General features: G+C 37.1%; 4 protein-coding genes and 1 long non-coding RNA gene across 12 annotated transcripts; 4 read left to right on the top strand and 1 right to left on the bottom strand.

The window, feature by feature from the left end:
• Positions 1–389: 389 nt before the first annotated feature.
• Positions 390–50,808, top strand: LOC113065574 (integrin alpha-5-like). Its single transcript, XM_026236920.1, has 30 exons — positions 390–807; positions 14,643–14,773; positions 20,939–21,039; positions 21,473–21,596; positions 21,676–21,737; positions 21,829–21,874; positions 22,528–22,656; positions 22,749–22,793; positions 23,176–23,219; positions 23,419–23,472; positions 24,407–24,459; positions 24,538–24,746; positions 31,390–31,590; positions 31,678–31,723; positions 31,999–32,112; positions 33,237–33,292; positions 33,973–34,130; positions 34,520–34,657; positions 37,258–37,325; positions 38,653–38,800; positions 39,386–39,478; positions 41,688–41,767; positions 42,233–42,313; positions 42,445–42,550; positions 43,302–43,460; positions 45,003–45,110; positions 47,502–47,615; positions 48,220–48,321; positions 48,429–48,551; positions 48,645–50,808. Exons 1-30 carry the CDS (start codon positions 611–613, stop codon positions 48,723–48,725), a joined length of 3,171 nt encoding a protein of 1,056 aa, XP_026092705.1. The 5' UTR covers positions 390–610; the 3' UTR covers positions 48,726–50,808.
• Positions 49,993–86,562, bottom strand: LOC113065575 (rap guanine nucleotide exchange factor 3-like). 5 transcript variants are annotated; one of them, XM_026236922.1, is made up of 28 exons: positions 86,252–86,562; positions 78,770–78,837; positions 72,127–72,171; positions 64,188–64,294; positions 63,857–63,978; positions 63,420–63,597; positions 61,905–61,989; positions 61,758–61,818; positions 60,281–60,357; positions 59,993–60,139; positions 59,832–59,926; positions 58,730–58,818; positions 58,494–58,572; positions 58,215–58,365; positions 57,709–57,791; positions 57,324–57,354; positions 56,047–56,125; positions 55,738–55,875; positions 55,490–55,587; positions 54,941–55,066; positions 54,131–54,312; positions 53,474–53,564; positions 52,654–52,704; positions 52,483–52,570; positions 52,324–52,388; positions 52,181–52,235; positions 51,970–52,041; positions 49,993–51,853 (listed from the first exon to the last, which is right to left on the bottom strand). In XM_026236922.1, exons 1-28 carry the CDS (start codon positions 86,469–86,471, stop codon positions 51,735–51,737), a joined length of 2,802 nt encoding a protein of 933 aa, XP_026092707.1. In that variant the 5' UTR covers positions 86,472–86,562; the 3' UTR covers positions 49,993–51,734. The 5 variants fall into 5 exon arrangements, with proteins under 5 accessions (XP_026092707.1, XP_026092706.1, XP_026092708.1 ...); XM_026236921.1 differs by having other exon boundaries at positions 52,139–52,235; XM_026236923.1 differs by lacking the exons at positions 78,770–78,837; positions 86,252–86,562 and adding an exon at positions 76,892–77,161 and having other exon boundaries at positions 52,139–52,235.
• Positions 78,487–97,415, top strand: LOC113065577 (uncharacterized). 4 transcript variants are annotated; one of them, XM_026236929.1, is made up of 13 exons: positions 78,487–78,519; positions 78,779–78,865; positions 79,848–79,906; positions 93,120–93,159; positions 93,824–93,856; positions 94,093–94,261; positions 94,734–94,781; positions 94,983–95,148; positions 95,241–95,341; positions 95,428–95,485; positions 96,511–96,684; positions 96,790–96,870; positions 96,979–97,415. In XM_026236929.1, the coding sequence occupies exons 3-13, from the start codon at positions 79,889–79,891 to the stop codon at positions 97,333–97,335; spliced, it is 1,245 nt and encodes a 414-aa protein (XP_026092714.1). In that variant the 5' UTR covers positions 78,487–78,519; positions 78,779–78,865; positions 79,848–79,888; the 3' UTR covers positions 97,336–97,415. The 4 variants fall into 4 exon arrangements, with proteins under 4 accessions (XP_026092714.1, XP_026092712.1, XP_026092713.1 ...); XM_026236927.1 differs by lacking the exon at positions 78,487–78,519 and adding an exon at positions 78,544–78,602 and having other exon boundaries at positions 78,779–78,851; XM_026236928.1 differs by lacking the exon at positions 78,487–78,519 and adding an exon at positions 78,571–78,602.
• Positions 87,490–90,731, top strand: LOC113065578 (heme transporter hrg1-B-like). The gene is made up of 3 exons (XM_026236930.1): positions 87,490–87,904; positions 88,842–89,009; positions 89,144–90,731. Exons 1-3 carry the CDS (start codon positions 87,775–87,777, stop codon positions 89,278–89,280), a joined length of 435 nt encoding a protein of 144 aa, XP_026092715.1. The 5' UTR covers positions 87,490–87,774; the 3' UTR covers positions 89,281–90,731.
• A 5,285-nt stretch (positions 97,416–102,700) lies between the features above and the next one.
• On the top strand, positions 102,701–117,479 carry LOC113065580 (uncharacterized). The gene is made up of 3 exons (XR_003279059.1): positions 102,701–102,901; positions 111,189–111,322; positions 117,206–117,479. It is a non-coding gene; the product is annotated as an uncharacterized LOC113065580 (long non-coding RNA).
• Positions 117,480–144,179: the final 26,700 nt, after the last annotated feature.

The following is a 144,179-nucleotide window of genomic DNA, read 5'->3' on the forward strand; positions in this document are numbered from 1 at the left end:
GTTGAATAGGTCACAAATGTTATTTGTTTATTTTTTATTTTTTACTGTAGCCTACATTATATTTTATAAGTAGGCTAGGTCTAATTATCGATGATGCGTCCCCAAATATTGAATTGTAAATGTTATTATATGTATTATATATGTATTATTATATGTATTATATACATATGTATTATGTATTAGCGTACTGCGTCTGTATAGATCACTCTGTCTCTTAGTTGTATGTTTTATCTCGTTCGTTTATTCAATGCATTTCTTCTTATTTGATTAATGAAGTATCTAACTCAATCTTGTACTGCATCTTTTTCCTTACTTTGTGAATTGCGCTCTTTGCTCCACCTCTATGGGAGTTTTCACGAGTGGAAGAACAGAACCTCCTCCTAATTCTCCTTCAATTAAACTGGAGGGAGGACGCAGAAAGGAGAGAAGGGGACAGATAGAGACGGAGGCGCGGAACCAGAGCGCTTGGAGAAATAACGATCAGACGGATACCCTTCACAAAAGCATGAGATTTGCGTAAGGCAGCATCTTCAGGAGGATTCTGTTCAAGTAACACATTTTGTTCTGAGAGAAGTTTAATAAAGAGGTGGATTGTAACATATCGATTACTATGGGCTCCAAAAAGCACTGTTCAAAGACTCCAGCGTCTTCGCACAACGCGCGCTGCTCTCCAATGGGACTTTCACTGTTGATTCTTCTACCTTTGTCTGTTGCCTTCAACTTGGATATGGAGAACCCAGCGGTGTACACCGGACCAAACGGTAGTTACTTCGGGTACTCGGTGGACTTTTACATGACTGGCTCAAGGTAGGTTTCCTTCTTTGATTTTTAAGTATTGAAAGTAAAGAGAATTGGCGTGCATTCAAAGAAATGTAAAACTAGACCAAGTTCACTAATCATTACCAACGCAGAGTTGTTTAATTTTACCATATGTAAACAATTTAAATGCTGTTTAATAACCTTTAAATGCCACATATTAGTGTTTTGTCCACCCTGCTATTGCTGTCCATCCTGTTTTGACTGTATGGCTGTAATTTTTGCTCATATGCACTTTTGTCCTACAATATTTAGAAATTATAATGTACTGACACACCTCTGTGGCCTCAGAATAGGGTGTTGTACCACAGTATGATGTACAATGCAATAGTATGAAGGGTTATTCTCATTCAAATCCATGAAAGGTACTATTTCATTTATCATTGTGATGAACCAAGCGTCTCTGAATGTACTCCACAGGGAATGGTTATAGATGGATGGTTTTTAACTTTTTTTTTTTTTTTTTTTTACTTTGTATCCCTATATATGTTTTTTTTATATTGGAAAAATGAAACTTTTTCCAATGCTCAGGGGATCCCTGAGTTCATCAAGAGTCTGGGTTGGTGTTCTTTAAAGGCTGAAAGCCAAACTTGTTTAACCTAGTTCATTCATTGATGTGTTTGCCTTTCGTTCAGATAGACTTGTTGTGTTCTAAAGTCTACTAGAGCTCAGCTTTAGCTCACACTTTCCAGTACAGGGGGCAGTGAAACCAGGGATATCACCCAACTGTCGTTTACAATCCCAATCCAGTCTGTGCACTGGCGTTTAGATCAAAGTGCATCACCACAGTTGGGGAGTGACAGTCCTAAAAGTGTGGTTTAGTGTTTGTTTTGTACAAGCCTGAAGTGTGAGTGCATGTTTAGATGTGAGCGGATGGCAATGGCAATCAGTGGCATAGCTGGTGTTTTTTATATAAATAGGACTTGACTAGGGGAATGTAGATTGCCCCCATAATTTCCCCTGATTTCATGTGATATGGTCACTTAAACCTTCTACATAATCTAACAGGAGAATCACCAACCATTCTAAAATGACCTTTGCTAGATTATGAGCCACCCTTGGGGAAAAAGCCAAAAGTTAGGCATCTCAGATATTGTGTATATCCAATTTGTGTTTGTTTTTACCTGAGGCCGAGACAACATTGGATCCTGTTGCAATGTAGGGACAAAAAAACACAGAGACGGTTTTTTAGGAATAATTTCTTTTGTTATCCAAAAAGGAAATAAAGACATGTAGGTTTGAAACTCTGTGTGTAAATTATGACAGAATTCTGAATTAACTATCCATTTAAGTACTTAATGAAGGTTACCCCAAGAGCCAATATATATGTACAACTGCTTTTTTAATATGAAGACCAAATACTTGTAGTCTGCCTTCGGAAACAGCTCTGAATGGAGAATGTTACAGAATGAAGCAGCAGTTATCATACATGTAATATAGCTTTGATTGCAAGTCCACATGATCACCTTTCACCTGTGGATATGATCTTTGTTGCCATATGAGGTGATAAATCCAAGGGGAAATCACAGAGTATGAGGCATTCCATTCAATCACAATGCTGATCTGTTGGGTTTCCCTGCACTTTGGCTGCTTCACTCTCTATTCAAGCTGCAGACAGCTGTGCGTGCAGCACTGTTTGATTGCAGTAATAATTAACTCACGCATGCCCTGACTAGAAAATGTCTAATACTCTAGACTGTACCCACCCCCCGACTCCTACAATGTATCTTGGCCTCATTCTTATGAACGGTGAAGTCATGGCAAGAGGCAGCACTCTCAGTGATGACTTCATTTGAACTTTTCACTCCTGAGATGACGTTGTGGAGGAGGATGAATGGGCCTCAAACTGGAGGCTGAGTGATGGGGTGAAAGAATGTATGATATCAAGAGTTTTCTTCCCAGGCATTTGATAGAATGTGTATCTCTTAGTTTTCTGGTGCTGAAGGTTGACCAACAGCTGTCTATCGACTACTGAAATTGACTAACTGATCTTTATTTTTTATGGATTTATTATTTTTTATATATATAGGAAACTAACATAAAATGATTCCTTATTTTTTTCTATTAACCTTTAAGTACCTTTGGTAAAAAAAAAAAAAAAAAAAAAAAAAATATATATATATATATATATATATTATAAAGTACCAGTCCTATGAAAACACTTTTGTCTTTTGTAACACATTCCCTTAAAGTCATCTATTAAATATAAAGTTATTTATTGTATTACATTTGAACTATTTACTATATTTATTTGGTACATTTCTGACAGTTACCCTATTGAATGGCTGTGAATGTATTTTATGGAAAACCCTTTAGAACCAGGTCTGGGCTGTGTTTCCCAAAAGCAAAGGGGTCTCCAAACTCGATCCTGGAGGGTCTGTGTCTTGCCTCAACACACCTGCCTGGAAGTTTCTAGTAGCCTACAACCTTAAATTGCTGGTTCATGTGTGTTTAATTAGGGTTGGAGCTAAACTCTGCAGGACACTGGCCCTCCAGGACCAAGTTTGGAGACCCCTTCCCAAAAGTGTTGTGAGCCTAATTAGGTTGTAGATACTACTGGTGCCAGTGTTTTCTACCATTGACTTGGCTTATGATGCTTTTAAGATTTAAGATTTAGTAGCCAGCTGTCTAAAGACTGTTCTTTTTCTTAAAATGAAGAATCTGGTGTCAGGTATAATCTCTATCCTGCATGTTTCTCTCATTCTTTCGCTCTCTAAATCTTCCTTTTATACAAAACATTCTGGCCTCGTCCACTTCTTGATAGTCTGTTCCCAAAGGGGCACATAGGTCTGAGGAGAACAGTACTCTTTGGCACGCATTGATAAAATTAGCTAGTGTGCAGACCACCACAGAGAACTGCCCGAGGACAGAGTTCATGATCTTGGTGTCAGGGGGCTTTACAGCTGTATACATGGAAGACAAATTTATGGTTCATGAATGTTGAGAGAAGAACAGTGCATTTCCTATGTAGGGGCCTTATCCGGATGGTCTGGTATATAAACCGAATTAGTCCTAAAAAACTCTGGTTGGATGTCCTACTTGCTAACTTAACTTGTGTAGATTCTCCAGTCTTTTGGGTAATTTTCAACAAGTGTCTCCTTGTATGTTCTCATCAGATACCCAAAACCTATTCTGCTTCAAAAAAGGGTGATGTGTACCACATTCTACACACTCTTTCTCTTTACCTTTGGTAAGAAGACGAAAGGGCATTGGTTGAGGTCTGGATGTAGGGTTGAATGTCAGAAAATGAAATGGCTTAATTATAATAAAGTTTGGATTGCAAAAACAATGGAAACTAAACACCATCAACTGTTGTTTTCAGAGAATAATGTATTCCTATGTATACATTTATTTTGTGCTTATAATGTTCAAAAATATTTTCTTTGGTGTTTGATGATTGTTGGCGACCATTTGAAGCTTGTGGTTGAATCTGAGGAGCTGGACTGTCTGCATTAGTGGCCATTAGCGGGGATGCACTGTCTGCATTAGCAGGAAGTCGTGGCCTAGCGGTTAGAGAGTATGACAATGAAGGTTGTGGGTTCGAGTCTTGCACCGGCAATACCACGACTGAGGTGCCCTTGACCAAGGCACTGAACCCCCAACTGCAGTATAAATGGCTGCCCACTGCTCCGGGTGTGTGTCCACAGTGTGTATGTGTTCACTGCTGTGTGTGTGCACTTTGGATAAGTTAAATGTAGAGCACGAATTTGGTGTATGGGTCACCATACTTGGCTGTATGTCATGTCACTTTAACTTTGTCACTTTCAAGTCACTTTCACACTTCACTTTCAAAAGCAACACATTTACAGCCACAATGAGGAATATTAAAGTAAGAACAGAAAAAAAAATCTTTCTCACCTCCCTCCGTCTGTTTTATTACAAAAAGATTTGCAAAGTTGAGGTTTACCAAGTTGCGTTGGCTGTCAAACCCTTATGCACTCTTCGTATAATGACCTCCTGTGGCTAGATTCACAAAAATCTTTAGAAATTTATTTTACTCTTTAGATAATAAAAAAATATTTTTGTCTGTCCATTAATCTCTAAGTAGCAAGCACCTCATGATAATTTTTTTACATTTTGTAGTAGTATCTTTCTGGGTTTAAGATAAGTTGGAGGTTATCCGAACTTTAGGAAGTTATTTAGAATGATTTTAAGGAAATTCCTTTCAAGAAGGGAAGAAAGATAAGAACATTCTTGAATTTTTTTGGGGGGAATACAAACTTGTAGTTAGAGAATAATAAAGTTGTTGAATAATTTTGTTCCAAAGAACATTTCAAGTATCGTTTCCCTGGACTTATTTCATGTATTTGTACGGAGCAGTTGATAAAGTATTCAGTAGGTCTTCCTCAGCTGTGTTCATCATTCTCAAAGTTTACTCTCTCTAAGAAGGTCATTGCTAGATCAAAATTGGCCTTGGTCCTTGAGCTCAGGTTTTCTTTGCTGAATAAATAGACCTGCTTTAGCACTACCAGGGTTTCGTTTGCTATTTTATCATTTTCAATCTTCTTTTATGGATTAGGCTGTCTGTCTGTAGTCTTGCATCCTGCTGGAGATGGGTGTCTATACGTTGACTGCCACGCTATTCTTCACCCAGGTTCTCCCTGCGACGACTAGTATTTTCCATGGAGTCTGTACAATAGAAGCGTTTGTGTGTCGGTAGAAAGGTCTGCTGTTTTCAGTAGCGAAACATTTCCATGTGACTTAAATCTCTATTTATTTATTCAAGATTTTGGCTCTTTTGCTTCTTGATAAAACCTTGTTTAGATATTTTGGCCCAATGACATTTGGCTCTAATGGTGGTGTCAATCAGATTGGCCTGTTGTAAAATTACAGTCCACTATTTGGGTGCAACCTTAGCTGATTGGGACTGTGGGTTAGATTATCTTTACCATTGACAAGTTGTCTTCTTTTTATGACCTCGTTGGACCTGGCAATCTCGCATAATAGGCTATTGTGTGCAAGGGTGTACATGTGCCCTAGTGGAAAAACAGGCATGTGTTCATTCAACTTTGCAGACGCTTTGCCCTTGGACTTCACAATGGCTTTGGGTTGATGCATGGATTATCTCTGATCTGCATTGTTTCTGATGTACATCTTGGGAAGATCCTTATCATTTGGATCTGTTCTGTTTTGGCTGGGCTGGCAATGACCGTGAATGTCCAATCAGCCAGAATTTAGATGGCCTGATTATTGCCTGCAGGATTACAAACAAAGGACGCAAGGCATAGCATGCAGAGGTGAGTGATAATAGTTTGCATCTGATGGTCCCTCTTAGTCTTTTCAAGTGTGAAGATCGGACTCCATGCTGAGAAAGCTCCCTCAGAGGTGTCGATGGCCAACAGTTGCAACTCACACTGGGATGTTTTCTGGTCTCTGTGAATGTGTGAATTATAGCTCTTTGGGGGCTGGGGTTTCAGTTTGGTATCAAGAAATTAAAGAGGTAAAACCACATTCTGTGTTCATGAAAATGTCCTGGGTGGTTTAAATTGGTGTCCTGTCACATACGAATATGTGGCTTGCAGTCGAATAACATGCCTTGTACTTTCTTAGATGCGTTTTGACTTAGAAGACAATTGTCACCTACAAAATGTTGTTTGCTTTTTTGAAGTAATGTAGGGATATCATATTCTTACCTAAAATCAGCATATTGGCTGCATCTGAAATGGCATACTTCACTGCTATGTATTTGGTGAAAGTCAGTATTTCAGAGAAGTAGCATGTCTGAATTCACAATATTCATTAAACTGTAGGCGAAAAGTACCCAGATGACTTACTACTTCCAGACACTTTGCTATCCCATGAGGCCATGGGTGAGGATTTGTGAATGAAGTGACCCAACTGATGCTGTAGGTGACAATGACAACATGACGAAAGTAGTATGCCTGGATGAAATTCATACTAAACACATATGCTATAGAACATAAATTTTCAACAGTCTCAAAGTAATTACTTATAAAAGGAAGTAGTTTTGGACACAGCCATTGTCTGATTTGCAACAAGTTGATGTTTTATTTTTCTAGTGGATACAACAGTAGTTTCAAACTTAATACTGACACCTAGTGGCATGGATGTATTATCAAATGCAATGGTAATGTTTTTTGCTTTCAAATATGGTTTCTGAAAGCCCGATTTGTACGAATATTGGCACTTATTCGATAAGAACATACTGGGTTTACTGAGATAAAGAGATAAAGAGAATATTAATTTGCCAGCCTTGTGATCTCAACATAGCATAACCATATGGGCAGAACTGGTGTTTGAATGCCAATTGATCATGGATGAACATGATTTTACACTTATGTCAAGTGTATTTTTGTTTACATTTATGCATAATTAAGTGGAAAAAGTGCTCTTTAAATTGCATTGAGAGTAACAATTCACACACAACACTCACTTTTTACTCCTTTCAAATGCACCTTTAAGCATGTTGTTCTTATTTTTCCACTTTAACTTCCCTCTGGTTTGATAGTTAGTAGATTAATTGGCCTAGCAGGTAGTGCAGAGCTTACATTTTGCACATCAAGCCAAGTGCTTCAGTTCTGGTGACCTCTCAGACTCTGGTGTAGTGATGGTAATTTGAACCATAACCTTTGAGAGGAAATGTTTTTTGTGGTGACATTTAAAATGTTACTGTGTAAAATGGGGTGGGGAAGTTTATCAGATCAACAGTTGAGTGCATATGTGCAGTTTTAACAGTTATTCCAGACCAGCACAACACTGGAGCAGACATTGCACAAGACATTTTTTTATTTAATATTTTTTACAAGGCCTTTTTACATATCACTGTTGGAACTAGAGGTAGTTGTTGCATCTTGCAACATTTCGCTGCATTTTGCAAACTTGATCAGTTTGAATTTGAGATTACATTTTTTATGTTGCATCATGCAAAGTTTCATTTTTGATATTAATAAAAGGAGATATAGTGACTGCTTTTTCAGCTTCCTCCATTACTATGCAGCTCTCCTCAGGGCTCTTAGCACACCAGCTGTTAGAGTGAGCTGTCGTCCCCCAGTGCCAGCTGACCCAGCGGTCACTGCTTTACTCATCATCTTTGGGCTGCAACTCCCAGACAGCAGAACAGAGCACGTGCGTTTCAGGTCTAGTGAGTAGACTGGGGCCCACATACAGAGCATCTTTGGCTTTACTTTTATTCATCTCTTTATTAGCTGCTTCCATCATAAATGCTTATTGATGCAGAGAAAGACTGGCATCCGAGTTAATGCTCGCTGGCATCACCCAAAGTAAACACCCCAAAAGTGAACTGTCTGGGCCTTTGGCTTTTCTTAGCTTTGAAAATTTTAGCTACCGAGATCATTGGATTTTTCTTGGTGCCAGAGATTTGCTACAGTGTACACTTTGTGTTGGATCCACTCCACATTTTCTGGGAGGATGTTTGAGATATCACTGTAACCGTTTTTGTTAATAACAACATTAAGATTCTGCTTGCCTCTGGATAGCTTAATAATTGTTCAACTTTGTTTGTACAGTTTCAGAAATTTTCCTAAGGCCAGTAATCAGTTTTAAGCATTCCAATCATGTTAATATGTCTGGTGGGCATTGGGAAAACTGGAATAATCAGAAATAACTAAAGTTGCTTACAGAAGTGACTGATGGTAATGAATTGTTCTTGGCGTGCATATTGAAATCCAGTTAGCATGATTGATTTTGTTGTTGTTTTCACACAAAGATAGGAAAAACACTTCTATTTAAAAGTTTAGGCACTGTTTCCATGTTTTTAAAACAAGTTTCTTATGCTTACCAAGGCTGAATTTGTTTGATTAAAATATAAGTAAGTAATATTGTGAAATATTCTATTTTAATGTATTTTAAAATTGTATTTATTCCTGTGATGGCAAAGCTGAATTTTCGGCAGCCATTAGGCTATTTTTTTTTTTTAAATAAGAAAGATTTTTGTGAAAACTGTGAAGCATTTTTTCAATATTCTTTGAATAGGCTAGAAAGTATCAATTTAAAAGTCTTTAGTGAACTTTTGATTCATTTAATTTATCCTTCCTGAATGAAAGTATCCATTTATAATATAATATCTCTCTTTTTTCTTTCTTTTAAACATCTTTTAACAGTAATGAATCAATAAGTTCTAATATTGTATACAAAGCTTCCCAGAAAATTCCCTGCTCCTTTTTTTTTTTGTTCATGCAGTTTTCTGTGCCATTTAAAATGCCATGTAAAGGCTGCAGGTTGAGGTTTTGTGTTTTGTCTGATTGTGATTTTTTTTTTTTTTGCACCTTCATTAATAACCAGTGTGGTTCGTTCAAGTGACACAAGTTAAACAGCTGGACGATAATGAAGTGTGGAGTGGGTGTGAGAATGTTTTAAGCTGAAGGTAGTGGAAATTAAGGGATCTGCCATCTGACGGCCTTTAACTATTAGTGGCATTAGTTCTGATCTATCAGCGTCTTTCACGCAAAGTTTTCTCACCACAACTTAAGTAGATGATATAAGTGGTGCACCAACTCATTTTTATAACTTTAATTCTGGTCTGACCAAATCTCACAAGCAATGGGCTAACTGTTAAGATGTCCTTTGTCTCAGTGGTGAGTATCTAGCAAGTTTAGCATTTGTGGTAATGTGGTAATTTATTCAAGCTGGATTTTCAGGCTAACTCAATTAGCTTAATTAGAGCCACATCGAAAATTATGTTTGCATCTTGGTTGGAGTTGGTGGTTGTCACTCTTTGAAATACCACAAGAGGTGTTGATGGCGTTTTTCCTCCTTAAAGTAAAATTGAATACACAGTGCATTGCAGTTTGTTGCTTATGGGGCTGCATTGGATGACCTTGTGCGTGACTTTCCTGGGGAACAGATGGCATCAGGATACACTGAGTGAAGTGAAGTGACATTCAGCCAAATATGGTGACCCATACTCAGAATTCGTGCACTGCATTTAACCCATCCAAAGTGCACACACACAGAGCAGTAAACACACGCACGCACACACGCACGCGCACAGACGCGCACACAAACACACACACACAGCAGTGGGAAAGCCATTTTTGCTGTGGCGCCCAGGGAGCAGTTGGGGGTTCGATGCCTTGCTCAAGAAGTTGTGGTATTGTCGGCCCGAGCATCTGTGGGATGTGCTGAACAAACAAGTCCCATCCATGGAGGCCCCACATCGCAACTTACAGGACTTAAAGGATCTGTTGCTATCATCTTGGATACAGGGGTCTAGTGAAGTCCATGTCTCAACGGGTCAGGGCTATTTTGGCATCAAAATGGGGACCAACACGATATTAGGAAGGTGGTCATAATGATGATGTGGTGTATATTCCTGGTTTTATTGTGAACGATTCTTTGGTGCTTCGTGTCTGATATGATTCTAAAGAATGGTTTGGTTGTTTTTTTTTATACAATGAAAGTGAATGGGGTCCAAAACTACGGAGCCTCGCACATGAAATGCAAGAAAAATAAATAAATTGTGTGCACCATTTACTAATTCGTTCCCTCAATGTACTAAAATGTGCACATGATTACTATGTTTTCCCTCGATTAACTTTTGCGTTCAGTCGATTTGCTTAATTGTGCACACGATTTAGCAGACAGAGAGAATGAATTAGTAAAGTGTCTGCACAAAATTATAAATCGAGTGAACAAAATCATAAATCGAGGGAACGCAATAGTAATTAGCACGTTTTGGTACATTGAGGGAACGAATAAGATTTAGCCTACTATTTTTTTTCCTGCATGTCATGTGAGGGGCTCCGTACAAAACAAAACCAGACTGTTGATTTTCATTGTATGGACAAAAAGCAAACTGAAAAGGTTCAAAATATATATTTATTGTCTTCCGCAGAAGGAAGTCAGTCATACAGATTTAGGAAGACATGACCGTAAACAAATGAAGGCCCACTGTTGAAAACTCAATCCTCCAATGGCAATGACCTCTGACTTTTGCAATAATTCTGATCACCAACTTCTTACAAATGCTAATTACAGTTAAATCAAAATTTGTCCTCCATACAGCAGAATTGAAATTATATTCTGTTGTTCTCTTACAAAGCCAGACTGTTTTAATTAAAGCGAGCTTCACTTTGGCATTCCCTCTGCTGGAAGGCCTCCTGAAGTCTTTCTCATTTTATGTAGAGCCATTACAAAAGCTAGCGTCTAAGCCAAGAGCAATCTGGCTCTTATCATTTTGCTAATATTAGCCCAACATTTAAACATTTAGTGGAGAAAAGGAGGACATTTAAGAGCGATGAGATCCCCCCTCCTTAAAAAGATAAATCCTCCCATTATATGCTAATTGTTTCTTAGTTACAGTTCTTCGATATCATTATCAAAACGGCATGATTTAGATTGTTGAGTGTTAAGGCGGTCGCACACCGGACGAGAAGCGCCGCGTCGCGTCGCGCCACATGTAGGACAACTCAAGGTATCGCACACTGGACGCGCACATTCTATATGCGTGAGCGCAATTTCGCAGCAAGATGGGAGTTTTAACTTCATCTATTATTATTATTTTAAATATATGATTTTAATTGATAAAAGCTGAGTTTTGAACGTTAATTAATGAAAAGAATCTGTGTTATTATAATAAGTCTGTTATTGTTTTGTTGTATCTGTTGTCTAGGCAACTGTGCAGCTGAAAACGTAACCAAACACTTTTTGTAATGTTTTATTTGAATGAAACAAGTGTACTGTACTTTAATTTCAGTTTCAGTTTATAACATCTGGGTTTTTTAATATAAAACTATGCGGATGGCGCTCTGTGGCGCGGCAGAAATTTGAACAGCGTTCTGAGTCGTAGCTGGGCGCCGCGGACAGACGCCGAATGGCGCCGCCGGTGTGTGTACTCACATTGAGAATAATGTGTTCGAATTTTAAAGACGTGGCGCGACGCGACGCGGCGCTGCGCTTCTCGTCCGGTGTGCGACCCCCTTTAGGCAGACTTGCGGCACATTTGAATGTAATTTTTGTTTTATTTGAATGAATGAATATTTAAAACAATATGTAATGAGACTGAAGTAGTGTGATTTTATCATAACAGAAGTGCAATGATTGTAGCTGCACTGTAATTGTACACTTGTGAGCAGTCAGCCAAAACAGTAGTGTAAGTGTACAGCATTCCAAGAACTCGAGCAGAAGAGTGAAAGTGCTTGGGGAAAGCTAGAGAATTTGCAGCTGTTAGACGCATTTCACAAGCATCATAGCAACATAACATTTCATCAGACTCGTGCACTTGGGTTCATTTATAGTGTGCTGGGGTTCAAATGAGGTGGACCAGCCTGTTCACTTTTTAGTGTCAGACATTATCTGTAGGTTATCGCTGAGTGGGAATTCTGTAAGACGCACAAATTCCCAGGAGAAAGCCATCAAGGGAATCTGGGATTGACATTACACCTCAGCTGGGGTTCTGTAACACCTCAGGGACACTCCCTCTGTCCATACATTCATATGGTGGAAAAATGGGATACTCTGTCCAAGCTGGAAAAAGCCCCCCCCCCCCCCCCCCCCCCGACCCCATCCCAATCAAAACAAATGGAGCGTCTGCTCACATACATACATATATATATTTATTTATTTTGTCTGTGTGTGTGGTTTGTGCTTCACATGTTGTGGCCTTTAAATATGGTGAACCCAAAAAAACATTTCCATGCTTAATGTCCTCCCTATTCATCCATTGAGCTCTTGTTCAGGCCTTTGCCTTTTTGTCTGGCTTTCCTCCCAGTGTAGGATATGGAAACTTATTCAATGCCTTTACTGTCATTGTACAACAAAATGTGTTGAGTGAATTCCACGGCATAGTCAAAACTTGGCAAAGACAGAACCCCCCCCCCCAATAAAAAACCCCCAATGAAAGTCAGTTTCTGTTAATTTTAATTTCAGTTTTAGTTGTTTACATTAGTATTTTAACTTAAAGGAAATATTCAACTCAAGTGGTCATCTGTTCCTACCTATAGGACTCTTATCTCTGCAGTCCATCGAAAGTGTGCTTGAGTTTCTGACAGAAGCGTTCGCTGAATAAAGCCTTTGTAAAGAAGCCCTCTGTTAAGCGTCACTGAGACCAGCCCAGGGGGCAGGAAAGGATGTTCTCTTCCTGTACCTTGACCCCCTCCCAAGATGCCCTCAGTGCCCTCTTACAACCACCTCTACAGCCCCATCTCTCAATGGACCAGCCTTAATGACAGGAAAGACGATAGTAAGTTTACAGACAATGAGGTCATGGCGGCACTGCACCAATCCATGCCGCCTCTTGGAAAATTAGACAGATTAGAAGAGCAGGGACTGTGGGAGTGGCCGTCTAACTGTTGGGTATTTTTCATGTCAAATCTCAAGAAACAATGTGCTATTACCTTGAGAAAGATGATAAAACAGGAAAAAAAATCTTTTAGATTTGCACTAAAGTTCAAAAATTTAGGGTCGGTAAGATTTTTAAGAATCTTATCTAACAATTACAACTTATTTTTTCTCAGTATTGCAAGATTGCCACCCAATTCTGACTTTAATATGTCACAGTTGCGAGTTTACATCTCACAGTTCTAGGAAAAAAGTAAGAATTGTGAGTTAAAAAGTGGCAATTAACTTTTTATATATTTTATTTAGTCAGGGAGACAAAACTAATATAATGAAATATGATTAACATTTTAAATAAATGTTTTTATGTCAGTGAAATATCACATGATGCTACAGAAATCCATCCAACATGCTCATTTGGTGCTGAAGAAACGTAAACTTTTTTTATTATCAAAGATGAAAACAGTCGTGCTTAATATGTTTTGTGGAATCCATAATAAATTCTTTAGAATTCTTTGAATAATGTTCAAAAGAACAGCATTTATTTGAAATAGTAACGACATATATAATTTAACACAAGATCTCGGTCTCGTTTTGATTAAGTAAATGTGTCCTTGATTAATAAAAGTAATTTCATAGAAATAAAAATAAAAATCTTACTGTCCCCAGACATTTGACTGTGTACATAAAAAGAGGTAATCAAGCCATATTTAGAGACCCAGAATATCATACAGACAGTTTTGACTTGAGCCTGTAAGAAGCCACCTAGCAACCACATAGCGACATGCTAAACACCAATCAGAGCACCTTAGAAACCACATAGCCATGTTCTGGCACTCACTTTTTTCTTCAGAGAATGTGAAATTGCGGTTTTAAACAGCTGTTCCTGCTTCTTTCTCTCATCCTGTCCAAATACAATTGTTTAGTCATCTCTGTTGAGAAGTTTGTTTGGTTTGTGAAGGTTTGACATGTGACTACTTGGAGATCATGCTTTTAAATATGTGGCTTTGTTTGTTTGTATGTGTTTAAATATTTGGATGTGTTGTTTGTGATAACCCAGGGGGAAGAATAGCTGTAGAAGGAGCTAGCTTGACTTCAGCAGTCTCGGCTCTTGTTTTCTCATTGACTTATTACCCAGTGGGCCTGGTGTGTGTGTGGTTGTGTGCTGGCATTCAAATGTTACCAACCAAGTTACTAACCATTGCACATGGCCACACTGTTACATAATTCAGCCCTGTATGGTTGATCATGAGACAGTCCATTTCCTCTGGACTGATCATAAGTTGTCTGCTGGTCTTTATTTTAGGCTAAAATCAAGCTTTTGAATTCTAGGAAAATGAAACAAAATGTAACTGGCTTCCCAACACTGGTGTTTTCATCTGCCGTCATTAACATAGAAGGATAGATGTTGCTTTGCAGCTCTGATGTTCAAATCCAACTCTTTAACAAAGCTTCCAGTAGACTTTTTGTGAATCGGAACACTGTTGTACTTGTCCTGCTCTCTTAAATATTCCTCATAGTCTTATTAGTATGCTAACAGCTTCCTTCATCTTTTTTTTCTCTTTGAACAGTGTCAGTATTATAGTTGGAGCACCCAAAGCCAACACCAGCCAGCCCAACATCAGAGAAGGAGGATCGGTCTTCTACTGTCCATGGAGCCTCAGCCAATCACAATGCAGCAGCATCGAGTTTGATGGACAGGGTAAGTCTCACTGACCAGTTGATGTGGGTGGTCACAAAAAAGATTAAACTCAAAAAGCTGTTCAAGGTGTCGCATTCTCCGGTCTGGTATTTTGTCAATATTTTAAATAAAATGTTATTTTTATATTTTGTTTTCATTTTAATTTATGTGTTTTTGTCACTTTATTTAGTTTTAGTTTTTTTGTGAATATGTCTGTATACTATTTAAGTGAATAAGAATGTACTTGGCTGATTGTGTACCAGCACTTAAATTGGAACCAGTATTTTGACTTCCAGTAGTTTCTACATCCTCCCCAAAACAATCCTAGTATTGATGGATGTCTGCTCCTTCCATTATGTGGCTTCCTCAAGCTAGCACCTTTTGGTTGCCTTTCATTGTGTAGATTTTGCTGTGAGAGGTTGAAGGAAAATGGGATTTAGGTGAAGTGAAGGCAGGCAAGTGCTCAAGCAGACTTCCTGATACACATGCAGGCTCTGATTTTCTTAAATTAGATGTGTTTCTCAGCAGGAAAGGCAGAACTTGATAGCTAGCAACTGCTAAACTATGGCCGAAATGGGTAGATAGAGATGGTTTTATGTAGATTATTTTATTTTTATTTTTTATTTAACAATCTTAAAAGATCATATCTTATTGGTCAGCCGAGAAAAGAATCAACCTACAGGTACAAAAAAAACTTCACTGGAAGAATTTCAAGTGGTGTTCACAACAGATATTCAATCGTGAGATCAACAGAGAGACTGTGTAGCTTTTTGGCTGTCTTGTTAGTTCCTGCATGTTAACATTGCTAGCATTGTTGATCGTTGATCTACCTGCCATGCCAGAATAATTTCTGTTGTGGTGGTGATGTAAAACATAAAATATGCATTTCATTAGGATTCAGATTTCTATGCACTACAACTAGGGGGGAAAAAAATTTGAGACCGCAATGTATGCTCTATCAATTGTGTATTGTCTCTTTTCTTGAAGCAGACTGAGTCTTAAAAACTGTTCCAAGTTGCTGAGTATGTAGAACACATGTCAGGAGACAATGAAGTGTTCACAGTCTCACTGAGAAACTGTTGGCTTCCTTCCTGCGGAATCAAAGTATCCTCTGAAAGTCCAAGCTGTGATTTACTGACTCAAACACAGGGAGATATCTTCCACCAAAACGGTCACAAAAACTTTTAAAGATCTATTTTTTTTCAACTCATCATGCACAGCTGCATGTTCTAGAAAACATAGCTCACAGATTTAGCTACGTAGAGCTTTTTTTAGCAAACATATTGTGTGCTTATGAGTCATGTAAATGTCAAGCTCTTCTTTTTATTACGTTTGACTTCAATTAAAACATAATTTTATTTTGGTTTAACTCAATAGCCAAGCAGAAGATTATAACTGAATTAAGCTAATACCCCGTGACGTGTGATGCATTACAGAGGCTGGTTTAACCTCAGAGGTTAATGCTTATCCAATGATCATTCAATTAGATGTCAATATATCCTGACAGAAGTGTTTTTTTGGCTTTTACTTCAATTTCAATTAGCGTCAGCAGTTTAGGTCATAACCAAAAATAAAGGCACAATAATAACCACCTTTTTAGCACAGTTGGTTCTTCTCTTATTTATTTGGTTTATTTGGAAGCACATATCATCTCAGAAAACAGGAGATGACCTGAAACAGCACAACATGAAATTCTACTGTTTAGACATTATTGGTTCAAACTATTTAATGTATTATGTTATCATTAAAAATCTGTTTCTCTGAAAATGTGAATTATATAACATTGCACATCAGTCTTATGTTGCCTCCATGTCCATTTTACATTGTGCCTCAGCAAATATTTCAAATAAAGACCTCACCACTTAAATCTGGACTTGACCCTGCGGCCACTGATGTACCATTGGTTCTCAAGTGGGCCGCAAGAGGGTCACGTAGTACTTCCTCCTGCCTAACATCACTCAGTCAGAGAGAGCATTAGCTAATCGTGTCTGTAGATCTGACCTCTTTCCTCTTTCTCTCTGATAAGAAAATAACCGCGAATGATGAGAGTGGGCGGGATTTAGAGGAGAGAGAGCATTGTCTCTTGTCTATTCTCATTTCCCTGTCTCCCGGTGTCTCCCTGGGGATGCTTGATGTGATGACTGAATTTAGCCTTGTGGCTTGTGCCTTCCGCTTCCCCTTCCTTTCTCTTACACAGATCAAGATACTCCACTAATGGGGCTCTTCTCTCATCACTGAAAGAGAGAGGTGTGTGTGTGACCTCCTCACCTCCACAGTCCCATGAGATTGTACGCAGGTCGCCTTGGCCTGACTCCAGGAACTGAGAGCAATTGAATGATTAGCAATAATAGAGAGAATTTTGATTAAAATGAATGAATGATGCATATATAAACCACTTTATTGTGTATCGTTGTACATCTAAAGCACTTTACACTCATTTGGGGTGTCTCTCCTCAACCACCACCAAAATGGCTGTACGTCACAGCAGAGGTGTCTCTTAAAAGGTGCATTAATTTTTTTGAATACTGCTTCTTAAATTCTGTCTGTAGGTGACATCAGTATTAGGCCCCGTCCACACAGAGACGCGTTTCTGTGAATACGCACAAATTTTTATCGGATAGGCGTTTCGTCCACACGCATCCGGCGTTTTCATAAGGTGAAACCGCTATTTATGGAAGCCAGGTCCCAGAGTGGATACATTTGAAAACGCCGTCTTTGCGTTTTCGTCTGGACAGCTAATCCGTATATTTTCTGAAACGATGATGTCATCAGCCCACGTCTCCCCTCTAGTCAGACACCTCTACATCACGTAACAGCAACAAAAACATGAACAAACACTGAATGATTGTCTTTTTATTAACTAACATTAACACTGATTAATAAATGTATTGTTCAATGTTTGTTTGTGTACCACGCGCAAGGTTTATGAGCATAGTCCAAGTCTTCTTCTCTGTTTTTAGTTTATCTCTGAGTCAGAATTACAGCGCCACATACTGGTCTGGCATGTATACTACATCATTTTGCGGCTTCGTGTGGACGCGGATATTTCTTGAGACGAGGAAAAAAAGATCGGATTGGGGTAAACTCCGTATCCGTGTGGACGGGGCCTTAGTCTCACATTAAGGTTCCGGTCTACATTACAGCTTACTCCGGCCAAGAACATTTAGACATTTGGATTGGATGATGTAATTTGTTTGCAACAAACAAAACTCTTGAATAGCTTTCAAAGATTCAGTTAAATTTTCCACGAACCATGACTCAAATCCAGTGACTGATTCTTCCACGGAAGTGCTCATTGCTGCCTGGAAACTAAATCTGTTTCCAGTTGGACTGATTAAAAAAAAAAAAAAAGAAAACTGTGCACCCAGATTTTTTACTTATTTATTTGTAGATTGTGTTTTCAATTTGTGTTTCAGTTTTAGTTTTTATTTAATATAAAATAGTTAATAGTTATATCAGTCATATATTTCATTAATGTAGTTATATGAAATACTTTTTATTTTATATACAATATAAAAGTGCTACACTTCTCAGAAATTTCTTTTTTTTGTAGTGGCATCTTTTGCTTTATGGAGGCAGGTTGTTTAAAGTTCTTAAATGTAGTATTTATATCAATAAAAAATTATTTGTGGCCTTTTTATAATTAATTTTAGTTAATTAGTAATAATTAATTTATGTGTAGTTTCAGTTTTATTTCAGTTAAGTTAGTTTTTATTTGAGTTAATGGATTCTTTCTTTTTTTTTAAATCATCATTAAGAGCTCATGTTAGGTCTTTCTAGATTTTTTATCATTAAAAGTTTGTAAGTTTATGGAGAAAGTGAATAAATATGCTGTATTTACATTTTAAATTTTGTCAGCAAATATTTCAAATAAAGCTCACCATTTAAATCTGAAAAGTAATGTTTCTGTTAAGGATAATAAAACTGTTTAGAAGTTGTGTTTAGCCATCCATTCAGATTAGAGCTTGTCATTGTGTTAAATGTGTAAATAAATGCACAGATTCAATATCCAACCAGTTATAACTCAGCCTTATTTTGCATCTCAGTTTTAAACAGTCATGACTGTTGTTCTGACACAAAGGGAAGTCTCATCCAGTTTTGGGTAGCTCTCCCTTAACCGTAGCCAAACAACACCATTTTCCCCACCTTCCCCGCTGAGCTTTATCTTCCCAGCTGTACACTTCACCCGTGATGTGGAAAGTGAGATAATTGTTAGTTTTAACGCCCCACCTCCAGCGACGTTGACTGATTGCCCCCCCCCCACCCCCCGACCGTGTACTAGTTTTACATTAGCCTGCGTCTTCCATGAAATGAGTCTTACACACACTTCAATTGAGTTTTCTCCAATCCAGGGCTGCTGGTTTTCTTGAGTGACTCTTTAGGCCTCTTTACTTTGGCAGCGAGCAAGGGAAAGACGAGGAGGAAGAGAAAGAGATAACCATCACCCTGGAGGTGACCATAAGGCATTTATCCTCTAATGTTGTTAGAGGGCCCTGATCTCCACTGCTTTCCTACTGGGGTACCAAACATCCTTGAGAGAAGGAAACAAAAGACGTCTGCGGAAAAGGAAGTGTGTGTATCTGTCTGTGTTAAGGGGTGGTTTGGAAAAGAATAGGACAATTATAAAGAGATGCCAAGTTGAGGGAGATAAAGAAGCCATACAAGATAGTAAAGGAATGAGTGGGAGATGGTGACTTAAACCGAGAAAATAATGAAGTGGAATTCCTATAAAGGGATGACAGACTTGACAGGGAAGAGGAAGGTGAAGGGTGCTGTGAGCTGAAGACGGAGAGCAAGAGAGAGTGTGTTTGTATCAGTAGGAGTGTGTCTGACAGATAACTCGAGCTCCTGTTTTGCTTGGATGAAGGTTCCTGTTACCTCATTCAGAATGAGATAAAACGAAGAAATGTTAGGGTTATATTTCACCCTAAAATCGAAAATGTTGCATAAAGATTTTACATGTTACATGTTAATACTGTTTCAAGACCACGATTTTTTAAATATTGTGACAATAATGTATTATGTCCATAATTATGTATTATGCACATTTATTATGACAGTTATGCACATTTCTGCATATAATTTCCATTTCAGTGAAATTCCTTTAATTTTTTTCAATGAAAAAAAGGTATGTAAAAAGAAAGAAAGAAAGAAATACTTCATTTTCATTTTTTTTTGCACTACAGTAGGCTTTTGGCAGTTGGGTGAAGGGGTTTGAATAAAGGTGCTTAATAATATTTTACCCGATTTAATTGTAGACTTGGTTTTCATTATGCAAAATATAATTTCCTATATTTCTTCTTTTGATTTGGGGCTGCAATATGACCCAGACATTTCTTGACAGTTTTGGTAATATTAACCCACATAACTTGAGCTCCTGCTTTGTTTGGATGAAGCTCCCTGGCACAGTTTCATCATTCCGGATGAGACCAGGCCCTCTTAGAGCCAGCTGAGAATTGTTACCCCCAGTTGGACCTTTCACTCATTTCTCCTCTTCCTCAGTCTCTCTTTCCCCCTTCTCCTCCATCACACCACAGAACCCTGTTGCATCACATTTGTAATTATGGTGCAACTGGAGAAATATCTGTGGCAAAGTTCAGTTTGGCAGTCAGAAAAAGGAGCATATTGGACATTTTCTGGCCTAGTGACTTCTCTGGCAGCTGAACCTGATCTCTGATGGTTTTGGTCTGGTGGACTAGTTGTTGATTTCCAACCTCACTCAATGGCCAGCAACAGCATGTCACGTTTGTTTTGATTATGAATCCAGTTTCAGCCCATATGTGACCATCTGTTTTTTCCCTTCTTGTGCTGACACTTCATGATTATGGCCTTTAACCTCAGTGGACACCTGAGCCTGTGTTGTACAGTCTGTTCTTTTTTCCACCTTGGTCTTTTCATTTGATCAGGGGTCTAAATGTGCTCAAAATCACATTTGACTAATGTGAGGTTACATTTCTGAGTGTTACAGAATATTCACTCGGAAATCATGTTCAGCATGATGTGATTTTGGGTTGTGAAATGCACTGATAATTATTGTTAATTTTGTTTACTGTGTCCACACTTTGAAAAATGTTTGAAAAAGTCTATGTCTGTCTGTCTGTAATTATAAAATTTTTTAGGCTTTACATTCTAGCCTAATGTTGTTTAAAAAAAAATAATTATTTGTCTATTTTTTTTTTTTAATAGGAGATCTGAATATGACCCTGAATGATACAGAGCATCAGGGAGAGTTCAAATCCCATCAGTGGTTTGGAGCAACAGTACGAGTGCATGAAGATAGTGTACTGGTAAGATCTTCTTACTCCTATTTTAGGCTGTGAAGATTATAGGTAGACATTACCCCTCCTTCAAATCATGACAAACCATTATTTCCTCTACAACATCTGTGCTTGAACACAGTGTTGTTGGTGACTTATTTCTAAGTTCATGTTCTTTAATCATCTGTATAAGGGTCAAATGATTAATAATCAGACCAGATCCAGCTCTATTCGTCTGTTCTATTCGTCTATTCATTCGTTCATTCCTTTGTATTCTTTCTCAATTTTATGACTCTATTGGCTTGTGGATAACGCTTGATCTGTAATGTCAAAAGTTTAGGGGATGTCCCTTGTGGATGATCAAACTGTGACCTGCATTAGTGGTTACTTTATCACCAGGGTGGTCTTTGTACACAGCTAGCATGAAGGTGACCTTTAACCTCTTGCATTATTCTTTGCATAGGCTTGTGCCCCCCTCTACTCATGGAGAACCAAGGATGATATACCTGCTGCTGATGCTACTGGCTCATGTTTTCTGTCAATCAATAACTTCACCAAGTTTGTGGAATATGCTCCGTGCCGTACAGGTAGGCTTGCAGTCACTGATGATTTGTTTCATTTTAGTTGTTTTAAAGTCAAAGGAACATAACTTACCATTTGTTGCAGAACTCTATGGACGTACAGGACAAGGCTACTGTCAAGGTGGATTCAGTGCTGATTTTACAAAGGTAAGATGATACTGAAACTGAATAGAACAAAATGCTATGGTTATCTGCTGTTTCCGTCCGGTCTCACCTAGACACTGTTGATATGTTACAGAAAGGACAGGTGGTGCTTGGAGGCCCAGGCAGTTACTTCTGGCAAGGTTTGACTTTCCAAATAAAATAGATTTGAGTAGAATAGAGTCTTTAAGAGCTCATTAATGTTAAAAAGAAAAAAAAACACATTCAGCAGCAGTGTATTAAATTGATCAAAAGTGAGAAACATATGTAATGTCACAAAACATCATTTATATTAAAGACTGTGTATATATGTTGTTCTTTTGAACATCTTATTCACCAAGAAATCCCGGAAAAAACATTGCTTTATGGTTTCCACAAAAATATTAAGTAGCACAATTGTTTTCAACATTGCCAATAAGAATATAATGATTTCTGAAGAATTGTGTGCCACTAAAGACTGGAGTTTGTTTGCTGGAAATTCAGCTTTGCCTACATAGAAATAAATTACATTTTAAAATATATTAAAACAGAAAACTATTATTTATATGATAGTGTTTCACAATATTGCTGTTTTTTATGGTATTTGTCAGATAATCAGATAAATGTAGCCTTGATGATAATAAGATACTTTTAAAACCTTTTTTTTTTTTTTACATACTTTTGAACAGTAGTGTTTCGTCACTTGACTAGGTTCCAGATATATCAAATATGTGGATATTTGTGGATATCAAAATGTGGATAGTGTCACCTCAATCCAAATGCAATTAAAAGGTCAGTTTCTCCTTCCCATCTCTAGGCCAAGTGATCACTGCGTTTAAAAAAGAAATAGTCAAGGCCTATTACCCAGGATACTTCTTGACATCAGTGAATGGCCAGATTCAGACTAAACAGATAAAACAGATCACAATTGATGACAACTACATGGGTATGTCTTTCCATCCCCCTTATAAGCTGTCAAGTTGAAAATACTTAGATTTTTCTGTTGGTCACCACCCATTGTTTTCATACGTTTGACAGGTTACTCAATGGCTGTGGGTGAGTTCAGTGGTGATGATGATGAAGGTGAGTGGTGTGACCATAAAATATAAAACTTTGACATTATAATGCTCATTTACATGACAGTTTAACTAGATTATTTTGATGTCATTTTCATTATACTCATTAAAAACAAAGCTATAATGACGGTGACTGTGAATCATCTGCTGTTGGAATAGCCATAAAAGGATGCATTAGTCCAAGCGCTGTTTGTAGAACCATTCCTAAGAAGTGTTATTATTATACCCTCTTTATGAATCCCTTACTCCTTAACAAATTTGAAAATAGAGCTCTTGGAGTGGCTCTGATCACCAATATTCTCAGAGATCTTGAGGAACTTACACATTTACGTGTTTCCACTACTAAATCTTTCTGTTTTTCCTCTCTTTTTTGCCTCACCTGTTTTCAGACTTTGTGACTGGAGTTCCCAGGGGAGTCAGTCTGCATGGACAGGTGAGAGAAACCAGTCACACTATAAACTGTGACTTTTCACTCAAAATGCGAGGTTAAGTAAGAGTTTCAGTGCCTTAAATGTGACCAAATCCATTAAACAATCACTATGGTTTGACTTAGTTTGGAATTGGTAATCAACCAGAGATTTTATGATGGTACTTGATGGAATGAAAAATCTAGTATGTTTTCTTCTAATCAGGTTTCCATTCTCAATGGTTCTCTGGGTATGCTGAAGAACTTCACTGGTGAGCAGGTAGGTTTGATGGCATTCATTTTATTGCAAGTAGAACACATTGGCAACCTCCTAGAACCCCTTTCCTCAAATCTTACCCTGGAGGTCCAATGCACTGCAGAGTTTAGCTCCAACCCTGATTAATGTCACCTGTCTGCCATTTTTGAATGATCCCAAAGACATTGATTGGCACTGATTAGCATGCTCAGGTGTGTTTGATTAGGGTTAGCGCTAAACTCTGCAGGAAAGTGGATCTCGAGGTCCAGATTTGAGGATCCCTGTCCTAGAACATCCTAGCAGCAACATAGGAATGCACACAAAGCATCTTAGCATCATGGTGACATGTTTTGTATGGCCATGCTCTACTCCTATTTTCAAATCTTGTTCCTCTATTGGCTTTTGTGGTGTAATAATATATTTTGCTGCAGCTATTTTAGGACATGACATTTTAACAAAAGTTATGTCATTATTACCATGAAATTCTTATAACACTTGCCTACTGATGACATTAGCAAAAATCATTTCCTTTACAAGTCTCTTTAAACCAAGTTGGAGTGCTCTGTGGTAAGTAGTAAAGGACAGATTATGTGAGGCAAGAGCTTACGGGCAATTTTCCTAGACGAGTGCCAGAGTTTTGCAAGTGGAAATTGTTGGAGGTCTTTTACTGCTCTGATTGCCTCAGCTGAGTAAATACAATCAAAAAGCATTTGAGTGTGCCCACCTCAGGGGGCTAGAGAGCGAGCCACATCTGAATCATCAAAGAGTTCTTTTCATGCACTCAAACCATAACCAAACAGAGTAAATGTCAACGAGTGCCTTCAGGCGTAAAGTTACTGTCCATGTGACATTCATAAGATCCCGCATGCTGTTTGTATGTACAGTGTAAATCGGAGAAGCTTGTATCTACATGTGATTTGGATCTATTACAGTTTTAAATTTTCCTAATTTTTTTCAGATGGGTTCCTACTACGGCTATGCGGTAGCTGCTACTGACATAAACAATGACGGGTAGGTAACCATAACCAGGGCTCAGTCAAGAATGTACCACAAGAATGTGTTTAAGTTTGTGGTCCATATCACCTTCAGGATGACAGACCTGCTAGTTGGGGCTCCCATGTTCATGGTTCGTGACTCTGATGGGAGGTTAGAGGAGTTGGGTCGGGTCTACGTGTACATGCAGAACAAACCTTTGGATCTCACACCTCAGCTACCTCACCTCACGGGCACGCAGATGTTCGGCAGGTTTGGCAGCTCCATTACCCCTCTCGGAGACCTCAACCAAGATGGATACAACGGTGAGAGATCTTCCCACATTTTTGCGTTTATCTGTCAGTTTTCAGACAATTGCATTAGTTATCAGTCGATATTGTATTTGTTTTATTGGTTTCGGTTGTTTGATAGATATCGGGCTTCATTTAATTGTGCATGTTCATTTCCCTTTGTCGTGTCTTCTTCACTTAACAAGCAATAATGAACTCTGACGACTTGAATTAAAACAAAGAACTTGTTTACTGTAGTTTCAGGCAGTTTACAGGGGAATGAATTCTCTTTAGCAGCATATAAAATACGAAGTTCCCTTCTTAGGGAGCTCTCAATCTGAATAGCATTATGGGCAAATGAATTCTTAAAGGGGAACAGCCCAATTAATTACTATATATATCGTTAATGTTCTTATTATTGAAAACAATTAATTAAACATTGTACTAAACATTTATGACTCTCATTAATCTAATTTAAGTTACAACATCCTCCCCCCCGATGAACGACTGTTCATCAACTTAAATCTCTAATGCATAAAGCAACTGAACGGGTCTTCTTAATACAGTTCCTGTGGATGTGCGAACAGCACAGGATCTAACTTTGCCATCTCTGCCTGGAAACAGCTCTTCAATTTTTCCTAATTTCCAGGTTTGTCTTGGCATGTTGGCATCTCCTATGAGAACAATGTCACCTGTTTTCAGCACAGTGGGTTTCTGTGTGCTGCAAGAATGTGCAGATTTCAAGTCTAGCAGATAGTCTTTCCTCCAACGATTCCACAGATTGGTCATGAGTCTGTTTTTGTATCCCCACCTCCTTGTCATCTCTTCCTTACTCACAGTGGTATGATCATGGTCTGCAGGAAATGGTTTTGGCGGCAGTGAAGTTAGTCGTTCACCAACCAGGAAGTGAGCAGGTGTCAGTGGCTGTGGCTCGTCAGCTTCATTGTGGACAAAGGTAAGGGGTCTGGAATTCAGTGTAGCTTCTACTTCTGTGAGGAGTGTAGTCATTTCTTCAAAGGTGAGCGATGCTCTTCCTAGCACCTTTCTCAGGCACGTCTTTACAGACCTCACTAGCCTTTCCCAAAATCCACCCCACCAGGCCGCTCGCTCTACGATGAAGCGCCAGCTGATGCCCTTCCCTGAGAAGTATTCCAGCAGTTGTGGATCTTTGATGGCATGCCACAGCTCACTGAGGTCTTGGTTTGCTCTTTTGAAAGTTTTGGCATTGTCTGAATAAATGACCTTGCACAATCCTCTTCTAGAAACAAATCGCTTAAGTGCTAACAGGAAGCTTTCTGTTGACTGACTTGATACAAGCTCCAAATGCACTGCTCTGGTGACTGCACATGTGAACAGAGCAACATAAGCCTTGCATAGCACATGATCATTCTTCACATACAGTGGACCTGCAAAGTCTATACCAGTCACTGCGAATGGAGGGCTCTCTATTATTCTGTCTCGTGGGAGTGGAGCCGTGTCCTGTTGTGCGGGTTTTGCTTTAAATCTTTTGCAAACAGTACATTTTGACAGGATACCCTTTACGAGTTGTCTGCCTCGCAAAATCCAGTGTCTACTTCTTATTTGTACAAGAGTGTCTCTTAGACCAGAATGCATGGTAACTTCATGGTTGTACTGGACCAGCAGCTCACAATATCTGCCTTTGCTAGGTAGAATCCATGGGTGTTTTTCTCTGTAACTGAAGTCTGACTGTTGCAATCTGCCTCCAACACAGAGCAATTCATCAGCATCAAGGAAAGGTTTCAGATCTCTGATTTTGGAATCTGAATTCAGGGTTTTTCCAGCTTTCATCAAACTAATCTCATGACTAAAACTGCAAACTTGTGTCACTTTGGTCCAGTACTTCTCAGCCTCAAACATTTCTTCAGCAGTCAACTCACCTCTTCTCCTTGAGTTTGAACTTGTGTTGTGCACGAACCTCTTAATCCAAGCAGTAACCCGCAATACCCTTTTCAGTTTACTGTACTTCGGTAAATCTAGCACAGGTTCTGTTTCACTTTGGTCACTGCTGCTGCTGAGTTGCACACTGATCTGCTGAACTTGTTTTAGCTCATTAGTCACGTCTTCAACACTCTGATCTTCATCACTTTCCTCAGACAGATTTGGAGTAGTCAGAAATGGGGGTCCTTTCCACCACAGTCCGCTTTCTTTCAGATTAGCTACGGTCTGACCTCTGGTTGGGAGATCTGCTGGATTGGCCTTGCCTTTGCAGTGAAACCACATTGCCGGGTTGGTTAAAGACTGTATTTCAGCTACTCTGTTTGACACAAACTGTTTCCATCTGTAAGCTGGACTGCGAATCCACTGTAGTACGATCATTGAATCTGTCCAAAGGTGAACCTGTTGTAGCTCCATATTCAGAGGCTTTAGCAAGTTGTTTCCTAGTCTTGCTCCAATGACTGCTCCCATCAACTCAAGACGTGGCAGGGACATCTTTTTCAGCGGGGCTACCCTGGACTTTGAAGCAACGAGGCATGTAGACTTTGTTCCATCATCCGCCTCTCGCAGCAAGTATGCAACTGTACTGTAAGCTTTCTCACTTGCGTCACAGAACACATGAAGTTGTTGTGCATCATGCTTGTGCTCAGATTTTATTCCATACCAGCGGGGAATGACTATGTGGTGGATCTGTGGAAGTTCTGAACACCAGCTTTGCCATTCTTTTGCAAGATCTGTAGGCAGCTCCTCATCCCAGCCAAGGCCTCGTATCCACATCTCTTGAAAAAGGCATTTCACCCGCACAGTGAAAGGAGTCAGAAAGCCTATTGGGTCGAATATGCGAGCAGAGAGTTTCAGAACGCTCCTTTTGGTGTTCTCTCTTTTTGCTACAGCGTCCAGCAATGCAGTCAGATCAAAGACGAAATCATCCTTTTCAGTCCTCCACACCAAGCCTAGCACCTTCAGTACAGCTCCTGGTGTCTCTGTCTCTGGCGCAAGCTCATTCATCATCATTTTCCATTTCTCCTTCAACTCTGGACAGTTCGTTGTCCATTTGCAAAGGTCCATGCCAGCTGTGGACATAATCTGTTTGGCATTAGCAGTTATGGAGAAAGCATTCTCTACGTCACTTGCACTTGAGATAAAGTCATCGACATAAAGTGATTCCTTTATTATCTTTACTACCTCAGGAAGTTGGGCTTCATATTTCTTCAAATGTTTTCTCACTGTAGCTGCGAGGAGAAATGGGCTGGGAGATACTCCAAACACCACCCTCGTCATCCGTAGCACACGCAGCTTCTCACCTCTGACTTCATGAGGCAGTGCATCAAGCCAGAGGAATCGCACAGCATCTCGGTCCTTCTCAGCAAGAGAAATTTGCAAGAAAGCCTTTTTGATATCTGCTGTAAATGCAATCGCATGCAGTCTGAACTTGATTAATATACTGAGCAGATCTGGATTCAGGTTAGGACCAGTAAGCAGACAGTCATTAAGTGATGGAGAGTCTGTGTCATGTGATGAGGCATCAAACACTACTCTGAGTTTTGTTGTTACCTTGTCTTCGCGGAGAACAGCATGATGAGGCATATAGTATTTCACAGTGGTCGGAGATGACTCCTCCTCCACTGCATCTTCGACAATGCCCTGCTCAAGGTAATCGTTCACAACTTCATTATATCGGTGACACATCACTACATCTGACTGCAACTTTCTCTTAAGGCCTTCAAATCTTTTCCTTGCTATTCTGTAGTTATCTGGAAGTTCTGGCTTGTCAGGTCGCCACGGCAGTTCAACTTCATATCTTCCATCTTTGTACAGAGTTGTCTTTTCAAACTTGTGAAGAGCCTCCTCATCCTCAGGACTGTCTGTCTGCTTCATGGTGATACCGAGAGACTCTATTTCCCAGAAGGCTTTCAGGCGCTCTGAAACCAGTGTGTCTTCAGTAACTTGTACTTGCATGCAGGCTGAATCAGCAACACTGGACATTTTGACTGGGCCTTGCACTGACCATCCAAAGATGCTCTCAATGGCTACAAGTGCATCTGTAATTCTTTCTACTCGGCCTGACACTATACGCCAGTAGTAATCGGCACCAATCAGCATTGACAACTCTGTATCATAAGTGCCGTCGTCTGTATGATCTGCTAACTGCAAGCCTTTTCGTTCCAGCTCCGCTTGGATGTGCTCACCTGGGATCTTCATCACGGCAGTGCACACTTGGGGTGTCTCGAGTGCTTCTATTTCAATTTTCTGCTCCTTCTTCCAGATGTTCTGCAGAGTTAATTTGACTGTGTTGCGCTTTGCTGTAACTGGTGCTGTAGAGCCAAAAGTATGAAGAGTGACTGTTTCTTGCTTGATCACAGGTAACTTTAAAGCTCTCACTGTGTTTTCACTGATGAAGCTTCTCTGACTGCCTCCATCCAGTAAGCAGCGAATATTTCTACATCCACCAGGTCCTTCTGCACATGCTCTTACAGTCTGCAGAAGCACAGTGTTGTTCTGTTTAGCGGGCTGTATCTTTACTGAATGGGAAGCAAAAGAAGAAACTACATTGTCCTTGTTATCATCAGTGTCAGAATTGCGTGTCTCTCTTCTTTCACATACAGCACTGTGGTGTCGGCTTCCACATACATTACAGCACATTTTAGTCTTACAGAATCTTGCGATGTGCTTTGGCCCAAGACACACAAAGCATCTTCCCATCTTCATCAGTTTGTCCTTTCGTGCAGCAATATCAGTTTCGGGACACAGTTCTGTTTTGTGTGCTGCACTATCACAGAAAAGGCAGTTCTGTATTCTTTGACTGGTGGTTTGCAGCACTGCAGCTGATGGCATGTTGTGTTTTCTGTGCTTCATTTCAAATGATGTGTCTTGTCTTTTAACTGGTTTCTGATAACTTTGACTGTCTCTTGAATTACTTGGCTTAATCAGCTGCATGGTTCTTTCTCTGCTCAGAATCTCTTTCTGCAGGAATTCCATAACTTCTGAGACTTTCCATTCATCGCTGGCTCCTCTCTGTCGACTGTACTGGAGAGTAATGTCATCTGGAATCATCTGTAGCAGAACAGGGCACAACAAGCTGCCATAAGCCTCTGATGCGACACCCAGCGATTCTAAGCTGCGGATATGTACTTCACATTCATCATAAAGTTGTCTCAAAGCAGTGACATCGTTTGATTTCTTTACTGGGCAGAGATTCAGCAGTTTGGTCATATGAGCGTTAACAAGCAGGTCTTTTCTTCCGAACCGATTCTGCAGCAGCTCGATCGCGTGATCATAATTACTGTCTGTTAACATCAGTCCCGCTATTGCCTTTGAAGCAGCGCCGGTTAGGTACGTCTTTAAATAATTGAACTTCTCTGTTTTGCTCAGCGCATCGTTCTTGTGAATAGCGGTTTCAAACTGATTCCAAAAGTCTTGCCACTGACTAATTTCACCGTTAAACTTGTTTATAATCAACTTGGGCAACTTAACTGTTTGTCTGTGCAGCGAGGGCTCTGTGCTGCTCGGTCTGCTACTTTCCCGGTTTCTCTGTATCACTCGGTGCGCGCGTGATTTCGCGGTTATGACTCGCTCTTTATACTCCTCAACATCAGCGATTTCATTCTCCAAATCATCGGTGTCCGTCCCTTCCTCGATTCCAACATCCAATTCCAGCAGCGTTTCCCCCTTTTCAGATAACAGGGCTAACAGTTCACGTAATCGTTCAATGACTGGATCTTCTTTGTCTACCTCTGTTTCGATGTCTTGTAAAAGTCTCGTTGTGGAAGCGCGTACAGCTCTCCGTTTTCTGATTAGTCTTTCAAGTCGCTCCGCCATTTCGGGTCTTGCTTGCTAGTATCCCGGGTTTCGGCACCAAACAATTGTCGTGTCTTCTTCACTTAACAAGCAATAATGAACTCTGACGACTTGAATTAAAACAAAGAACTTGTTTACTGTAGTTTCAGGCAGTTTACAGGGGAATGAATTCTCTTTAGCAGCATATAAAATACGAAGTTCCCTTCTTAGGGAGCTCTCAATCTGAATAGCATTATGGGCAAATGAATTCTTAAAGGGGAACAGCCCAATTAATTACTATATATATCGTTAATGTTCTTATTATTGAAAACAATTAATTAAACATTGTACTAAACATTTATGACTCTCATTAATCTAATTTAAGTTACAACACCCTTATTTATTTTTTCAGATTAGTGTTATTTTGGTGTTTTATTTGGTGTTTTATTTTCTTTATTAATATTTTTAATCAGCTTTTATTTTTAATCATAGTTAAATTTTTAGTACAGGCGTTTTCAAATGGCGGACCAAGATCCGGGTTCGGACCCAGGCTTGGTTCTAACCCGACCGCTAGACAACGAGGGCAACATTTTACCTAGGGATGCACCGATACTGATACTGCTATCGGTATCGGGCCCGATACTGAGCTCCTGTACTCTTTAAAATGCTCCGATACCAAACGCCGATACCACACAGCATGTGATAAGTGCCATATTCAGACAAAGAAACATTGACAACAGAACAACAGACAGCAGAATGGAGTTATTAGAGATTAAGGCTGTCTACAAAGGATGCAATGAATATGTTAAACATTCAGTATAAACGCCTGTATAGCTGATGTGCAGACTTTTAATATCTGCCATTTATCGGTTTTACCTATAACACGAAAGTAAGTAAAAAGTTTTAATATCATTGCACCTCTAATTCTACAGTATTCTCTTAACAGATGTGGCCATCAGTTGTCCGTTTGGTGGGGAAAACAAACAAGGACTGGTGCTCATCTATAACGGACATGCTGGAGGACTCCGGGAAAAGCCCTCTCAGGTGATCGCTGGCCAATGGGCCTCTGCCGCAGCGTCCGCTCTACCTGCCAGCTTTGGGTTCGCCCTTCGTGGAGGCAAAGATCTTGATGAAAATGGCTACCCAGGTGAGAAAACCTAGTCTCTTTAGCTATCATAAACCACCGCTGTTACTGTTGAAATCTAGTCTGATACCACATTTTTTTTCTATGCAGATCTTATTGTTGGCGCATTTGGTGCGGACACTGCAGTTCTTTACAGGTCAGTCACAGACATGATGACTAGAGGAATGGCTGCTGAAAATTCAGCCTTGTCATAACAGGAGATAAATTTAAATTAAATTGCAATAATGTTTTACAGTATTACTATTTTGATCTATTAAATGCAGCCTCAGTGAGCATAAGAGAATGAATTCAATTATTATTTTTTTTTGATTTTACCGATCCCAGTTTATCTTACATAAATTTTAATCCTAAAGCTATTTTAAAAAACGTTGAGTGCAGACTAAATACTTTTGGATGTTATGTCATTTCCAGGTCTCGTCCTATTGTGAACACTAGTGCCACCTTGACTATCTCTCCAACTATGATTAATCCTGAGGAGAAAGTTTGCACCATAAGCCGTGGGAACGAAACCCTGCATGTGTCCTGGTATGTCTGCCATCTTGTATCAGCCAGAATGTATTGCATTCCTGGTTCAAATAGATTTTATTAGTCTGTTTATCCAAATCCTAAACATGTAATAATATGAGAAAATATCCTGGTCTTTCACATTTAACATCATTTAATGGCATTGAAGTACACTTACGTAGGAATTTCAAAAAATCTAATTTAGTAAATCAAGCTTAATTCATTACAGCCACAGTCAGGCTTTGTATGTCAGGCTGGAGGGTGTGAAAGGGTGTAGTTATGCTGTCAGTGAAGGCTTTTCCCAATGGTTTGGACATGCTATGCTGGTTGTGAGTGAGCCAAGGTGGCGAAAAGCATGAAATGCCCCTTCTCCCACCTCCATGACGTGCATTATTGAAATATGCATCTGTGGAGGGAAAGGAAACTCCGTTGGACTGGTCTCTCTTTCACGTGAAATGTCTGTGTTTCCGCCTGTTCTCTCTCACTTTTTTTTTTATTTATGTATTTTTTTTTTTTACAGGGAAGGTTTGTATACGCATGTGTTGATTATAAGTTGTTGCCTAGACACAGAAGCTTTTGGAAGAAATTTGAGAGGGGGGGGGGGCTATGGCTTTTAATGAGATATTGTTTAGTGGTGGAACACAGCTGGGAAACATCAGGACGCACTGAGCTGCACATGCATGTGAGCACACACACACATACACACACACACACACACACACACACACACTGTTTATTGTATATGTATTGAATACTTCCTTTTCTCTTGTTTCTTTTTCATAAGTTTCTTTTTTTTTTGGAAACTTTTCACCTTATTATGGAATAAGATTCCATTATATTGCTATTTTGACTATATTTTTAATCAAAGAAATGGTAGCCTTGGTGAACGGAAGAGACGTCTTTTTTAAGAAACTTTTGAACAGGTGTGAACATTACATCAGTTTCCAGCACAGACAATCCATAACTGTGTTGTGTGATCCATTATTCTGGAGTCATCCTTCCTTCAAGCTGTCAAGCGTTATAGCCTGAGGAAACAATAATAGCAAATATTTCATAGCCAAAGAGATGCAACCAATGTGTTTTTAATGTGTCATTGTAATGAATCCACTTCATCTCTCATCATTTGTCTGCTCTGCTTCTTACAGTGTCAACCTGAGCTTTTGCCTCTCAGCCAGTGGGAAGCACCTACCAAATCATCTCGGTGAGCCACATCAGCTCTTCTTTACCCACTTATTGATCCAAAGTCATCTAAAATAGTTATCTTTTTTAAATAAGCAACCACCCAGAACAGTAGTCATGCCATAACAATTACCTACAACTACCACGCAATGTGGCGAACAGATATTCTTGGACTTATTTTTAATTAATTTCCCTCACAGCCTAAAATAAATGTTTTTTTTTTTTTGTTTTGGCATCTAACAGAGCCTTCATGTTTCCCCATCCGTCCATAAGCCTTTCTTTGTCCATACATAACCTTTACAATGTATTTATTCAGTAATGAGTTCCCTCTATTCCCCCCGGGCTAATGACATCACCACATGCACTAGACTATGTGCAAAGAAAAACACCTACTGCACAGGCTCTGATAACTGAGCACAGGAGCACAACATGCACCAGAACAGCATGCCTTTTCATCAAAAGCATTATGGCTTTTTTATAGTCATTATCTTTAGCTGTTTGATAATAATAAAAACGCAATGTTTGGAAGAAGTCTTCACTGTTGCCAAAGCATGAAGTTCTGATCTGCCCAATAGGCTTTGAGATTTAGTGCTGTGTCAGTTTGGCTTCGTCTTGAACTTGTATGCCGGAGCCAACTAAAGGCATTGTGTCTGAAACATTGCTAAATATATATTATAATGGGTGTGTGTGTGTGTGTTGTAGAGTTTAACGTTGAAGTTCAGCTGGACCGTCTGAAGAGGCAGCAGAAAGCGGCCGTCCGGAGAGCTCTGTTTCTAGAAACCCACCTTCCCTCTCTGCTCCGGACTCTGACTGTGCCAAATGGAGCCAGAGTCTGCAGTGACACCAAGATCTACTTGCGGGTGAGTTTGACCCCAGTTTAGCTACAAAACTTTGTAAAGCGGGACATTAATAGTGCACTCAATAGCAGGGTTGTGGATTTGAGTCGTATGACTTGGATTGAGTTGTGACTTGCAACTCGACGTTGACAATAATGACTCTACTTCGGAAAACAATGCAAAGAATTAGGGCTTTCATGTGACTTGCAAAACAATTGCTTGGTCCCACCTCTGCTAAATAGTATATACAGTGTATAAAAGTCGGATATTACATTTCTTAGTGTTAAAAGTTAAGATAAGTGTTGCAATAGATGCCAAAAATGCAGCAACGGAATAAGAATATCATTACGTCCTGCTTTCAGACCTTTCTCACAAACTCCCACTCTGTTTTTTTTTTCTCTGTTGGAGTGTAGAATGAGAAGGACTTCAGGGATAAGCTGTCACCTATCTTCGTTGCGCTCAACTTCAGCCTGAACCCTCAAGCCGCGGCAGACAGATACGGTCTCCGGCCCATCCTCAACTACCAAACAGCAGAGCTCATCGAACAGAAAGTACATACATCTAATGCTGCAGATATCCCACAATGCTTTATTTATTTATTTCTGCTGCTTTATGAAGAGATTTTCAAAACATACATCTGGGGTGTTCTCATTTGAGAGATGAAGGAAATGTGTAGTGTGTGTACGGCAGATCACTTTTCACTGTCCCACCAGGAGTAGCTTTCTGGACTTTATGGAAGCTCCCCTGTAGAGGTGTTTGTGGGTATAGAGGGTAAATAGATTTCAGTTTTTTTTCTGGGCAGGTTCTCACAGGCCTTATGACGTCTGTTAAGCTTTAAGTTTTTGGGTGGTAGCTTTCTCTCAGTAGTTATTGAGACCGTGCTGACCATATGAAAAATCATTCTGAACCGAGGTCTTGGAAATATTGCAGATGTAACGATCTTCAAAACTTTCACTTATTCAAGCCAAAAAACTAACTGGAAGCCCTTTTATTCATGATAAATGAGTGTTCTTTATAAAGGAAGGGAAAATCACTTAAAAGTCTAATTGTTTTTAAATGTCTAATTTAAAAATCATTTAAAAACACATGTGCCAAATTTTTAGAAATTACCTGTTCACATTGGTTTTATATTGTTTAAATATATTTATTATTATTATTAAAGTAACTTATTTATTTTTTTGCTATAGTGTGTATGTGTGTATATATATATATATATATATATATATATATATATATATATATATTTGTGTGAATATAAAAAATTTTCTTAGAATAATTAAAAATGTTAATGTAATTATATACTATCCTATACATATTATATAAATAAGTGTTTGAGTAAGTCATAATGATAACAACACAATATTTTTATGTGTTACACAATATATTTGATATAGGTACAAACATCACATAAATATACACATATTGAAAGCAAATTATAACAATAATGAAAAATAATTGTATTATTATTTAAATTATATTCTAATAAAAAAATTATTTTGTCAAACTTCAAAGACCTTTCTTTTTAAAGAATAAGTGGAAAAAAATAATGAATGTGGGGGAAAATAAGCTTACACGTGATCTTTATTTTCAAGGGACTATGTGAGTCTCCGTATTCATTTAGTCTATAGATTGAGATGTTTTGGAGCTCCTTTTATAAATGTTTGGAGTGATCCTGCCTGACGCCCTCCAGTTTGTTGACTCAATCATGCTGTCTTCAGACCTTTACAATTCTGTAAACACTTTATGGGGTTTTAGTTGTGGATCAGTTTGGTCATATGCACATGTGAGCTTCTCTTTGATCTCTGCTTGGGCTTCTAATTGTTTGGTTGCTCCAGTGATCCCAAACAACCCTCTTCAGGAGGTTCGGGGCAGCCCGATACAGATCTATGGAAAGGGCTGGCTGGCTGCCCTCATCGGTTGTAATTAGAGCTCAGCAACTGCTGATTACAGGGAAGACACTTTGCTCTTTCTAATCTACCCATTCTATTTTCTTATCATCATGTTGCATCATTCTCGCACATGTTGCAAATAGTGTTAGGTTGTAGCAATTAACCGCGGCACCACTTCCCCATTTCTTTATGTTTAAAAGTCCTTCATAAATTGTAAAAAGATTCTTTCTCATAGAGTGTGCTTTATGTTTTATGTGTATATATAAATTTGTATATGTGTGGTGAGAGAGGGGTGGTGCCGAGTGCTGTTAGCATGCGGTTCAGGGTCGGCAGCCTTTGATGTGGATGTTTGTGGCAGATAGAACAGCCTTCTGGTACAACCATAGCTCTTTATCCCTTCAAGTGAGCTCTGTATGTTTTTTTTGAAGCCTGTACACATCTGCTATTCAAACCAGTTTTAATTCAGCAGTTTACTAATCTAAAACGTTGCATTTTGTAGGCTGAGAGGTCTTAACCTGTGTAAATGGTAATGTTTATATTCATTTTGTACGATGGTGTATTAGGCGTCAATAATCTCTGACTATTACATGGTCATGCACTAATACTTGACATAACTGAATGCACTGTTGATAATGTTTGTTGTTTACAAATATCTTACGAGTGCTTTGGTTGGATTTTTGAAAAAAGCTGTTTCAGTGGAGTTTGTAAATAGTTTCATAGTTTAAGTAGGGTTGAAATTTCATAGGAATTTGTAAGTATGTAAAGGTTTATTGGATTTTTTTCTGTGTGAAGTGCCTAGAGATGTTTAGTTGAGATGCTGGTTCTGGGAAGTGTGTCTAAATGTATGCTTATCAGGGCAATGACACCTTAGGTGGTATCAATCATATGAAAAAAAAGAAAAGAGAATCTGACACTTTTTTTTTTTTTTTTTTTTTTTTTTTTTAGATCACAATGCTCTTAAATGAATGGCTAACTTATTGTGTTTTTGTTTGTTTGTTTATACATTTAATTTCTCAAATATTTTGAATTATTATTATTTTTTTTTTTTTCAAAAAGAAATAACATTTATTGTTATAGATCATGCCAAATTTCTAATGCTTTTCTTTTCATACATTTAAGCCTCTCAACAGTTTATAAAAACACTATTGTCAGGCATTGCATTTTTTAAGTATTATGAAATAAATTTATAGATCTGGAAACATTACCTTCAGGTAATCGTAATCTCATAATTTAACTTAATGTTTTTCTGGCTTGTGTTCTAGGCCCAGATTTTATTGGACTGTGGAGAGGACAACATCTGCGTCCCTGACCTGAAACTCTCTGTGCAAGGGTAAGATGATTGGCAAGGAATGCAAAAAAGAAATAAAAGCCTGGGGTTTAGTCTGCTTGTTGCAAAGTTTGCAGCAAAGTCATGGATTAAGTAAAACTATTTTAGGCATTAAAATGAGTAATGGCTATTCCAGCTACTGTTTAGATGAGATATTTGGATAAATATACAGCTTTTTACAAAGTCTGAAAAAGATTGTTCCCAGGTGAGATTAGTGGCACACACACACACACACACATGCATAGATACACAGGAAAAAAAACAGGAAGGAGGGCTATACAACAGGTGCTGGGATTGGCAGACTTTGCTTGTGGAAAAAAAAACTGCTTCATGAAGCAGATAATTTTGGAAAATTTGGGGGTTGGAAAACAACTGTGGCCCCCTTTTCCCTGCAGTTACAACTGCAAATCCATGCAGTTGATTTGTAAAATCTGTGAGTATTTTCTCTTTCTTTTATTCACAGACTTGTTTTTCAGTTGTTGTTCTTCGACTGCAAAAAATATGCCTTACCAAAAACCTTACAGATTTGTGGCGTTTGTTTTAGGTCACATATTTATTAAACTGTGGAGGGCATTAATTATCTCCACAGAGTCTTTGGATTTTCTTGCCATCCAACAACAGAGGGAATAGTGTGTCTTGGAAAGTGATTATTAGAACTTACCGGTGTTGATTGGATCATGGGATTTATTTTGAGTAGCCATTGAATGCAAATCATGACCTCCATGCGACATGAACCCAACCTCATATGTGCCATCATGAAAAAGTGCAGCAAGCACTGGCTTCCACATAGGTTTGAGTTCCCCACCAGCCGAGTGCCAGCGTTTGAATTCTGTGCATGCTGCTTCCCCAGTATGGCTTTACGAGGCCAGGCGTTAATTGGAAGCGTCTGTGTGGCCCTCGCATGGAATTTCTCAATGTGTCTGAGATGTAGAGAGAAAAGAAAGTGGGAAGGGAACATGAAGGAATAGAAAAAAGTGAACCTTGCGTCATGTTTCACAGTCTTTGTCATTGCATGTTGAACTTTATAGCTACAAAGGAAATTAGGGGTTTTTAATAGGAAATGTGTGCACAATGCAGGAGGAAGGGTTTCCTGTTGAAAAGATCTTAGTGACATATTACTGCTAGGTCAATATCCTGTGTGCTTAATACTTTAGAGTTAGTATAAAAACTACTACACAGGTTTTAGTGGTGTTTGTTAATGCATTGACTTAAACATTGTTTGTGTCTGAAAGTACAATTTGTATATTTGCTCTTGAGTCTTGACCCTGTAGAAAGTAAATTAGCCACCAATGGAAAAGTTTTATGTTTTGTTCTCTGTTTTGTTCCGCAGGGACAGGAAGGAAGTGTACATTGGCGATGACAACTCTCTGACATTGACTTTCAACGCAAAGAACGATGGCGGTGGAGCGTATGAAGCCGAACTGTATGTGGTCTTGCCACCAGAGGCCGACTACAGCGGGATAGCCCGCAATAACGAGGTGAGATATGGAGACCCTCCCTCTAGGCGCTGCCCATTACACTAACTCCTACATGTGTTCAGCATTTCAGCTGAGAAAGACAATTTGTTCTGTTACTTTGATACTCAAGAGAAGATTTTTTTTTTTTTTTAATGGAGACATGTGATGAGAAATCCTGTAGTGAGGCAAAACTTGTCAGCGTTTGGCATTTGAATGTAGTGGTTTAGGGGTCCATGGAAATTTAAAAGAAAAAAATATAAATTTTCTGTTTAAATTATATAAAATTTTACAAAATATTTGTATTATTATGAAAAATTAGAATAATAGTTTTGCTTCAAATTAATATCATAATAAATTCATAATAATAATATGATAATAATATTTTTTTCTTTAGAACAATGACAATGTAGAAATCTATTATTATTATTATTATTATTATTATTACCATAAGGCTGTGTAAGGATAATTTAGATAAAAAATGTAGCATTCAGCAAAAGTACCACAACTGGTCTGAGCAGGTCAAGACATGAGTCAGGGGTATGAGTTATCATTCTGTGTGTGTGTTTCCCGAAGTTTACTGGTCTTTTTATCTGTTTCTCTGGACAGAGTCTGGCCCAATTGACCTGCAGTTATGAGATGGAAAATCAGACCCGCTACCTCAGCTGTGACCTGGGCAACCCCATGAAATCGGGCACCAGCGTAAGCACCTAACACTCCACACACACTTTTATCAAGTGCAGTAGATTCTTAGTGCTTAGTGCTTAATGCTTTTATAGCATTTTATATCTTAAAAAAAAAAGTGGTCAACCGATATTTTGCCAATGCCGATATATCGGCCGATATTTGGCATTTTTCAAATATCAGCATCAGCTGATAAGTTTTTCTGTTTGGCCGATGTGTTTGAGGTTGGATTTTTTATTTTGATGGCGTTGAGAGCGGCTCACATTCCCCTTGTTTACTGTCTTTGTTAACAGTTCTATCTAATACAGATATGTCTAAATAAATAAAATGGTAATGTATACAGAAATTATTATAATGATTGCTTTTATATTATCAGTTATAGGCATTATTTTACATTATTTTATTTTCTTGTTGCCGTCAGCAAAAAGCATATACGCATTTTATATAATTTAAACAAATTATATTATTTAAAAATATAATATTTATTTTCACAAATCTTGTGGTGTGCATTTTTATCCAGCATGATCGCGTGTTCTCTGCGTGATTCTTAGTCGTGTGAATTGAATGCTTTAAACTATAAACTTGTGATTTCAAATTATGCTGCACTTTATACATTTGCCCACTACCATATTCATTTCATTTTCATTGTGGGCTGTATGTAAAATGAGTGTTACCCTGTCTTTATTTGAAAAAATGCACACAAACTTCCCAGAATACTGAGTTCTGTGTTGGTTATGGTAGTAACTTTTTAATGAAATATTTATTTATTTGGGAAAAATACTTTATCTAAAGTATAAGTATATTTATTTTACACAATTATTTTTAAATCATTGTCAAATTATTTAACATTTCGTAACTACTATTATTATTATTATTATTATTATTATTATTAATAATAATAAATACAACACAAAATTATATCGGCTTCATATTGGCTATCAGCCCCCTTGGTATCGGCATCAGCTGTCAAAAAAAACAAATATCGATCGACCACTATTAAAAAACTATGATTTGAAGAGGAATGGAAATGAGTAGAATCTCATGGAAAGTATATTTCTATAGTGAATTTCTATCTGCCGATCTATTGATTTATTGTTATCATATATGTAGTTATAGTTTTGCTTAACTCTTAGATTTAAAATGGACTAGAAATTGCTTTTTGTGTGTGCAGTCTTTATAAAACAATTTATTTTATCCAGTTATCCTTTTCCAGTATTCACAAACACCTGGAAAATGTTAGTTAGTCTGGGGGGTTTGTTGAGAGCGGTTTTGGATCATGTTTGGACAAGCAGGAAGTCCCCCCCAGTGATGCAGGAAGTGATAGTAATTTTGGCTGTACCCCTTTAGAGAGTGGAGTTCCCCTCTCCAAAATGCCACTGTGTGGAGGTGTAGGGACCTTTGGCTTTTAAATGTGTCTGCAGAGATGGAGTATAATTGCCTGTTCAAACTGTTACCTGTCTATGTCCTTCTAGACCCCGTTCCTTTTTTTAGTTGATGTAACGCTGTTCTCATTAGTTTTATTCAGAAATATTATTATTAATGCTATTTTAGCTAATTATTTTTGGATTCCAGGACCACCAAAGAGGTTCCTTGTAACAACTGGCATGTATGTGTAATTTTATCTCATGCAATGAGAAATTCAGGAAGTCACACCCACCCCCATGCACACGGGTATGGACACCCACACCCAAATTCTCACACACTGAGTTGAGGGAAAATGAAAGCTGTTCATATAGGGTCTTATTGCTAGAGTTTGTGTGAATGCACTGTAAGCATAAAACCACAAATATAAAAGGGAGGCTAGAACTCCCATGCAGCCTTGGGTTGGGTAGGGGACTTGAGCATTTTAGGGCATTTACTGAGTGGAGGGCTATTGACCATGCATCTTAACATGACATCACTGAGATGAATGAGAGATACATTTAAGTGTTTCTACTCATGTTTTTTTGGATGGAATACAGGAAAGGAACATTCCACCAATTTTCCATTCTGTTACTATGGCAGTGCATTATGGGGGATTTGTGTGTTGTAGAGTTTCTCTGGTGTAATTAACGGAAAGCTGAAATTCAGTATTGTGGCATTACTAATATTGTTGGCTCCTTTATGAGAAATTGCTTGTATTTCTGTCATAATGGGGGTGTTTGAATGAATGAAATATGCAAGTATATGTATTTCTAGGAAGTGAGTTTGGATTTATTTTAAATAATTTATTTTGTTTTGTTTTCAGGTATGGGCTGGACTGCGATTCACCGTACCACGTCTCAAGGACACACACAAATTTGTGCAGTTTGACCTACAGATACGTAGGTATGAAACTTGAAACCAATGCACACAGCGTTAATGTGTTTTTTTATTTATTTTATTTTTTTACTTGAGTGTCTTTAAAAATAAAATAAACATTCACACTATCTATAGACATTAACTATATGTAGCAAACATTAATAACTGTTTAGTACTTTTGCATAGAAAACACGTCATAGTTTGATTTGGGATTTTTTTCCATTTTTACAAATAAGAAATATATAAAAAGGAAATATTATATAAAGAAATAAACTTTTTTTATTTTTATTTGATTGCCTATACAAAATTGAATGATTTGTGTAATTAAATATGTGTTTCATATTGGCCATAATATGCATTTTTAATTATAAGTGAGACTATTATGATCCCTGATATTTCATGCATCTTAAATATATGGTTAGGTTAGTTGCAAATGCCCTTAAAGAGGCTTTAGTATGCTCTTTAAAAAGCTCTCCATCTCTCCGTCTGCAGTAAGAATGAGAATAACTCCCAGAGTGAAGTGGTTCCCTACAAATTGGAGGTGGTGGTCCGGTCAGATGTTATTCTACACGGGTGAGTTCAGATGCAGAACCCATTTATAAACACTTCACAAGACCACAGCTCTTCTGGAACTCTCACTTGGAAGCTCTCCCTGTTCCTTCACTTTTTCATTTCCCTATCTCTCTTTATCTCTCATTTTACAGTGTCTCCCGACCAGACAAGGTCTTCTTTCCTCCTCCGAACTGGAAGGTGACCAAGAATGTGATCGTTGAACAGGATGTCGGACCCTCCGTCAAGCACACTTACGAGGTAAAGACCTTGTTTTGAGTTGTTCAGTTGGACTTGAAGTCAGAGCGGACTGTCATTGATAGGAATCCATAGTTAAAGCTATCTATTCCTGTGGTGTGATTATGGGATGTATGGTTTTGCCTAGCAACTAGCAGTTAAAGTTTGCAATGTTTTAAATATTTTTTAAGCTAAAGACGTTTTCATGAACTGCTTGTTAAAAATTAATTAATTATTTAAACTTTTTACCAGCAAAATTAAATAGACTGTCAATGCAACACCGTAGAAGGTCAAAAGTTGTTTCTTCACTGAAAACGTGTTTGTATGCAATTCATAATTGTACAATCAGAGATATTTTATTTTATATTAAAAGTAATTTTATGTTATGAAATGAACACAGAAGTCACTAAGTCCATCAGTCAGTTAAGCTAATTTCTGCAGTTTGGTTTGTTTATATGACACATACTTTCTGTTAGGGTTTTGCTGATGAGTCACACTAAACTTGCACATGGAGAGGTTGTCATGGAGAATCTCCAAAAGTTACACAGAGGTCCTGAAATAGCACAAGGCATCAAGCCAAACTTTTATGATGACCAGAAAGTACCGAAACACCTTTAGCAGCACAACTTCATCTTGTGGTTGTGATGGCATACTATGTCATCGTGAAAATGACAAAGCAGCAAACCTTGTTTTTAAATTGAAGTGGTTGAGAGAATTATGATATAACATACTCTTGACTCATATCTCTCTTTCTTTGTCCGTTTCTCTTTCTCAGTTGGTGAACAACGGGCCGAGCCGCATCAGTCACACTCTACTGCAGCTCCAATGCCCCATGATGCTTCAAAGGAGCAGGTTCATTTACCCGGTGGAGGTCACGACGGAGGGCCCTGTTAACTGCACCACCCACAACATAGTCAACCCTTTGAACCTCACGGTAAGAAGCTGTGGGTTAACTGCAGGGCAGAGATTTAATCAGGGTGCAAACTGACAAAATAATTAAGACGTGGGTTCTTTCTGTCATTATGGTCACAACTTTGATCTGTCTTCTTTTAAAGCACCGTTTATGGGTGAACCTGCCTGGGTCATATTCCACCCATAATGAAGAAAAAAGACTTGAATTTGATATAATGTATATTACCATATAAATATCATAACATTTAAATGAATAATATCTTATTTTGTAAGGATTTATATTCCATGGTAGTATTCTTTTGTGCTAATATTAATCAAATGAAGTATTATAAAAAATATTTTTACATAAAAAAAAAAAATAAATAAATATATATATATATATATATATATATATATATATATATATATTATTTTTTTTTTATGATGACCATTTTATATAAATAAAATAACTACATTAAAATGTCCGAGCACATTATAATTATGACAATTTCGAAGAGGAAATGTGCCGAGTTGTAATGAAAATAACTTTATTTAAAGAGCCTGGATTGAATTAAAATCAGCTTAGTTCTGTTCAGTAAAAAACATATATAGCTGAAAAATTACCCGGACATATTCTTGATAGGTTGTTTGAAATGTATTCTTATAGGGATGTGAAACTATTTTAATTTCTGCTGTTAAGACATTAGAGATGGGAGAGTCGGGCAGTCATGTGAGGAGAGAACAGATGTCCATCAGAACAACATGGGCATCATTAAAAGCAGCAGAGCTTGTTGATGACAAGCTCAAATTAAACTTAAGGGATATGCGCTGTCAGTTACACCCAGTTTGTCCCATACAGTCACATACATGTGTCCAACACATGCACACACCACCAATCCATCCATATTAGCTAATATGTCCTTTCTAAGAGCCCTTCCTGTCACTCATACAGCCCCACCCAGAGGCCCTAAACCAGCCTTTGATCCTCTCATCTCACTCTGCTCCCCTTCATGCTTCACGTCCCATTGCTATCTATATAAACACAGCCATCAGCTCAATCAGAGCTCTTTTTGAAAGACCCCTCTATAGCATCTTTCTCACTCTGGGGTGATACAAATGATATGAAAAAAGGGTGGGTCATGTGTTATAATAGAATAATGAATCTTATAAAAACGAATGATTATTCTATAAGTTAGAGTGGTTTGTGTACCTCTGTCTCTCTCTTTTGGGCCCCTCACCAAATCTGGATGATTCGTAACACAAAACTGCTGTTACATCTGGGATTGTGCAGAATTTCTTCCCCGAGTGGTTGTTTGTTCCTTTTCTCATGCCGTTTAGGGCGTTTCTTGGTTTTGACGAGTGTATGGTTCTGGACAATGGAGAAGTTGCGTAAAATTCGGACATCTGTTGCAAAATGCCCCTTGTGTCCCACACGATGTATCCTTCCCATTGAGCTCACGGCCGAATGTCTGTGAGTCAGAGGGCGTCAGTACAGACTGAACTGTGATGTAAGAGTCCACAGTGTCCAAAAGGGCTGTGAGTTTCCACTTCATGTTCTGTTCTCTTTTCTTCTCTTTCTCTGTAGCTCCAGCAGTCTTCTACCGAGCAGCCTCCTTTACGAGATCCGGCGCACAAACACCACATTGAGAAGAGGGAAACGCACAAGGGCGAGCAGTCTCAGCTGACCAATCTGGTGAGATTTCTTTAAAGTGAAGAAAGAAAGTCACAATGCACAAAGAAAGTGAGCTAAACACTCACTCTGTTCTGAGAATTAATGAGCTGTCTACATATGGACAAATGAAATAAAACCTCAAAAGTGAGTGATTTAGGCAGCATCTTAAATACCCAATTAGCTGATTCCAATACAGTTTTAAGGTTACCATGTTGCTAAGTGGAAAACCCTGCTAAAAACATCTTAAACTAGCATAAACTGGTCTGCTGGTCAACTAGCTGGTCTTCAGGCTGGTCTGTTGGCTGCTTTTAGGGTGGTTTTGGACACTTGTCAGATGGTCAGGCTGTTAACTCCAGCTCGGCCATGCTGAGAGACCGTCTTAAAGCAGCTAAGACCAGCAAACCAGCCTAGTTTGGTTTAAGTAGGGCTTTACAGCTAAGGGGAAACTCTAATGTGCAAAAACCATGCGTACCCCACACAAGTACTGGTTAAAATGGTCAATATGAATGGGGAAAATTCAATTTCAATGCTTTTGCTTTCATTCACAAGAAGGTGAAAGTGATCTTCCAAGAAAGTTTTCAATTCTGTTTCAAAAACTGGCGATGTAAATAATATTGGGAAGGAAAGGTGTATTTAATCACTTTTGTGTTCCCCTGAGAAACGTTTGTGAGCAAATACAAAACTGGTAATGGAAATTATATGAAGCTTTTATGAGCAAACAAAGTTTCTTGTGGGAACGGAGAAGTTTCACAATGAATGCAAAGTTTCTCAGGGGGAATGAAAAAGTTGAATTCAATCTATTTTTTGGTGGTAAAATTATGACATAAATGCATTCTGGGATTACATTCACCTTGAAGGACACACACGATGCTTCCTTTTGAATTTGTCCAAAACTGAATCATTATGATTTGTACCTTTTGGAACAGGCTTTGCATCCAGAATGCCTTGCCTGCTGATGATGCCTTAAAAGTGTTCTAGGTAGGCTGCTCACTAGGTTTCATCTAACTGAGCATTCTCAGGACCTCAGGTGACATAAGACCTTTCGTTCACTACTGTAGTAACTCAGAAGGTCAAGTCATACAGGGTCAAAGATCTGCTGTGACTGATTGGCTGCCATTAAAGATGTTTTGCTTGGTTGGTTTAGATGTATGTGTGTTTTTGTGTGCATGGCAATGTGATAGAACATGAATGACCTCATTACTCTCCAAAGTGACGGGTCTGCTGATTGTGTCGTCCAGCTGTAGGTAGCTTGCTCTGTACCTGACCAAATGAAAGAGGGCTTTGTCACCAGTTGTGTTCAGTCGCCAACATTTATCATCTCTTGCTTGATGACATGTTCCTAGAGGCCAATTTATTTCTTTGGCCTGCTACCATGTGCTTATTTTTATGTGGGAGAACAGGAGTCTTCGTTGACATGACTTCGAATACTACGAGATAAAAATTTATTGAAGCAAACTTGACGAAGATTATTATATTATATTATATTATATTATATTATATTATATTATATTATATTATATTATATTATATTATATTATATTATTGGCAAATAGTTTTCTTGTTTTTACCATTCAGATATCATTCAGTAATATTAAATGAGCACAACATGTTTAATGAGTATTTACATTAAATTAGACTTTGTGTCCGTATCAAATTGAATCGATTAGAAAACAAAAAAAAAGTTAAAGTAATGTCTGTTTTAAATAACTTTTGTGAAAATAACATGACAGTATGGGTGAAATGTTCCATTGTCGTAACACGTTTTTTATGTAAAGATTTGAAACAGCATACTTATTCTGACATGTAATTTTTAAAATTGCATAAAATAATGTTATCATAATTAATTCCATGTAGCACTACTCCTAATGAAATGAATGTACAGGGATCTGATGAGGAATGTGGTAATGTACCAGAGCTAAATGTTAATGTGTCAGATGGTCAGAATCTGGCTTTAGGCAACTGTAGGCAAGATTTTACAGTCCTGTGACTCTACCAGTGAATTCCCACTAATTTAAAGCAGTTGATGCACAACGTTAACATTAGGTCTTTTGTCATCGCCATTGGCTCGTGACGCGAATATCTGTCTCATGGTCTCATCTCTCCATCCGGAACGTCGCTTTCATAATTATTTTGAGGTTGTTAATTAACGCATGTGTCCCACATGACAGGCAGGCATGCTTTTATGGTGATTTGATTTATTTCTGCCTGGAAGTTTAATTCACATGGTAAAGAGTTGTAACATTTCAGGGTTATTTATATAAATTACTGCAGTTATGAAGGGTTTGTAATGAGTTACGGCAGGTGCTAACATGCAGTGTGATGAAATACTTCTGTAAATTTCATTAGGTTAATTTCTATAAACTGATCATTATTAACTCTCTCTATTTCCTTTTTTTTTTGTTGATGTTTTAGTCTTGCTCCAGTGTGGATTGCTGGACTCTGAAGTGTAACGTTGGCCTGCTGGAGAGAGGGACTAGTGCCATACTACATGTTCGCTCACGAATCTGGGCAGAAACATTCATGGAGGTGAGCGGAAAACCTTGGTGCCAGCAGTCCAAAGCTGTCATCTCTAGATTATTAATAGTACTGCAATAAATGCAAAGCTTGGCTTGTACAAGCTTTCATACAGCCAAAATTCAGACTCCAAAGTCTTAAAAAAAAAAAAAAAACTGAGCTTACTGAACTGTCTGTCCCATGATTACACTGATTAAATATAAAAAAGCATGGCTGTGTGTGGCCGGGTCACTACTAAGTGAGCTAACAGAGTTTATAAATCTCTGTTCTTGTACAGTATGTTAAAGAGAGTCAGATGAGATCTCCAAACAGGAGCTCTTTTGAGAGACGCCTGACATGCTTTCTGCAGTTCTAGCCTATACAAAGCTTATAAGTAAGTGCATTGGAAATACATCAGGAGAAATTCTGAGAGCTCAGTGGATTGGAATGTCAGAGGGGTTTTGTGAGCAGCAAATCCAAACTGAAACACGGATTCAGTGAAACCATACTGCCCTCATTTGGATGCATGGGAGATTGCTACATAAAAAGCCTATTCAGTTCACAACCACCAGTCGCATTCTAATGCACAGCCAGTTTAACATGTTATTTATTTACATTTTTTATGCCTTGTTTGCAGAATCCTTATAAAAACCTTAATCTGGAGTGCATTGCTAGTTACAAAGTGGAAAAGATGCCATATGCCATTCTGCCAAAAGTGACTTCTAGTGGTGCTAAAAAGGTAAGCTTTACTCATCTAATTCATGTTCGTCACTTCTAGACATAATCTAGCTGGTTTGTATTCGTTAATTCATCCACTGATCTTCGTCTTCTGTCTGTTACCTGTAGATGGTCACTCCCGTGGTCTGGAATAAGCCGGACAGTACGTATGCTGTTCCTCTGTGGATCATCATCCTGGCTATTCTGGCCGGTCTTCTACTGCTAGCACTGCTAATCTACGTCCTCTACAAGGTCAGTGTCTGCCATTTTCTTCTTTTTTTATCACCTTAGGAATATCTTGTAAACAGTTGTAAATTTCTTTCCTTCTCTTCTTGGTTTCTTTAGCTCGGCTTCTTCAAGAGAACTCCGTACGGCACAGCGATGGAAAAAGCCGAGCTCAAACCTCAGGCTGCATCCGAGGCCTAAACTACTAAACTAAGAGCGTTCAGAAAACACGTCCCAGGAGAATGTTCTATTTCAAAAAGAAGTTACTTGCTGTTTAAAAAAAACAAACAAAGACTAGACTTGCAGTAAAGGTATACGAATGGAAAAGGTCACTGGATCTCCACTGTACTGCACTAGATCACGAGATCCCGAGGTCTTAAAGCCAAATGAATGTTTATTTTACGTTAACGTTTTTCCTTGACATGGGTTTCGGTTTTTAACCACCATCTATAGCCTACCACTCACAAACAGATCTTAACCAAAGCTCAGGGTCCCTTGTCTTGCCTGGCAACCTGCTAAAGAAAAAAATGGCAGCAAATCTACAAACACAATCTGCACTAATATTGAGTAACATTTTTTTTTTTTCTTAGTCCGTAGCTGCTCATGTGTTCCAGATGGTTAAATGGCATCTGCAGTATTGCATTTTAATTTTTTTGCGTGTACGTTTACACCGGAACAAAATCATCTATGCAGTATTTCACAACCAACCAAAGATATTGATACAGGTTTTGCTCATGTATTGTGCCTTGAGAGTGAGAATGAGGTAGTTGGATACCTCACCGTGGACCCTCATCTCCACTTTCCTGCTGTCCTTTTTCTTTTTATGAAGATGTTTTAGATGTTTTTTGTTTTGTGGTTTCAAATAGAATGGGTTTTTCACTTCAAATGAGATGTTTTTGCTTTGTACCTTTCGAAGAAAGCAAGCATGGGTTGGTTTCAATCTCAGGTGATGCTGCGGAAAGGATTGAGTGACTCATTTCTGCGGAAAACATTGTCAGGATCCTTCGCGGAAGGCGAACGTTCTTCCCTACTGAATTTCAGGCATTTCTGTCCTGTTGTTGTAGTAGTAACAAGTGACAACATTGCCTTAAAAGTCATCTGGGACTCAACTGGATCTGAGATGAGTCTGTGAAACCTCACCGATGCCTTGAAGCAAAGCTGTGCTTTGCCATTACAGACTCTAACAGACTCTTGGGTCAAAGAGAGGAAGGGTCATCCCTCCAAATTTCTGTGGGTGAACCGAGAACCACTGTGGGCTTGGAAGGAGATTTCCACTTAGTCCGTTTGTCAATGCAAAATTATCCGACTCTCAGACTGAAAGTAAACGTCTTCCAAAGCAGGCAGGACTGAATGTTTGAAATACACCTGTATACTTCTTGTTTTGTCTTTTTTCGTATGTTTGTCTTTATGATCAACTGCTTGTGTGTGTCTGGATGTGAAGTTATGAGAGCTTTTTTTTTGTGGGGGGGGGGGGGGGGGTTTATGGAGTGCCACAGTCAGTGTAGAAATGCCTCCGTACATCATGGTGCTGAAGTGGCCGGATCAGACAGGAAGTAACTGCAGTCACCCATCGAGGAACTCCTGTTTCAGCGAGCCACCTGGAAAGGGAAAGCAGCTGGAACTGTGGGATGTGTAGGAGATCTGTATGGAAGTGCAATATTATTGTATTTGTTTTGTCATGTGCATATTAATACTTAATTTTAGTGAATTTCTCAGAAATAGGGATTATTTGAAGACAACACCCAGTTTGAGGGTTGAACTTAACCCAGATGTTTATAATTTATAAAGAAGTGTAATGTTGTAGTCTGAAATAGACAGAAACATGACTCAGTTGCCAAAAAGGTCCAATAATTCTTTTGTCAAATTGAAATGCCATTTATGACAATTTATGTCATGGTTTTACAAAATTAAATGTGGTTGTTTGAATTGGTACAGAATCAAATAACGGACACATAGACTCCACTTGAATCCTTAGTAATGTTTTGAATCTCTTTTGTAACAAATTATTTATTCCTCCAAATGGTCGATTTTAGTTTTGAGATTTTTGGATTTTAAGCGGGAGAAAACACTGGGTATGTATTAATTCTTTTTTTTTTATTGCCCCAAATCCCCTATTATGTTTTGTTTTAAGTTGTAAATGTGTTTGTGGAGGAGATTATTTTAATTTTCATCTTAAAGTGATTTGATGTATTTCATCTCCCCATATTGGGGAGAATCAGAAGGATTTTCAAGTAATTATTTGTATTTACAGTTTGCATTTTAAATAAATCTTTTTTTTCCACAACTTATGGTTGAATTGTTTTTTCATTTTTAGATCATTTAGCATGCTTAAGAAAAATAATTTGGGGAAAAAATTTGAATGAGAGATACTAAATGGGTAAAACATTTTAAACCAAAAAAGAAATAGCACCACAGATGTTCAATAATTTATTTATATAAAAATAAATTTTTCATTAAGAAAAGAAGGTATATACTTTAATATATAAATTCTACAAAACTGTGCTCTTTTCATAGTATTTCACTGGTTTAGCTTAGTGGTATTTGGCTTTTATATACAGCAGCTAGTAACAATGTTGTTCTCCAGTGCTTGCTCACTATGAAATTCAAAGGATATATTCATAACATAACATAATGAGGAACAAGTGCTGATAGACCATTGATTTATTAAGAATAACTGCATTTATTTGCATTAATTTTCAATAATTCAATGGTCCAGAGTCAACTGTCAGTCAAAATGTCTATATAATGTTTATTTATGCCCACATACTGTTCAGGTTTGTCCCTAAAACAACGTCTTTACACCACATCATGCTTCTAAAAACAGCCCAAGCCAATGTTGCTTGTTTAGACAGAACGTGGCGAAGAGATACAGAGCTGTCATCGAAATCAACACTGTCATTTTTAACAGCTAATGCCAGCAGCACTGAGGTTAAAATTCTTCGCTCGTGGTGTAGTGTGTCAGATACATCACATGTTAGTCACAGCAGACAGATCAGAACACTTCTGATAAGGCATCATAAGGAAATTTTCCCTTGTCAGCATTTTCCAAGCCAGTGCTCGGCTTCGCACAGTCCACGCAGCACTGACTGACGACGTTTGTCAGAATTTACACCAATTAACCACACATAGGGTGATCATGGATTATCATCAATCGCTTTTGTTCTCCAATATGGAGCAGGATGGGCTGAAGAAAGGCAGTTTTGCGGCAGCTCAGCGCTCTATGGCTCTGGAGAGCTGAGTTAGTTTCTTCTGATTGTCAATCACTCTGAGGTTCTGGATGTATTGTCTTATGTTGGCTGCATTGCGCAGGGTCAACGACTGGTCTGAATCTGCAAGATATGAGGGAGTGAAACATCAAGGCTGAATTGCAATGACACACTCATGCCGATTTATTCCACGTTTTGACATTATATATCATACTGAAGTAACAGAATGAATAACATACATGTTGATAATCGAATAGCTTGGGTTTCCGAGAACATTCTTTCCGTCAAGCCTTTCGGTGGAGATGAAGGCACTGCAAAAGCACAAAAAGACAGAATGTCTCTTAATTGCTGAATTCAAGTCATCTAAACTCAATGAAGGACAAGAAAACGAAACTCTATAGTGCTAACACTTTGGTGTCCTGTGATCCACACCACTAGGGGGAGCCATACCGTAAGGTTGACTTCGACACTCTCGCACTGTCTTCACTGTTCTGGCAATCATGCGCTGAAAAAAAGATAAAAAGCACATATTTAATGTGTTGTCTAAGGAGTAGGGTTTAAATTTAAAGCAACATTTAAAATCATACTCGCACCATTTTCTCAAAGTTGACCAGTTTGTCAGTGTAGTTCTTGTTTCCCTCATGGATAAATGTCATATCTACACAGACAAATGAGCAAGTGATCGATTAAAGCGGATTAAATCTTGATATAAATGGTAAATAATGTCAACTGGATTCAGTAGTAAACTGTACCTTTAAGCAATAGAGGCATGAAGGGAATGTATGGAGGGCTGAGTTTGGCTACAGCCAGTCTGTAGGCCCTGTGGTTACGGGACGGATCCTACAACAAAGAGATGATTACTTCTCATATAGTACCTAGACACAACCAATCCCCGTAAAAAGCAACCAGATATTTGCTCTTACCATCAGTCTTTCATATGCACAGTAGATCCTCTTGGTTTTGTTTGGAAGTCTCTGTCAAGTCAAGTCAAATTTATTTATATACACATTGTTTTGAAGCAGTTTTACAGAAAATCATGATGTTAAATCAATAGTTAACCCAAAACTTTGCATTAATTTAGATTATAAACAGGTATTTTGACAAGAACTGACTTTTAAAGTTAAACTGCCTTAATGATTGTTTTGCTGTTGTTATTTTTTACAAACATGCAGCATTCCACAACACTTTAATTGATAAAATGGATGTTTCGATCATCTTTTTGGACTCTCATTCTGACGGCACCCATTCACTGCAGAGGAACCATCGCGATATAAAGCAAGTGATATAATGCTAAATTTGATCAAATCTGTTCTGATGAAGAAACAAACTCATCTACATTGTGATGGCCTTAAGGTGAGTAATTTTAAAGCAAATTCAAATGTTTGAGTGAATTATTTCTGATACAATGATACAAGCAATCAAGCAGATGAGATTAGCTATATATGGATAAAGTTGGACATATATATATATATATATATATATATATATATATATATACACACACATATACATATATATATATATATATATATATATATATATATATATATATATATATATATATTTATGCAGCTTTATATAAAAAGCAGGCCGATAATATAGCTATATTTTGCGACAAATTTATTGTAAGGTCATTTGATATATGTTAGAGGTTTTGAAAGAGGTTTGATTCTGGTGTTTTACACAGAAATAAAACAACCGAAGCTTATTTAGACTAGACTAAGAGTAGATAGTTGTCCTTACCTCCCATGTTTTATTGAGCCTCTGCACAGCACTGTTACTGAGTCCGAACATCACTGCGAAAAACGAGTTCAGGTTCTTCAGCTCTTTAAATCTGAAATACATCAAATCAGATGCCTATGAGCTCCTACTCCTTAAAGCAAACACAAAGTTTAGTAAGCTATTCAGACTTTACAATGCAGTTTGGGTCATTTTCTATGTTATAATAGTTCAAAAAATTATTATAAAAAAATTATTACATCCTGCTGCAATAATAGACAAAAACAATCCAGCCACATAATTTATGCTGTTAAAATAAAACAAGATTATTGGAGTATGTTTTACAGTATATAATTTTTTCAGTATATAGGAACTTTTTTCAGCATATATTTGTAACATTTATTGGGATATTTTGTACACAGTCTACTGTGTAAGTGTCTAAATAGCTGTAAAGTTTGTTTAAAGATTATATTATGAAAAAGATGATTAGTTAGTGGGTTGAGTGGTTACGGTGAGTCATGTTGATGTTGTAAAGGTGAACTTAAGCAGAAGTGTGACGTAAAGAAAGAGTAGTGTAAAAGCATTAGTGATTAATCCGATGTGGAATCCCCTCCACTATAAAGTACTGTATGTATGTTGTATCGTATGGCATCAGTTGTATCAGTCTTATTTTGTACTCACACAACAGCCATCTTGATGAACTTCTTGAGCAGAATGGCTCTCTTGACCAGATCCTCACAGAGACACAGCTCTGTCACCACCCAGTACTGAGTCTCGTTGAAGCGACGCACAAACCGCTCAAGGTTAGCCGTCGTGGCTCCTTGGAACTTTTCCCGCCCAAAAACATAGTAGACCAGCTCCACCTGTAGAACAGCAAACTAACTTGAGCCATGTCCATATAGAAGTTTTTGAATATATGGATATTTTGTTGCTAAACATGCCATATTTATATGCAAGAACTACTCCACTTTTATCATTTTACACAATATAAATGTGTGTGTATGTCTATATGTGAAGTGAAAGCTTAGACAGCTACTAACTAATTTTTAAGTTCATTAATACCTTTATTCAGCAGGGCAGGAACACATTAAAGTAATTAAAACTGACATCAAAGATGCTTAGATTGTTTGTTTTAAAAAGATTTGGAGAAGTTTAGCATGACATCAGTTGCTCACCATTGGATCCCCTGCATTGAATGGGTGCCGTCAGAATGAGAGTCCAAAGAGCTGAGAAAAACATCACAATAATCCACATCTTTTCTCAGATGTTTGGACTCTCATTCTGACGGCACCCATTCAATGCAGAGGATCCACTGGTGAGAAAGTGATGTAATGTTAAATTCCTCCAAAAAACTAATCTTCATCTTGGATGGACTCAGTGTGAGTAACCAACAGAAAACTTAGATTTTTGGGTGAATTATTCCTTCAACATAGCAAATCATCTTCCCAATTTCATATAATCTTTAGTCATTTTTGCTGGTTTGGCTGTTACCTCGTGCATGGCTGTGAAGAGCTCCCAATCATAGCTGGTGTGCTGGCTGGCCATGTCCTTGGAGCACATCTGCTCCAGAGAGTCCATGGTGCTCTTCTCTGGCCCTAGCTGCTCTTTCACGGGTGTCTGTCAGGGGTAAAACACACACACACACACCAGACGAGACTCTTAAATCTGAACCATAATATTTGACCATTCTGTTAATTAACTAACTACAGAATGTAACCCCTTACATCTGAAATTATATGACTGAAATTTGAAATATTGGCTCATTCAATAATAACAACATGATATTTTAATACAATTTAATAAAAATAAATCAGTAAATTAAAAATAAACAAATATTTGCTGTTATAAGCTCATTATTTAAAGTGTTCTAACATAAAAAATCCAAAAACATTTTATAACTAGTACTGCAAAGTATTTCAATAGGCATCACAAATAATATGTCACAATTATGTATATTTACAGCGTACTTGTATGGCTAGAATCCCTGGCAGTGAGGAACTTTTACTATGAAACCGCAATAATTCTGTTGGCATCTCTCACCAGTTGTTCCACTTGGCTGGCAGAGCAGAGGAAAAGCTTCTCATTCACTCCTAAAGAGGCAGAGACCGCCGTGGTCTCCAACTTCAGCTGAACCCTGTCTGCAAGAGGCAAGCAGAAGAAACTTTGATCACATAACGCATCTGATTAGGTAGGACATCATCAAATATTAAAGCTGTATCAGTTCTGGCACAGTAAAAAGATCTTCAGAGGAAATTCAGAACCCAAATACTGTGAATCTCATAGCTTACCTCCTGAGGAATTCATCTTGACTAGCACATAGTCTCTCTCAGGATCCACTAATGTAGTCAAGATGTCATTCACTGAAGCATCGACCGGCAGCATCACAGTGACAGACTTCTGATCCAGTTTAAAGATCTCATACAGGACTGCAAACGGACAATTGGACTACTTTAAATTTAATTAGATACATTCCATAGTGACTATTTTGATTCATTTTAGCAATTTCACAGGGGAAAAATCCTTGTTTTATCTGCACTTGGTTTATTTTCTTTGTGACACTGTGCAATTTAAACTCTCACAGTAGTAAAAATACAAACCTTTATCTTGAGCTTTAATCGACCGTAATTTCCCCACCGGCTCTTCGTAAGCAGAAAACCAATCAAACTTTTGGTTCAGCTGAAACAAACATAATGGATATTAGAGCTTGCAGGGTTTCAAAATTCAGTTTCCAACATGTGCAGACAGACTGGGTCTGAAATAAATGGTCTCAGGTATGATGAATTTTCTGATTATATATATATAAGTGATTTTAAAGGGGTTATATGATGCGTTTTCAAGTTTTCCTTTCTCTTTGAAGTGTTACAAGCTGTTCATGAATAGATAAGATATCTATTCTTGACTATGGATTCAGACTAAAGCAAACTCTTAAAAGAACAGATCATCTGCCACTGCGTGTTGTTGATTCCTCAAAAAGAATTGGCTCATAAAGGCCCGTTCACACCAAGCACGATAACTATAAAGATAACGATAAAGATATAGTTCTAAAAATCGTTCTCAATATTAAAGAATAGCAGAGTCCACACTACAACTATAACGATAAAGGCATAGATAAACTGTATCATTGGAATCATTTTCAGAATGATTTTTTTCCAGCTGATGAACGATATAAACATTGACATCCAATCAGAATCCTTCCTGCTGTAATGAGCTCGAGGATTTAAAGCGGCAGACGCACATGCGCTCAGAATAAACAGACGATATAGTTTGCTGGTGTGGACGCTAATATCGTTATCTTTATAGTTATCGTTCTTGGTGTGAACGGGGCTTAAGAGTCATTTGTTCATGAATCAGAGTACGCTGGTCACGTTTAATATTTTATGTGATGTGCAGCTTAATCGAAATAGAAAAAAGCCATTTCTAGCCAGTATTTCGCGGCACACATGCATTTATTTGCAATAAATTCAATACAAACTCACATTCAAAACTAAGGTAAAATATGATATTATTTTTTTCTTGTATCAGAGGGGGAGTGCCGTTGTTGGAAAGCGGTCCAGGGAAAACTGTTGCACTGTACTATGTACTGTGCTGAGACGCCTGTTCTCAAATACACTACACACTATATTACGTTTGACTGGGTTTTATGTGACAATGGATAAGACTGACCTACTTTTAGTGTACATTTCAATGTACGTGTATCGTGTATGACTCTCAGAACGGGATTTACTTTTCTTTAGTTCTCTTAATTTGTCTAAACACCTGTTGACTTTTCAAGCGGCGAGTCTGTTTATCATGCTGTGTCATAAAGTAAGTAGGATTTATTGGTTGGTCTCTTATCGCTGCAAGTTTTCCATTAGAAAGAATAAGGGCCTCTTACCTTCGTCAGATTGTGACATCCATTCTCAGTTCTGCAAGGAGTATAATAGGGAGCAGTTATAAATGTAGGATTATGTAAAGAGGGTTGAAGCTTGTATATCAGTCTCAAGAGAAAAGTTGTAGACTTTATAAATGCAGGTCAAAGAAAGATCACTTATGGTGATTATTGATTACTTTATGACTAGAAAAGCTTCAAAGTGTGAAGTGCATTAACTGTGCAAACACTAGCAAAGTAACTTTAAAAGGTACTTGACTTTACTTTGAAGTACAGCTGAGCAATATCCATCAGTTACAAAACAGAGTATAAGAGACCTGATTTTGGTCATTATGACCAAATATTTATGTGCAAGTGTTTGTATTTGTACATTGTTAAGTGTGTTACCTACATTTTTGTCTTTCTCCTGTCCCTCAGCTGTTCTCTGAGCATGCTGGAAAGTCTCGAGTCAGCCATCACCGCTTCCCTTAAGTTCTATCACAAAAATAATGATATTTTAAATAATCTTCCTATGCATTACATTTTAAGACAACAGTATTGACAATGCAATTAAAAAAATATAGTAGGGTTGAACTTAAATGTATTAATTGGAATCTGATTGGATAATACATGTTAGTTTATAGTAATATTACATATAATTATTAATATATAATATTACAATATTAATATAACATCATAATAACATTATTTTTTAAAATTATTATTAACATTAGACTGTGCAAAATGAATAATTTTACATTTACAAAAGTCAGTTTTGATTTAATTTTATTCAGTCTTTATTTAGGCCTAAAGTGTCCCACTTTCACCTCTAAAGTGCCATTACAGTACTGGGTTTTCATATAATAAAACATTTGAAATGTTTAAGACTGAAGAAGTACTACAGCATTTAATTTTTACCTCTAGGAATTCAGAAGCCACAGGATTGTCCCTCAGTAGCGGACCGTACAGAGCCACCCAGTGAGCCACTAGTTTGACAACCTTCTGCTTGGTGTTGAGAGCATATGCCGTCTTCTCCAGGTCTGTACCTTCTGATGGCTCCACTTGGTAGGTGCAAACGCAGGTTAAGGATCAAAAAACACTCACTTTTCGGCATAAAGACTGGTAACAAAACAAGTAAAACAGAGAGAAATATTGATATGAAGTAGAAAATCAGTAGTTCCTGTAGTGGCAGGATATTGATGCTGGAGGGCCGCACAGAGCTGACTGCAGGGCATGAAGACTGGATGTGTTAAGAGGAAGTCAGTCACACTGGGATCTGCAGATGTACAAAACAGATTCCTAAACGTCATTAACAAAATTTTGGTCCGTTCTTTCGCAGTGGCACAGTAAATAACTGATCGGTTTTAAACAAACAAATTCTAGATTCCTAACGTTTTCATATTTAAAGATGTATTTAAATGTCACAGCCATACCTATAAAATCAGCGCCATTGGTTTCCAGTTTAATCGTGTCCAGCATGTGTTCTAGGATCTTCTCTGGCGTTCCTGACATTACTGTGTACCTGAGAGAGGTGGATAATTCATATTCATAATTAAGTGTCCTGTATTTCCATCATTCAGAATTGGTTGAATACACTTGAAATCAAATAACAGTGATGATTAATGACAGAGCTTGCATTTCATTGTACAATAGCACTTTTGTAAGTAAAGTTCCTAGGATGAATCACTTAAACTTTCACTGCAGACATTGAACGCTTTAGCTATTCTGGATATGTATTATTCAGGGCTCGTTTCACTTGGTGATTTTATATCAATGATTTATGAAAATGGATTTGAATTGGCTGATTTAATTTACTCAATGTGCGTGGTAAAATGGGCTTAACACTGTGTGGTGATATTCTCATAAATTAAGTTAATGCAATTCAAATGACAGAGTAATTGCTTTTATTAACCCTAGAAAGCCTGCTGTATTATATTTGATATATACATTTTTAAGGCCTCTAAAATCAACAAGACCTTTTTTTTTTTTTAAATCTGTTGTACACAATCTACTACATGCCTTCTGTGGTAAACATTTGAATACTGTACTAATAGATTTTATTGAAAGATATTGAGTGCAAGTAGTCAGCTGTACTGTTCGATCTCATTGATTTATACTACAAGCTTACAATACAATACATTAAAGACGATCAAAATATCATCAACTGCACCCAACTGCATATTTTGTATCAGTTTGGGCCTCTGTTTTTTCCTTCCCAAGTATCAGCTTTGTAATTGGCACCATATCACGCTATGTGAGCCATAAAAGCCTCTAAAGGTTCAATAAAGGGTTCAATATTAGGTGTATATTCAATTAAATTCAAATGTATTTGTATAGCGCTTTTCAAAATACACATTGTTTCAAAGCAGCTTTACAGAAAATGCATATGTCTACATTACAACATTTTAAAAATGTAATGCTTCTTTTTGCTGTTCTGTTTGGCTATGCTTGTTATGGTGCAGAAATGTTACTCTTGAGCTTTGATTAAATCATTGAGGTGTGCAATTTAGCATAAAAATGGACAAAATCATTTACTTGCTGCTGCTTGCTGATCCTCCCAGATAGGTGGACAGGTGAACCAGAACGACTTGACCATGTTCCTCCAGACGGACAGTGTTGGCCTCAACATCCTGCAGGTAAATTCAGGTTAAAGACCACCATTGATACACATCCTAAGCGATGCACACACAGCCTACCTTAAGGATACGTATAAAGTCCTGCTTGTCCACTCGCAGGAAGTGGCAGTTGTCCTCTCTCAGGATGATGGTGGCTGAACGAGGGGCGTCGTTCACCAAGGCCAGCTGCCCAAAGTCATCTCCCTCATGAAGCGTGGTCACCAAGCCCTGTGTCACCCACATACACAAGATCAGCTTTTCTTAAGAGGAAGTGCACAGTATGAATTATACCTTCAAACAATGTAAGTACATCTATATTTAAACTCAGTGACTTCTAAAGGTCGCTCACATGAAGTTAAATGGCTTTACCTTGCCGTGTGTGATAACATTAACAGATCCTCTCCATATGATATACCAGGATGTTCCTTTGTCCCCCTGATTGAATACTGAAATAAACACATAACATTGTTTTCTTATAGTATACACAATCTTATGATTCTTTTTTGAGAGGGCATCAGTTTCCGAAATTACAGAAAAAGCTTGATTGGACTGACCAACTTTAGACATGTGAACAAGAATTTTTTTTCTTCCACATTTCAGACATTCATTTTGTGAAGGGTTTTTGCAGTTTTTAAAAAGGTGTTTATTCATCCTTCCAGAAATGAATGCCTAAAAAGATTTGTAAAAAAAAAAGAATATCTTGCTCAGTATTTTTGTTTGTTTCCCGATGCAAATATCTAAACATCCTTAAACAAAATACATTTATTTGAGATGCGAATTCAACATATGGATACTTATTTTCGGAGAAATTGAACGTTAAGTCAGTTGATCTGTCAGTGTGCTATGGCAGATACTTGCTTTAATCATAAACTCTCTTCATTTGTATCAGTTTCTCAAAAAACAAGACTAATTAATTTCTGTAATATGGATTCTCAAGTAAATGTATCTTGATTTAAGAATCTTTAAACGTGCACTGGACAACAGGAGAAAAAATACTGAATGTATTTTTAAACGTTGATGTGTTGCTAATAAAAGATATTTACATTTAGAGATCATATTGACATATTGTTATATTTAATTTCTCTGTACTTGGCCTTAAAAAGATCTTAAAGCATCTTAAATTTACCTTCAACAAACCTGAGAAACCCTGTTGTAAACAACAATAATCATGCTCATGCACAACTTTGGGAAAAACATATTTTAATATTTTATTTATTTAAATCCCTCCCCTCTAACCCAGTTCATTTACAATAAATAAAATCAAGACTCCTGCAATATTTTTTCTTTTTGAATATCACTCAATACATTCCATTATAGAAGAAAAATGGATTCATGTTTTATTTTGACATTAATTATGATAAATTAAAAAGGCATTTCCAAGACCATTTGATCCATTACATTTTTTAAAATCATAATGCACTATTAATATATGAAAAAAAGAAATGTGATTCTGAATAAACTACACTAATATGAGCTTATGAAATTTGACAGATTTTTTTAAGTGACTAAACTACCCAATTAGATAATCATCAGAGTCTCTTCTTACTCGTGCTATTCTCTATGCATGATTGACTGCTGCATTGACGCCAGGCGTGCTTTAATTGGACTTTTCCCTTTGTCTCTCAGTTTGCTGATATTAGGATGTCAATCATCCAGTTCATCACATCACAAGGGAATTACACAATAAAAGGACTTCATCATCTCATTCGCATGCTGTCTGTCTTTGGTGTCTAAGCAGGACGTTTGCTGCTCATTTTCACTCAGGCTAAGCACAAATTCAATATTTAGCATGGTTCTTTCTTACCGCCCACCACTAATGAAATGTCATCATTGCTTTCACACTCACAGACTGTTCCCGCTTTGGCATGGCTTTCAAAAACCAACACTGCTGCCAGCTCCTTCCGAACCTATGGAAAAGAATGAAAGAAATGAGGGATGAATGAAGATCTGTGGCGTAAACAACCATGACGGCTGTCAGCGACTGTTGACTTACAGATGTAGACAAGTGGGCCACAGCTTTGAAATGCAGAAGTTCTTCGTAAATAACTTCCAGATCCTCTGGAGTTCTCTGGTTTGGGCTAAAACATGGACACAGATTATTACACACAGAAGTTTTATGTTGTTTATAACAAGTTAAACATGAAGTGTGTGAGTTTTTTTCTTATGTTAAATTTCTGTCCCGGCTTAATATCATCAGACACCTATAACTGTCACAAATATAGTGCTTGCCATGTTATACTTAATAAGATACTGATTTTAAACTCGCACCTGGACGCCCACGCACTGAACTCTCTTTTTTTGCACGTGTCAATTAAATTAAATGGGACAGAAATTAATCTTGACAAGCTATACAGTATATCATTATAAAGATTAGCCTCAAGCATGTATTTGATATATTTGTGTAAGCAGTACACATAAAAAAATAAAAAGTACATACCAGATTCATCGTAATAGCGAGGCATAAACACATACATAGTTGTAAATCAGGGTTTAGTTAGAAAGGTAAGGGTCCACTGAACGACATCTCATAGAGCACGTTTAGTCCAACGAAGCATTAACATTGTAATATGGATCATAATTCCTTTGTTTACGTTTCAGTTCTTCAGGGACAGTAGTGTTTCTGTCCGTTATGGAATAACTCACGCTCAGAAAACTGCCTCTTGGTAGTAAAAAACAGCATGGTTTTGTAGCATACTGTGTCACAAACAGAATGAGGTGATCCACAAAAAAAAGATTGTTTATTTGAATTCTGGCGCTCTCTCGTGATCAGCGCTGTGACGCACTTGTCATCTGATGGAGGCGTAACGTAGCGATCGGCTTTTGCGCAAATTATATAAAAAAATAAATGTTGTCTACATTTTTATATATGTGTGAGTGTGTTTTATGGGGAATGTGCCTGTATCTTCATGATTACCATCCGTTTGAGCGCAAATCAGCACACTATAACTGTGTAATCACAGCTATCAATGTGAATGCTGTCTATATGAATACAATAGAGTGTGTTTATAGACTTTATGGCACATCTGTATGATTACCATCATTATAACTGGCCATTAGCACATCAGCATGTGATAATTGACTATAAAAAAATCAGTGTAAATGCTGTATTTCTAGAAATCTCAGGATGTACTGCAATTGGCAAATATAGTTACATTTTTTTTTATTACTCAAATTATTCACTACAAATTATTGTATTTTTCTAGTGCTCCAAAAATACTTATATGATTCTGTCTATTGTTTTATAATTGAAAAGCTATGCAGTGGTATGTTTAAAAGAGTTTCGCATTAGCGTGTTTCTGAGTGAATGGCGATACATTAAATCCATAATGAGTAGTCAATATTTAATTAAAGCGAACTATTTTAATGATACTTTTCAGCCCTGTATGATATTAAAGTTTCTATTCAGCCAGCTCCTTCATCTGGTGCCTCTAGCAGCACTTCACCTTTAAGTGCTAGTACATATAATCTGTGTTTATGCTTGTTATTTTTCAGACTTTTGGTGTCTTACCATTTACGTAGTATCATAGTCAGAAGAGCATCTGGACCCATCTGGACCAGGAGCGATAAACTCTCTTGGAGTTCGTCGTCTTTGGAGTCTTTCTCGTTAGTTGTGTGATTAAGGTCAAACTCCTCCATAAAGCGGTAAAACTGTGTGTCTTTGTCTTGGTAGTTTAACTCCTGTTTTACTGCATGTTTTGACAGAAACATTGGTTGCCAGTTAGTTAATACAGTATCTTCAGATATATAATAATAATATTAATAATTTAATAATTCCATGTTTTTTTTTTTGGCAATAGCAAAACTATCTTCTTTCAGGCATGTGCCATTGTAGTAAATAATAATTGAACACGAATGATGTAATCCCTCAGTATCACAGTCTGACATCACTGTACCACAGAACATTTTTGTAAAGGGAAAGCATGCAAGATATGAAGAAAATCTCACCATGACTCAGAATGCCCTCATCCACCAAAACTTGCCACATTCCGACTGCCTGACTTCTGGACTGGAAGCAATCATTGAGCTTCATTAGCCAATCCACAAGTTCCTTCCCACTGCAGCACTGTCTGTGACAGACCAGAGAACCATTTTTCAGACTGAATTTAAAGTGTTACACATTTATCTGTATGTCTCTATGGTTGAATCACGTACGTTGATTTATTTGTTTCTCCAAAGGATTATAAGTGACTTCTTGAGAATTGTTATATGCATTTTCATCAAAGTCAGAAATATTACAGGCTTTGCACAAGCACATGACAGACAGTGAAATATTCACCTGTAGGTCTTAAGATGGTGTTTTCTGTCTCTTATCAGGCCTGGGTTACGCTCCATAAGAGTGCTGTACACCACCCTCGCAGCCTTCAGGATCCGATCAGATAAAAACTGAACAAGTGAAACAGAACAAAATTTAATGAATATTTTTACTCTCATTATTTTGTAAATATTTTTAAGCTGGTTTTATTCTATTATTTGAAATGTCTTTGAATGTTGTTTAAATATGCCAGGAAATTAAAATTAATGACATTTTTCTTCTTAAAGTTTGAAAATGTAGAAAGTTTTGAAAACTATTTATAGACAATGCGAAATTAAAATTGGCCCCATTCAGAATGACTTTAGTTATTTTAACAATGTTTACATTTCACATTTATTCACTTAGCAGACATTTTATCCAAAGCGACTTCAAAGTGAGAAATACAACAAGCTACAACTTAGAAAAGTATAAGCTAGAAGCATTTTTTTTTATTACACCCTAATTATTTCCCTCTGAATATGCCACATTATGTAAGTTAAATGCAATTGCTGTTTCATGCTGTGTCTAAATTGGACGAAAGTTTGCTCATTTCAAAAGAAAGACTGCTAATGTTTACTTTACTTTGGTGTTTACATTTATACACAAGATTGCCATTAAAAAAGTATCAGCCTTATAGAAATGGCAGGTGAGAACCTGACACATTTTTTCCAACACCTCCTCCACTGAGTTGAATTTACCAAACTGAAGATTGCTACCATTCGCACTCCTCCCCCATATGAAAGCTGTTTCTCTGCTCATCTCTTTTCCTTCTATCAACTTGTTTTCATCCATCCCTCCCTTCCAGGACTTCTGTTTTCATTGCACGTCTCCTCGTCTCCACTCTTCATTCCGTTGGCCCCCCACAGACAGCGCGTCCTGCTCCAGCTCCCAAACAGACTGAGAAAACTGGAGTGTAAACACGACCTTATTGATTGAGCCTACAGTTTATTAAACTACTGAAGCAAGCCACTGTTGTTGCTACACAGCCTTCGTTTTTTTCTGCAAGCCTGCTAAGACCAACTCACTGATCACATGATAAAACTGGTTTGGCACATTGACACACTGTTAAAAAAGCAAACGTCTGTTGAAGTGGAAGGCAAACATAGGATGACATGGACAAGTTGGTAAAAGCAAGATTTCCATTAAAAGCAAGATATTTAAGATTTTCTTGCAGAAAAGGGACTGGGATTAGGGATGTTTTTAGTGCTGGTTTGCGCTAACAAAAAGGAGGCTTGCTAGTTAAAAATATATTTAGAAACTTTTTTTTTTTTTTTACTGACGAAGTGATTGAACACACACACACCTCATTTTTACATTTATGCTTCAGAACATCAAAAGCTGCAAGTTCAAAGCCAAACGCCTCAAGCTTTTGCATGAGGCCATAACAGCACAGCAACCAAAGTAAACTGATGACTAGTTGTGCATTTACCGAAGAGTGGTGCCGGCTACAAAACTTGCTGTTATGATGCTTAGGTGTTGTGAGTGGTTGTCGGCTCATTGCTATTTGGTTTGCTAAGGTGTTTTGTGTGGGGTTTTTTTAGCCTGTTGCTTGCTGATTGCCTATTGGTCCAAATCAAAACTACATGCACTACTGGTCCAAACGCGGGGTTGATCATTTTGAAAACTGTTGAGCTGCTTAATTTTAGTGAATACGTGTTTTCATGGTTCTTTGATTAACATATAGTTTAAAAGAACAGCGTTTTTTAAATTGAAACAAAATCTTTTACTTTTGATCAATTTAATGCATCCTTGCTGAATAAACGAATCCATTTTCTTAATTTACTGATCTCAATACTTTTGAACTCAGGTTTATTTTTTATGTGCCTTAAGACAGTATATGGCAGTATGAAAGAAATACAGTATATTAGCATAAAATGGTTTCATGACCCCACCATCCATCGTGTGCTACAGCATTTGCATGTGTTAACATCTAGCTTAATTCAGTACTTTATAATCTGTAGTTAATATATTTAGATTAATCTTTTATCAATATCCTGTTATTCTATTACAACCTATATTTCAATATTCTATTAAAACAATTGCAATATTGCAGAGTATTTGGGATAGATACAATGTGGAATTGGACACATACTTTTGCTCCACCCTAACTGTCTCATTCTTTAGTCTTGTGATTTTATGGAAAAATCTCAACCTTTATTTGTTTGTTCTGTTCTTCCGCAGAACAGTTTGTCCCAGGATGAGGTCTTGAACTTGAATTGCCTTCATCTCTCACACTTTATTTGTTGTGGTTGTTGCTGAGGGCGGAGGCGTGTGGCCCTTCATGGAGGCCCCTGGCCCGGTCGGTCAGTCACGGTGATGTAACTGTCTTCTGACCCGTGAGGGATCGGCTGACCCTTCTTTTCAGTGCAAAGAGAGGCCAAATCTGCAGTGCTGTTCTTACAGGACCACTTCATTAAATGCTACACAAGGATAGTTCTGAACAGAACATGTGCTTATTCTCCAGTCCAAATTATCCAGAGATTTCTGAGTTACAGTTACTCTTAACTCATTTGGTAATTAGTATCCAAGTAGTTTAGCCAACTAAACTAAGCCTAGTTAATGTGGTCAACCTACATCTAGCCTGTATTCTCTGAGACTTAGACGCTGAAGAACTCTCCATCTAGCTCACTTTACACAACGTGTCCCCAGACACTTTTTTTCTACAGACTAAACATGTAAATCACTCCCCATCATCTCTGCTTCATGATTCTGTCCCTGGAGACGAGGGTTGAGATGGGAACAGTAGCTGGCAGCCTATCACTGACTTTGACAGCTCTCTTGAACACTTATATGTATCATAGGATACCTTTGACAACAAGAAGTATTCTTCAGTCATCCTCTATTTTACCCAGATATCAACCTTATCATTCAGTTTACATATTAATGATATTTGTTAATGCCTTGAAAATGTATGATGAAAATTGTAATGATCCCAAAACCTTGGATGCTGGTGTATATGTTAACTGCTGTAATTTTGGACATGTTCCACTCATGTTTGGCAACTTGAAAGTGTCAGATGAGTATTCATTTCGAAGGTATCTATTATTCAGCTTACATCCCTTTTTTTGGCCTAAAAAAATTAGCTTGCTATGTTTACATACTTGCTTTTCTGATTCTTTCAGGTGTGTCTAAGGATCACAGGAGAGCTCCAACCAAACTACCAGGTCATAGAACACTGATTATGTGACGTCTCCACATGACTAAGGGATTGTCCGGAGGGAGAGGGAGGCATTGTTCAAGAGTAGGTCAGATTGCTATACAAACATTCACTAAAAAATGTCAAATGGCAGCATGGTAGCACTTACTGTAATATACTGTTGATATGGGATTACAAATTTCTAGTTCAGAGTTGTAGTTGGCTAGAATTAATGATGTTTTTTCCAAAATTGTGAGAATGATTAACATTTTTTAAATTATAAGATTCTATTTATAAAATATTTAAATCAATTTAAAAAAAAGCTAGTGTTACTAGGGATGTTCATTTCGGTTATTTTTCCTAACTGACGCTCGTTAACCGATTATTAACCATTAACCGACAAGATTATTTTAAATTAGAAGAATTAAATTAAAGGATAAGTGTCTATGACCCGTTAAATTTTTTTACATTTGTTTCCAGGGAATTAATTTTACATGCGTAAAAAGCTACAAACAACAGAACATGAAGATTCACATGGTCTTCATTTCACATCACACACCTGTAGTGCTTCTGCAGGCGGAGAAAAACATAATAAAGCTAGGCTATATATAGCGAATAAATAGGCCTATACGAGAATTATATTTTTACTTGAATAATAAATTACAAAAAATGAATGAAAAACAGAGTTTCGATTCATTTTTGTAATGCACAAAAGGAAACAGACGGCAGAAAGCTGCATCCTATTTTTCTTTAGGCTTATTTTACGCACAAAGATTTGTTTTTATTGTGAATGTACACAGTTAAAGGCAAACCGTTTACAATTTTGATTATCTTTATGACTAAATGGAGAAGTTCCTTCCACTGTTAGGAAGGGAAAAATCAAGTGATTGCGCTGGCGACACATGCGCACACAAACTTTCACTATGCAGCCTGTTCATTATTATAATAAAATACAGTCAGTCAAACATATGAAAAAAACAAACAAAAAAAAAACAACCCTGCTCAGTTTAACCTATATAATAAAATCTGTGCTGTTAAGTGTTATCACTGTACCGCCATGATGTTGTGCAAAACATTTTGTTTTACGTGGATATTGGAACGCGAATGAAGTAGGCTATAATAAATAATAATTTTGCATTCAAATACATCGCGAATATAGAAACATTTGATTTTGTGTCGAGTAAGAGACCCACCGGTGGTTTACATTTTTATTTTAGCCTAAATTAATTTGTTTTGGCTTGTCGTTAATGTTGCTATAACTTCTTATATGCTATTTTTTATTCTTGTTATTTTAGCCTACTGTTAATCGAAATGATTTGTTGTGGAGTGAGGGGAACTAAAATAGCATAGCTATGTTTACAGTGTTTATTATAATGTTTATAAACATTTTGGGTCGGCATTAGGCCTATTTCTGAATGAAATAATACAATTTGACTTATTAATAGGCTATGCAACTTTTTTTTTTTTTCTAAAAAACAAAACAAAAAAATGCATACGTGTAGCGTAGCCTATTTTAACTATGCAGCATACCTTTTTTAATATTTTGATAAATTACTGAAAATAAATAAATAAATGACTTTTTAAACCGTTTAACTGATTCCATATTGGTCAAAATTCTCAACGGTCAGTTAATAGTTAACCGGTTAAAACTAACATCCCTAATCGTTACAAATTGCAAACCTCATTGTAATTATAGTAAAGTTTAGTTAACATTTATTAAAATATAACGTGTATAAAAAAATACTACTATGCACCACCTGAACTACTGAAAAACATCCTTAATGTTCATCCCTGTTTGTATGAATATGAATAGCTGCTCAACAAAACAATAGAGCCTCACCCTGAGATTTGCAAACTTCTAACACAATACCTCAACTACAGAGACTGGCTGGGGATGTGGTTGTGCTTCCTTTGTATACAAGTGTTAGTCATCCACATGCATCAGGTTTTGAAGTAGCAGCAGCACAGACCCGTCCTCCTCTGTTGTGTGTGGAGGAAGCAGGCTGTGTTTTCCATCTGTGGGCGATGGTAACAGCGGAGGCAGTCGTGATGGTGTGACCTCAGTGAGCTTCATTCCGTACAATACAGAGAGAATTCACAATAGAGGTGGCCAGGAATCATATTAGAAACACTGGGACGCATGGTTATGAACTTATAAAGGATATTATTGTTAACTAAAGGATTAAATACTATTTTGTAAATTGAATTAAAGCTGAAATAAAGGGAAAAATATAAGTTGAAAACTAATATTTATGTTATTCAAGTTTAAGTTGAAACACTAAAATTACTAATCAATAAATAAAAACTGAAACTGAACTTAAACAAAAACTGAAATAAAATAAATTTCACCTATAGTAATAATAATAATAATAATAATAATAATAATAATAATAATAATAATAATAATAATTATGACAAAAGTACATGACCGATTAACCCTAACAGAATTACTAAAAATTAAAACTTAAAATCTAAAAATAAAAGCTCATTTAAAATAGAAACTTTAATAGTATATTTATAAAAAATATACATAAAAAAATAACACAGGAACTTGTGGCTGGTCTTTGTCGGTTTAAAACTGCCATGTTGCTAGGGTGGTTATTTGTGTTATTTTACAGAATATTTTTTATCTCATTGCTATATAGTTGCCAGGTTGTCTAGATGGTTACTATGGTGTTGCAGAGTGTTTTTCCGAAGTGTTTTTGGATATTGCTTAGAGGCCAAAATCTAAAGAAATCCACCATCAAGTCTCAATGTCATCAATGTCACACTCTAATCTTTAGATATGGCTGGATAGGGCTTTAGAAAAACCTTATTTAGAAAACTCTACATATTTCCTTAACTAGGAGTAATAATAATATTAATGCTTGCCTTAAAAAACACCACTAATAATAGAAAGGATCAGAGGGTTCCAATGAAAACAGTTTTCCTTGTTCTTTTTCTGCTCAGAGGAACACACTCCAGGAATCACTGTGCCCACAAAAAACACTCCAGGAGCTGAGAGCATTCCACAGATGAAACGTCCTTCCAGAGCCCTGATAAACCACATTGAAATCCTTGCCAATATTGCCTTTTCTCTCATCAGGCACTGACCAGTTCTCAAATATGCAAGAGCAGATGTCTGCTTAAAACCATCTACTGAAAAACAAAAAGCTTCATGTTTTCTGAGACCCCCCCTTTTTGTGTTAAAAAGCAAAATCTCATAAGAGAAGAACAGAAAAGTGAGTGTGCAAAGGCAATAGGTATTTTTGGTCAGTGTTGGGAAAAGTTATTTGTAACGCATTATGATATTGCTTTACTCCATAAAAAAGTAACTAATTGCGTTACTTAGTTACTTTTTATGGAAAGTAATGTACTATATTACCTTTGCATATGAGCTGGGCTTGCTTATTTGTCTTTTAACAACAATTCTTCCAACGCTAAATTATCTGAGCTGCTACTTTGTCTAATTTGTTTATATATATATATATATATATATATATATATATATATATATATATATATACATATATATATATATATATATATATATATATATATATATATATATATATATATATATATATATACATACATACATATATATATATATATATATATATATATAAACATTTTAGGGAAAACATCTAAGACGAAGTACAGTAGGTATTACATGATGCTAATACAGAGCTAGTTTAACAAGATTGTGAAGATTTACTGTACATTGAAGGTAGCCAGTACAACAACATGTTTACAGTGGCTTCCTCCCTCAGGGGCTCACATGATACTGAAGGGACATGTCTCATATGAGCAGAGAAAGTTGCAATGCAACGCTAAAACTGCCTGTGGTAGTGAAATAGCTGCAAAAGAGTGATGAAATGTATATGCAATCATACTATTTCACTTTCAGAAAACATAAACCATTGCCTATGCATTACTATTGCACCAAACATCACAAATGAATGATCAAAACACAGTCACTGCATTTGCAATCCACTTGAAATGATACTCAGAGGGAATGAAAGACCTGTGTTTTGAACATTATGATGTCTAATTATGGTTGTTTGTAAAACAACAACAACAAAATGTGTTTAAAACTAATCTTTTTTTTTAAGGTTTATTGCGGCTTTACCCATTCTGGAGAAATGTTGTGACATCTGGGTAAAACTACTAGACAAGATGCGTAATATTATATTTCACATGTTGTGTTTTTTAGTACCATATTTAGAATTTCATCTACCCTTTTATGTCCTTATTATTACTGTACAGAGCACTACTCTTTATAATCTCTGTGCGCGTGATATTATAAACACATAGAGGTCAGAGGTGTCTAGATAAAGGCATGCTTTCTGTTGAAGAGATGCCACACATACTTATGAACAGTTTCACTGGAGCTCATATGAAAGGGCAGATCAACTAAAAATTAATATTCTGTTATCGTGTACTTTCTTTCATCTGTATAAGTTTAAAAGCACCATTAAAGAGGTTAATATGGCTTGAGCCTCATGAACTTACTTTCTCCCTAAAGTTACTTATCGTTTGACTTCAGAAAATTCAGAATTCTAGTGAATGGGTTGCATGATTTGATTTTATGGTACTTATCTACTTTCCGAAGCGTCAGTCTTCATTCATTGTAAATGCATGAAAAACAACCACAACATTCTCCTTTTGTGTTACACAGAGGATAGTCAGTTTGGAACGATATTAGGGTGAGTAAACAATCTCAGTCGTTTCATTTTTGGGTGAACTGTCCCTTTAAGGCTTGTCAACATGTACAAAACCCAGGCCACTGTTCAAAGACCTTCGTACCTGTTTGATGGTGTCTTGTGTGTCCTCGGTTTCTGGCAGAGGTGTCTATGTGGAGAAAAGCAGAGAGAAAGAGGTTAATTAAAGACCATGTAAAGCATTATTAAATATGTGTTCCGAGTTTGTCAAACCAAAGAAAAATGTGTTTGTTCCAAAAATGCCATTCTTTTCATGTACAGAATCAAAACTATTAAAACATGATACAACAAAGGCACAGAGGGCTAAAGAATGCCAGAAGACATGCCTGACTAATGCTGCCATGTGTGGCATTTGACACTAAAGCACTGCACATGATCTCTGCCACCTGCCTCCCTCTCAGCAAAGACATAATATAATTAAGATTCACACAGGAATTCAAGAGGAATGTTTGTCTATTCAAGCTTGCGGGTTGGAGGAGGAACAGACACTGTCATTAAGAGGTGTATCCTTTGTCTTCGCAATACAATTTGCTTGAATTATTAACAATGTGCTGAGGCTGAGGCTGAGTGAAATGCTATCGATCTATACCTGAGATCAAAGCTGTGTATTTAGCAGAACTGTTTAATATCTGTTAACTAATAAATTACTTTCAGACATACTGATAAAGTCTATTCGCATAAACAATGACACAATGTGGCTGTACTGCATGACATTTTCATCAAAAAATGTAAATGTTCAGATAACTATTCCTTTAATGCTCATTATGTTGTTGAGAACTGAAAGGACACTACAAATGAGGAAGCATTCGAGTGATTTCAAGCCGCTGAACTGGACCACATACTTGAGAATGAACAGGTTGTAAGCATGCATATCTGATTGGAATCCCACTCAAGAGGCACTCAAGATTTTTGTTCTCGGTCATACTCCGTCCAGCCATTAACTAACAACAATTGCCAGCAGCTCTGATCTCTGTCTGCAATCAAGAGGCAAGAAAAGCTTCACTCTACTCTACAGCTTAAAATTCAGAGCATCAGGGAGACTGAATACAGAATAAGGGATGAACTATGTTTAAATATTTATTGGTAAGCTGTTAACCACTGATTTAGATGCCCAAATGCTTTTTAGTCATTGATTCTGCCATGAACTGTCCTATAGAGGAATCTCTGGGTAATATCAAATATAATTATATAATAAAATATAATTCAAATCTAAAGAACATTTTCCACTACAACTTTTGTGCAATAGAGAGATTCCATGGTTGTTAAACGTCCCTCATGGAACAATATATTATAATAAAGAACCTTTATCTTTAAGAGTGAATCAGCAAGCACTGCTCTGTTTAAAACATTGATCGTGTTTAAATCCATTCTGCATACGGTCACCCAAAATTGCAGAAGTGCTAAAAACTCTGCTGATGACTCACTAATGCATGTGTTCAGTATTTGATAGAAAACTAATCTCTACAGACAATTTATTTCATTCTGGTTATGCCCAAAACCATGACATATTTGGAAAGAACCAAATCATATCCATTTATGACCAATGCAAGTACAAAAAAATAATAATAATAATAATAATGATTTCAATGAATCGTTAATGAATCACTCAGACTGTTTTATGAATCAGTTTGACCAATTTCTTTGATTCAAGTTTCTACTCTGCTTAAAAGGAATACTGCAGTAGCAGATTAGATATTTTAGAGAAAACAAAATAACTAGAAAAATGTTTATTAGAAATTGTCATTACTTTTAAGATATAGTTTTTTAACATTTTCAGGCCTAGAATACAAATTTTCCTAATATCTCCATGTTTTCCATGACACATTTTTAGCCTTATTTGAGTTAGAGGGACAATTTATGAACTGTTGTGATTTGAAATCTTACTGCATTGAAAATTTCAGGCTCTCTATTCAAACAGACGAGAGCTGTACTTGCATGACTAGAAAATATCTGCAGGGGAGCGTTACCATGATGACCAAGTGGACCTACTTGAATCATTAAGGACTTGAGCTACCAGTTGAGATGCCGCCAGCATAGTTTTCTAACGGTTTTTAACCTTCTGACAAAGAGAAACTCTCCACAGTCTACATCTGGCCGAATACTACCTGATTCCCCCCTGCCCATATTGCAGAGAGTCCATAATTAGGTTTTTATGAGGCATTGTCTGACTCCGTTCCCATAGCAGGTGTTACTCAGCATCAGCTGACTAATGCTGTGAAGCATTAAGAAGAATATCCTGCTATTTATGGGCTTGCTCTGATAATGCATCTTTATAAGTTTTGTGAAAACAAATCTTTCGTTTTTCATCCTGAACAGCCCTCTACAATTGCAATGGCTCATGGTTATTATAATTATAATCAAGGCTTTCTCCTTTAAGGATAGTTGTGTCATAATTTAGTCACTCTAATGTCCTTCATAACCTATATGGCATTGTGTTAAATCACACCACTATGAGCAAAACATTTACTTTTTTGTTCCAAAGAAGAAAGCAAGTCATGTGGGTTTGGAACAACATGCGGGTGAGTAAATCATGACAGAACTGCACTGTTCCTATTACCGCTACACTACACCACACCACCTAGGGAGTTAATGCAGCAGACGCCCACAGAAAACGAATCAGCTTAGAGTTAACAGTGCAAACATTTAAGGCTGATGTATCATTTCTTGAGAAGATCTTATAAGGATAATATGATTTGTTTTGAAAAGTGTTTTTTTTTTCCTGCTTGATTTCCTTTCAACAGCAGCAATGGACAGTAAAAATGGTTGGGTGATTCCCAGTTGATCAGGTTCACTGTATCCTCATGCCTGATTAAACATAGTATAAGCATGGAGATCTCTCCACCCCGTTGCTCCTTTGACTGAGTAAACTGTCTAGAGTGAAACTGCAGCTGGCTGGATCACATGTTCCAGTAAAAGAGGGAAATTAAACAGGGATATTGACTGTCTAAATGAAGGTGCTGGGAAGTATCAGAAATCACATGATTATGAAATGCTGTTGACAGGTGTCTTTATTCATTTACTTTATGGAGTGTCCAAATTAGTCATATAATTCCTGATAGATAGATGCAGTTCTAAATATAAATTGCTGCATCTCAGGCTCCTTGGAAGTAAAAGAAAATCATAAATAAATTAAAGACGACTTGCCATTTATCTTATCACTTGTGAAGTAGACACAAATTTAATGAAGTGTGACTAATGCATTAATAGTCTTAAAGAAATAGTACCCCAAAAATAAAAATTTGCTGTTTTGGACTGCGTATGCTTATAAATGGTGCTTGAACTATGCATGTTTTGCATGACATTTTCTACTGAAGAAAGCAATATTATGGACTTGTATTTTAGCTGGAAGTAATTGTTTGAAGTTAAAAACATTTGAATGATGAATTTGTTTGGAGATGTGTGGACTACTTGTGGATCATTGTGATGTTTTTATCAGCCTTTTGAATTCTCATTTTGACGGCACCCATTCACAGCAGAAAATAAAGTGTTGAGCAAGTGATACAATGCTAAATTTGTCCAAATCTGATGAAGAAACTAACTCATCTTCACCTCGGATGGCCTGAGAGTGAGAAAACTTTCAGCTAATTTTCATGTGAACTACTGTATTTCCTTTAAGACTGATGTCCCGGCTGCATGAGGATTGTTTTTTTGTACTGACAAAATATACAGAATTTCATATGGAAAAAAAAAAACTCTAGAAAATAGCAGACAGATAAAAGTCAACCCTGATAGACTGCAGACAGTGGCACACTGACACAACACAAGGATATCTTTTTAACTAGAGCTCTTTATCTCTTTCTCTGGGGGTCCTCAGGCAACCTGAGGGATTTCACACTGAGTCATGACTATTATTGCTGGAATGTAGAATAGGAAAATGTGGGTCCAGTATCTCGACGTAAAGACCGCTGCTCCATCAGACAGTAAGCAGAGCAGACACTACAATGTTACAATGTACAAACGTGCATGTTAATGTGGAGATCGGAAAGCACCAGTAAGGTTTGCACAGTGTCCATGTTTCTCTATGCTGTGTTGATGAGAATATTATTTTGTTTTTTTTCGTATGAAAATCAAATGATCAAAACCAACTGAAATTAATGTAATCTAAAAGAGATCAGTCAGTATTGTGCCTTTTTATATTTAGATGCTTCATTTTGGTAAAAATGCTCATTATATGAGATTTACTCCGTAGTTCACTAAAGTTCACTCAGGTCTATACCGTGGTCGGGTCTTCCTGTGTACATTCTTTTCCAAACTGTGAGGGAACAAACCTTAAGATGAACAATGAACAATACGCTATAAATAACCCATCCTTGATTAACCCTTTAACAACATGTAAACACAAAAACATATACAACAACAAACAGAAAGCTCTGCTCATGTTCAGTGTCTGGGGGACTTTGGTTAAGTGTCTTAGCCTCCAGCTTCACATCATTTGGCATCGGTTTCAAAGCCATCTTCCCTTCACACACATCCTGACATGCAAACAAACACACTTTATTGGCTATACAGAGTCAATAGTATGTTCTGAGAAAATTGCACCTGCACGTATTCACAATGGGAATATTGTATGGGTTATTCCAATGGGTTCTGCCAACTAAAAGCAGACACTAGCATTTAATATCTTATATACAATCTTTAAACAAGTAAACAAAATAGTTTTTCCATGTTAATATTATTATTATTGTTTTTTTTTTCAGGAAGATGACATTTTTAAAGCAGCACTAATGCGTAGCCTATTCAGTTGAATTGGCAGGATTTATTAACGCTTAAAACATTCTTTGATATAGAATTTTTTCTTTCTTTCGTGACAAATAGCCAGTATGTTTAAATAATTTATTTCTACTACTTACCCAGCTGATTCCCCGGATCTGAGGTGTTTTCTCACTGTTACACCGATCGGGAAAGATTTGGTAATTGTAACTCCGAAATAGATGCATGTTTCAGTAAGGTCCGATGTATGAACAATTATTTTACTTAAGGATCACCTGTTGCAGCAACACATGTCGAAAACTACATCTGCAATAAGGATTTGACAATCCCTGTTTAAGGACAACCGGACCTGCACGCTGCATTCCTATGTGCGTGAAATTTCCAGCCTCAGAATGCCATTAAAACCTGCTGCTCGCTGTCAGACTTGCCTGCGCGTTCTCGACAATCCAGTCGAGGCACCACCCCCCGCCCCGCCCCCGCCCCGCCCAAGCGTGTACTGGGGGCGCGCCTCTCACTACTCAAACCAGCAGCAGCATCCGCGTGGATTATCCGCAGGTGTTTGTTTACATCAGATCTGAACGAATTTTACAATCGTACATGGGTCGCGGAACGGACCGAGAGGGCGACATTATAACCTTAAATGTACCAAATTCTTGTTAATGTACTGCATAAAGTATGTAAGATTGTACATTTTTTCATCTAATGTACATTTTAAACAGTAACGTTACTAATAGTAGGCCTATGATTTAGATGCCAGATATATTATGTATTTTTTAAAGCAATGACTCTGGATAATTATTATTTTTTTAATGGAGATCACGGTTCTCCAACGATTATGAAACAAAACATTAGGCCTAGACAACCCAACAAGGCTATAATTTAGTCTAACGTTACTTGTGGAACTATTTTTTTAGCCCATGTCATAATTGTACCAGGCCTAAAAATTAACCCGAACCTGGGCCCAGGAGATACATAATATAGACTTTTGTTTTCGCTTGATTTTTATTCTTTGTGTGAATTAAGTAATATTTGGTAAACCTTATTTTTTTACAAGCTGCAAGTTGCTTATTTAATGTGTTAATAATGAGAGCTTCTTTTAAATACACATTGTAGGCTATTTATTTTTATTGTTTAACCCTTTCAAAGTCGTGTGGTGGGTGGTACCATACAGTAAGGGTATCATTACTGTTTAAAAACCATTAATAAAATGAGTACACACGCACACACATTTTTTTGTCACTTAAAATATAAAAAAATTAAATAAAGTTTTTGTTTTCTTAAAATGTAATTAAAACTTCAACATTTTATTTCAGCTACTTGCTAAGGGAAACATTTAATTTCATTTAATTTAACATGTATTAAAATAACAAAAATTAAAACAAACAAAAAAAAAACTAGATATACAGTTTGACATTTCTAACCATTTGAATGGGCACGAACGAATGATCTGTTAAATATAATACAATTTTGGGACATTATTGCAATTAAAATGATAAAACACAGCATAGAAGGTTATTAAGTGAAATTAACGCAGCTGTCTTTTTCTATTATTTTCATAGTACAGTGAAGGATTATTTCATCTGCATTCAGAAATGAAATATAAACTTGCAGTAAAAGAACCACTAGAGCAGGCAAAATGTGTTTAGCTCATGTGTTTGACTCTGTCTCTCCTTAAGTGCTCTTATCTTTGTGTTCCAGCTGCATGATAAACCTTGAGGGGGTGAGGATCAGGGGGCGTGTCCATAACCCACCTTATTTACTAATGCAGGTGCCAAGGTTGGAGTGAAAGAGTAAAATGAACAGGAAACTGCAGCACTGGCTTGATTAAAAATCCCTCTTAAGTTTGAATAGGTCACTTTTTTTTTTTTTTTTATAAGTTTTGAATGTTTGCAGTCTAATAAAATGGGTTTGCTTTAAAGATGGTGGATAAGAGAGCAATGAATTATGCCAGTGCAAAGAAAAAGTTTGTATGTCCACACAGTAATTACAGTAAAGGAAGTAATTTTAATTTTCTGTACCTTTTCAAGGGACGAGCGCAGAGACAACCGGAGGAATGTGTCTTCTGAGCACATGATTGCTGGAGCCTCTGAGGACACAAAGGTAAAGAAAGAGAAGTCAGTACTGTTTGATTCAATTTGCTCTCCTTTTAATGTTACATCATGTTATCTCTCATCTCATGCTTATGATTTGTGAGATCTCGTGACTCCCACAAAACCCAGTGGCAGGATAATGTGAACTCCGATGAGTATTGTATTTGCTCACTGTTGCTCACTTGCAAATTGTTCCAGAGATGGAAACTCAAGCTCTTTTCCAGAATCTAGTAAGCTGCCTCAATTTCTATCATCCTAACTCAAATCTTAATATATAATCATGCAGTATATTCAGTAAATGTATATATAATAAATATATACAATTATATACGTAAATATCAAATATATTACTCTACACACAAAAATAAAAAATAAGAAATGAAATATTTATTTAAATAATACAAATGTATAAACAGTATGTTAAATATGGTTTGTGCGTGTAAACATACATACATACATATATATATATATATATATATATATATATATATATATATATATATATATATATATATATATATAAATTAAATATATAAAATAAATATTTAAAAGTAATAACGTTTAAATATATTATTTAATATTTAAAAAATATTTTATATAATATCTATCTCATATTTTAAAATAAATATATGCTGCATAAATATATCTTTTATATTACTGTATGTATTCTTTTTCCTTGAATTTTCCTTGTCTCTGTCCGCCATCAGGTTTTCAACAGGCTTGTCACAGGCAGTCTATTCTTGGATTGCCTTATCCTTGATTATATGCAGTGCTGTCTTAGATTTGAGCTAAAACAGGTTATCTTAAAAGGCAACATATTTTTCTGATTACTATTTGGAGGTGAACAGCTCACAGGGATTGGAACAGCACTTACAGTGTATTAACACTGGTATCCCATGCTAATTATATTAATTATCATTTACTAAAATGTATTATCTTTTTGAGGAATGAATGTCATTTACTTTAATGGGCATTGTCCTAACATGTATGTCATCCCCACCCACAGGTCACGTTGGGGACATTCTAAAGACAGGTCCAACCCTGAGAATGTCCATGTGGCTGGAGGTAAGGGAACATTACATAATATTTGTTTAGATCCCGGCTATTGTTTCAGGAGAGTGGGCTTCCTTTCCTGGAGGACTGAAATATAAAAACATTGAGTCACTATACTGTGGAGTCTTTCATCCACTGCTGTTCCACTCCTCAGTCCAAAATAATGGAATAATAAGATCTGAATACAATATGTTCCTGCTTTTTTTTTTTTTTTTTTTTTTTTTACATATGTATGTAAATCAGCTTAGTTTCTGATTGGGGATCAAAACGCACAGCGGAGCATAACAAACAGAAAAGCGGTTTGTCTGTACTTGCAATCCAAGCTGTAAACACCTTGACAAGTGTGTATTAGGTCTCACAGATTCTTCTTTTGAGCTTAATTAGTTAGGAACATTGATTTAACACTAACCACTTATGTGATAATGTGCTATGCTAAACTGAGTTTGAGTGCGAGTTATTAATGATTATGTGTAAAATGTTGTAACTGGGTGGCTGCAAAGATTCCTTGAATTTGTACATTCTTTGGAAGCTTTTCAGTGTTTTGGCTCTGTTCACCTGCCTTCCTCCATAAGGGCCCCAAAAATACTTCTCAACTGTTGTCCTGGGTTTATTATCTCTGTCAGCACTGCAGTAACAGACCCACAAAACCAGCATCTCTCGCCAAAACAGAAATGGCTGCTGAAGCGAAAGCAGTTGGTGTTTCAACACGAGCATGACAAGGCTTTGCTTGCATATATATATATATATATATATATTTGGCCTGCACACATCAGAGCGGTTCTAGACATGTTTTGACATTTAAAACCATTCAAAAATATAATTTTGACATAATTTGTAGTCAATGTAGTGAAAACATAGGGATTGATTAATTTAAAAACACAAAATGTAATATTTAGCCAAATTTGTCCCATATATTTTCTACCTACCTTTATTTCCCCCATTTAGAAAAAAGGAAATAACCTTATTTGGACCTTCTACAGCACGACCAGAGGACAAGAATCTAAAATACATTGTTAAACTTTTATTTTATTTTATTTTATTTTTTATATTAATGTGAAATAAAGGCTAATTAAACCCCAAACTATTCATTTATTTTATTTGTTGTCATTAATGCATTTTGTAAGATATTAAATAAAGATTACAAATTCACACAAGTCAGGGATTTAAATTAGTTGAATAATTAGTTAAAATGTCAAACCTCATATAAACTGAATAACTACTAAAACATAAAACAGCGTATATTAAAATAGTTTACCTTCTAAGTTTGATGATCAGCCTTTTTCCGAATCTTAAGTGCCTCCTTTCACTGACTATTTTATAAAGTTTAGTACCATTTCTGGAAAGTGCCATGCACACTAGTATTCATGCATGCATTTGTGTGCTCACAGAAACAACAGATATGTGATTTGATGTTTGCAAACTTTCACAACACTAATCGTGAGGTCTGCATCTTGCAAAACAGGTATTCACTTCCACAGAAGAATATTAGTTTTGTCTTAACGAGTCTTGTTTTTCTTCTTAGCAGACAAGATCTGTTTAAAGAAGGAGAGCATTCTGCTGTGTATATCCTCCATGTACGTCTTTCTTTTTCACAATCTTTCAATTTGCTTTGTGCCTGACTGCTGTATGTTTGTGTGTGTGTGTGTTTGTGTGTGTGTGTGTATGTGTCAGTGGTTGCGTATGGCAAAAGCGGTGCCAATGACAGAACTCAGAAATCAAGTTCTCCTCTATGTGATTCTCACAAGGCACTTGATCTTGTAGTTTGTATCAGACAGAGAAGCACAGGTTTGACTCAGATCAGATAGAAAGAGACACTATAGATGTTTTAGACAGTCAAAATGTGTCTGTGTGCAGTGTCAATAAAAAGATGTGGATGCCTTTTCAGATATGAACATGCTACATTGACAACATTTTAAACAAAATATTTTAGATTGATATAAACTCACAGATCGAGAAGACAATAGTCTATTAAGACCCAGTCAGTTAACCTAGTTAACAGCTGGAAGAATTGTTTTGCAGAGCTTTATACTTAGTTATCTCTGAAGTCTATGGCAGTGGAATAATTTATTGTACATCTCAGAAACCCTATTAAGTAAACGGAAGGTAATAATGAAATTTAAATGATAATGACTGATAATTATAGCTGCTTGAATGAACCATGATGTTGACTGACTGTTGAATTTCGTTGCTTTTGTCTATTGTGTTTTATTTTGTGCAATTTCTTCTTGGCCAGGAGACTCTTATAAAAGAGCTTTTATTTTCCTGGTTAAATAAAGGTTGAAAATATAAAATAAATGTATTTATAATATATATATATATATATATATATATATATATATATATATATATATATATATATATATATATATATACAGTATTGTTCAAAATAATAGCAGTACAATGTGACTAACCAGAATAATCAAGGTTTTTAGTATATTTTTTATTGCTACGTGGCAAACAAGTTACCAGTAGGTTCAGTAGATTCTCAGAAAACAAATGAGACCCAGCATTCATGATATGCATGCTCTTAAGGCTGTGCAATTGGGCAATTAGTTGAAAGGGGTGTGTTCAAAAAAATAGCAGTGTCTACCTTTGACTGTACAAACTCAAAACTATTTTGTACAAACATTTTTTTTTCTGGGATTTAGCAATCCTGTGAATCACTAAACTAATATTTAGTTGTATGATCACAGTTTTTTTAAAACTGCTTGACATCTGTGTGGCATGGAGTCAACCAACTTGTGGCACCTCTCAGCTGTTATTCCACTCCATGATTCTTTAACAACATTCCACAATTCATTCACATTTCTTGGTTTTGCTTCAGAAACAGCATTTTTGATATCACCCCACAAGTTCTCAATTGGATTAAGGTCTGGAGATTGAGCTGGCCACTCCATAACATTAATTTTGTTGGTTTGGAACCAAGACTTTGCCCGTTTACTAGTGTGTTTTGGGTCATTGTCTTGTTGAAACAACCATTTCAAGGGCATGTCCTCTTCAGCATAGGGCAACATGACCTCTTCAAGTATTTTAACATATGCAAACTGATCCATGATCCCTGGTATGCGATAAATAGGCCCAACACCATAGTAGGAGAAACATGCCCATATCATGATGCTTGCACCTCCATGCTTCACTGTCTTCACTGTGTACTGTGGCTTGAATTCAGAGTTTGGGGGTCGTCTCACAAACTGCCTGTGGCCCTTGGACCCAAAAAGAACAATTTTACTCTCATCAGTCCACAAAATGTTCCTCCATTTCTCTTTAGGCCAGTTGATGTGTTCTTTGGCAAATTGTAACCTCTTCTGCACATGCCTTTTTTTTAACAGAGGGACTTTGCGGGGGATTCTTGAAAATAGATTAGCTTCACACGGACGTCTTCTAACTGTCACAGTACTTACAGGTAACTCCAGACTGTCTTTGATCATCCTGGAGGTGATCATTGGCTGAGCCTTTGCCATTCTGGTTATTCTTCTATCCATTTTGATGGTTGTCTTCCGTTTTCTTCCACGTCTCTCTGGTTTTGCTCTCCATTTTAAGGCATTGGAGATCATTTTAGCTGAACAGCCTATCATTTTTTGCACCTCTTTATAGGTTTTCCCCTCTCTAATCAACTTTTTAATCAAAGTACGCTGTTCTTCTGAACAATGTCTTGAACGACCCATTTTCCTCAGCTTTCAAATGCATGTTCAACAAGTGTTGGCTTCATCCTTAAATAGGGGCCACCTGATTCACACCTGTTTCTTCACAAAATTGATGACCTCAGTGATTGAATGCCACACTGCTATTTTTTTGAACACACCCCTTTCAACTAATTCAACTAATTGCCCAATTGCACAGCCTTAAGAGCGTGCATATCATGAATGCTGGGTCTCATTTGTTTTCTGAGAATCTACTGAACCTACTGGTAACTTGTTTGCCACGTAGCAATAAAAAATATACGAAAAACCTTGATTATTCTGGTTAGTCACATTGTACTGCTATTATTTTGAACAATACTGTATATATATATATATATATATATATATATATATATATATATATAAAATTTTTAAGTAATTTTTTATTATTATTTAACTTATTTAAATCTTAATTACTAAATATAATTTTTAATGTTTGTTTTATTATAATATATTTTTGATTTATATGTATTGATTATTTATTATTATTATTTATGAATTAAAAAGTCAACTGTGTTTAAAAAAACTAAAACAACAACATTCAATTAGATTTAGGTGGCACTTGCTCATGCAAAAAAAAAAAAAAAAAAAAAAAAAAAAAACATTACATTGAGGATCTTGTATGTGGTTGCCAGGGTGTTGCTGTGCAGTAACTAAGGTTTTCTGGGTTGTTAGGTGGTTGTTTACTGCCATCACAAGTGATATTCTGGCCTGTATATAAATCTGCCTCCTTATATATAAATCTATACACAATATCTAAACAAATAGCAATAGTGCTGCTTGACTTAGTGTGCCCTCTAGTGTGCATTTACAGCTATAGTACATTTTACACACTTGATAAACTGGAGTCAATTTAGTGACAGCGTTTCTAGTAGCCTGTATTCTTAATCTACTGTATAACCTTAGTACTTTACATTTCCCTTAAGTGTGCACAAAGTCCACAAATAAACTATTTTAACTGGCAAACCAGTACTACATTTCTAGAATACTTTCACATCACAGAGAGTAAAATACAGTGAGAAACAAGCGCACGGTTCCTTTGGGAAAGGGTGTAGGACTTCCTGCAACAAATCACAGCCTTTTGTAATCAATCTTCAACTCGCTGTAGATTCCCAATGCAACATCATTTCACTTTAATTAAAATTCACACACATTAATGTCCCGTTCACTGGACTCTCAAGCTTCGCACATGCACACGAAGACTGCTTCCGTCTTTACACAACAGTATGTGATTTTACAAGCTCATAAATCCTGTCATTCCAAATCATCTTTTTCCTTCCCATACCAACTAAGCGCCCCATTTCATAGAAAGAGAGGATCTCTGTTGTCCGTGGAGGAAGGAAATATTGTTTATATTGGAAGTCCAGGGAAATAGGAAGTGCTGAAAGCCCCCGAAGGTAGGTGTTTAAAATGCACACCTACTCAGCCACATTATGTGTAACTTCCTGTCTGCTGTTTGGGGGCTTCTGTAAATTCACAGGTCACTTTCTCGCGGCTTCTGTCACCCACTAGTCTCTTACATTTCCCAGCATCATGATAAATCAAATGCCCACAGAATTTCCCATAGTTATTTGAGAATTTCTGAGCTTTCTTTTTCCACTCAAGATTATTAAAAGCACAACCATAGCTAATTTTTAGCTAATGTGTAAAACAGGTTGTAAATATATTTATTATTATTATTATTATTATTATTATTATTATTATTATTTATCGTTACTGTCATTACAATTACTAAATTCCTTATAAAGAAAAAATTGTATTAATTGAATTAATGTATTTATTATATATTTTTTTCCAAGGCATTGATGTTTGCCTACAAAACTACCACTGGCTCTGCACCCATTTACCTAAATTCGTTACTTCAGACTTATGTGCGCTCTAGAAGCTTGTGTTCTGCAAGTGAACATCGCTTGATTGTGCCATCCCAAAGAAGCACAAAGTCACTTTTACGGACTTTTAAATGAAATGTTCCCTCCTGGTGGAATGACCTTCCCAACTCAATCCGAGCAGCTGAGTCCTTAGCCATCTTCAAGAATCGGCTTAAAACACATCTCTTCCATCTCTATTTGACCCTTTAACTTTACCACTCACTATTCTAGTTCTAATCTTAAAAACAAATCTAACTCCCTTTCTTATCTTTTTGTAATCTATTTTCTTTTAATTTATTATACAATTATAAAAAAGACCTCTAACACTAGCTTGCTCTATTCTTTTTCTTGTATTTTTCTTCTTTTTTCTCTATTCTATCTGTTTTCTTTTTATTTATTTTATTATTTAAAAGCCCTTGTTACATTAAATGTAAATGTATTTATTTTAATACACATAATCATAATGGATATTTTATTAAAGTATATTAAAATATTAGTAATTTTGTTATATATTTTTTATGATTATGATGATGAAATTTTGTTACAATGAAATACGATCAGCCTTTTTTTTTTTTCTATCAGCGCTGTAAAAACGTTTTGCAGTTACCTGAAAATGTATCACAATACACTGATTCAGGTTTTGTTCAGAATTTGTCAGAAATTCTAATTATATAACAAAACTATTAATAAGTATATAATTAAAGTCATTTTTCAGGATCAGATCTCGTTTTCTCAAGTTAAACACTCTTCTACTCAAATACAAGGTAAATGTTGTATCTGTCGGTGATAGATTTCATAACCACACTTACCAATACGTCTGTAGATTATGTTGACAGTGTTTTCTTTCTTTTCCAAATAGTTTTCTTCAGTGCCAGGGTCAGTTTTGTCTTTAATGTCTTCAAGGCGAGCACCGTTCATCCGTCTCTGTCTCTGTATGACTTTTTCTTTCTCTTTATCTCTCGCTTGATCTCTCTCTTTAGTCTTTATGTCTCCCAGTGCTGTCTGTGAGGCATACAGAGGAAACCACATAGTGTTGCTCTCATTTGAATCGCTGAAACCATGTGAGTTACCGGCTTCCTGCTGCTCTCTGACTGGTGACAAAAAGTGGCTTTGTGTTCATTTCATGTAAGTTGACTTATGGAGGTGTGTCTTAAAATGTCTTTCACTTTTTAACAGTGACTGGTGGGGAAACGGGGCCAAAGTACATCTATGGCCTGGTTCAGTACTCTCTGGACTCGTATTCTGTTTATGCATTAGCATCTGTCTGGCTAAAGATGTGTGCTCAACACTGCTTGAGATCATCATTTTGATCATTTTAAATGGATACAGCTTGGACGTTTTTCGTTCCTTGGGCAGTGGTAACATCATAATGTCTACCCGCACAGTTAATTCATTACTATTGCAAATTTTACACACATTTTATATGATCCCAAGGAACAGTTTGTGAATGATGTAGGCCTGATTAATTCTGGGTGAAGCATTTCTTCTATTCTGTAATGGAATTTTATGCATGATCTGCATAATCGATGCACACTGATGATCACTCCCGTTAGTTTTGACAACCTATTTGCAATTAAGATTATTATTATTATTATTTATTTAGTTTTTTGTTTGTTTCACAGCTACTGTAGTGCCTGAGAATGAGTCTCATAGTTAGATGGCAAACCACTGAGCAGCGAGCAGAGATCAAACAGATTAAAACCACCATCTGCAGTGCTGTGCAAACAACAAGAAACATGTGACATCATGTGTGTAGCCTCTAGATGTTTCCACACACCTTTCCTGTAAATATACACCTTATACTGTAATTATTTACAATAAACGAGTGTTTAATTAGCATGCGTACATAATTCAATTCTCAGCAATGAACGCACATTTAATGCATAATTATTATTTGAGCACATTATGATTAGCCATAATTTTCACGATGAGCATTGCAGCATTTATGAGTCATGCTATGAAATGAGAACCTTTGATTTTTACAATATTTAAAGTATACACACGTGTTTTGCAAGTTTAAATAACGTTATATAATTTTAAATAAAATTCTAAATGGATAGCATTAAAATGCTTCCGTTGTTCGCACATATTTAGTTGATTTAAATGCATTTTTAGAATATCCATATAGAAATAAAACGTTTTGTCTAACAATTCAAACGTCCGCGACTGTGAGGTTGTTGATGGTTGCTATGGGGATACCGGGGAGCTCTTCCGGTTCATGCAGTCGTGTTTACGAATAAGCAGAGCTGCATTACATAATCTCTCATCGATGGTATAATCCTTCCCTTCAGCCTCGTTTAACAGCTTTACTGCGGTACTGTATGCATGATTAATGGGTCCGAACAGGATCTACATCAGTGTGGGATATGCCACGTTCGGCGTGTTGGTGGGATTTTCGGCGTTTATCGTGTGGAATGTGGTTTATAAACAGCCATGGACGGCGGCGATGGGCGGATTATCAGGTCTGTAAATAAACTCAAGGCCACAGACTCATTGTCTTCACCCATCCGCTGTCAAATATAGACATTTCACATCCTGTTTCTTTTTCTGTCATGTCTTTTAATTCGTTGTTATTAACAACGAATGTGTGTTGTTGCGGTTGGAAAGATCTCTGGCTGTCACGTTGTGTATAATACAGTCTGCAGCGTGTGGTTCGCTACCACAATAGAGAAATAATTTGTGATTTATTTTTCTTTTCTTATAAGGATCAGCCTGTTATCTTTTTTAAATGACTTTGGAAACCTTCACTCATAATTATGCCGACTTCTGACTATTTCTACCCAGAGAGAGAAAGAAAAACACATGCCATCCTATTACATTTATATAATCAAAACAATATAAATAAATTCATATTTAAATAATTGATTTTATTCCAAATAAATAAGTTGTGTTTGTGTTCTCCTTTTGATTCATCTTAATTTATTTTACTTTTTTTTTTTTTTTACTTTGCACTAAATATTTCTAAAAGTAGTAGTAAGAAAACACTTTCCAGTTTTTCTACTTAAAAGTTTACTTTTAATTCAAAGTGTTACCTGAAAAGCTATATATATATATATATATATATATATATATATATATATATATATATATATTTATAAATAGCACAATGTACTGTGTTAATATTAGAGAATTTTCAGTATTTATTATTTCCAGGTGTTTTACCAGGTGTTTTTTTTAATTTTTGCACTTCATTGCATTGTGTAATGTCGAAAAATGTCAAAAGAATTATTGGATAATGTCAGAAAATTAACTACCAGTACATATTTTACTTCTTTCTGTCATTCATTTATTCTTTATTATTGTTATTATTATTATTATTTAAGGAATTTTTTTTACAGTGTACACACCAGTTAATTGTTCAGTGTATGGTTGTGTATATCTTATGGTTTAAATCTCCAGGAGTTCTGGCACTCTGGGCACTGGTCACCCACATTATGTACATTCAGGACTACTGGCGCACATGGCTCAAGGGACTCAAGTTCTTCATGTTTGTTAGTTCCGTCTTCTCCCTCCTGGCTGTTGCAGCTTTTGCCACATTCATAGCTTTAGCTGTTCTAGAAAAGGAATGTAAGTAACTTCACATGGACAGCTTTGTCTCATAAAATGCCCCCCCCCCCCCAATGAAAAAAATAACTGTAAAATATGCATGTTTAAAGTGGATAGTGTTGTCTGTAATGTGTTCTGTATGTTTTTGTCTTCAGCAATAACTGACCCCAAAAGCTTCTATCTGTCATCCGTGTGGAGCTTCATGACTCTTAAATGGGCCTTCCTGCTGGGCATGTACTCCTACCGTTACCATCAGGAGTTTGCTGACATCAGCATCCTCAGTGACTTTTGATTGGCTCCTTCATCTGTAATAGATTTGTAGTTGCCAGTCGGTGGCTTCACCTGCCAATATGAAGATGGAAGGATGGATGGATCTCCTTTTATAATACCATCTTACGGCCTCCTTGCTTTTACAGAAAAGACTCAAATCTCAGCCCCTTCTTCCCTCTGATCCATGCCCTGGAGTAAGAAGTCAGTGAATGTCTGCGATCTGCCTCTTTCCTGTCATTTTGAGTTAATAGAGGGTTTTATATTGACATTGGATAAAGGTATGACAAGTGTTTGCACTTCCAGGCAGTTGATACACTAGGATTTGGTCACAGGTAGTTATTACTTTACCCAGGGCAGTGTCGGTCCAAAATGTCATATTTGAAATGAAGGCTTTCCTTTACTGTCAGAAAAAAAGCACAACAATTGTACATTTAGGGGTGCAACAGCTTGTCACAGGCCTTGTCCTAGTGACAATATGCATTCCTAGGCAACCACTATAAACCTTTTTGGGTGAATTTGGCCCAATTGCTGAGGTACAATTTTTGCCAATGTTTTTTTCTCGGAGTAGTAAATTAGTTTATGATGAAGGATTGTCACAGCTGTATCAAGGGTTTTCAGTCAGCGATGGTGGAATTGACTTTGATTTAATGTTACTGTTGTTTTCAGACATAGACAGTGTTCTTTATTGTTTGCCATGTTATTTCTCTTTAAATGTTGTTTATACTGAGTTCTATTTATGACGGACTGTGATCGGAACTGCATACTACCATAATAGTATTTCTGCAGTATGTACACTAGCTTTTTTTTGTTGTTGTTTTGATGTTTATGAAAGAAGTATATTATGCTCACCAAGGCTGCATTTATTTGATCAAAAATGGATTAAAACAGTTATATTGTGAAATATTATTACAGTTTAAATTATCCATTTTCTGTGTAGTGCATACTGTTCTCCCAAACAGTGCACAGGACACTATATATATCTCACAATGAAGGGCATATGACTTCAATGTGATGAGTAGTGAGAAATGTTAGCCTTTTAACATGTTGACTCATTATTTGTTTAGACTAGTAAAAATCAAGACATCCAAAGTAACTAAATACATTATAACTCATTGAAATGTGACAATGTAGCATTCTAAGCTTATTGGTGCATAATGCATTCTGTTTTGCACACTACCTTTATATGCATAGTTGTAAATATGTGGCAGTAGTATTCAGTTCCGAACGTTACTGTTGATGCATTATTATTATGCAGTTCCACTGTTTGCCGTAAGCGGCGGTGATGGAGCAATTGAATGAATGGCTAACTGGTGTTCATTCTTCTGCAGATATGTTTTTAGTGACATTATTACTTAATTGTGTTAAGTTATAACCATGAGCTGGATTCACCACATTTTTGAAAATGTAATATGTTATGCCATCTGAAATGCTACTTTGGGATTTTTTTTATCAGATAAAACAAATATGTGTTTATGTTGTGAAATTCATGTTCTTTGTTCTTTTAAAAGATGAGTGCTCAGTCTCTGTGTGCGTTGAGCAGATGTTAAGTATGCATGGGTCTGGTTTGTGATCATTTGCAGATGTTAAAGGAATAGTTCTCTCAAGCCCCTTTCACACTGCCATTCCGGCAAATACAGGGGTAAAGTGTTATTGTAATTGTTCCCTGGTCGCTAGATTTGGCACTTTCACACTGCCAGTGATGACCCGGTATATGTGCGTGCTTTCACACACAACCCCTGAAGATCCCGTAACGACACGTGACATCAGCGCGTGACGTGTAATGTACGAGTCGACAACGCTTGGAACGTTATACTTTAACTGAAGCAAGCAAACGATCTCTGCGTCAGCGCGGAAAGTGAGGAACTAACTGATCTCTGCTTCATTACAGTTTGCACATATGTTTTCGTCGCGAATGTTGATCTTCCTTCAAAACAGCCGGTAAAAGAGTCGCGCGATAACGTGCGTCATCACTTCGATACCGAATTAGATCTGGCTTTTGTTCACACAGCGCTCGTTCCGGATCGATTACCGCAATGTTACTATGTCCCCGACCCGGGTTCGATTCGGTAATCAATTCCGGGACGTGGTTGCTTTCACACAGAAGGCGACCAGGCAATGTTACGGGAATATTGCGGGTCCGACGTGCAGTGTGAAAGGGGCTTCAAAATTCTCACATATATTCACTGCCATGTCATTTAAACCCATTTTTTATATAGTAAAAAAGGAGACCATTCAAACTCATATTATAGCTTTGTATGAGAAACAAACTAAAGTTTTATCAATTACTAAATGAACTTCTCTTTTGTGTCCCACAAGGGAGAGAAAAAAAATTATAATGAGGTTGAGTAAATCATTTCAAAAGTTTTTTGGAAAACCATTCACTTTTAGGAGCCAAAAAGTAACAAAAACAGATTACTTTGCACTAGATTGCATAGAAATGTTAAATGTATTATTTGTTTAAATGAGAATAAGGGGTCACCATCAAGATTGTGAACTTTTATCTACAATATTTCACTCTATAGCATGTATGTAAAGAAGATTTGTACTATATGTTGCTTAAAACTTTGCACAGTATGTGTTACATTGGGACATTTAAAGGCAATTAAAGTACTGCTGTTTTAATCTATCCCACAATTCTTGTGTTTTTCCTCATCTTTTCTCTTTAAAGAGTTGTCTTGATGAACACACTGATCTGAAGTTTGACGCAGTTTGTAGTATCATGTTTGCACTTCTCACCAGCAGGGGGTTGCAGTTCAATAATATTCTTTTACTTTCATTTCAACAAGCTGAATCTCCTGCTGGAAGTTTTTTGCCTTGAAATATCACTTCAAAAATTATTCTGATGATACACTGACCTCTGATTACTAATAAGACGAATGGCTTCTTTTTCATTCCCACACTCACCACATAGATTTCTTCCTTATTTACGACAGTAAATGAAACTGCATAGAGTTGCTTAATATTATGTGGTGAATGTTGTTCATTTTAGGTTTAGCTTTGTAACATTTGCTTTAAAACAGATTTTCATGTTGGCTTACATCTGTTGACTTCTTGACTATAAACAGACTTCTTGGTGTTTTGAAGCTCTGTAGGCCAGACTCACCACTGTGACCTGAAAAAAAGAAAGTCGTGACATTTGCCAAGTATGGTAACCTATACTCGGAATTGGTGCTCTGCTTTTAACCCATCCAAGCGTGCACACACACAGCATTGAGACGTGAACACACACCTGGAGCAGTGGGCAGCTATATCCAGCGTCTGGGGAGCAATTGGGGGTTCAGTGACTTGCTCAAGGGCACTTCATCCATGGGCACTGAGGGTGGAAGAGAGCACTGTTCATTCACTCCACCCCCGCCCCAACTCCTGCCAGCACCGAGACTTAAACCCGCGACCTTCAGGTTACAAGTCCAACTCTAACCATTATGCCACAGCTAAAAAAAGGCTAGTAGTCAAATGTACACGTTAATTCAAAACTGTTACGGATGTAGTATACAGACTGAAACAGACATGCACTATTTTCAAGAGGTGGGGATTATGGTTTTTGAGCTGGATAAAACAAATCTTAATCTGGAGTAAGGAAGAGAATCACGGTCTCTAAACCCATCAGGTGTCATTCAACATGCATCCTTGAATGTGATGGGTCCTTGAAGTCTACTTAAATCACTATCAGTCAATACAGTCAACACTGTTTCATTATATGGAGGATGGCACAGGCCTGGTGTACAAGACTGCAGTCATCAGGATGTGGGCTTCTCATCAGCAATATGTGAAAGCAGACGGGGAACAGCTGGGGCAGTACTGAGACAGGAAGTGGTGTTTGTATGTTTATAACATATAGTCTGTCTTTATCACACAACACAGCAGCTAGTGTCTTCTTCAGGAACAATGCAGCTCAACAGAGGCAAGTATACAGTGCATTGTTCTGTAATTTTGTTCTTCAATCCATTGTGAAAGTTTGACATTTAAATGGCATTATTAAACAACAGATTATGTGATGATAGTTTACATATTTTACTAAGTGTCTTAGAAGTGATTTTTTTTCTTGAATATGTTTTAAATTCACAATCGTTCTAATGTTTGGGGTCAGTAAGATGTTTTATAGAATTATTCACACTCACACACACACACACACACACACACACACAATTTATTAAAAGCAACCACATGCACAAACTTGTTACAAAATATACTAAAATATAAATTAATGCAGCTTTGGTGAGAATTAGAGATTTCTTTCAAAAACAATACAAAAAAAACTTTACCAACCCCAATTATGTTATGATATAACATACAATAACTTTGCATGTAAGACATTTTCATGCTATGTTGCGTTTAATTTGTTGCCATCATTTGTGCAGTTAAGTATTATCCTTACCAACACTTACACATCAGGATGTGGCACTTAATTTAGGTTTCCGCCGCTAAAACAGCCACAGACTTATTGACTTGCACATAAAAAAAAATAAAAAAAAAGTCACAAACTACTTTTTTAACAATTTTTCATAGAATTCTTAGATATTAATAATGATTTAATTAATAATGTTTTTTTTTCTATTGTTTTTCAGCTTTTGCATTTCTTTGCCTGGTGATTTCAGTGGGTGAGTCCACTCATTACCTGTTTAAAATGTCATTTAACATTCTCTCAAGGAGAACACTGCATTGGTGACGGTGTCATGTGGTAGAAGCACACGGCTGCTAGATTAGAGAGCACTTGAGAAAGGACACATTTGTGAGGAGGAACAAGCTTTAATTTAAAAAGTAAACCTAGACTGAATGCATTCAGAGTAACAATAATAACACAGCCCTGAAGTTTTCTCTCACTCCTTTGTCTCAGATGCGCAGAGGAGTCACAGAATGACCTGCTATCTGGATGTTTTAACACACCGCACACATGAAGGGCCGTGCTCTCACATCATCCTCCCCTTGACCTCCACTGATGGTGACCTTTACCTCCAAAGCCTGTCGGAAGATGACAGTGTTACTCTTAGAAGCATGAAGGAGAGGTCTGATTTTTGATGTTTATTGTTTAACTGAACCTACTTTTAGAGTCAATATTGACATTTTTGTTTTCATTTCAGTTTTTATAGTTTTTGCCATTTTTGCAATGTTTCTTATTATTATAATTTTTTAAAATTTTATTATTAAGTTATTTTAGTACTTCAACTTCAATGAAAAGAAATGTTGTCTTGGCAGTTAGCTGAAATATTATTAAATAATATTTTTGACTGTGTTAGTTTTAGCTGTAGTTTAAGTTAACCCTGGACTGAACGGCTAAAATTTCATACATTTGTAAAAAATAAATCAATAAATTATAATAATTATTAATTAATATTAATTAAAAAAATGTATTCTATTTATTTGTATATTATACGTATGTGTATAATCAGAATACACTATTTCAGCCTTTTTACACACACTTTTATTGAAATAATATGTAAAAATGTGTTTATAGAAATATAATATAATTTCCCCCAGAAATCCAGCTTTGAAGATTTTGCTTGGTTTGGAAGTCAGATCATCAAGGTACAAAACATTTTTCAACCTACTAATCCATTTTTTGAAACCACTTTGCTTGTACTTACTGACAAAGGGAATCTCTGAAAAACTCGTGAAAAAGTTGAACTAAAAGCACAAAAGATAAAAAAATAACATGTAGTAGTTGTCCCATTATATTGACAGTGCACATATTGGCACCTTCTGACACCAATAAAATGTGTTGTTTAGGTTGGAGCTGATGTCTGCTAATGAAGCGAGCATTGAGAATTTTGTTCAAACACTATTGAAATACTTAAAAGACAAGAGTTTAGACGGCCTAGACGTGACCTGGCTGGATGGCCCTACTTTTGACGAATCTAGTAGAAACAAAGAGCTAATCACAAATTTTCTGAAGGCAAGGACTATTATTTTCAGGCAGAACACTTTTAATTGAGTTTCGCTTTAATAACAATAAATTGTATTACAAGCTTCCATTTTTGTCTGTAGATACTAAAAGGCGCATTTAAAAAAGAAACACAGCCTCTACTTCTGTCAGTGTCTGTACTAGGGCCTGTTGACCACAGTGATGATGAGCAGACACTTTCACAGTGAGTCTCGTTCCTTCACACTATTCATATTGCACTTACTGTGCTCGGTTATTTTCTGTACTTAATAGTTTCCTTCCTTTCAAAAGGTATGTGGACTTCATCTCCATTTTGCCTGCTCAGCTCAAAAAGGATGGACCATACATGGTAAACTGCTCACATTTCTTATAATTTGTTAAGACAGGCATTTATTAGTTGGCTTTAAAATTAATTGAGTGCCTCAAGGATGACATAGTTTTGGATGTTAGACTCACTCTGGTTCACTCCACAAAGATCCAATGAGATTATTCCATTGGCTTTTGGATTATTGCAGAAAATAAGCTTTACAAAGGTTTCTGATCGTTACACGCTTTGTTCATTATTATAATCTTCAGAAATGAACAGAACTTTTATGAATTTTGCAGCCTAAATGCAATCACTGGAATTAAAAAGCTAAATGTAGACTATAAACGACCTACACATGATTTCAACATCACACAGCCATTAAGATTCCTAACTCTTTTAGTCTTTATTTAAAAAAATATTTCCCCTGAAAGTTCGAGATCAAAAAATTTGCAAAAGCACAACACAACAAGGGTGTAAAAGCAGACTAGTTGAGTTTACCTGCATGTTTAATGTCCCGACAGCTTCTGTAGTCCTATTTAGCAACTTGTTAGCGAGCAAAAAACTTTAAAGAACACAAGTGGGGTATTACTGATGTATTTTATGTAGTAGAATAAATATATCTTGAGTTTGTGTTCACCACAGACCTTATTTTAGGCATCCAAGCAAAAAAATAATTTAAAAAAACCCATTGACTTCAGGACAATGGAAACCGCTCAGGATGATGCTATGCTAAAATACTAACACTTTTCCGGGTTTTGGCCTACATAAATGCAGCCCACATAAAGTGATTTATTCTAGTAGATCATACTCCTGCATCCACATTCTTTTTATGGTCTAGGAAAAACATAACTAATAGACCTAACACCATTTCTACCACTAAAACTACCTCCCAAAAGAAAGAAAAAAAAATTAGTCTGTAAAACTTTATCACATCTATGATTCTTGAGATCTTCATATAAATGTTATTCCAGAACCAACAAGGATGTAGCCTGTCATATTTGGGTAAATCACATTCATCTGTTAGCATGTTAGCATTCTGACTGGGTTTACCTCATATTTCTGTCTAGCACTGGCAGGACCAGCATGTTGACCTACAAAAGTTCAGTCTAGCTATGCCTGCTTTTCTACGCCGGTCACGACGAAGGCATCACCACAGGGATCATTTCAATCATGAGGACATGAATACAGAGACAGGAAAGAAGGATCACATCCACGTTTTGGGCTTCTACCTGGGCGATCGGGTAGGTTATAACTGCAGATAGTATTAGCTTAGCATTTATTTTTTAGCTTCCTCAGGGAGATCTTAAGCTAAATTGTTTAATCATCTTTAACGTTTATCCTTCCAGGTGTGTCAGGCCATTAAAAGTCGACCAGAGAAGTTCATTACTTTAACAAGTTTCTCAGATGAACAAAGTCTTGTTGCAGAGGTAAGTGTATTTGTAAAGCAGTAACATAAAGTAGAAATGTAAACTACTAGATGGATAATCACAAGGAAGATAATCACAAGAAATTATGCGGCATCTATTCATTTCCAGGTGCTCCAGAAAGGCTTTGGTGGCATAACGGTTGTCTTCATAGATTTGGACGTCTTCTATAACTCCATATGTGCGCATCTTACTCAGGATGAACGAGCAATTGTTGAATCAAAGGTGGTTCTGCATTCACATCATGTACACAGACGTCAGAAGCATGGTGGTCATCATCACAGCAGGAACCATCACCACAGCCGTCACCACCATCATCACTCTCTTCTTCCTTATGGCAGCCATGGTCATCATCACCATGGACATCATCAACATGGTCATGGTCATCATCACCATCACCACCACCACCATCTTCAAATAATTCCTCAAAGAAACATAACCGTGGAAGAACGGGATGATGTGAAGTGATTAATATGTAATACAAAAAAATTCTTCTGATGAATGATAATGAGCGACGTCGTAAAACTTTGGTGTTTTAAGCTTGCCGATTCCCTATGTATGTATGTATGTATATATATATATATATATATATATATATATATATATATATATATATATATATATATATATATATAAATATATACACACACACACACACTCACACACACACACACACACACACACACACACATATATATATATGTATATATATATATATATATATGTCTTATAATAATTGTGGAAGTAATGTTAAAAATTATGGTAAATGATACATAATTTACCATTTAAATGCATATATATATATATATATATATATATATATATATATATATATATATATATATATATATATATATATATATATATATATAAATAAATTGATAGCCTGAATGCACTGTAAGTCGCTCTGGATAAAAACGTTATATCATATTTTTTCATTACAGTAACAAGAATTAGACTTTCACATTATTGCACTGGCAATGGCATTGCAGTATAATAATATACATTTTTTGTAATTGTAATACTGCAATGAGAATAATATTTTTTTTTCTGCATTATAGTACTGAGAATTAGATTTCTTTGCTTTACAATAATTTTGACTAATTTTGTTATGAGATGAGGTTTATGTTTTGCATTAAGCTTTCACATTTTTACTAATTACTTGTTATGCGAACTTCACAAATCATATGATTTTTTTTCAGTATTAAAACAAGCTTATTGTGTTTCAGATCAGATCGATGCAGCATTATGAAATAAAATGTGGCCTAAAAGTCTGGGTGATTTCACATTCTTCTCTTGAACACACTTGATGCACAATATTTGTATGAGCAAAATTATGATTTGATCAGAAACAGGCCTGAATGAACCACTCCGCAGACAGAGCCTCTTGAGGGCGACTGGCTTCTGTGTTTAGGACGGCAGGTGTAGGCACCGTGGGTCTAATGGTGGCGAATTCTGCTTCGCTTTATGCATAGGAATGCATTATGAATAGATTTATGAGCCTATTACTTGGACATCCTGGGGTGTAACACACACACACACACACCTGGTTCTTCAGCTGCCTGCAGTGGTTCAGAAGAGCAGTGGCACAGTGGGTGTGTACAAGGATTCCTGCAATTTTAGACTTTAATTGGGAGATGCAGGTAAATTACAGGCCATTCTCTCCTCGGGTGAGAACACGATCCTTAATATCACCTCAGCATCATAAGCTGATGAGCGACATTTAGCAGTTTTTAGAGAAGAATGTATATGCGTTAATGCACATCGCACTTTTTTATTGTGATATAGATTTACTTTCAGTTTATTTTAGTGGTAAATCTACACAATTTGAGTTTAAATTAGAATTTTTGGATCATTCGACACACAAAATCGACTTACAAAACGTTTTGAATTCAGTTCAGTTTTCTCCCATAAAAACTGATATAAAGTATTTGACTCGAACCTGCAACATTCTGATTATGAGTACGTATCTCTAACAATTAGGCCAGAATAAAATCAATACAGTGAATTAAACTATTTTAAAATAATCAGTTTAAATGTAGATTGAACACTTTTGATTAGATGGAATGTCACATGTCCACATTTGAACAGACTTTATTATTATTTATTAATTTTTTTTGCTGAACTTTGACATTTGTACTTTCCCACATTATTTTGTACTGATAAGATAAAAAAACAAACAAACAGATAAATAATGGAAAATTGTCCCTTTAAAAAGATTTATTTTATTATTTAATTATGTTGTTCAGCTTTTTTATTTTATTTTTTATTTACAGACTTCTGGGGGTAAATACATTTATTAGTAAATAAATAAATATACAAATATAAATAAATATTAGCTAAAGGGGACAAGAGAGTTTCAATTTCAAATATATATTTTTAAATGTGCAATAAAGTCAAGAAATTTTAATATTATTTCATAAACTGTTAGGTTATAAAATGATGCCTTTTATTTGGCGATTTTACATCTATTTTATGACCGAAAAGCATGTTCATGAGAATAACTCTGTAATACAGCATCTCTTTAAGATGTAGAGTTTAATTCCAACAAACTCCCTTCATTTCTCTCATATGCATGACATTTGACTATAAAAGTGTTTAAAGTTCATGCTAGGACACTGTTAAAGCAGAAGCTTAACTTCTTCTGAACCATTTTCTGTCAAGTGAATTAGAAAAGGGTTAATTAGAAACACAAGATTTGTCACTTGTAGAGTGTTTTTGGCTAACAAAACTTAGCTAAAGATTCAATAGTCTGCATATAGGGCCAATTTAATAGTGTCTTTGAGTGTCTGAAGTGTATTCATCGATAAAACTGGTACTTAAGGCTGAAAACGAACTAACAACCCAGAGATATGCTCCTCCAAGTCCTTTCAGTAAAAAGGAAACTCCAATTTGCAGCATCTTATCAAGTAGCTCACTATTACAGCATGAATAAACCACTTCAATTTAGCCAAACTTAGAGATGACACACAAACATATCAAACAACCTCTGGACAGTGATCAACTGGTGTGATTAATCGTACAGATCTTCTGCTGATGGAATTTATTATTTGACACAATGAGCACATTTACAGAATAGGATGCTATAAATCTCTGGCCAGCCACTGGCCATTACAAACCGACCCTGGATATTGCTGGTCACTGTTGACTAATATTATAATTTATGCTGTCAATTGTCTTACTCTGCTGGTCTGATTGCAAATGAATGTTCCATGAATGGTATTGGTAATTAATTTAAGCATAAAATTGCAAAGCCTCTGCATTTGGTTAGAGGATGCTTAATTACTTAAAGTCCACTTGAGCAACTGGGCCATCCATCATATAGTGCACAATTAATTATGTTGTCTGTTTGCTCCAACATGAGAAATGAAATTCTGTGAGAAAAGGATGAAAAACATATAAGAGCAAAAGCCACCATCACTATGCTAGGGTGTTTTGGTGCAGATGGCATGCTGAGGTGTTTAGCATGTTGTGCGTTTTGGGAGATTACTTGGTCAAAAAAAGTCATGCAACTACAGTTCCAGTCTAGTTAAATGTTGAAATTCTATAGTCTAGATACCGTTTTTGAAAGAAGTCAAGGCTGTATTTATTTGATCAAAAAATATAGAAACTGTAATACTGAACAGAATTTATTTCAAATAATCGTAACATTATAATAGATTTAAATAAAATAAACGTTTTAATTCTTTAAAAAAAAAAAAAAAAATCCTACCCCAGAAGTTTGAACAGTAGAGCTTATATTGCAAATCACAAATAGTGCGTTTTTTCTCTAGCTCTCATATTAATATTCTCTAATTTATTTATTCATTCTTAGCAATAGTAATAGTGATATTTAACTTAGAATGCACTGGTAACTTGGCAAAAATTATGCCAAAAGTAATAATTTCAACGTTTATTCATATAATTTCAAAATAAAAGTTCCAATTCCTTAAAAAAAAAAAAAAAAAACTTTTGAATGGTAGTGTGCATATTTCACTATTTCTCTTATATATATATATCTCTATATATATATTATGCTATATTATTTTTTGCTTTTTTTTCCCCATTTAGTCCAACATCACTAATCACTATTTTATATATATATATATACATATATATATATATATATATATATATATATATATATATATATATATATATATATAATAGTGATTTTTGATTAAACAAACGTTAGATTACACTGTTAATGAGGCTAAAATTAGTGCTAAGATGGCCATATGTGAGAGTTACAGCATACTTTGATATTTTACACCCTTTTATCCATCATAACTGTAGTCCACTTACACATAATGAATTCTCTGTGAAGTGCCATCTGCCTGATTATGAGCAGGGTCTCTGCCTTGACCTCTGTGTAATCGTTCAACAATAACAAACCCTTTCAGCTTCTAAAGAACAGCGAAAATAACCCGCCACCAGAGAAAAAAGAGCTGGCTATAGAGCCTTTGTGTCACTTTACTCGGTTAAGCTGAAATGATTGGCAGCATTGTTAACGAAATTCAAATGTTAGGGATTTCTTCTAATTAAAGCAGAGAGTGGACTGGGCTCTGTTCAGGAGCCAGACAGAAATTTGAACGGACTGTGTAAAGCTGTAAACGGGCACCCGAGGGATCTCATTATGAACTATATGAAGAGGTCAAGGCACACCCCATCGCCTCCATCCATGTTAATATCGTAACATGCTTGTATGTACACATAGTGGTTGATTATGTAGTTGGGTGATTTCCATTACTACACAGAGGCCAAAAACAGGCCCCATGTTCATAACTGAATTTACTGGGGTAATCAGTGCAGTGATTGTGATTGTGTGAATAATAATGGAGAAGCTGTTATTCTCCTTTGGTGTACGTGCCTGTGACCCTTTTTTAGCACATGCACACAAACAGATATGGTGTCCAATTTTACTGTCAATTACAGCTTCATCTGATTGTATCAGTCATCCTATATTTTGTGGTTGGCTGGATCCAATAGACCGCAGTGAGCAGTGGAGGAAATGCAGGTGACCAGAGTGAGACATGCAACTATTTGCTTTAGAAATGATTTCAGTTTAAATGATTTTCAGTTTCAGTTTTTTTGTCCTTTAGACCTGATAATGAGGCAGGTATTTGTGTTAAATGATATGAACCAGCATCTAGTATAAATGATTATTTTGCTAAAGCCATCATATTTGTTTTCTCCATAGTTTTATAAAAATACAGTTCATTTTACAAATTACTTTGATATCCTTCCTGTGATTAACATGTTTTCAATTTCCGATTTATATTTTATATATATATATATATATATATATATATATATACAAACTGTGTTTTTTATTTTTAAATATCAGATATGTTGACATTTAAAAATTTTAATATATGCTTTGTATGCGTCAGATAGAGTAACGCTATGAAAATGTCTTGAAACTAATTAAATAGAATAAAGTTTCAGAATATTGAATGAAATAGAAATTCACAATATATATAAAATTTAAAATGAAAATTATTTAAAATTATTTTGTATTCAAAGTGAATAAAAATAATTATATGATGGTCATACCACCCTTACATTATAGAGTCAAAACAACATTAAACATTAATTATTAATCATTATACAAAGATATAAATAAAGATGACTGCAAATATTACATTTCTGAAAACCTGGCATCTTGTTACTAACTTCTCTTGTTACTTAAAATATCTAAATTTGACCAACACCTTTTCCATTTTTAAGAAAATGAATTCAAATGCCAGAGATCCAGTGTGAGACCAGATCAAATATGATGTGCAGTGTCTGGACCACTGGAGGGCACTGTGGTTCTGTCAAGTCAACCTTCACACCTTCAGCAACTCGCTTTAAAAGCTTCAATGAAGAGACTCGTTTGTGTACTGAAGGAATCCGCCACACAAACATAAGGTTTAAAAAGTTTGCTCTTAAATCACAGATGTAACCTCAACAGCATACGTACGAAGCCTACGAGAGGCTTACAGACGGAGTGTGTCTGTGTTACAGGCGTGTGGGTCCCGAGAGACGTCAAAGATGCAAATACACAACTAGGGTAAATTCATTAACTGTCACAAAGCGTTCCCGGGAGACTCAACCGCTTTTTGTTTTTTAGGCACGGGAGCAGGAATGATATGTAACGTTAGTAGAGGAGACATTAAGCGCTGGTGTATGAATGACCTTTGTGTCCAATTAAAGTGGGGGCGAACTAATACATTTTTAAAAGGCCACAGATATTTTGAGATGCTCATTTTTTACAAGGATCTAGATACTTTATTTGAATATTATTATGCCTGACTTCCTTCCAACGCCTCATTTACCAAATGAGTTGGTACTTTAATTCGGAGTCTCAGTAAACAAAACGAATTTGTGAACAGATTAATGAACCGGGAGCCGTTTGTTCATGTACTAACTGAGAAATGAATATGTGGTTTGGTGACCTTCATTTGAGATGGATGTTAATCAGGCAGCAAGGAAGTCGAACGGGTGCCGCCATCTTGTAGCAGAACTTCACTTGCGTTAGCATCCCATTGACTCCCATTCATTTTGGCGTCACTTTGACAGCGAATAACATCTGAGGCGTTTAAAGACTCCATTTGTCCATTATTTATTTCTAAAGATACATGACAATGTATAAAGGTCTCCATTACCTTCTATGTTACATTATGGCCCCGTAGAAACAGTTTTTGTAAAAATAGGCTAACGATTGCGTCATAACCACTCGACTCTGTCGCACAGTAGAGAAATTACCATACAGACAGGAGGAGAAGCCCGCAGGCAATTAACTTAATATGGCATACTGGCGTTACATTTTAAAATACTATACAAAATAATTAATCAGAATACTTACTCCTGCTCACTCACGCCAAAGAACTCCAAGATTAACGATGGCAGTTTGCACGCACAGCTACTAGAAGATTTACAAATGTCAGACAGGTTGCTGATGTAGTGGTATGGACTCAAGTAGTCATGTGTGTATTGTTTTCATTAATATTATTACTTATCATCTGTTAAATATGGTTCTTGCTTTAAATGTGTATTAAAATATAATTGTATATTATACGGTATAATAGGGGTGCTCCGATCACGATCGGATCGTTATGCGCATCTCGTCACTAAAGCCGGTTCCCTCTCGAGGCGGTAACTCAACATTACGTCAGCTAAGACGTATATGGGAACTCTTCCCTTCTCCACTTTCACTGAAATCTTATTGGCTAACGCCAGCTGGGGACAGCTGGCCAATTGACGCGAAGCATGCAAATACTGGCGGGTAAGCGTGCAGTATAAAATGCATGGGCGCGAAAATTACGTCAGAATCTCTTTCTTCACGCTAGAAGTCTTATCTAAGTCATCGTGGAAGTTGCAATAGAGGACTACTCACCCTGTTTTTCCTCTCCGCAACCGATGGCTGCTAATGCTAGATTCGGACCTTCACCAGTTCTGTGTGACCTGCCTGGGATTCTCACACGGACATCACTTGCGCCCACTGTACCGAGCTGCCAGTGCGCGCCCTCAGAGCCAGAGTGGCTCGGAGGACGGCGGGAATGAGGCCCACTGCCGCCAGCGAGCCGCTGGTGGGCCCTCCCCCGCCCGAAGACGAGTTTGACGTCGGCGTGGTGGACTATAGCTTAGCGAACTTCGTCCTCTTCGGAGCTGGCGAGGAAAACGACTCCATGTCGCTTCGACGTCGAAAAAGGTTTGGGCCTCTCAGTGGGACCGTCCCGACCAAGAGGGCCCTGAGACCTCCAGGAGAAGCTCGTCAGGGTCTTCGGAAAGGTCGCCACGGAGCTGAGTCTGCTACCAGATGGCATTTAGGCATGCAAGAGCTCGTGGTGCAATCGTGGGCCGCACCCCAATCGGCGCGCACCCACTCTGCTACGAAGGCCATATCACGCACGTGGACGGGACGGAAACCCCCCCCCCCCCCCGTCTAGGAGACTGTTACCACACACCTGTGCTCGTCTCCCTCTGCTTTTGGTCCGGACCACAGTCTAGAAAGAGCGAGTGCAGTTTCTGCTCTTCATGCCAGGGCAATACTCAAGGTGTTTCAGGCAAACGGCGGCACAGTAGCGCTGACGTCATCATGATCTGCACGCGGCAACTGATCTCGCGCTGATTGCTATTAAGCGCTCTGCTCCGCTGTTTCACGGAGCTCATGGTCATCTTTACAGGCACCTATGGCTTACCCTAGCTGTCCTGAAAGACGCGGACCGTAGGCCGCTCCTAAACGTTCCAGTTGCTCCCTCCGGCCTCTTTGGTGACGTCATGGAGCTATTCTCAGAGACGCAGTAAGCGCGCCAAAGTGTGAGCCATGTGATACCCCGTCGCTCACCCCAGTCTTCTTCTGCGAGATTCTTATGCACCGGGCCAGGCTCTGAAACCAGCTAAAATAACCCGCAGTGGTACCCCGCTCTGAACCGGACGCTCGTTTCTGCCGAGACCAGCAGTGGTAAGAGCCTGGAAGGTAACGTCAGGGCCAGTTGAGGACTCCGCGCCGCGAGAGACCCAGCGCGCCATACGAGCCGTCTCCCTGACGGTGAAAGAGTGAGTGAGCGGGAGGCCCCGCCCCCAAGCGCCATGTTCATATGCATCATGTCCCCCATGTTTCTTCGGGCGACGATTGCTATGTCTGTTTGAATGCTGTTTGTGTGAGTTCCACAATAAAAGCATGTTACAATCAACTAAAGAGCTTTACTTCCTCTTACACTCATCTCTGTGTCACTCGCCCTGTCTCAGAACAGTGCAGAGCCACAACCTATTATACTGGGATACTGGGAATAATTCACGACGGATATTCTCTCCAATTCAAACGCAGACCTCCCCGCTTCAATGGCGTGGTCCCGTCACTGACTTTGCCCCAAAACCGTCCGGTTCTGCGACAGGAAGTTCTCAGTCTGCTCGAGAGAGAGAGCGATAGAGCGAAATTTCCCCTCAGATCGAGCGGAATGCGCATGTTGAATTATCTGGACGATTGGCTGATTTTAGCCCACTCAAGAGATGTGCTATCAGTCACGTGGAAACAATGCTTCGCCGTTTGGATACGCTGGGACTGCGTGTGAATATGCAGAAGAGCGTGTTTTTACGAGTCGCACTGTAACATATCTGGGAATATGTTTGGACTCGATGGCGATACAAGCCCATCTCTCTCTAGAGCATTTCATCGACTCTGCGCTGTTTCTGACTGGGCAGGTCGTTTGCACTGGGGGAATTTCAGAGGCTTCTGGGACTGATGGCGGCGGCTTCTTCAGTGTGCCATCTGGGTCTGCTACATTGCGGCCGCTACAGTTTTGTCTGTAACTCGAGTTCCGCCAAGGGCGTGGTCTTCGGTCCACAAGCACTTACGGTCATTCACAGTTGCGTCAGCACTCTGAGACCGTGGAACAGCCCGGAAATGTTCAGCCCAGGAGTTCTTTTCTCTGCGAACGCGATCTAGGCTGGGGAGCAGTGCGTCTGGGCCTGTGGTCGGAGTCCCAGAGAAGGTGACACAAAACCGTTTGGAATAATGGAAGCGGTGTCCTAATATCCCTGCAAGCCTTTCGGTCGAAATTGGAGCGGAAACATGTACTGATTCAAACCGACAACACGTCTGTGGTCTCGTACATAAATCGCCAGGGCGGCGTGCGCTCCAGAGCTCTATTCAAACAGGCAGCGAGTTTCCTGTTGTTGGCGGACCGACACTTAATCTCCATAGGAGCGTCGCACATCCCCGGTACTTTGAACCGTGGAGTGAGCATGCTTTTGAGGAACGGGATTCCTCAAGGAGATGTTGGCTTCACCCAAGATCAGATCTAATGATTTGGGAGGGAGGAAGTGGATTGTTTGCCACGAGCGAGAACACGTTTGCTATCTCACCCCCCCCCTGCTGGGAGATGCTCTGACATCGCGCTGGCCGGAAGCCAGGCTTACACATTCCCTCCTGTGAAGATTCTGCCTGTGTTGTGCAAAATCAGGGAGGAGAAAGCATCAGTTATACTCGTGGCCCCGAACTGGCCGAATCAGCCCTGGTTCGCGGACCTGAGAGAGTTACTGATGGCTCCCCCATGGCGAATCCCCCTCAAGCAGGACCTGCTGCCTCAGGCGAATGGCACAATATAGCACCCCAGCCCCGAGCTGTGGAACCTTCATGTGTGGCCGCTGCGGGGACCCTAATGAGCGGGACACTCTGCACTGACGAGTGCTAAACACACTTACTGAGACGCGAGCATCATCTAACATTCGCTGCTACGCGCAGAAGTGGTGAGTTTTCACAAAATGGTGCGAGAACATTTATATTGACACGGGGACCTGTTCCGTGTCGGATGTTTTGCGCTTTCTACAGCACAGTTGGATAGCGGGAGTTTGAAACCATCCACGCTGAAGGTGTATGTGACCGCTATTGCCGCTTTCGTTCCCCGGTTACGGGTAAACGATCGGTAAGCACGCTCTGGTATTCAGTTTTCTCAGGGGAGCAAGTAGATTGTGTACTTCATGGCCGCCTTCCGTGCCGCCGTGGGATTTCGCTCTAGTTTTGAGGGCTCTATCTGCTATTACCGTTCGAGCCATTAGCTTCGATTGCGGTTAAGGAGCTTCCCTGAAGACTGCCTTGCCTCTTGCTCTCGCCTCAGCTAAGTGCCTTGGAGAATTTCGTGAGTGTTTGGTGAACGATATTGCATTGGTTTCGGGCCTGGCGACTGTAATGTCACTCTCCGGCCGAGACCGGGTTTCGTTTCGAAGTCACTCAATACACCGTTTTGTTTCCCTGCCCGCCTTATCTGTTGAGCCGTCAGCCTCGCGCGACGCTGATGCTCAGAGCGCCAGGACCCTGTTAGGGTTTTACGGATGTATATGAATTGCTCGGCCGCCTTTCGTCAGTCGGACCAGCTGTTCGTGTGCTTGGTGGATGTAATAAGGGACATGCTGTTTCTAAACAGAGACTTTCTCACTGGATCGTGGACGCTATCAAATGCCAGGGGAAGGAGTACCCCCTCAACATCAGAGCTCATTCTGCGAGGACATTATAAATGCTTCCTGATGGGCCTGGTCTAGAGGTATGTCTGTCCAGTATTTATGTTTTGCTGCTGGCTGGTCTTCCCAGAACACAATCGCCAGGTTTTACAAGCTGGATGTACCCTCTGTAGCGTCACATGTTTTTCGGTGAGTTAAGTTTTATTCATTAAAGCTGTTATAACCAGCTATACAGTAGTTACCATGGCTGCTAACTCTGTGTTATGGTTTAAATGGTTTATGCAGCAGTCACCGCAAACGCCGTCGACTCTGTTTAACTCTCATGCTTGAGTGCTTATTGCTTTGTGTCTGCCCTGGTTAGTGCAGATTTCGATATATTGCTTGAAGTTATGCATATTTTGTTAGGGTCGGAGCAGATGTCTCATTGGCCTAGTTCCGCCTATCAGATGCAAGCACTCTTAGCGACACGGCCATTGGCTAGAACTGTACTGCTTATGTGTGGGGATGATTGACTCCTTTCAGGGCTTATCTTCACTGCTCTCACGGCGGGATTTTATACAGTTCCCATATACGTCTTAGCTGACGTAATGTTGAGTTACCGCCTCGAGAGGGAACGTCTCCGGTTACTATCGTAACCTCGGTTCCCTGAGAGGCGGGAACGAGACATTACGTTAGCCGCCGTGGTCGCTGTTTGATCAGCTGTGCTAGCGTTCAGTCGTGATTCTGACGTAATTTTCGCGCCCATGCATTTTATACTGCACGCTTACCCGCCAGTATTTGCATGCTTGGCCAGCTGTCCCCAGCTGGCGTTAGCCAATAAGATTTCAGTGAAAGTGGAGAAGGGAAGAGTTCCCATATACGTCTTAGCTGACGTAATGTCTCGTTCCCGCCTCTCAGGGAACCGAGGTTACGATAGTAACCGGAGACGTTTTCTTATCAGCGGTTAATTCCATCAGGTGCGTGATTTCACATAGAGCACCTGTTACTACACAGAGCCGTTGTTAATAGAGAAGATGCGCAAATCACGTTAATTTTCAGCGTTTATTGGCGCATCTTCTCAGTTAACAATGGCTCTGTGTAGTAACAGCTGCTCTATGTGAAATCACGCACCTGATGGAATTAACAGCTGATTAGAGAACCGGCTTTTTTGACGAGATGCGCATTAACGATCGGCCGATCGTGATCGGAGCACCCCTACGGTATAACTATGCCAACTTGAACATCACTTAGACCTGTAGACGCTGGCGGGTGACGCTAGAGGGTGATCATGAGCCGCAGGACATAGAGCTTCATTTATATATGAAGAAGCCACTCTTGCAGCCACTGATTCCATAGACAGTAAAAGAAATGGACACAGCAATCGTTAGCCTATTTTTTACAAAAACTGTTTATACGGGGCCATAATGTAACATAGAAGGTAATGGAGCACTTTAAACATTGTCGTGTATCTTTAGAAATAAATAATGGACAAACAGAGTCTTTAAACGCCTCAGATGTAAAGTTATTCGCTGTCAAAGTGACGCCAAAATGAATGGGAGTCAATGGGAATGCTAACGCAAGTGAAGTTCTGCTAAAAGATGGCAGCCCCCACCTGACTTCAACTTCCGGTCGAGTTCCTTGCCCCTTGACTGATTCACAATTGAAAGATTTCTTTCTCTCTCTGTTTATGTGTTTCTGCAGGTAAGATAAGTGATGTGGCATCGCAGTTTGAGTTCATAAAGTGTTTATACTTTAGTTATTTGTGTTAGTTTGATGACTTTGTATACATAATCGATCACTTTAGCGGTTGATGTGCGGCCGGCCGCACCCGCGCGATGGATTGCGCAATCGCGGCTGGGAGGCGGCTGTCGCCGCTGCGTTGGTGGAGGCCGCTCGATGCATTGACATGGGTGCTTAGTGTCCTCAGTAATATACTTGTAATCACTCGTTATTATGAGAGTTTATATTTGTTTATTGTAACAATTGTGTTTTGTACATCTGTCATGTTTTAGAGACAACTAAATTGCTGATAAAGATCGTTTACAACAGAGCACATAGAGAGAAATAGTTACTAAAAAGGAAACAAAGAGCTTATACACCGTTTGTGTAAGATTAAGTATTATTTTCGGATGTCATGGAAATGTTAATGTGTTACAGACAGTATAGCAATATATTCTCATTTTCTTTCAATGTATTGTGATTTGATTGTTTAAAGTGAGTTTAAGGACATAGAGCTTCATTTATATATGAAGAAGCCACTCTTGCAGCCACTGATTCACAATTGAAAGATTTCTTTCTCTCTCTGTTTATGTGTTTCTGCAGCAATAAAACAATATATGTGCAACCAGAAGTCTCCGCCTCTTCTGTGTGTGCAACACTGACGTCATCAAGCTTAGTTTGAGTCTGCGCGTCAGAAACGGAAGTGCTAAAAATAGCTAAAAATGGGCTTCACTTGTCTCAGTTGAGATCCAATGGGGTCGCTGTGTCCATTTCTTTTACTGTCTATGATGTTTATTCGACTCATTTAAATAACGCACAAAGGCCGCTTACTTTTCGCCACCTACTGGCGTGGAGAAAATGCAACAGAATCAGTGAATTAATCTTGTTTTTTTTTTTTTTTTAAATATCCGAGTCAAACCTAAGCCACAATTAAAGCAAGGTTTACCATTTTTTCAGAAAAGGAGCTCCCCATCCAGACTTTTGTTTAACCCCAAAATCTCATAATATTTAATACCAACATTTAACATTTAAAAATAAAACGTTAAAATGTAATTGCATTACTTCAAATTGAGATACTTTTATGTGTCTACTCGACTCCCGTTTGAAAAAACTTAAAACAAAATATGCGGAAGCTGAAGTGAGAAGTCAGTCATTCATTCTCTAAGAAAAAAACATTGATTTGATGTCCTTCTGTTAGAGCTTTATTGTAGAGATCATATTTTGACATTAGGTTTGCTAATGAAAAAAGAGCATGCTGTTAAAACAGTCAGTCAGAGCGGATGCCATGCTTCATTTGATGTGATGTCGGGGACAGAAGTACAGTCTGTTCAGTGTTTTTTTAGATGTTGTGAACCCGACAAACTTCAAGTGTTTCTTTCCAGTTGAACAAACACATTATTTTAAATATGTAAAATAAATTATAATTGCATACAAGCACACTTTTTATTCAGGATTTCAGACAATGCAAAAATGCCCTATATACCAAAACTTATTTAAAGTACTGACTTTTGGATGAGATGTTCTGTCAATGCGTGGATGAGTCAGTAATGATATGTCTGTCTCCACCGGTTTATATGCGTGTGGGGAGGGACAGAATTCATCTGTGACATTTATATGTGTGTAAGGGACAAACAAAAATAGACAAGTGTCAGAGAGAGCTGCAATGTATCCATGTTGTTATGTGTATTTTTTTCTGACAGAGCCCATCTTCACCAAGGCATTGTCTTCATTCCACTGTAAAGAGGAGTTCATGGCTGCTTGCTGTGTCATGGCATTTCAACACCATCAGAAAATCATTACAGATCCAGGAGGAACAAAGATAGACATGTCAGATGTAAGTCAAGTCACCTTTATTTATATAGCGCTTTAAACAAAATACATTGCGTCAAAGCAACTGAACAAATTTAATTAAGAAAACAGTTTGTCAATAATGCAAAATGACAGTTAAAGGCAGTTCATCATTGAATTCAGTGATGTCATCTCTGTTCAGTTTAAATAGTGTTTGTGCATTTATTTGCAATCAAGTCAATGATATCGCTGTAGATGAAGTGACCCCAATAAGCAAGCCAGAGGCGACGGCGGCAAGGAACCGAAACTCCATCGGTGACAGAATGGAGGAAAAAAACCTTGGGAGAAACCAGGCTCAGTTGGGGGGTCAGTTCTCCTCTGAACAGACGAAACCAGTAGTTCAATTCCAGGCTGCAGCAAAGTCAGATTGTGCAGAAGAATCATCTGTTTCCTGTGGTCTTGTCCTGGTGGTCCTCTGGGACAAGGTTTTTACAGGGGATCTGTATCTAGGGCTCTAGTTGTCCTGGTCTCAGCTGTCTTTCAGTTTTCATGTTTGATAGGGAGCTAGTGCAGTGTTGACAGGACCGTGCTAATATGGTCATACTTCCTGGTTCTAAGAAATCTTGCTGCTGCATTTTGGACTAGCTGTAGTTTGTTTACCAACCGTGCTGAACAACCACCCAATAAAGCATTACAATAATCTAACCATGAGGTCATAAATGCATGGAAAAATGCAAATGCTGGAAACACGTCTTTCTAAGGAAAGATTGCTATCAAATAGCACACCTAGGTTCCCAACTGATGACAAAGTCTTAAGACAGTGTTGTAGGTTATTACATGCAGAGTTTTTAGGTCCTATAATTAACACCTCTGTTTTTTCAGAATTTAGCAGTAAGAAATTACTTGTCATCCAGTTTTTTTATATCGACTATGCATTCCATTAGTTTTTCAAATTGGTGTGTTCCACCGGGCTGTGAAGAAATATAGAGCTGAGTATCATCAGCATAACAGTGAAAGCGAAGACATGCAGATGTTACTTAGTGACATAATGCAACATATCTGCATTCTTGCATTATGAACAACTATGATATCCGGTTCGCGAATGAAGCATTCGATGTAACCGGATCTTTTTGAACCAGTTCACTAAATCGAACTGAATCATTTTAAATGGTTCGCGTCTCCAATACGCATTAATCCACAAATGACTTAAGCTGTTAACTATTTTAATGTGGCAGACACTCCCTCTGAGTTCAAACAAACCAATATCCCGGAGTAATACATGTACTCAAACAGTACATTGACTGAACTGCTGTGAAGAGAGAACTGAAGATGAACACCGAAATTTGGAGCTAAATATGCAGTGATGATATGGTGATGTAATCCTTTCAAAATGTCTTGCGCTTCATATTAGCGGTCTTTCAACTGCTTTTTAAATAATAACTAGCAATTTAGGTTCATGGAAATGTCTCATAGGCCTGAGATCTTAAAGGACTATTGCAGGGGTTTGCAAACTTAAACATCAAAAGACACATTTTGGCCCCTTTCTCACCGAATAAACCTCAAAATGAAAATTTGTCATTGTTTACTCATTCTCATAACTTTTCTTCTGTAGGATACAAAATGTCTGCACAGTGAAAGTTAATTGGTTCCAATTTTGTTCGAACCCCAACATTTCTCAAAATATTTTATTTTGTATTCTATAGAGAATTTTTTTTTACAGCTCTGGAGCAAAATTAGTGTGAGCAAATGAGGACAGAATTTTCATTTTTTCATCTCTTAAAATTTGAATACAGTTTTGGCTGTACAGGACAAACTGGTTATTGTTTATGTTATAAATGTATAAACCGGCAGAAGTAAAGATTTTCAGCTACAGTATTGTATGGTTTTAGAAGACATGGAATACTGGAAGAGGTGGATTTGGACTGCTTTGTTGTACTTTGTCAGTTTTTTTGTACTCGAAGCCACCTTTCCACTGACATTTCACATATGATACGCATTTTGCCCTTTAGAGACACTCTAAAGCACTTCACTTGAAACTTGCAAACAGGTCATGAACCAGCGGTTACCCTCCTCTTATTCACCTTGTGTAAGATTAATGAATTTATGAATTTATCCACACAAAACAAATTATCACTGATATATCTGACATAAAAGCATAGTAGGTTTTCTAGGGTTAATCAATGTAAATTATTATATAATAATTATAAAATGTTTATTTCTGATATAATTATTAATTATTGTGCATTTTAAAAAATATACTGTTTGGAGATTAAGGTGCAGTCACCAACTTTTGAGTGAGGGCAATATATTTCCCCATGCAAATTTGGTCAAGTTGGTTTCAAGCTGTAACATGAATTTGGCACGTTGACTGTCGAGTGATGATTTGAAACTGACTTCTACATGCTACACTATTGGCAATAGACAGGTATGCTTTTTTTGACCACACCATCATTTTAGTGCAAAAATGTGGCTAATTCTCACTTCACACTCTTATTTTTGACTTAAATGCATCGCAGCCAGTTGGGTGGTCATATATGGTGTTGTTGCAACAAAAGTCCCAAAATTTAAACTCATCCAAAGCTCCAAATAAATATGAGCATTCTAGAAATTTCCAGTCTATCATTCTGAGAAAGGTAGTCTTTTTTTATCATATGTAAAAAAGGTTGAATCATTTGGAATGCACTATTACTTTCTAAAATAAGCTTGAAACAAATATTCAAATACTTGCAGGAAGTCTTAAACATCCAACGCTGTTTGATCCGATTAGTGATCATTAGGTGGTAGCTCTGAATCTACAAATTCACCAGGTCAGTTTCAGTATGTGGCCTTTTGGCCTGCCAGTGTTTTGAACATACAACACCCCCCTCCCCTGCACTGTAATTTGTTTAGATGTTGAATTATGAACTAATTGCCTATAATTACTGCTTCGCACCACTATTAATCCATGATGTGTGGTTCCAGGAACACTAGTCTGGATTTGTATAATGAAGTAATTAGTTCAATTGTAGAAGAAATAAAGGAGGACACTTACTTTCACTTTTAAGAAGAAGAGAAGCACTCAAATGATAAGAAAGAGGATGTCGGTGTGTGTCGGACATATTTTGCTTGTGCATGAGCTCATTTCCTGCTGCACTGCTCATCATGGTGAATTAGTTCCTTCTGTACTCCGTTCTAAACCTTTCAGTGCTCTCTCCCGTGTGTTTTCATTGCTATCCTCGCCCAGTCTATCCTGTCTATTTGAGGTTGACATACAGACTGCATTGTCTGCAGGTATTGTCATTGTTATTAGCCTTGTGGATTACTTCAGGGGGTATGTGCAAGCTCAGGGGAGAAGGAGCCAGGCTGGATAATTAGTTTTTCCTCAATGCTAGATGAGCACACAAACAGGATGTGCTAAGATTGTCAAGGCAGCAGCAGCCAGGCTGCATTCCAGCGCAGCCTCCCCTACATCCCCATCAAAACACTGACAGGACAATGGCAGTGGTCTCGATGGAGGTAACAGATTACTGTCATTATGTTCTGTCATGTGCTTTATTTCAAAAATGTCTTTATGAGAAGCAATGGGAACTGGAGGCGTCAGCATGCACGGCTGTCTAACTATAGCTTAAATAGCACTCTAGATGAGATAACAGCCAATAGAAGACACTTTGAGGCAAGTATCATGGGTCATAATCAGCCATCAAAGGCACATTTAATATTGAGTTTCATACTGATGAACATGGTTTTATTAGTGTCCTGAACATCCGTTACTTGGTCTGCGTGTGTCCTCTGGGTGGCGGATCTCTGATGTCACAACACTGAGGAGGGGACAGCGACGGGTTGATGCTTGGCCTTGGATTTGGTTCTGTTGCCATGGGATACATATACAGTATGCTAATAAGCAAGATGACCACACTTATGAGCAGTGCACCAACCAATCCAAGCAGGAGGCTGTAAATTACAGGCCATAGTCTGTCTAGATAGAAGATGGGGCTGACAAGGTGGCACTTGTTGCCTTTTCACCACCAAGTCTACATCTTTCCAGGTGAACCCTTAAGTTGTCAAACAAGCAGAAACTACAATTGTTAGCTTGATTCATCTATTTCATATGCTACAGACAACTATATTTGATTAAATATATCACTCAAGTTAAGTTAGTGAATATTATTTGTGTAGGCCAATGTTTTCCCGGGAAAATATTATTTGTTATTGCAAAAAAAAAAAAAAAAAAAAGTAATGGGAAAAAGAACACTTACTATTTAATGGAAAATAGAAACAGAATTCAGTTGAATTAACCGAGGCATAAAGCTTGTTAACGTTACCTAGTGTATGATTTCTTTCAAAATTCTTACAGACTTTTAGGGCCAAGAGTTGAAGATGAGTTTCCTTCCGATCCGCAGGGGTGCTGCACAAGATCGCAGTCCTAATATCCCCCCCCCCCCCCCCGAAAATTTATATTCCAGACTTTTCAAGGGCCCTCTTTTCCTTTGGGGCCCTGGTAATCAGTACTGGTTTTACCCCCAGTCCGACGCCCCTGCCGATCGGCCTCCGTTAACCTTGTGCAGTAGGTACTAAGATTTCATTGGCTGATGACGGACATTTTTTTTGAGATACACAAATGTCGTCATAGATGTCTGTGGCAACCCCCCAGCTGTAGCACCGTCACTTGCCCAAATAAATAATAACAAATAAATGTTGTTCTTGTGAACTTCCCATTCATCAAAGAATGCATCATGGTTTCCACAAAAATATAAAGCAGTACAAATGTTTGTATCGTTAATAATGATACATTTTACATGCACACCAAATAAGCATATTAGAATGATTTCTGAAGGATCATGGGATGCTAAATACTGGAGTAATGTTGCTAAAAATTCAGCATTGCCATCCCAGGAAATTTTAAATTAAATTTTAAAAATAGAAATGGTTATTTTGACAGTATAAATTGTTTTCACAGTATTACTGTTTTCACTGTACTTTTGATCAAATAAATGTAGCCTTGTTCTGAGATCCCAAAACATAAACATATGACACACCACATTTATAAGTCAACAATGCCTATTCAGTGCTCAGAAACGTAGCTTGCTCTGGACATTATACGTTATAACAGGATCTCAAGGGAAAAGATATGAAAACTATATGATATTATTCCCTTTGAAATGTTTGCATAATAGCATATTTAATTACACTTTTAAAATAGAGACCCAAGAATATTACTCACATGACTTAACACATCGCTCTTTCTGAGGCATCTCACCCTGTTTTGCAGAGTACTGCAGTACCTCTACATGGTCCTCATGCTCCTCATGATATTCTGATTCATGCCTCTCCAGATGGGTGGCCATGTGGCTAACAAATTCATGGTAGCCATCCACATATTTCTGCATAGCAAGAGTCTTGTCCTGGTTGATGTTCTTACCCTCCTTTTTGACCGTTGTCTTTACTCATACAGTTCTAACATTAATTCACTTTGTTACTTAATTGCAATTATGCTGGAGGCAGTTCTAGCAGCTGTTTATTTGTGACATTAATTTTATAGTCGTACAAGTCAAAAGCGATTCTTGCGATACATTAAGAAATCAAACACACAGTAATGGCCTTCATGAACAGCTGGAAATGAGATTAACTAAGTGTACCAGGCCCAATAAATATACCAAGTATAATGATGCGAGAACAACTGAAGACGATACACATGCCGGAACATAAGTATGCAATTTATCTAAGGTGCTGTCGCTGAGTGGCTACTCATCAGAGCCTGTTTACAGGCTGGCAATTAAAGGTCTTGTAATTGTTGCATTGTGCGCTTCCTGTATGCATCAGTTTCTGTGTTTGCAGAGGAATCGTTTTTATTTTCTGCAATACACCGCTTTGACTGAAGAATGTACTTGGGCTATCAAGCCTGAAATTTTTCCCCTCTTCTTCTCTGTTTATCGTTTTCTCCCTTTAACAGAGATGATGAAAGGAACAGATGGTGTGTAGTGGATCTGATGTCCGCTCCAGTGAGCCTGCTGTCATATCGCTTGCACCTTCTCATATCCGATGGTATTCGGACGTGTCGCCTGCACACCGGACCACGATCACTGCCAGAGGAGTGACACGGTGCAAAGTGCATCCCATCAGAAATGTATAAAATAACACTATACGCTGCTGAGTTTAATCTTTTGGTGGGTAAGATGGATTCCTCTGAATTAGCTTGATGCTTGTTGCATCAGTGGTGTGTAAAATTTTAAAAGCATTTTTGCTAAACTTTTGTGTCTTGCAGGCTCCATTCTTGGCAAATGAATATCATGTTAGCTGTGGTTTTGTAAAGGTCCCTGAAGTGAAGTACTGTACTGTATGTAGTTTCACTATGGTAAAATAGGCCTACTTTGTCCTATTTATTTTGTACATGTATCTTTCTCAAAAAATGTTGACTTCTGACTAAATCATGAAGTTTTGAGATCAGTTCTTTTGAAATATGATAAACTTTAAAGAACCATATATATATATATATATGTATATGTTCATTTGAACTTTCTTAAATTATTTAATTTAAAATTGTACCTTTTATATAGGACATATTGAATATTTGAACTTATATTTATCAAAAGAAGATCATTCTACATTTAAATCTGAATTTGAAAGTAAACAACTTGGGAACAACAATAAAATTCAGCTATTTATGAAAAAAAAAGTAAAATAATACACCAAGAAAACACCAAAACAACAATCAATAAAACTATAATCATTTACAAGTGATTTTAGGCATCATGACATTTTAATCTTCAGTATGAAAATGGATATTCATTTTAAGATAATAAATACTGTATTTGTAATTAGCATGCGTGATTAAATATCGGATCAATTAGAATGATACTGTTATATTAAATAAGTTCTATTAGCTGATAACCATAACGATAACAATATTTTGTGCATCCCTACTCAATATTGTACACATTGTAGGTTGTTTTGTCAGTTCTATTGTGTGCAGCTGATTTATAGCAATGTCAATCCTCCAGATCTGTTGTAATGCACGAGACAGCCCGTCGTTACATATCTGCATGCCATGAATCTGCAGCCTGTCCTTAAGCACTGAGAGACAGGGGGTCTGCTGATCTGACAATCACACACAAACACACACATATGCATGATATCAAACATGCTCCAAACTGGCAGAGGGAGAGCAGCCAGCAATAATAGCAACAGCTCTTCAATTGTTCAGGCAATTAAACAATTCAGTCATGTCCCACTGACTCGATAGATTTCATTTCTGATGAAAAGGGATTATTTCAACATTTCGTTTGGTTGAGATGTCTCTTGAGTGGACCTCATGATGACAGACCGATGTGTGCAGTGGAGATAAACAAATGCATTTGGCTGCTCATGACCTCTTCATGTCAATTCACACAGCACGCTGCTGGATTTCATTAGCATAAAACAAATAAGAATCAATTTATTTAAACCGCTTACTTGATTTTCTACTTACGTGTGTTTCTTCTTCTTCTTGACTGCAGTAACTGGTTCCTTTTTGCAGACAGTCGATCTAAATGTTGGAAGATGCTCTCCTCAGGTTGAGATATGGCAGAGATGAGCTTCTCACACTCATGAGCTGTCAGCAGCTCCACCAGACGCTCCAGATGGTGGGGTCCAATTTCATCCATTTCAGTATGTTGTAGTTTCCCTCCTATTTGTTATTACCTTTTATTCAACTAAACGATTCATGTCTAGAGATGCAGTACACTTTAATAATATTTGGTTATAATAATTTGTCATGTAACCACCCCCAATATACACACACATTAGGTATATATACATACAGTCGAGCCTGTACTATTCTAGGAGTACCGGTGTCATGCTTGACAGTCTTTATGCATGCTGTTATAACTGCTCTGAGACCATCCTTTGAGGAATGTATAGAACAGTTGTGAATACCATGGGAGGCAGGCACATGACATTGCAGAGAAGAAGAGTAATCAGTTAATGGGGATGTATGATATAGGAGAGACACGTTTCCCTTTCCCCCTTTATCACTGTCAACTTCAGCGAATAAACCATCCTCTCATGTCAATACTGCACAGCAGGTGGATAACTCAGTAAGAACTTTGTGACTGTTTATTATTTGCTTCTGCTGCAATCCATCTCCACTCACCTGTATCATCAGCAAAACTTGGGCTGAGGGAGATGAGGAGAAAGAAGCTGAGCACCGCAGTTACAGCTCTTGGTCTGTCTTTATTTTCAAATCATCTGGAATCATGAGTCATCAAGTGTGAAATTTGAAACTAAACGATCTGTTCTGTTCTCTAGAAAATGGATTTGTTTGACCGGTTTTTGCTTTAGGAACAGCCAGTGCTGGAGGCCGCGATCACCATGGATTGAAATAGTGTCTTTAGCAAGCACACCTTTCCATTTCTCCTTATCCTCTTTGACTTTTTTTCTTCTCCTAGGGGATTTGAATTAAAAATAAACCAGTATGAATGTGAATTTAGCACAAAGCTATATTTTCAGCCAAAATAATAATATTTGCTTGAGACAGGTTACATTTTTATACCTTCACACTATTTTTTACAAAATTATATTTTTACATTTTAGAGTTTCTATTGAATAAAGTATCCTAGAATAATAGTAATGCAACAAAATAATAAAATTTCTCTCTCATACACAAATCTATATTTCTGTCATGACAACTCTTGCATGATATTATATTCGCAGTGTTAATGTGTTTGGTCTTGGTGGAATACATCTGCTATGCTGCACCATCAGAGCAAGTAGCTGCTGCACATATAATACATGTGAAATAACCCCCATGCATAACGTACATGAAATCACCCCTTAGTAAATCTATACAGGTGGAGTTGGGGAAGGCGGAGGGTTTATGAAGCGCGCTGCATCTGCTATAGCAAGCACTAGCCAAGTATTTGAATGTTGAGCAGAAAGCTTATTGGCTGCTGATGTAAAAAGAATCCAGTCAGCTGTGCCATGTGATTGGTGATGTGATTATATCAGATTGAATCAGCCTGCGCCATTTAGAGTTTCACAAGAGAACTTTGTATATTTTCTTTCTGTATTCATTTCTTGGTCATTGTTTATTTTTTTGATGTTGATTGGATATCTGTAAGTTTTTAAGCTTGTTGCTGGTTACACATTCCTGTTAACTTTGAGTGGTTAGATCAGATGTGAGAGAAAAATAGTTATTTTGAAAAGTGTTTGAGCGTTTTATGCTTTGAAAATCTGTTTGTATTTAATAGGGATATTAAAACAGGTTAGATTATATATACTATGTCAGCATATATACAGTACAGACCAAAAGTTTGGACACACCTTCTCATTCAAAGAGTTTTCTTTATTTTCATGACTATGAAAATTGTAGTGTCACACTGAAGGCATCAAAACTACAGTATGAATTAACACATGTGAAATTATATATAGAATTATATACATAAAAAAAGTGTGAAACAACTGAAAATATGTCATTACTGCTTTGCACACTCTTGGCATTCTCTTGATGAGCTTCAAGAGGTAGTCACCTGAAATGGTCTTCCGACAGTCTTGAAGGAGTTCCCCGAGAGATGCTTAGCACTTGTTGGCCCTTTTGCCTTCTGTCTGCGGTCCAGCTCACCCCTAAACCATCTGGATTGGGTTCAGGTCCGGTGACTGTGGAGGCCAGGTCATCTGACGCAGCACCCCATCACTCTCCTTCTTGGTCAAATAGCCCTTGATGCCTTCAGTGTGACTCTACAATTTTCATAGTCATGAAAATAAAGAAAACTCTTTGAATGAGAAGGCCACAATTATTGGCCTTTATTCAATACTTTTTGAAACATCCATTTGCCAGTTTAACAGGTCTAAATTTCCTTCTATAATGCCTGATGAATTTTTTATCAGTTTGTATTTGATAGAATCAAAGATGCCACGTGTCTAAACAAGATGTCCAGGAGCTCCAGCATAAATATAGGCCCACAACATAAAAAATACAACAGTATATTTCATTGTACACATGGGGTACTTTTTATCTCTGTGTTCACCAAACCCATCTTGAGTATTTCTGCTGCTTAAAAGCTCGTTTTTTAGTTTCATCTCACCACAGAAGCCAGTCCCAAGTTCCAATCATGTCTGATAACTGAATATCCTGGAGTTTGTTTTTGGATGAGCTAGGATAGTTTTTCTTGAAACCCTCCCAAACAACATGTCTTGATGTAGGTGCTGTTTGACAATTTTTTTTTGGTAAGATTTCTGAACCCGAGACTCCATTATTTTCTGCAATTCTCCAGTTTTGATCCTTGGAGAGTCTTTAGCCACTCATACTGAACTCCTCACCATGCATTAGGATGATATAGGCACCCATCCTCTTCCAGGCAGTTTCATAACATTTTAGGTTGATTGGAAATTCTTAATTATTGCCCTGATGGGGGAAATGGGAATTTTCACTGCTGTAGCTCTTTTCTTAAAACCACTTCACTAAATTTGTGAAGCTCAATTATCTTTTGCTGCACATCAGAAATACATTCTTTGGTTTTTCTCATTGTGATCGATGATTAAGCGAATTTGGGCTTTGTTTACCCTCCTCTTTATATTTCTTTGAAAAAGGTAGCTATGGCTGGATAATGTCATGTTTATAATCACGCTGGAGTGCTCAAAATTGTAAATATGAATGGGAATATACTTCAGAGATATTTTACTCATAAAAATTTCTAAGGGTGCAAATAATTGTTTCCAACGAGTATTTGAGAAAAACCTTTATTCCATAATGATACCCCCCCCATTTTAAATTCTTATTATCCAATGAAAGGATACTTTTTTGTGAATTTTTTAAATAAAAGATCAAAAGGATTAACAATTCAGACGAATTTTCACAGCCGCCTTTGATCATATTTACCAAGGGGTCCGATATTTTTGGCCGCGACTGCGTGTGTGTGTGTGTCTATATATATATATATATATAATCAAATCAAACCTGCTTTGCTCTACTGTTTGAGCTACGGGAATGCAAAATAGTACAATTATGTTTATATAATTTTTTACATTGGTACAAAGATGGGCAGGTGTTATGTAAGGTATAACATACAGTCAGTCTCTCATTGTCACATAATAAACCTCTTCAGTGTGATATAACCCCTCCTTGCTTTGTGCCTGGGTTTATTATTGTAGTGATAATGACCCGCATAATGTACATTAGCTCTCATATATCTCTGCCAGCCACTTTAAAAGTATTTAAAGATTGTGTTCAAAAATTATATGAGATTTATATGATACCATTGTTTCATATGTCATTGTTTCCTTTGCTTTGGCTGAATATGTATTTTCAGCGCTGTTATTTCATTACTGAGGCCTTTAAAATAGGCCCTGATCAAGTCTAAACATGGTTTAACAATAGAAAAATGAGGTTTGCTGATCGTGAGATGCCACTGTTGTAACCTTGAGGCAAATCTCAAACTTTGCATTTATTTTCAACTAAACTGCTCAAAAGAAGTTTCTTTGCATCGAGGGCTGATGAACTTTAAAGGCCACTGTAAAGCTGAGCGTATCTCGCCCTGCACTTGCCTTGCTTTGAACTCACTTCACCTCAGCTCGGCTTTTTGTGAAATCATTCCCAATATTAACATCATCTCAACCCCTCCGTATGCATGTAAAGAGCAGGTCACATATTTGGTGGACTAATTGAAATTCATAAACCGCAACATTCACACTACAAATGCCAGGGGAATGAGTAAGGGCTGTTTTATAGTTGTTTATTTGTCAGGATTAAACAATTCACACACGCATTTTGTAAAGTGAGTTTATTAGTGTGGGTTGAGAGGATAAATGCTGAACCAGCATACATAAATACATCTTGGCAGGCTTTGTGAGCCTTGTATGTGTGGGTGTGTGTGTGTGTGTACCTAGCCTGCCTTGGCTCTCTCCACAACAGCAAATGAACAAACATGCAATGTTGTGTGAACCTGTCGCTGTGTGCTAAAGGGCAGAGTGAGGTACGATGCATTAGATAGATGTTTAGATACTCTGAAAAGTGTTCCGTGCACAATAGGAGAGCTGGGGCTTAACATTCACAGTGTTTAGTATACAACTGTCACGGCCTGCATTGATCCGTGCAAGCATGAAAGCACACTGCAAATGATAGTACAACTGAAAACTAGTCATGCATGCCTTCTAAAACTTGTAGTTGTACCCTTGACATGTGTTTCACCTTATAACTGTGCTGTTTTTCTGATAACACGATACAGGGAAAAGTGGAAAAAGTGATCTTTCCATGTCTCCTACACTTCACACCACTGAAATCTGATTGGACATTTACACAGACTCCGGTGGAATGAAGGATAGAATTCACAGAGCAGATAAAACCACATTTCAGCTTCCGCAGCTCTTCTGTACCTGTTTGAAATATAACACAACATAAGCACACTGTCAGTAAATAAATCACCGGGATTACAGATTACTTTAAAAAACCCTGATATTATTGTGTTGTGCAGGTTCAAAATGTTCCATCGCGAAGGCTGTTGTTGCCTTCAGAGAGTGTGAGAGAATGCACTCTGTGACTTGGCCTCTCCCTTCAGCGAGCCCAAACCTGTCTCTCCCTCTGTGCCTGTAGGTCATACAGGTACTAGGCCTGTTTGCTTTGCCAACCACAAAAAACAGTTCTTTTTGACTCCCAACACAGTGTAACTCAACCCTAAACCCCCACCCCCTGCGAACATGCATGTTTATTTGAAAAGGGGTTTTCCAAACACTTCAATACTGATCTGCACACATTTGGCCTATTGCATGCATACAAATAAAAATTAAATTTGGCATTTATGTACATACATATTTTAAACCTAAAGTACTTTAAGTTAATCTTTTTAACATCATTGCCGGCGTCAAGCAGAATGTAGAAACACTTGAAAACACAAATTCAACACAATATCTTCAAAGTTAATACTCATTTTATTTTCTTAAGATGACTGCTAATGTTACCCACCTTGATTTTGACAACACTCACCTTGCTCATGGAGTTAGATCCAACTTGGTGCTAAACTAACAAAAAGTCAGAAACTGTTTTCTGTTAAACCTTGCAAGAACAAAAAGGCCTAAACCTTCAGTACGAAGGTCTTGAACGTTTTTAGTTGGTCCCAACCGTGATGAGTCCCGTCGTGATGAGCAGCGTTGTGATCCTCTTTCTCAAGTCTGTCTTTATTTGCCTACCTGCTTCAGGTAGAGCTGCTACACCAACAGGCACCGACCAATGGGAATTCGCCTTTTTTTGTAAACCGCACCCCTTCGAATCATAAATCTGAACCACACCTAATGCCACTAACTCAAGTAAATAAAATGTGAATTTTTAGTATAATTATTTAAGTTTGATGTTTTGGTTTACGTACCGCACACTACTTGCTTATTTATCTCAAATGATAATTTGCGCTCAATTTGTCTGCTAAAGCATAGCTAGCATGCTGAACCTTAGCGTTCAGTTATAATTCTGTTAGCATTTTGGGTTTAGGTTTTTAATTGTTGTCTTTTAGTGTTTATTAGCACATTTCAGCATATGTGTTAATTTATTTCTGCTCTAAAATGCTTTAGTTATGTTTCAATATTCCCATGTTTTCAACAGTACCATTACCTGTGCTGACATGACAAACAGCCACAGACTTTGGTCTTTATAGCTGTAACTTCCTTCACATTGTATTACAAAATCGTGTTTAAAATGGCATGTTTTTTTACTCTGTGTGATGAGCTCAAGTCTGAACAGGAGCAGGAATGCCCCACCCCTCCTGTTGATTTCTATAGGGATTCGAAACAAGACAATGGCCATGTGGATTGGAAGCAGCGGGGGTTTGACTGATTACAGATATGATGGAATTCCTGAGGAGTAATTCTCACAATCACCTGGGAATACGATTTCATGTGGCACATTTTGCGAGCCGTGTTTGTTTCGTAGGATTTTGTCTCGCTAGCCTGCAAAATTTGCAAGATGATACAAACACTGATGTGGTAAAAAATGATATAGGGCAGCTTCTGGAAATTGTGTAGTCAATAAAAGGTTTATTTAGACACATGCCTATAATAGGTAAACTTTGCAATCGTCTGCAAAAGAGGATGTTGCAATCAAAGTTTGTTCCAATCCACTCTGTATGACAACTTTTGAGGTATTGAAAAAGGTCAGTTTCCTGTTTTCTTTAAAGCTAGAGGCAAGCTCAGCATTGACCACTTCCAGAAAGAAAAGAACAACTCATCTGACTTCATTAGTAGTTTTAGGGCAATCTTTGTTGATTAGGAATCTGTATGAGGAGTTTGCAGAGGTGTCTGAGCATGCAGTGATGATAACCCATCCTTTCTCTCTCTGTCTCTTCCCGACCCCAGGAACTCTACACCAGAGGGGGAGGTTTGAAACCCTGGCAGATAAAATCTCTTTTGCAGGCGTGTCACAATCAGCACTGTCTCTGTGAGTGTCTCCAAGCACTTATGAGCTTAATTACTTATGAGTAATACTTATTACTTGTCCTTTTATTCAGCAAGGATTCATTAGGTTTATCAAAAGGAACAGCAAAGGCATTGAAAATGTTACAAGAGATTTTTATTTCAAATAAATGCTGTTCTTTTGGACTTTCTATTCACTAAAGAATCCTAAAAAAAAAAAAACCATCTATATTAAAATGTAAAACCATAAAATATTAAGCAGGATAACTGTTTTCAACATTGATAATTATTAGAAATTATTTTTGCGCGCCAAATTTCTGAAAACTCATGTTAACGCTGAAAACTGGAATAATTGTACTAGAATAGTTTTTACATTTGAAAATGTATTGGAAACATATTGGAAAGATATTTTAAATTGTAATGATATTTCACAGTATTCCACAAATAAAAGAACCCTTGGTGAGCATAAGCCCATGTAACGAGCTTAAATATTGTCTATACAGTGAAGACAACAATGAAATTCTATTTGGTGTTGATTTATAATGAAAAACATTTATCAAATTGGATTATTGAAAATGTTCCTGTTTTGTATTAGACTTTTGTTCCCCATTGTTTGCTCTATAGGCCAATCCAGCATTCTTAAACTTACAAATGCAAGCACCTGGTCAGAACCCAAAGAGAAAAAGAGAGAAAGAAACACAAAAAAACAGTTGTTTAACTGACCCAAGTCAAACTTTGGCAGAAAACAAACGCTGTGTCAGTGGAGGTAACAGGCAAACATCCTCTCTGCTGTTTGAGGGTAAAGTCTTTGTCCCCAAGTGTTTGTCCAAACAATCAGCTGCATAAATCACTCACTCTGTCCCCATTTTAAATCTAATTTCTACATTAGAATGAAAACAACCTTAGTGGTTTGAATTTAAAAACTATTATAAAATGAGTTTTTTTTAATATTTTAAATATATATTTTTAAATAAGTTAAGAAAGTATTTTATTTAGTAAAAATATTAATATTTAATAAAAGTAATAAATATTTTATTATTTTTAAACATTAACATTTGTCATCTACTGTGGTTTAACTACAATGATTTCTACAGCTGACTGGACAAATATTAATTTTAAACATCAAATTATAATATAAATATAAAAAAATGTAAATGTAAAATCTAATAATACTTGCTAATTACACTAATGTTGTTTTTATTTTCATTTTGGCAATAGGTGCATGAAGGTTTCTGTAATTGATTTTAATTTTGAATTAAATCAGAGAACATCCATGTGCATTCAGAGACATTTTAATTAGGGCCGGTACTTTAACGTATTAATTGAGATTAATTAATTACACAAAAAAACGCGTTAATTAAGATTAATTAGTTACAGAAAAAAAATTCCCGCATTTTTTATAACGTATTTTTGCACCGCGGAACGTTTCTCACTGGATGAGTTTCGGCGGATCGATTATACTGGAGCACCAACTAGCGTTCGCATATCACGCAGCACACATCGAGCCTCAAGTATCACCTCAATGCAAAACATATAGCAGCTAGCGTGGACTTTACACTTTATGTTGAACTATGTATTATTTTGTTGGTGCAACTGGCAGTTTATGTTGAACTCTTTATTGTTTTGGCCAAAGTTATTGAGAGTTGGACTTAGTATGTTATGGCCTCTGAAGCAACAGAGAGATGTTTTCTAATAGTCAGGGTTTCCAATGTTCTTAATGTAATTGACAGTATTGTGTTATACTTAAAAAACACTTTACAGAAGGTTCCAGCACCTATAAGCTTCCTGAATTTCCGAAATGTACTATTTCTAAATTGTTTCTAAATATGCTATTGCTACACTTCATGGCAAAAATTGCACTGGTCTGCTCGACTTGGTTGAACAAAAATAAACAATATTTTGTTGCTTAAGCTTATGTATTCAGTCATTATTCAATGGCATACTATAAATCCATGTGAAAAAAAAATTACTTAGCACTGTTCTCAGATCAAATATTTATATGCGATTAAAATGCGATTAATTTCGATTAATTAATTACAAAGCCTCTAATTAATTAGATGAATTTTTTTTAATCGAGTCCCGGCCCTAATTTTAATGATGAGATGAAACAGCAGTAGACTCACTGGGGCACTGGGGAAGAGATGACCTACTGGTCAACAAACCAAGCATGTGTAATATACCTGGCTGTATTACTTTGATACTTCAGGACAGGGCAGAGTTGTGCTTCCCTGACCCCCATCACACAGACACACACACACATTCACGATGGTGCTGGATTACAGTAGCCTATTCCCTGTAGGCGGCAAATCTGTCTCAACGCGCCCAGGAATGTATTCAGTCTTTCTTTCGTTCCCTGTATGTGTGTGTGCAACTAGATCGCTCCATCTCCCCCAGAATCTACCTTTTCTCATTTCTCTCTCCCATGAGAGCAAGAATACTGATCGGTTTAAAGACTCGAATGCATCCTGTTTCCCCCACATCTGACTCATGCATGCAGGAATGCAGCTGTTTTGTGGTTCTCTGCTCTGCTCCTGATTGCACACTATGACATGAAAGCCATGATTAGAAAGTATCCTTTGACACATAAAACAAGTCCATTCGCATCACCTTCTCGCTGCTATTAGACACATTAACCTGTAATTCTTGACAAAGACGCTTTGAATTAAATGGAACAACTTTGTATAACATAAGAAAGGTGGGGGTTTCCCTATAAGCGATGTATGCTGTATACTGCTTTCTCTCAGTTTATCTCTCTCCATTGCTGATGGCTTCTCAGTGCCCTTGTCTGTTCTGACTTGCCCAAGCTGGAATGCGGCAGCCGTCTAATGTACTTTTATGTCCAAGCAAATTGACAATGAAGAGTAGCATTATTTTACAGCATAAATACATTCCCGGTTTGTATGCAAATTTGAGGTGTTGCCGTTGGAATACTAAATAGGCTGTAATGCTGACGGTGAATGTGATTTGTCCGAGAGGAGGTGTGTGTATGTGTATGTATTGCGTGTGTGTAGATGATTGAGATTTGTTTGCATAAGACAATCACTCAGACACGTTCCAAGAAGCCTCTTAGTTACAGTGAGTTGTGTTTTCAAACATTACAGGGTTTCACAGCATGGTGAGTCTTAGTTTTGTTAGCTTGGTTTAATTGTTAATATATTGCATATTGCGAAAAAAAAAAAAAAAAAGCTAAACATGTCACATATCTTTTTTTTTTTTTTTTTTTTTTTTTTTTATTGTGTTCAAAGTTCTATTGCGCAATACCAGTAAGACTTACAGTGACATTCTGATTTCCTTTAAAAAAAAAAAAAAACATGCATATACTCCAAATGGTTCAAGAACAGCATGCAATTTACTTTGGTTATGCCTTTTTAGGCATTTTAGGGATTAATAACTCAAAATTCCTCCTATTATTTCTTGCTTTTCTTTTCCATATGATTTTCCATATCCCCTAAATGAAATTGATGGTAATTAGATGTGAATAAAAGGGAAGGAAATGTGGGGAAAGCTTTAAGATTCCAGTAAAATAATTCGATAAATAATTGGATGTTGTTGATTAAATTGGCTGAAAAAAAATCACAAATGTCCATTGTTCTTCACACTGCAAGAGCAGAATTAAAAAAAAAGTGCTTTCACATCCATTAAAGCAATGTTAGTTTGCAGCGTAACTCATTACATATAATTTACAGAGCTGTGTGAGGAAAACAAAATGCATGTGGTCACAATCTAACCTCCAAATTTATTTTCAGTGATCTGATCACAGTGCGTCTTTCAATGTAGTCAAGCGCTATCCGATCCCCAAATCCACAGGTGTAAATGGGTCTTTACTTTCTACACTGATACATGAGCTGAAATACACCCTTTCTTGCTTTCTTTTATGGATGGACGCATTGAATGCATATATATTTTCCATCCCGTCCGTTTTGTGCGAATGCCTTGAGCATCTCATGTGCACGGTTCCTTCATCAGACATGAGAAACCTGTGCTTTTCCACCCCTCTTCCTGACACGCTGTAATTAAAAGCTGGGTAATAACAGTGGAGGGCTGGCATCCCAGCGGGCCATCATCAAAATGCTCTTTTCTCTCAGCCTCACTTTTGGCCCAATCAACACATTAGTATCAACTCACTGACTCCCGGCTCACTTTGGGCGCTTCAGACCATCAGCAAACTCCTAAAGTCTGCTTGTTTAGCCTGTTGCAGTCTGTCTTGAACAGAAACTGACAAATTGCCCCCCCCCCAGACCCTCCAAAATACACAAGGTGTTGTTGAGAAGGTAAGCTAGTTGGGTTTGCTTTGCTTAGAGACATTTTGCATGATTATCTGCTTGTAAGAGGCAACCATATTTCTGGCAGTACGTTTAAGGGTTCACGACCAGGCGTCCCCATGCAAGGCAGAACGACTTGCCAAAAGCACTCCACCCACTTTTAGAGCTGCCTTCCATGAGCTTGTGCATGCCTGTTCCATCAGCTAAATTCCTAATGTTCCGTAAAACTCACTATGGTTACTTAAACCTTGCCAAGGAAAGAACAGCTGGAGGGCCTGATTAGAACAGAGTGCATCCCTCTGTGGACGAGACAGTGCACGCTTCACACAGGTTACACATTGAAGCGATGTCCTCAGAAATGCTGCTCAACTTAGAGCCACAGGAATGTGTGGACCTTGTTTAATTCAACTTAAACATGCTTTTGCACTGCTAGAAGCTAAAGCATATAAGTTAAGAGGAAGAGTTTTGATCAGAGACAATTGTGTGGGAGCTGGACGGCCAGAACCGATCCATGTGGTAACAAAGCCCAGTGCCTTGTGGGATAGAACTATAATTTTTAGCTCTCTAATAATTTATGACAAGTGTGCAAATATAATAGCATGGTTGATCTCGCTCTCGACTGATAACTGGGATTATTTTTAATGCAAACAACAAGAAAACCTTTAATGAAGAAAACCAAAGAGCATCTGTTCTAAAAAAAACATGGCTTTAAGATCAAACACACACTCTGAATATTAAATTCATGGTGTTCGAATCCTGTTCTACAGCAGCCTGATTTCATCCAGAATTACCCTTGCTATAAGTTATACTCAGCTTTATATGCAGAGAAAACTATACGTCTAAGCATAGTAGCTCTAACTCAACAGTTTGTTATTATTATGTTTTAAACAGCCATTACAATTGATTTCAGCTTTAAATTGCTTCACTTGCTTCAGTTTCAACTGCGTCGAGTTGAAAGAGACTAAAGATTTAATCAGATTTAATAAGAACAAAAACTTAGCAGGTATGATTTAATTTCATATTTTAGTTCTTAGAACTGTTGTCAATCATTTTAATCTGTTGTTTCTTTTGTAGTGATGGACAGAAAGGGAATTCAAGTTTGGTTGGAGTTCTACCTTTTTTTTTTTTTTTTTTTTTTTGTGCCCAACTCCTGTCAGTGCCTCATAACACTCTGTCAGATCTTTCATTTCCATGGTACAGTATCTGCAGAAATAATGGCACACTGATTAGGCTGCCAAGCAGGTCTAAATTAAACAGAACCCTGTGAGCAGTGTGCAAAAAGGTCAATGGAAACTAATTTGAACTGGCAAACTGTTGAGACAGACAAAACATTGAGAGTCGGTATCTCTGACTTTATTTGTTAATGTTAAGTGACTACACATTGTGGAAACATGCCTTTTCTCTGATCGCCACTATCTTAAAGGGATAGTACACTCCAAAATTTAAATTCTTCCTAACCTGCCTAATTTCTTTTCTTATGTTGAACACAAATACATTTCGAAGAATGTTGATAACCAAACAGTTGATAGTAGCCATTGACATTCATAGTACAGAAAAAAATACTATGGAAGTCAATGGCTGTCATGAGCTGCTTTTCAAATTCTTCACATTATTTATCTTTTTGGTCTTTAACATAATAAAGAAAAAAAAAGGTTCATTTTCTATTGTCAGAACTGTAAAGATGCATATCAAAATTTATATACACACTCAAAATTCACTGATAAGCCAAACAAGTTTTTGTTGGTCAACAGCAAATTAATGTGACTTCTGCATGGGGAAGTTTATCGCCCTTAAGCGAAACTCCTAATTGCACAGGTTTCTATTGGAATGACTGGATTTTAATTAATATTTGACAGACGTGTTGCAAATCGTACCACCCACCAGAACATGGTGTGGTGTTAGATGGTGTTAAGATGGTGAAAAGTTTTGTGAGACTACTTATCCAGCCCATTATTTTTACCCACGATTCTAAAGAAGAACTGAAAATGTATGTGTCAGTCACACAGCTGAGATTTTATGGAGCCTGAGTGTGATAAAACACCTCACTGTATGAATGTTAAAGACCACCAGACAACAACAACAAAAAGAATTCACACTTATCCATGGCCATAATGTGTGAACACTGTGGACAGCCAAGATGATCCTAAAATAAAACGAGTGCTAATATAAAAGGGGGAAAAAAGAAAGGTGTGAAAAAAGATCTAGAGAAATATAATTTCCAGTGAAGGCCAACTAAAGGAAACATCTATAGTTACTTAAATGCTAAGGGAACAGTTTCAAAAGAAGCACTTGTGACCACATAGGGGACCAAGACTCGGGTAATATTCATGGATAATTTCTGAAATATTCCTTGTCCAGGTAAACTCCCTTTTAGAATGGCTAACTCTTGCTATTATTACTGGTTCCAGGATGCAACTGGAGTGAGCTCTGGATTATATAGTGTGCTTTAACAGGAACCTCAGTGGACAGTGACTTCTGTGATATCTGTGTTATGGGATTATCTGTCTAATCCCATCAGAGCTTCAACCAAGTTTACTTGAACAGTAATTTAAGAAGAGATGAGCCCAGATCAGCCCTCAAAGTCTATTTTTCTCTTTTCATGCCCCCCCCCATCTTATTCCCATTTTCTTCCACATCACTCAAGATTGAAAGAACCATTTACCCTCCAAGCATAGAGTATGCTATACAAGTTCACTTTGATAGGTTGCTTTTAAAGATCAGAAAAATACATGTTACATGTTTCATGTATCTGAGAGGATCATTTAAATTGTATGCTAGTACATTTACATTTACCAGCCCACAGCTGGGATATGGGACTCAAGCTGTGTGTCACAGAAGAGTCAATGAACAAAAGACGTATTATCATACGGTTTAAATGAATGCTTGTTTGAATTGTTATATGGATGCTTGATTTGTTTTTAGCTTGCTTGAACCATACTTTCAGCAGCTGGTGGTTGGGACTTTATATATGAGTTTTTATCTAGTTGCAAAAATTTCCTTTGAAATTCCTTTGAGTTGATAAAAGTTTGGGATATATATATATATATATATATATATATATATATATGTATATATGTATATATATATATATATATATATATATATATATATATATATATATATATATATATATATATATATATATATATATATATAGTGCAATATTATTACAACACACGTAGAATAACCATTTTCTGTTTTAATACATTTAGAAAATATATTTTTTTATCATTACTCCAGTTTTCACTCTCTTGATTTAGTGTTCTAATATGGTGATTTTCTGTTTAAGTACCATTTCTTATTATGATCAATGTTGAAAACAGTTGTGCTGCTTAATATTTTAATGGAAAACATTTTAGGAGCTTCAGTTTTCCAGTTTGCTCGGCTTCAGTTTGCACAGCTCAAAAATGTCAATCCCCAACCATGTTGTCTATGATTGGATTATAATTATTATTTTCTTTTTTAAATGCATTGTTAGTATCCTTCAATATATTTTTATACCAATATTTTCAGCAATATAATTTAAATAAAAATCATTTAATTATTATCATCATGATGTGCATTTTTCATCTAGTCTCCATTATCGTTAACAAACAAACAAATAAATTAATTAATAAACAAATAAAGTGTCTCTTATAGTCTCATATTTTATATAATAGTGGATTTGGAAGAGGAATGACATGATTTAGCATCGCAGAGTACACTGAAGAATAAAACTCTGAAGGTCAGTCATTCTAAATTGATGGTTTTTAATCTTTTGCCGTCTATTTTTGAATTGTTGCTTATCTGCATGAAACATTAGCTGCAGAGTGAGGCTGTGAAAACATGATCCTCCAGCTCCCAGCTTTACATATTTATTTCATGCCAAAGGCTGGATAAAGCTGGTGGGAAAAGTAAATTATGAATCTACCTCTTTTTTTCTTTTCTTTTTTTTTCTGTGGTGGCAAACTCCACGCTTTATCTGGGAAGAGAGTAACAAAGCCAGGAGACGTACGGTCTCACATTTTAGATTTATCACCATGGAAAAGAGATATATATAGAGAGGTGCATATTTTCCATTTCAGAAGTAGATAAGAAGAGCTGTTTGATGTGATTGAAAACTGACAGCCATGTCTTGTCTAAAACGACCTGCTCTTCTGAAGGACTGGCATTTGAACATAGCATATGCTCTGATCTGTAGCACTTCATTCAGACCTGTAACCCTCTTGTGATGCATTACATGAGTTACATAGATGTTTATATCCACTATCTGCGTCCATCATGTATGATTTCATTTGATGGGTTCAGGAATATTCATACATTTATTTTCTATGGGCACAAATCGGTGATGGCAGCATTGACAGGGTTATCATTTTCCTTCTGCTTCAATAGCCGTCAGCAGTTCTAAAAAGATTCCCCTGATAAATAACTTTTGAGGGGTGGAAACATTCTGGCAATGAGAGAATGACTGTGACAGGCCCATTGCTGATGGTGATTTAAATGGCTAATGCAATCTGCCGCTTAAATGGAGGCCTGTCACTGGTCAGACAGTTCAGATGTGTCTATGACAAGAAATGACTGGGATATTACAAAAGCCTGTGAACTAGAACCAGCAGCCGCCATTTAGTGAGGCAGGGAGCCAGGCGACACAAGCCATCCGAATAGCCCTTGGCGCACCATAATTGATGCAAAAAGGGGGCTTTTAGCAGGAATAAATATTTGCAGAGTAAATATCTTTGACTGATGTTGCCTGTGGTTCTTTACAGCGTTCGGATTGGAGCCGGTACAGTTTGATTTGATTTGAGTTTCCAGTAACCAAACAAGCTTTGAAAGTTTGCCAACTGAAAGTGTAATACCTGTCAGATTTTATGTTTTGATGAGATACATTAGCTAAATTTAAACCTCTTTGATAAACACAAAAAGTCAAGAAAGTCAAAAAAGTTCTAAGTAGCATATGTTTTTTTAACGAAATATATAATCCCAATTGTGCCTGTTTGAACAGAGTTCAAAGTAGTGAATTGTCATTGCTGTGAGAACAAGTACTTGTGACTTTGCAAATTAAAAAGAAAAAAAAGAAAAAGTGGTCTGTGCTATAGGGATACATGAAATAGTGGTAAAATATTGGTTTTCAACTGATATCAACTTTTTAATTTAGTATTAACAGCCAATATTGTATACATTATTGTGCATGCTAATTTCTCTTACCTGTATACAGTTGTGCAGGATTATTATAGTTAATTAAAACTAAAACCATTGTTGAAATAATATAAAACATAAATACCTTAAACTTTATTTTCAGCCAAGAGAACATTTTTCATTTTCATTTACTCTAGCTTGTCTAGATGTACTAAAATATCAAACTTAAACTTTAAATAAATAAATAAATAAAACTATTTAGACATATTTAAAAAAAGAAATGCCAAGAAAAATAATAGCTAATTCAAAACATTAACAAACTATTATAGTATTTCAATGATACTACTAATGCTGTCATTTAATACTAGTCCAAATGCTTTTAAATTAACACAAATAATTAAATAACACATAAATTATAAATGTAATAGTAAGCCGATCTCAAATTAATGTTTGTTTTTCTGTAAATTATAATTTTGTGATGCCTAGATTCACTTGTAGCACAATGTAGCACTTAAAATGTAGTGTTTTATTTTAAAATGATTTATACAAAATAGTATCAAATTTTTTAATCGATTTGTTGTTTATCCAACATAAGTTTCAAATAAGTCAACTTATCATTATTAGACCAGACTTGTAATATGCAGTGCATCCCTACCGTACCATCTACATATAGTATGTACATTTTAATCAAGCGCATTAAAAAACAGTTTGAGTCCAGCAATAGAGATGCATGATATTTCAGTGTCATATCCCTTATAAACTAATATTACAGGTGTTAATTTTTTTTCTGCCAGTATTGTTTAACTTATTGTACATGCTGTCATCTAATGCTTATTTAAAGTAAATGTTTTAAAATGTTAATCATCTGAAAAACTGTTAAACGTAGAATAATGAGCAGCTTAACAATATTGGCCCTAATATCTGTGCATCCCTAATGCATCATCTACATATGTAAGTTTTAGTCAAGCATATGAAAATCCAGACTAAAGTACATTGAGAAGTTTGTTGAATTTCCTCCTCATATCTTGCATCATAATGGAATTTTCCGTGAGGTAGCAGAACAGAGCAGAGACATCTGGAATGCGAGCAGGATAGGGCTTGCCTTCTTTCCTCTGGAATCCTACCTGCAAGAACCAACTCCGTTTTAAAGTGCCTGACCGGGCCGCACCTCTGCTAAGAGCGGGTCTGAGACCTCAGAGCCCCATTTCATGTTCCATTAGAGTCCTAATTATCTGTCCTCCTAATTACACCACCCCAGATTTCAAACCCAAGCTCATTTGTGTCATAGTGAGAGACGATTAACAAAAACCCCATAGAATGTTGAACATATCCCCCTACACAACATGGTCTAACCTCAGCATTTGATGCAAGATAGTCCTGTACACGTCACTCAGAGCTCTTCATCATCATGATTATAATTGTGGAACATCATAGTTAACTACCACAATAGCATGAATCGCTCATTACACTGATGTGAACTAGCACTGTGTTTATTTAATGATCAAACCATGTTGTCTTGAGAAGAGATAAGGAAACGTAACAGTAAAAGAGAAATCATGAATAAATACATGTGCAGAAAAGAAAGTGTGTGTGTGTTTGGATTGCTATTAAAGGAGCGTAAAACATCTTCTCTGCTTGAAGACAATTAAAGTTTTTCCTCCAGAAATTCAGTTTAGACTTTTTCTGCTGCACTCCCATAATACAGAGATTGATGAAGGCTTCTAGCGATTCAGACCACCTACGTCATTCTGCACTGTGGAGAGGTGGCACACGAGATGCTGGTTTATTGTTATGAGGCCTTGGTTCAGGCTGCTTTGTCACCGGTCTGGACTGAAGAACAACACCTGATACATCTCCGGCTTTGTTCACAGCCTGGAGCTCTAATGAAAGCTCAGGGCTCGTCAGCTTACTTATCCTCTGTCTGCAGCGGCATCGCTGTGAAAGGTCTTTCCAACAATAACTGAGCCGAATTCAAATCGAATAGGTGTGGAGTCTGTGTTTAAACCAAGCTTTTCGCCTTAGCTGTTATCCTTCTGCTACTGTTATTGGAGATCTGCTTTTTATTACGTTTTGAGATTTTGATAGGCTCCTGAAATTAATGCCATAAGAGCTTAAAATGTCTTTTAAGCTCTTAAATGATGAAATGTAAGGAACTCTGGGTTTTTTAGTCTACTAAAGGTCAAATTGTGTTTGTAATAGATGAATTTTTCTCTTCTTTATGTTTTAATATTGATTTCTCATACCTGGGTATTGCTGAATGTCTCAAAAGAAGATCTGATCCCAAAAGATCTGACTTTGGATGGCAGAAAATTCCAGAATATATTTTTTGGGGATAGCATGTGTGCATGCAGTTCAGAGAGTGAGAGTCACAGTAGCGCCATCTCTTGTTGGGCTGCTGAAACTGTTTTAGCATCTCCACATTCAAGATATGACTGCCTTGGAATAAAATTAAAAATTTTGGATATCTTTGCTGTTTTATTATGTAAATAGGCTTTGTTTAGCATGATTGTGTCTTATACATTAATTTACTGTAACTGCTAATTCTCTGAACTGTAACTTTATATGGAGCAGTTATTTTATATCCTGTAATTGCAACCATTTCTCCAGTGGTGTCAAAAGTATTCACATTCATTACTCAAGTAGAAGTATAGATACCAGGGTTTAAAAAGACTTTTGTAGAAGTTGAAGTATCAACCCAAGCTTTTTACTCAAGTAAAAGTGTAAAAGTACTGGTTTCAAAACTACTTAAAGTATAAAAGTAATGTAAGGGGGAAAAATGCCATTAAGAACAAAAGCTTAGGCCGCGCCACAGGGTCCTATTGTGCACTACCTCACCTCCTCAAAAAAACATTTTTCTAAAGGCCAAAAGCCATAATGTTATATTAAAATGTTCATGTTGAAAATTTTGGGTGCACTAGGCTACCTGTTTCAGCCGCATATATGCCCATTGAAAATGAACACACTTTAGTACAATGCAGATACATTAAAGAGCTAAAGATATGATGACTAGTAGCCTATAAGTATTGTTATGGTGCAAAAAGTCAAATTTCAGAGGCATGTCATCAATAACCAATAATGGAATGTAAATGTACATCCAAGATTAGCTGCATTTCTCACAATTTAGACTAGCCTATTTCATACTTGTGAATTCTCGTAAATACATATATCTCAATTATATATCTTTATTTCTCATAATTGTGATATATCTCAGTTTATTTTATAGAAATGTGACTCTCAATTAATGATTTTTCTATAAGAATTGTGAATTTATATTTTACTTTTGTGACAATAATTCTGCTAAATGAAGCTTTATATCTCATAATTGTGATTTTTTTTTTATTATCCAGGAATTGCACTTACGCATTACAATTGTGACTGTTTCTCATAATTACAACTTTATATGTCACAATTGCAACCTCCATCTCCTGAAAAACGCTAATATTTATTTAAAACTTATCTTTATTTTTTTTATTTTTAAGGAGACTTTATTTTTCGTAATTGTGACATTTGTGATGATAATTCTTGTAAATGCAAATTCATCTCACAAATATTTTAAATCACATAACTGTGATTTTATTTCTCCCCAATGCATTTTATATCTCATACTGTTATTTTTATATCCAGGAACTGCACTTTATATATTACAATTGTGACTATTTTTCAACAATTGCACCTTTCCATTTCCCTAAATAAAGATAATTTAAACCATCTCCCAATTACCTTTTTTTAAATTTGTTCCTATAAGGTGAAGACGAGCTTCCATAATAACCCAAATAGTAACTAGCTTAACTTGTTGTTCTGAGAACATAACCTGCTAAGTCTCTCACGCTTCTGCGGACTGAGCATCAGTCAGACAAATGAGCTACGACTAACAAGGTTTATGTAAATACTGTCTGAACACACTGACTTATTCGAATGACAGGCAAATGGCAGCGAGCTGCTTTCCTCCACTCTTAATGAAAAACTAAAAATGAGTTAACGAGCAGAGATGAATTCTCTCCTCTGCAGTTGCCATAGCTTCATAGCTGAAAGATTTCTTATGTTAGGGATGTTTCATAATGTGGAGCCTGGTCTAATTAGAAGCAGATCATTTCTGTTGTACTAATTGTAGTCTTTAGTACTTGGTGAAGGAGTTACTTTAGACAGTCGGTCAAAGATTTGTTTAATATGGTGCCCATTAACAAACCTGAAAGCAGAGTTTCAAATGAACAACTTTACAGCTTCTAATTGAAGTGCTGTCGGTGGTATCTGATGTATAGTATTCACCTGCAGTCTTTCCCATCAAGCTCGCAGGTAATCAGCAACATTAATTCTGCTGTGTGCAGCGTTTTAATTGAACTATCTGTTGTACTAAGGAGATTTGTGCGAGTTGGCTATAGTGTGCTTTAGCCCTCTCTCCCTCACCTAAGTGAAAGACATCTGTTAATAATGAGCATAATAACATAATGTGACGCATTTGATCAATTAGTGGCTGCCCACATGTTTGGGAATGCACTTAATGTGTCTTCTAAACATCATACAGATGTTTCATTGGAGCAAAGCTATACTGTTTATACTTTATACTATTTCTTTTTAAAATGTCTGAAATAATATGCATTATGCAATGATAAACATTTAGTTTGCTACATTATTGATCTTAACATGCTTGCTTAATCAAGTAATTGGTGTTTTTTTTGGGTGTCATTTCAGAAACAAATATGATTGTTTGCATTTGTAATCAATTTTTTTATATTGCTTCTAGTGATATTTCAAATCTAGTTATTTCATGTCACCATCAAATGTGTTGCTTAATAGGATACAGACTCTGTCCAAAAATGCATGCTTTCTAAATACGTTCTTTTAAATTATATTTAAAAGAAATAGAAAAAAAGAGATATGTTTTTTTTATGCATTTATGAACAGGAATATTTACTTAGTTTTGCACTTTCATCAACTAAAATGTTTTGTCTAAAATGTCTAATATTTATGTCAAAAAAACTGATGACATTATTTAGAGTAAAACATACTAAACTGAATCAGTATGAATAAATTAAAAAGGATATTTTTGCAAATAGATAAAAACAAAAATTAACTTTGCTGAAAATTCTGATTTGCCATCACAGGAATAAATACATTTTAAAATATATTATATAAATATAAATATAATATTTAAAATATATTATTAAAATGTAATAACATTTTACAGTTTCTACTGATTTTTTGACCAAATAAATTTAGCCTCATAAGAGACAATAACATAAAAAAAATCATACTGTTCCTAAACTTTTTAATGTAAAAATGTACTTGAAGGAATAGTTCATCCAGAAATAAAAATTCTGTCTTTTTTTATATATATATATATATATATATATATATATATATATATAAACCTGTATGACTTTCATTCTTCAGTAGAACATAATGATTGGGCATCAAACGAGAACTTCACTGATGTAATCTTATGTACAAAAATGCTGAGGGGGTTGAACTACCCCTTATAGTAAGACCTTCATTGACCAAGCAATGCACTCTGGATGTGTTCTGCAGATTTTGGCAAATGATGTAGAAAATGGAAATACTGTGCGCAGTACATACTGCAAAATGTTTCCACATTTTTCCCAGTGTGGTAGCATTACATTTTGCACATACTGTACGTCATGATGCTACCGTCATACCTTAACACTGCACACTGTCTGTGTGATTAGATCCCACACTAGCCTGAACTTCCTCCTGCTCTATTTGTTGCTCTCAGCTTGCCTCTCGTCTTCGGTGGTGAAGCTCAGAGAAACTCAGCCAGCACGCCTCCGAAAACGGAGATTAACCTCCATTTACTCCTCAATCAGCTCCCACTTTGTCCGGACTCTGACATGTAATTTGATTTCATCTTTGCCTCACGCTGGCGAGTTTGCACCTGAAGTGTGCCTCCAATTATGATGGAGGTGCCGGGGATGCTTTGAGTAAGCAGACTGAGAATTATGGGATTTCACAGCGTGTTCCAGCTTGGCTAAAATCCCTTCCTCTCTACAATTATCAGAAAAGAGTGCTGCCTTCTTGTTCATCTGCTTGATAGTGGCACTTTTCAGCACACGGTGCTAATGAGAGCACATGAATAAAGAATAAGATGTATGCCACTAATCCTGAAAAAAAGTAATCAGCTATTCAGGAACGAAAGGGAGACAGAGAGAGAATCTCTTGATTGCTTTTGCTAGCAATCAACAAAAACACAGAGATGCCAGTGAGTCAGGCACTCAGTGATTGTTCTGGACCTGCTTCTAATGAGAGATTTTTCTTACTCTCTGTAGAAACCGAGAGATGCCAGAACAAAAGAGGGAGGGTGTGTTGTTAAGACCACTTAGTTGGAGTTGCCGCATGTGTAATGAAGTAATGAGTTAATCTGACCTAGTAGTTTTTTCGTCATGCTTGTACCAGTTTAAGTCTTTTGATTAGAAATAGGGTCAGTCTGAAGTTTAGCATTCATTCATGATCACCGATATTGCAGATAAACGTGGTGGGATGCAGGGAATTTGCAAATGGCTTGCACATTTTCTTGGTTAGGACTATAGTGTAAATATCGCTTGAAATGATAGAGATACTTTTATTTCAGTTCATATTAATCCACTTGTCTCTGTTTTAATGTTCTAGACAGACAGTCAGTCTGTGCGTTAGTGGTGTGGTTTTCAGCTACTCTTTCTCTAGGGTATACACACAGAAGTTATGCAAGTAGGTGGTGACAAGTGACTTTCTTTATCAATGTTTGACTCATTCACTTAAGTGATTCTTTCAAAAACAATGTTTTGATCACCAGCTGCAGTGCCCATGAGCTCCTCTAGAGGGCACTCCACTCCAGATTGTTGTCATTCCCTCACTAAATGCATTCCCCATAACTTATTGCATTCACCTGTGCCTTCAGTCTCACCCTATTTAAAACCATGTTTTTCACACATTCATTGCTCAGTATGGTCTTGCTTTTGGTGTTCCCAAATTCCCATGTTTTCCCTGTTCCTTGCTACCTTGACTTGACTTGTTTTTGACCCTGGACTATTTCTGATTTCTGATCTGCCTGTCCTGACCTTCGCCTGTTTATTGGATTACACTTTTGTCTCACCCTGGATTGTACCTGTTTGCTGTTTTTTGACCCTTCTTGTTTGGACCCCAATTTTGGAATAAAGTTGCATTTGCATCACGCTTCCCACATTTCAGTTTCATTCAAGAAGTGACTTTCTTTATAAGCGAGTTACTGAATCAATAACTGAATAGATTAATTCGAAAACACTGATGGTTTCAGGAGCCAAACATCTCTATATTGTGTTTGTGCATTTAGGTTAATTCTGCTGTGGATTTGTTAGAATTTTTTAAACAGCATTAAACTATTCTTGCAATTCTGCTGTTGATTTTACAGCACAGCTATGATTTATTAGTGAGGATGTTTTCAATTATTAATTATATGTTTAATAAAATAATTATTAATAATTAATTATAAAAATATATTATATTGATCCCCTCCCCCTCTCTTTCTATATATGAGTAAATACTTTACAATTATTATAAAAATAATCAGAATAAATCATAGCTGCTTATATCAAATTTTGTCAGTAAAATTTAGCAAATTAGTGTAAAAATACTTGTAATTAATACAAATAATTGTATCAGTACAGTTACACAAACATTTATTCTCAAACAATGATGGATTGTAGGATTTAAGAGCAACAAAAAACTCCTTGAAAGCTTTGCCTCACATTCCAAGGGCTTATTTAAAGGACATTTAGTTCCAGGTTACTGTCATTTTTGGTGTGTGAAGAGGAAGATTATGTTACCTATCTGTACTGTGAAGGAAGGACAAAATTAGGTTTTGATTTTTCCCTCCTTCATATGGCTACTTTTTGCTAGCACTGCAGAAAATTGGATTCTCTGGAAGTTTTGAAAGGTACAAATGCTACGTACTCTGGGTTTGCCTCATAAGACCAGAAAAAGAGAGAGTGAGTTCTTAGGAGGTGTTTTTCCCAGGCCGCTGGAGACACATAAAACCGAAGGATGGCAATATTAGCTCGGCAACCGAGCCGATGTTATTGCGTTTTTATGCGCCTGGGGAAATCACCTTGTCTGTGGCAGCAGAAAATGATTATTGAGAGCTAATAGGGTGAAATGTTTAATATAAAAGATAGAACAGACGAAATCATTCACTGCTCCACGGGGAGCAAATTAAGAAGGAGAGATTGTGAAGGTGTGCGACAATGCGGTGGAAAGATGGTGCTTATTACTGCAGCGGCAGTTGGAGGTTGCACCTTTACAGGAGCACAAAGCACAGAGCAACACTTCAGAGACCGACCGACCATGTCCCTCACTTCCTTTGTTCGATTAAAAAAAGGCAGTTAGGCTTGTTTACAGGTGCATTTGAAGTAATTGTTTCTGTCCCTTGAGGAAGTTTCTTTCTATCATAAAGCAAGCATGTGAGCTAAATATAATTTCAGTAATAATGCCCTGTTTCAAGCCTACTTCAAATAATGTGCCTGTAAATACAGTATATATACAAACATCTGTTTCAGTAAAGGAACTGCTTAGAATAGCATAAATCACAATAATCAGCTCTACTAATGGAATAGTTTATTTGTTTGCCACCTGTGCCATGTACTGCCTTCACTTTCTCCATTTGTTTTCCTGCTTTATTCATTGTTTTCTGCCATTTTCTTTAGTTGAAATCCTCCAACTATAATCTATTTTTTTTCTTCTTCTTGTTTTTTTAAAGAATTTTCTATCTCAGATGGCTGGACATTCCATATGTCTCTCATCATGATATTTCTATTTTTGTAGAGTCTTATGTCCATTTCATCTGGCAGGATACAGTGAAAGATCTTTTCCCTTGTAACCTCTGTTGTATTTTTACACCTCTGCTCTCAGTATGGATATTTTTTCTTTATAGACTGAAAAACTGATTGGAATAGAATCTTATTTTTTGATGTCAGACATTTTTGTTCTTGTAAAATTATGCTTTCATTCAGAAATCTCCAAAAATGAGCATGCATTTAGCATTGAGTGAATTTTGTAAAATAATGTCATTTAATTTATGTATTAATTTTAGTTCAGAGGGTAGCTGAGGAGTTCACAGTAGAAATGTAGGAACGGGTTCAGTTTACTTGCACTTATGTGATCAATTGCCATTGCTTTCAAATTATGTTTCTTTCAGCTGAATGCGAGAAGCATTTG

This window comes from Carassius auratus, chromosome 48 (assembly GCF_003368295.1).
Source record: "Carassius auratus strain Wakin chromosome 48, ASM336829v1, whole genome shotgun sequence".
NCBI classification, from domain to species: Eukaryota; Metazoa; Chordata; class Actinopteri; order Cypriniformes; family Cyprinidae; genus Carassius; species Carassius auratus.

What these genes read in the sequence shown, in the direction of transcription:
- LOC113065574 (XM_026236920.1), top strand. Translation starts at nt 611, where the DNA reads ATGGGCTCCAAAAAGCACTGTTCAAAGACTCCAGCGTCTTCGCACAAC. An exon ending in TGCATGAAGATAGTGTACTG is followed by an intron (nt 21,040 to 21,472) that starts GTAAGATCTTCT and finishes TTCTTTGCATAG; the next exon opens with GCTTGTGCCCCCCTCTACTC. An exon ending in CCGTCAAGCACACTTACGAG is followed by an intron (nt 42,551 to 43,301) that starts GTAAAGACCTTG and finishes TCTCTTTCTCAG; the next exon opens with TTGGTGAACAACGGGCCGAG.
- LOC113065575 (XM_026236921.1), bottom strand. Translation starts at nt 86,471, where the DNA reads ATGTGGTTTCCTCTGTATGCCTCACAGACAGCACTGGGAGACATAAAG. An exon ending in TGCCAAAGCGGGAACAGTCT is followed by an intron (nt 60,358 to 61,757) that starts GTGAGTGTGAAA and finishes TGTTTATTTCAG; the next exon opens with TATTCAATCAGGGGGACAAA. An exon ending in ATGTTATCACACACGGCAAG is followed by an intron (nt 60,140 to 60,280) that starts GTAAAGCCATTT and finishes TGGGTGACACAG; the next exon opens with GGCTTGGTGACCACGCTTCA.
- LOC113065578 (XM_026236930.1), top strand. Translation starts at nt 87,775, where the DNA reads ATGGGTCCGAACAGGATCTACATCAGTGTGGGATATGCCACGTTCGGC. An exon ending in GGCGATGGGCGGATTATCAG is followed by an intron (nt 87,905 to 88,841) that starts GTCTGTAAATAA and finishes TTAAATCTCCAG; the next exon opens with GAGTTCTGGCACTCTGGGCA. An exon ending in AGCTGTTCTAGAAAAGGAAT is followed by an intron (nt 89,010 to 89,143) that starts GTAAGTAACTTC and finishes TTTTGTCTTCAG; the next exon opens with CAATAACTGACCCCAAAAGC.
- LOC113065577 (XM_026236926.1), top strand. Translation starts at nt 78,993, where the DNA reads ATGAGTATTGTATTTGCTCACTGTTGCTCACTTGCAAATTGTTCCAGA. An exon ending in AAGCTCTTTTCCAGAATCTA is followed by an intron (nt 79,072 to 79,847) that starts GTAAGCTGCCTC and finishes CCCCACCCACAG; the next exon opens with GTCACGTTGGGGACATTCTA. An exon ending in GCTTCTACCTGGGCGATCGG is followed by an intron (nt 96,685 to 96,789) that starts GTAGGTTATAAC and finishes TTATCCTTCCAG; the next exon opens with GTGTGTCAGGCCATTAAAAG.